At 45.1% G+C, this 108,697-nt stretch overlaps 1 long non-coding RNA gene across 9 annotated transcripts; it reads left to right on the top strand.

The window, feature by feature from the left end:
• The first annotated feature begins 34,987 nt into the window (after positions 1–34,987).
• Positions 34,988–108,200, top strand: LOC134551071 (uncharacterized). Of its 9 annotated transcripts, none has more exons than XR_010080516.1 (5): positions 45,575–45,623; positions 54,369–54,550; positions 95,035–95,112; positions 100,061–100,147; positions 102,255–108,200. It is a non-coding gene; the product is annotated as an uncharacterized LOC134551071 (long non-coding RNA). The 9 variants fall into 9 exon arrangements; XR_010080513.1 differs by lacking the exon at positions 45,575–45,623 and adding an exon at positions 47,791–48,541; XR_010080514.1 differs by lacking the exons at positions 45,575–45,623; positions 54,369–54,550 and adding exons at positions 75,717–76,617; positions 78,627–78,716.
• Positions 108,201–108,697: the final 497 nt, after the last annotated feature.

Genomic DNA, 108,697 nt, shown 5'->3' with positions numbered 1-108,697 from the left:
GGAATGATTAAACCTGAAGTCACTCTACGTGTGTGTCTCTAGGGGAATCGAATAAATCCTTGGTCAGTCTGCAGGGGCTGTCTAACCAACAGTCCTGTGCCAGTCACAGCCCAGGATGCTCCAAGGTAACACTAATCCTGCTGCAGAGTGGAAGGGGGTCTCCAGAGGTCCCAGGAGCACTGCACCTCCACATGTGAACGCAGCCCCCAGTGTGGCTGCCTTATGAGAGACACTGCGTCACGGCCTGTTTTGAATTTGTATTTCATTTGCCTCCCATATGGGATCAGTTTTTCCCTTTTCTTTATTTTTTTTAATAGCGTTTTTCCTAGTCATAATAATCAGCATTTCCCTGCCCTCTCCCCTTCATTTTTCACAGCTGGCTTTGATTGGTTTCAGTCCTGCAGATGCTCCTTCGGACCAGAAGAAGGGGCAAAGGTTCTTTTCCTTTTCAGTGTGAGGCAGACAGCCCTGCCGGAGGGCTGGGGGAGGCTGGTGCTCCCGGACTGGCCTACTCTTTGCTGTGGCCCCAGCCGGCCTCTTGTGCATCTGGTGAGGTTTGCCAAATTGCAAGATAATTTCTCTGCCAAAAGCCTGGGGAAGATCACAGGCTGTTGATGGTGTGCATGCCCCTTCCCTTGTGCCGTTCAAAACAACTGTTTCTGCGAGCAAAAGGGGCAGGATCCCCAAACCTCGTGCTCACGGGCTGCAAGTACAAAGGGCCAGAGTGCATCTGCAGAGAGTGTGCCGGCACTGACTCAGATTTCTGCGTCTGTGAGCCATCAGGCTTACGGCAACTGCAGCCCCACGTGTCTGACGGCGCGAGGCCCGCGGTTCTGGTACGGGGCGTGCTTAACCTGCACAGCCCCGTGTCGTGCTCCACCAAAAGGAGCTGGCAGGCACACCAGCACAAAGCACCCTGAGTGCATCGATTGGCATGGGAAAAAATAGTTACTGGATGGGCAGGCAGACTTTCCTGATTTTTTTAGAGCATGACTCAAACACTAATCGCGTGGCAGGAAGGAGAAACTTCCCTTGGAGGCATCCTAATCCACAACTGCCTTATGTGGGGTCTCTAGCAACTTCCTTCAAAGCAGCTTGTGCTGGTCACTGTTGGAGATGGACGGTTGAGTTGACAGCCATTCAGCTGATCTGTGATGGCTATTCCTGCATTCCAGGCACCATCCGAGCGAATGAGACATAGCATTGCACAAGACCAAAAGAAAGTAAATGTTTACAGGCACAACGCACATTTCAGCTTGTTACATGTTCCTGAGCAGTGAAAGAAATGAAACAATAATTAAAACAGGTCCCAAGTCTCATTGTGTATCTTGGCTTGCAGCACTGTCCTCTTGGAGTGCTGCCTCTGCCTCTCTCTGATTGCTGCCTGAGCAGTACCACTGGGCCATCGCACCCAGGTCAAGGTCTTTCCAGTTACTCCAAGTACGTCCCCTTTCTGAGAACTGCAAGAGCCTTTTGGTGAGGTGATTTTATGGTTTGGGACAGAGTTGGGTGCTTGATGTTTTCCCAGCACCCAGTCATGCTGGGATCTCCCAGGAGATGTTTGCCTTGGATGTCCAAAATGTCAGGGTAGGGGAAGTTATAGATGGATTTATTCCCATGGGAGAAGGGTGGGGAAAGCAGAGGAGAACAAGAGAGACAGACATTTAAATAATTTTCTCCCTGAATGATCCCTTTTTAATGGTCTAGCTTGTCTTTGTGTGCACTTAGGGAAGAAATTAGGGTGCAACGAAGCAGATGTAGTGAAAGGCTGTGTTGGCGCATCTGACAGCTGTGCCAGAAGGGAAGGATGTGAGCAGCTACCTCTGCTCTCCTGCTCCAAGCACAAGGGTGGTCACAGCACAGCTCGAAGGACAGGATGTCTCCTGGCCATGAGTCAGGTGAGAGCAGGAGAGAAGAGGGCCTCTGCTCTGCTGCTCCTTTCCCAAGGAGAAAAGTAGAGGGCCAGGCAGAGGGAGTTGTTTTGCATGAAAGGGTGAAGCAGTGGAGTCTTTCTCTTGAGAACAAGGAAATGGGGAGAGAGTGGAGGGATGACTGGAACACCCTCTCCCCCAGAGTTGCTTTGTGCTTGATGGTACCTCTGCCAAGCTGCGAAGCTCTTGCAGCATCATCTTGGCCTTCACGCCAAGAGAACTCTTGTCGCCCTGCAAGTCAGTCCCTGGCAAGGAGAAAGGCCTTTTTAGTAATGATCAGCCCACCATGCACATGGCACAGAGAGACAGACCTCATTCCATGCGTGCCTTACCCGGGGCTCAGGCATAGACTCAACTTCCACATATGAGCAATAGCTGTAGCTGCTGACTCACTCACATCACTTTTCTTGGTGCTCTCATTTCAGCAGTGAGCTGGCCAGATAGTATGCATTTTCTTTGAGATGTCTGCTGAAGGTATAGATGTCTAGGCTTCCTGTAAGGAACAGATGGAGTCCAAAAGGCACATAGTAAATGTGCAACAGGCTGTCTGAGAGCACAGCTACAGCACTGACTTGGGCCCGTATGTCAGGCAGAACAAATGGCCACAGCCATTGCTGGGTCTGCAAATAGGTTGGATTTGTTGTTTTGTTTGCCACATAAAGGGTACTTTTAAGAGGTGGCAGCTACGTGGCCTCTTGTTTTATGTGACTGAAATATTTAACCTTGCTGTTAGGGGGAAATGCTAACTTTTCTGTAAGGCAGGTTACAACCTGCTGCTATGCAATGTTCTGTTACAGCTTTTCTCTATCCTTGGGAAAACCAGGTTTGATTTTAGACTTGCCAGACCATTTTGAAGGCAAATGACAATACTTGAATTAAGTCAGAGGAGGGAAGAAAATAGCTCTTCAGTCACTAAGTTATGAAAAATTATTCTGATTTAGGAATCTGATATTTGTGTTCATTCCACTCAGAAAAAGCTTATCACCAGCTCTTCAAAGTTTTTGCATAGTTAAATCTCCTCATTAACTTGGATAGTGACTACTGTTGAGGAGAATACAAAAAAGTTGAGCACCATTATAAACCCTCACTCACTCTTACAAAGCGTGTAGAGAATCTAGCCTGGGAGTTAAGGTCCCAGAGCTAGTCCTGTCACCAATGATGGGAAGTTTCCGTGGATATAGTACACAGCAAAACAGATGGGAATGATGACATTTCTCTAACTGAGAACTATCCAAAATCTTCCAGTAAAGATTATCTGCTTTGCTCTTACTGGAGTAGCAAAGGCCTGTGTTTGTAAAGCGGAAGAGCCAGCTTTTCAGAAGTCTGTTTTTTTACAGAAGGCTTGACACACAAGCCATAATTCTGGGATTCTGGTTCCCTTGTTAAGTCCTCCTGCTTTCAGATTCTTGGAGCTAATTTTCATTGACAATAGGAACATTCCTTGAAAAATGCTGATGTAATGAAGTACGTGCTACTTGAGATTAAAAGATTTATTCAGTGACTCCTTTGTGAAACTTTTGTGAAGTGTCTTAACATTTTTATGTTTCTCCAACTGCCAACAAAATCTCATTGCACCACACAGTTCGCAACATTAGTCAGATTTTGACACGGGCTCACGCAAGAAGCAGTTTTCACAGTCAGGAATCATAAAATGTTAAAGAAATTGCCATTATTTGAAAACTAGACACAGTTCAGTGAAGCAGATGGACTTGCTAACAGTGACTTAGGAGGTCTGTAGCACAGCTGTGTTGACACGGATTATAGACAATCAAAATTGTATATAAAGTGCATGCCTTAGTTTTAGTTTTAAGCATATTGCTAACATTTAATGAACTGTGTAACCTTATATGGTTTATGTATTTTTGTACTGTAGCTGCAAGTTATGCTAAGGCCTTGACTAAACCTTCCCAGAAATCTGTATTGCTATTTGTAATGCAGGCACACAGACTGAGAGTGCCAATAAGCCTTTGATTGAATCTTGATTAATGTAAATATGTTAAGCCTGTAGGTGCCATTCCAGCCCAGGGAGCTTCTTACAGCTTTTAACCATGTCCACATCAGAGTTAGAGCCCCTTTTCTTCAGATAATTTCCAAAGACCATCTGAAGAATGTTTGGACTCGCTTGTGAAGGATCAGGGATAGAGACATTTTCTGAAGCCCCCGGCTGGCTTGTTTGCAACACCATCCCAATAAAAATTAAGCCCTCAGACACAAATTTAGGAAAGGAAAGAAGAAAACAGAATTCTAATATATTTCACAATTGTGCTCTGATCCCAGGAGAAAGATTGGGTAAGAAGCACTGATCTTTCTTGCATATCTGCACAAAGTTTTCAGAAGTTCTCTTATACTAGCCAGCTCTCCTGGATTAGGTGAGCAAGTTGCCTAATAGTTTCAATGCATTGCTTTAACTAATTGGTGCTCATCTAAGCAACAGAGAGGGGATGTAGGAGCACAGCATTTAACCGAGAGGAAAACAGGATGTGTGGTGGGAGAAGGAAGGCACCATGAAGTGTGGTGAGTTGCAGTGGGATCTAGATGGCTGAGATAGGTCAAAACACTGAGTTCTCCTCCTGGTTGTGGTGCTTGATAACATCTGGTGCCTTAGTACCTGTTTTGATGGCAAAATTTGCAGATCTTAGTTTGCCAAGGAAATGTGCTGAGCACGCATACATCCTTCTGTGTGTGGCATGGGACAAGACAGCTCCAGCACTGGGGCCAGCTTCTTCCAAGGTAAATCTTTGTGGGAATAACCTTCCTGATTGACATTGCTGGCAATACTTAACTGGTGGGGATTCTACTGCTGAGCGAACAGTAACTGCAAAGGCGCATGATGAGAAAGAGGAATCACTGAGAGGAAACATCCGTCCTGGTATGATAATGCTCTTCAGTGTCTTCTCCTTGCAGATGGCTTCTTCAAAGTAAAGACAGTGGACATAAGCTGCAGGTGTGACCTATATGCACAATAAGTTATTTGTATCCTCTCCCACACCTTGCTCTCTCCACTCCATGGCTATGGTACTACTGCTGCTCTTAGGAGTCTCCACTTACCATGCATGGAAGGATTTTAATCTGTCATTCCCTGATTTTACCTGTGGACGATTCCACCTCTTTATGTATTTCTTGTAAGTCATTAATAGCAAAGACTGTGTGGCTTTTCTCTTTTATTTTTCTCCAGTCTTCCCTTCCTTCAATCTTTGGTTTGTTTCAGCTGTCCTGTTACATGTTGTCAGAGCCCAGGGCCAGGGAGAGCCCACTTCACTGCTTGACTTCTCAAGAATTGCAGAATAGGCCTGTGCAACATGAACCTGTTTTAATGGGACCTAAGGTATGGTTTCTTACCATATCTGGCCTGACTGGATCATAGTTATACCTACTGGTGTATTTTCTGTACCATCATTTTTCTTCTGTTTTCTATGGTTTACTGTACATTTCTCTGCTTTCTTTTTCTTTTTTTTTGTCTTCCTATACTTCAGATATTCTTGCAACACATGCAAAAAAGTGAACAAAAATGATTGTAGGACTTGATGTGGCTACATGGCCATTTCGCTGCACATATTTTCAAAATAAAACTATTTAATATTTTTTAAAAAAAGTAATCCTGTCTACCTTTAAGACCCGTAGTGTCTTGATTTGTGTTTCTCATAAAATCATTCAGCTGATGTTAAGAGATTAATTATTGTCTTAAGTGGCAGAAGAAAAGAAAAAATGATGGAGCTGTATCTCCCTCTAACACCTGAGTTCTGGAGGTCACGAGAGATGTCATACCTGCAGCTGTGTACTTGTGGTCCCAGCTCTTTATTTTTAAACAGAAATATTATCTCTCACTCCCAGCAAATAATCCAGATAGTGAATTGTGATAAACTTTCTATATCTTTCCCTTGACAGCAGTTGCTGGGGTTCTGACTCTGCACGTTGGACGACCATCTCAATTGGTTTTGGTTTTGCTCTGCATGTCTGTCCTTTTATTTTTAGGAGAGGAAAAAAAAAAGAGACACATAGCAACAACCTTAGACTAAGGTTGGCAAAGATGATGCTGCTGCAGCTGGAAAGGTGTCTGATCATACTTGGTTAACAGCCTAGCACAGTTTGCTCAACATGCCCCAGCTCCTCCTAAAGATTTAGTCTATGGCATGGTGTAGGTCAGGGAACACTCCTTTTGAAGCCCGAATGTGTAGTAGTGTTACAGCCTGTACTAGGGATCCTTAAAAATCAGTCATCTTTGGATCAGGCAGGTTTTAATAGTAACACACAAATAGCAGTGTGGGTGAGCTGAATTGTCCTGCATGTGATCTCTTCTTTGCCTTTTCTGCCCTGTTCCGAGTAACTCGAGAATTTGATCTGATCTCCTCTGTGGCCTATAAAATCATAATAAGAGCTTTAGTGACGCCTCTCTAATTAAAGTTGAATTGAATTTTGTGCTTCAAGCATGACTTAAACATTTATTACTCATGAAAAATTATACCATATCCTCTCCAACTTATTCCAAGCATTCTTTGAGTACCAAATGAGAATTTTGTGAGAATGTTTTTTATTTCTGGCTTTTGCCATTAGGAATTAAGAAGGGATCTGATACGCAGTCCACGCATTTAGGGACAAATTTTAAAACCAGTTTGCCTGTTTGAAAATGCATCTCCAAACCTTCTCTCACTGTGCTATCTGTCCACTTCCTGGGTTCAACTCCAGGCTTATTGACCGTGATGGGAAGACTCCCAGTTACTTCACTAATTTTGATTGCATAGTCCTTCATTCAGTGTTCCTTTGCTGCTGTGGAAGGAACTGCTCTAATTTCCTTGTCAAAGTCCAAAGACTGAAATATACTCATTAGAAGTACCCAAAAGGAGCCTGGAAAACCTGGCTGTTTGATTCAGAGATGGACAGGAATAGGGTTGGCAGCAGAGACAAGTTCCAAAAATAGTGATTTCTGTTAGATATTAGGAAAAAAATGCCTGTTACTTCAAGGATTATGGAACACAAGAGTAGGAGCCCACAGACAATGTGGAATTGATAACCTTGGGAATATTCTGAACCTGAATGGACAAGGCTGAGCACAAACTCTTCTTTGCCAGCCCTGCTTCAAATAGGACCTGGGACTGGACAATTTCAAGAGGTCATTTGGGACTTGAAATAGTCCCTGATACTAAGGTGTACTTTTTGAGGTGTAGGGGAGGAATGTGCTGAGACCACAAATAGTCCTTAATTGCAAAGTTATACAAGGTTCAGACATGGTTGACAAGCATGATGAATAGGATTAAATTGCCTGAGTGCTGAAGGATGTGAGGGAGAGAAACTAGATAAGCAGTTTTTGACCTGTGTTTGGAAATCCTACAGTTTAGGGGTGAGAGACTGATGGGAAAAGTAAATATATTGTCTGTGAATTTCCATTTGCAGATGTGTCTCCTGGAAGAACCTTTAACAGTCAAAAGAGGGCTGAAACAGAGTAAGACTCTTTAGGCTGCAAAACAGTGAACATGCAGCCCAAATGACCTTGGTGAAGTGCTGTGGGGGAGACTGCTGTTCTTATGTCCTTTTTTTCCCATGCACATGTCTGTCCCTGATGAGTTTGTGATTTGACTGTGGGGACAGGAATAGAGTAGAAGGTATGCTTTTGGCTGAAAATATAAAATCCATGAAAACAGTTCACCTTTGTTTCTCTGTTCAGGGGAGGTGTGGAAGGAACTTCTCTGGCAGTGCCAGCTGGACCTAGAGGCAGAAGAGAACCAGGATATTAAGACACACATGAATTAAGCATGGCTGAGAAAATGCAGGGTTAATCTGCAAACCTAAAGGATTAATTTATTCCCATTATTGCTGTTATTTGACTTCATGCTCACTGTGTGCCTTTCTTGCACAAGCCAGACTTGGTCTCTCCTTTAAAGAAAACCTTGTAAATTTTTTCTAGTCACCTGGAAAACTCTTTTTCTTTTTTCTTCTTTAAAGAAAATAGTCTGCAGAACAATCTCCACTTCTAGGCAAACAAATGTCATCTTCAGAATAAAACATGCATACACGAGGAAATTCCACTGAAGAGGGGGAGAAAAACGCTTACTTGGCTTGGGCCCCTTTCAGCATGATCTGATATACAGAGTGATGTTATCCTTAGATGATCTGTTATTATCTTCCTCCTCCCGAGCCACGTGCCAGCAGCCATATGTGTGTGAGCAGCTGAAACTGTCCTTTGAACTCTGCACTGGCAGACTGACAGCGTGGGCAAGGGGACGGCAGGCTGGGGCTGGGTGCAGTACCTGTCCAAGTGGCTGACCAGCTCTGGAGGCTCAGGTAAGTGACTCCAAGTCTGTGTTCCCTGTCCTTTGTGTGTTGGATGTGATGGCTCTGAGTGGCTCTGCCCAGCATGAAGCGTGCCCAGGGTGGTTCCAGCCCCTGGAGTCATTGTGACACCACGGCTGAGCCAAGCGTGGGGTCTGGGCTGTGCTGCTGTGGCTCTCCTTGCTCCTCAGAACGATCTAGTCTCTCCACACAGGCCACTCCAAATGGATGTCCCAGCTTGTTTGGAGTCAGCTCAGGGAATCCCAGTGAGGAATCGCTGCTCCTGTGAGCTGAGCATGTGAATCCCTGCCGGCCAGAAGTTGGTAGGTGATTCTCCTAGGCTGTTTGTTTCTTGGTTTTGTCTTCCAGACACATATATATGCTAGGCGTCTCTTCCACATCTGCACAGCAGTGAACAACATCAGGAGTGTCAATTACCTTTACCCTCGTGATAACCATAAATCATACCTGAAATTTCTCTGTATGCCCATTTTGTAAACTTTATTTAAATCAAGAGCAGCTACATAAAAACATTGTCCTGCATTGATGATTAGTGGGGATCAGCACCAAAGGTGGTGGAATGACAGAAACTGGTTCTAGCCAGACATTTGTCTAGTCATCTTTTGGTAAAAGAGGTGTGTTACGTTATGATCAGAAAAGTCATAGCTACTGCCACCTAAAATCTATTAAAAATGATTAATAGTTAAGTGGGAGTGTTCAGTGTTTTTCGTTGAGCCCACATCTACATCTCTCAGAAGCCACTGTTTTTACTGAAACCAAATTATAATAGCGGACTTTGCACTATTGTGTGTGCATATAAAATGCTCAGCCAGGGAATGGTGTGTGTCTTCTCTTTGAAGAAGGCTCTCAGCTCTGCAATGTTGTACTGGTTTGAAAGCAAAACCAGCGAGCTTCCAAGTCAGAAATACAATTTAATAGACAGAGAACAAACAACAAGAAAGATAAAAATAAAATAAGACAAATGCAATAGTACAAAGGACCACTGACAGAGTCAGAATGCAAACCTGACACCCTGTTGGTCAGGGTGTTGGAAGCAGCCTCAAGTAAGTCCTCCCAGAGTGACAGTTGTGGCTCTGTTGAAGTAGAGATGATCCTCAAGAAGTCCATTCCTCTGGGAATCCAGTGGAAACAGGCAATCCTGGTGTTTGGGATTGCAGGTTTTATCCCAGTGGAAAGGCTTTGTCTCCTCCCACTGGGTGGAGCATCTCACAATGGAATGAGGAATGTTATCAGTCATGTGAGATGCCTTAAATGGCCCATTCACAGGTGATATCCCTCGGAGCAGGATGGGTGGAGGAAGAGCTAAGAAGGCACTGCCTTATCTGGTGTTATCAGGTGTCCCATTAAGAGAGGGCACCGGCCCTCATTCCACCCCTAGAGTTACAAGAGATAAGGAACAATATCTCCCAACGGACTTCAAGAGATTAAAATAGAATACACATTTTTGGTTACATTTCTCAACCCAAGACAAATGTACAGTGGTTTCCTCACCTTCAACTGGGCAATGACTTGTGTGTGTGGAGTTACATTTATGAAGGCACTTACTTCTTCATGGACCTCCATCAGCTGCCAACGAGATACAGCCAAACTTCTCATGCTGGTGAGGTGTTTCCTTGACGGCTGCAGGCCATGTTGGTCTTTCCCAGACACTTTTGTTAGTTTCTTTCTTCAGAGCAGACCTAAGACATGGGCACAGTAAGATCCCTGCAAATTAGTCAGCAATGAAAATGCACTGAATTTTATGCTAATAAACTAGCTGGAAGGACAATTCGGCATTTTTAACAAGTGGCAAAAATGTCTTGGATACTGGATCACTTTTATTGGCCTGGCTTGAACACAGCATTTTCCAGAAAACAAATCAAGTAATTTACTGCCACTATTGCATGGTTGTTTTGATTCAGGAATAATTGCTGTCCCCTGCTTTCAGGGAAAGATCTGAGAGTTTGTGCAAAAAATTTATACTGCTCTGGGCTGCTGCCTTTAAAGAAATATAAATTCTTGTCATGATGCAGCAACACCAGTATTTCACTGAGAATACAGGCGTGGTCTATGTGTGCTTGGGATGCCATCTTTATACTAGTTACAGATCTACAGCAGGGTATGCAACATACAGAGACCTTTCCAGTCCGGACCAGGCACTGGTTAGAATTGACCTATACAAAACCTTTCATTTGGTAAGTGGAAGTTATTATTAAAGAACTCAGTTTGATCCCTGAGTAATACTCTGTGCATGAATCAGGAAATGGTTCAGGCCAAATGGACCCTGCAGACCCTGCTTGGATCAGTCTTCCTGTGATGTAACTGAACCAACGTGAACTTCTGCATTAAGTGGTATTTGAATTACTGGTTAGATCATAATACATGTGATCATGTTTGAACCTATCTGGAAAACAAGGGACATAACAAACTACATGAAATTTCAAAGGGTTTTGGCCTGTTCAGCTTTGTACCTGTGTTATGCTTTCATTGTGCTGGGACAGCAGTGCAGTTGGCTTTGCTTTGGAGTGGCTAAAAATTTGTCTGCAGTGTGTGTGTTGGGACTCTGAGGTTTAGCATTCCCCATGGACAAGGGCTGCCAGGCAGAGCTGAGAGCAGAGTTGCCCAGTTCAGCGAGGACAGAGACCATCTGGGCTGGGGAGGTAACTGTTTTTGGAATGCCGGACATGCAAGGGAAAAGCCCTCTGTGGCACAACTCCCATCTGCTTTTACTTATTTCTTCCTTTCATATTCCACAGAGCTCTGGTTGCTGTTTGCTGTTCTTGTTGTCTGGACCTTCCTCTAGGCCTTTTAGGCACTGGAAATGCCCCTCCCTCGGTGTTTGGGGATGCTCCTCTCCCTGTAGCTGGGAGTGTGGCATGTTTCACCTACTGTGACTGGGGAGGGGAACCTGCAGGTCCACCAGGGACTGGCATTCCATCCTTTCCCCTGGAGAGCAGTCATGTTTCCTTTGCATGTTTTGGTGTGCCTGGGGAGGGGAGATCACTCCCAAACCTACAGAGCTGTGTGGCTTGCTCATGCTGTGCCTTCTGCATGATACTGGTCCAGCACAATGCTCTTCCACTTGGATCTCAGGGTTTCCCGTTCATCTCTTCAGTCTCATGAGTGATTTGTGGAAGCTGTGGATTCCTCACGTTTCAGTACCACTGCTCTGGGGTCCTGTGCAGGTTCTGCTGAAACCTGTGGAGCGTTTTACATCGATGAAAGCATTTTCCATTGACAGCAGTAGGGGTGAGTCAGGCACTGGAGTAGCAGAGCCAGTCAAGGGAGAGCTGGTGGGTGCTGCTGAAAAGTAAGTTTGTCTGCATGCTTTGGTGAGGTGAGGAGAGACTGACAAGAGGGTTGAAACATTTTTGTAATGAATACTAAAGGTCTTCCCCAGACACCAGCTCCCTCATCTGGGATGAGGAGACCCCCTAGGAATGAGGAAGTTCTCACAGATTGCCAGAAGCAGAGCTGAAATGTGAACAGCAGCCTGTTTTTAATCAAGGTCTCACACGCACTCTGGCCCAGCTGCTCTCGCAGGATGCAGAAACTGCCTTCCACTGCGATGCCTTTTGGGTGGGCTGTTGGAGGCAAAGGGTATTCAGTAGCTCCTGCTCTTTATGGGCCAAAAGTTCTTGCTTACACTGTGGTCTTCACTGGACCACCCTCCACCACATGCCACGTTTTCCTAAGCGTGTGTTGATTACCTGTCCCGTGTTTCTGAAGTGGAGGGTGTCCAGTGCCTGGGCTTAGAAAGGCAGGTGAGACTTTCAGGAATCTGAAAACTCTTGTTGAATATTATCTCTTGATAGGTTTCTCTTTTGTGATGGACAACCCCACTTTGTTCAAAGCTCTCCACGAGGGTGAGGTTGTCCTAAATCTTTGATTGTGTTGCTTTCCTCCAGATTATTTCCTGTCAATGTACATCTTTTTGGAGTTCACTGTCCTGAGACTAGATGAACACTCTGGCTGGGGCCTTGCCATGTGGACCAGAGCAGAAGGGTTTCTCCACATGTTTTACAGGCTGAACTCATGTTTGTACAACCCAGGACATTTGTCAGTAGTCACGAGACATGGCTGACTCCTATTAAGTTTGCAGTTCATCTCAAAGCTCTCCATAATTTTCTGAGGAATTGTGGACAGGTTTTCCCTATCCTTATCTGTACTGAATGGGGTCCAATTCTTTTTAGACATTTTCCCCACTGTCAAGATCAGAATTCAAGCCTCTTCAGGCAGTTCTTCCCAGCTACATAGCAGCTGTGTATTTTACAAGCATGCAATCTATCTAATGGCTCAAGTTGTTAGAGAAAACTTTGAAGAAATCTGGACTCACAACAAACACAGTACAGCTCTGCTGGGTTAATCCCTCTGTTTTGACAGTGACCCATTGATAGTTAGCATCCAAGTATCATATTTCCAGTCACTTTTGCATCTGCTCTGTGAAAGTTTACTTGAGACCATTTATTTCATCTCTTAGGAGGATGTTATGCATCTGAAGCTTTTTAAGTCAAGACATGTAGTGGCCTCTCTGCTATCCATGCGGCCTGTCATAGAGGGAAATTAGCTTAGCTGGATTCAAATTATTTCTGATTAAATCCATATTAGCCTAAGACTTTGCTTTGTTATCTTCTGTGCTTATGAATACTTTGTGGTATTTATTCATTATTTATTTATATTTCAGACTTTTTCTCCTGGGAATTGTAGCTAACCTGACTTTTCTTTCTTTTGCAATCCACAAGCTTATTTAATTTTAGGCTTAAAGTCTGCTTTGTTCTCCCTGTCAGGCACCTCAGACATACTTGATAAGAGACAAATATGGTAATTGCTAATTGTTTCAGCCAGTCCTACAAATCCTGGGAGTTAAAGTTCATCTGGTCTTCCTTCTTCCCCATTTTAGGGAGAGGTACTACCTCTCTGCCATGGTTTTAGCTGTGCTTCTTTTACCTGTCTAAAGATAACTGCTGCCAGTAGTCCATGCATGCTTCAGTGGATGCAGAGTAGGGGGAAAGTTGCATGAAAAGTTGCATGAAGGGTGGTGCAGTGCAGCTTCTTGTCACAGTGCAGAAGTCAGGCAGCTCCAAGAGACTGAAAAACCTCTCTTGGAGCAAAGTGTATGCAAACAGGGAGTAGAGGCCTCTTGTTCCAGGCTGGAATGCAATAAGTAAATGGGGCAATGCAGGTTGAAGGGGAAACCTGTAGCAGCATTTTAGTTGAAGGTGCTTACATGTGAGGCTGTCTAGGGCCCCTGCTCCAGTCCAGAGAAGAAAGTCGAGGCCTGAGAGTCCAGACTCGGGGATGAACAGACAGAGCTGACTTCAGTGTCTCTTACAGTAAAGCAGCCCTGGCTTTTCTGTGAGATTGTCCTAGTTCTGGTCTGCCTGGGCACTTTTCTGATTGCTGCAGTGATCAGAGGTCCTGTCTAGCCTGGAAGACTCGATTGGAGCCCCTGGTCAGAAGGGGTGGGACAGCACTGGGACAGCAAAGAAGCACCTCCTTTGACTTGTCTTGCTGTTTGTATTGATCTGCAGTTCCCCACCTCGTTTGTTATCCAAGTCATGGTGGCTGGAGCCAGATGTTTTATTCATCAGGGGATATTTGCAGGGCCAAAAACTGGATCTAAAAGGAATGAAGAGACATCTACAGAGCTCCTTCTCAAAAGGTTGTCTGGGGGTTTGCACCACACCCACTCTTAAGAGCTGGAATAATATATACCCTGGCAGGCTGTAAATCAAAGGCCAGCACAGAGAAAATCCTACCACACGCACTTCTTTTTGTAGATGTAAGAACTTCTGGCCTCTTTCTTGCCTTCTTGTACTTCCTTGCTCTTCCATGCAGCTGGTGATTTTGGGCTCTCCTGTTTCCCTCTGCTGCCACATTGCATAGCTGTCACTGCTTTTTCTGTGGCCAGGCAGAGAACAGCTCCAGGAGTAAGGTGTTGGATGGCCTTTGTGGCTGAAGGCTTACAAGTCTTTCTTGGGAGTCTGAGACCCATCCCCAGTCTCAATTCTAGTGTTTGGCCTGTTTCCAAAGCTTGTGGGGAAGGTCCAGAAATGTGGTGGTTGCAAAGCTGAGGGCCAGTTAAGCAAAATAAAGAGATAACCCTTCAGGTAAAAAAAAATAAAACCCAACTCAGTTCCCTGATTAATTTTGCTCTGGGAATCCCTGTAGTGTTATGTTTCTAGGCCTGGCCTTGTTTCCACTTCATCCTCCCTCTCTGAAGAGGCTTTTTGTCTTTAATTGCAACTATAAATAAATCATCGTAGCCAGAAGTAGTATTTTTCCAAGTCTACAACTCTAGTGTCCAAACCCTCCAGTTTCCAGGAATTCGTTTCACCTTACCCAGAACTTGCGACAAAGAAGCGAAAACCACATTCTGCCTGCATAATGTTAGCTCCAGTCTAGAAAAGTTTTCCTCTGGGTATTTCTGTCCTAGATCCAGATCTGACCTGCAAAATAGGATGAAGACCAGCTCATTAGCACCTGCCTGTCTCTCTCTGAACCATTTGCACCCAAAGATTTCAGGCAGCCCTGTGGGTGTGTTTAGGCCTCTGTGCACCTCTTCCCCGTGGGCATATCCTCAGGAAGCTGACAAACATTGACCATAGGGGACAAACCACAACAAATCAATTGAGCCACTGAGAAACCCGGCCCTTGTGCTACCTGTGTGTGAGCACATGGATTTACAGGCAAATTTAGTTTCTCACCCACTGTTAACTAAGGTGATAATGGGGGGAAGCAGTGAAAAAAAGAGAGGATGCAGTCACAGCCCAGATGCAAAAATATCCAGGTAATCTTGAACAGCTTTTGGGTAGCACACACTGGTCTATGCTGCTGTTGTTATCTGCATTGACTGAGGTGAGCCAAAATTTGTGAGTGAGCTCTTCATTTGGTAGTGTAGGGTGCTCCGGACTGCTGCAGAAGTCAGACAGCCTCAAAGACCTTGTCCCAGAGGGGACAAACTGTCCTTCCTTGGGACTGAAACAAGTCAAAAAAGAGTTCAAAGCTGAGTTTTCAGTGGCTGAAGGTCAGTTAAATGATCCAGGACCTGCCCTTCCAATGCTGCTGAAGGTTGGCCTTCCACAGCTCAGAGGAGAGTGGTGGGTACTGTGGACCAGACACAACCCAGCTGGGAGTGAGAGAGGAGACTGAAATATTTTTGTGTGGTTGGTGAGTGTTTAGGTATCTTCAGGGCAAACTGGACTGATACCAGTTGTGATACGTTGTTTTCTTTTCTGCTGGTGAAATACTTCATTGGTGATGCACAGAGTTTGCCTGCTTCTGTAAATAAGTATTTAAGTAAAGAGGGAGCCAAACTAGAAGTGAAAACTGCCTTGTAAGGATAGCATATTAGTCTTTGTTTCAGCCTAATTCCCTCATTGTCACAGGAACATATGTGATGGTAGTAGTCATCCTTGTGGATTGTCTGCTTGTTCTTCAGAGATCATTAAACACAATTACAGGAAAAGAGATCTTTGTCTCTGAGCAACATTCAACTTTTATATAAGTGTTCCACATTTTCTTCAAAATGCTTTACCAATTGTAACTAATTTTAACCGTTTGGTTGGCATGGATATAAGACAGCACTTTTCTGCCAACTGATTCTCATTTGTTTTCATGGGGATTGAATGTCTGGGTCCTTAAGTCACCTTTAGATATGCCAGCCTCAGGTCGTGTTTGCTTCATGTAGCTTTCTTGCTGTTTAGTGTCTCGGGGTGAAAAACCTCCCCTTTTGGATAGAGATGGTGAATTCCTAGGGGCCTCTGTGAGGGCTGGATTTCTCATGTCTAAGTGGAGAGAGGCTCTGTATTAATGAAACCCATCTACTTTCCCCGGCTCTGCTGATGGTCTCCGAGCTGATTGTGGACAAGGAGTTGCTCCTCCATGGACCTCAGCTGGCCCATGTGTGAGGAGGCGTGGGACAGCCTTCCCCTGCCAAGGGGCTTTCAGAGCCAAGAGGAAGATGTGTTTTGGAAGGATTGGACTTGGCAGCACAATAGAAAGGAAGAAAATAGGGAGTTTTGGAGCCAGAAGCAGAGGGAGGCATGGTCTGGGCAGGGACTGGATGAGCAGAGTCAGCAGCAGCTGGGGTCTAACTCAGATTTGTCCTGTAGCTTACCTATGCCCAGGCCTGGACCCGTTGCCTGTATTCATTTGTAAAGTACCTTTCCGAGCCACAGGGTTTTAGTGACGGTAGTGTTGTCCAACAAAGGCCTCTGTTTAGATGTGGGCTTTCTAAGCTAGTTGAGGCTATGAAAAAATAATAATAAAAAGGTATTAAAAACCTGGTAAGGCAAAGAGAGGCAGGGCAAAACTAGCTGGAAAGTGGAAAATATTTCCCATGATGAATTATAAATGCAAAGAAATGTGTTCCTGTGCTTTGAAATTTCTGCAGCATATTTTTCACCATCAGAAATGCTAAAACCTAAAAGAAATTAAGTTAAACAGAAATAAATAAGATCTTAAGCAGCTCCTGCCTCCAGGAAATGAGCTCCTCCATCTCCCTTTTCTATGAAAATATGTATTTAGAAAATAAACTGTTTTTCTCTTTGAAATTAAACTATCAAATATAAAAGGTTGACCAACTCTAGGAAAGTCTGGTCTTGTGCTTAAGGCACTGATTTTGGACCGAGAGACCTGGGTTTAATTTCCACTTCTGCTACAAACTTTTCCTGTGTGACCTTGGGCTAATCCTTTAATCTCACTTTGCCTCTGTTCCTCATCTGTCAGATGAGGCTATGACTTCCCCACCTCACAGGGGTGTTATGAGAGTAAACACATCCTCCGTGCCCTGCGCCTCACCTTCCAGCCCGCTCCTCTCCTGGGGCAGGGGGAAGGGAGGGCTATGGTCCACGCTTTGGGAGCCACCGAGATCGCTCCCTCCATGGCCATGGGACAGACTGGAGAAAGCAAGGCTGGGTAGGACCCCCAGCAGATCCTAAGTGTCCTTGGAGAGTGAGAGACAAGGGAAGAAAAACACTAAGCATGTGTGAACTGTGGGAAGGAGGAATTTGTTGTTTTCTGTCTTGTTTTGGTTTGTTTTTTCCTATTTCCCTGTGCTTTTTACCACACCTCAAGCCAGCACTCACCAAGTGTCTGTAGCACTCTAACAGCATAAGAACCGGCCCCGTGTAGGGCTGGCTGCTTCCTGAATTAGTCTACATTTGCAGCAATTACCTTCTTTCCTTTCTAGCCAAATGTTTCTCTGAGCCTGAGGCCCAGCTAATTTTTTTTGTCAGCTCTGGTTGCGCTGGGCGGCCCTCCCTTCCATACGGGAAATATAGAGATGCCATTCAGGCACCTCTAATCCCGCTTTCACTGCTGCACTCATTAAAACATTCCTTTATTTATTTTAATTTTATTCTCTCCTCCCCACCACCTTTTCTAAACAACCACTTGTATTATGCTTTTAATTGCCTTTAGATTTCCCTGGTGTAACTTCTCCGGCGTCCGCATAGCCGTAGGCAGGGCGCGCAGTGCCGGGAGCCTCGCACATGGTCTGTGGGCTCGCTATAGACTCAGTGGCGTGCTGTGAATGAGTCAAAGATCCGTGGGGATTGCTGGGGGTGGACAAAAGGGCGGTAGGATCGAAAGGGTGGAGGGGGGATGAGAGGGAAAAGCCAGCGAGACAAACACGCTCCACACTCCCTGCGTGTTGGTGGAGCATCTTCCCTCGGCACAAGGAGAACAATTTCATCTGGGGACTGGGAAGCTGAGCTGCCCTACCAGATTTGGGGGGCAGCAATGTCTGCATCATGGCTCTGTGAGCACAAGCTGCAATGTGGCCTTATACAGGCATGACTTCATCTGTTTCCATAAGATTGCTTTCTCCCTCTCTCTTTCTTTGGCTGGTAATTGAGAAACGCATGAGCTCACCTCCTAGGAGCGGGAAATGAGAACCGCAAGAGGAAACGAGCTGGAAAGTATACATGGGCCGGAAAAAAAATATAGATTAGGGTGGGGGGGAAGTCAGAGATGTTATGGAGAAGAAAAGGGATTCCTCCTGTGTGGGGTCATTGCCATACAGGGCCCACAGCATCTTCCTCTGCACTGCAGGCAAGGGCAGGGCTGGGGCAGTCCTGTTGACATCTGTGCAACTGTGCTTGTCTTGAGAGTATCCTCCAGGCACCAGGGGCCCAGAGGCAGGGTGAAAAGGTGGCCCAACGTGATGGTGGTAGCTTGTGTGTGGTTTTTTGATACAAGCACAACCTCTCTCTCATTAGTGCAGCTTGTGGGACCTGCTAGTGAGGAAGAGGGTAGCCCAGGTGTAAATGGGAGCAGAGGATGAACCCACACAGGTGTGGGGCTTTCAGGTGCTTGGTGGAGAAGGGGCAGGAGGAAGGAATGGTGTTTTAGGTGAGGGGTCTGCAGGTGTCAGATCTCACCATGAGGGCTGCAAGGTGCTGGTGGTGGGAGAACTGTTCAGTCAGGCCATGCTCTCTGCATTGGATCTTACTTACATGCAGGTAAGCAATATCCATTGCCAGCATCCTACCTCTTTTTCTTATTTTCTCTGTTTTCACCTAAATCAGCCTTTAGGATTTAGAGAAAATGCCTCTGGATGTAGGCTATTCTCAGTTTGGTTTCCACTTGATTTCTTGTGGGTTTTTTGCTTTTGAAAGGGAGATGTGTGAGAGAAGAGGTGGTTTAAAGTGGTCAGATTGGCAAAGAGAGCCTTGCTGCCTTGTTCCTTCAGTACCTTCAGTTTCTTCCCTGGTGCCCAATCTTCTCAGTTATCATTTGTCCTCTGCTTGCTTTTACTCCCTGCACTAAGGATGTCTCACACCTTTCCCCTCTGCTGCTGTTGAGGTGAAGTTTGGGAAGAGACTAGCTGTCCTCTCAGGGTTAGTTGTTGAACTTGAAGGACTTTTTCTTTAGTTGATGGGCCCTATTATAATGTCACCTGTCAGGGAGTCCTGTCCCCAGAGGGATGTAAAGTGACCCCTGCTAATTATCTCCAGAAAGCTGGGCTGTTGGGAGTCCTACAGGCAGCCAGGTGCAGCTGAGGGAGGGAGAAAGCTAATGAACCAACTGCAGGAGCTGTGGAGAGTTTGCAGAACGTCCTGTTGATGGCAGAAGGGTATTGTGGTTCACCCAAGGTGGTCTGAGCATCTTGGAGCTTTGCAAATTATTTCTTTGTTCTTGATCTACATGATCTTGATTTCAAAGTCTAAATGAAGACAGATCAGTTGTAGTTGCCATATAGGTCCATTTCTTCCAACCTGTTCCATCTCTTTATGGTGATTCAGGATTTTTTTTTTCTGTGTGTCTATACCAAAGGAACCTCTAGGTGACGGGAAGCCTGTGCAATGTGTTAGGGCTTTGAAGATCTGTGCTGGCACAAGTGGGGACCCCATATACGTTATACACTATTTGTGTTTCCATTGAATTTTTTCCCCTCCTCTTTGCATTTCTTCTTTTTTTTTTTTCACAGTTTTTCCTAAGTGAAACACTAATGCAGTAATGTTCAAACCCACAATGTTTGAATGGCCTCTAAATCAGGCAAAACAAGCTTGCCCAACCCTAGTTGAACAGACTGGACTCATTTTCTAATTCATGCACACCCTGTTCATTTTGGCCTAATAAATACATTTCTGTCCTAGACCACGAGCGCTGGGGGACCTTGGAAAGTTTGACGTCAGTAGGAGAGGAGCAGGTGACCAGGGGAGAAGAGGAGAGACTGGATAGGTACCCATGATTCTTCTAGATGCCTAATAGGAAAGGCCATATATTCCAAACTGGTGTTGTGTGCAAAGAAACCCACGTTGGAGATTCAGTAAGAATCAAGTTCCTTGGATGTCACTCTTGTTTTTCAAAGGCTTGTGTATGACTGGAAAAACCCAGCAGGTACTGAAGCTAGAGCAGTCTGGGGGCTCTGAGAACTAATTGAGGGTGGAGGGGGTTATGACCCAGTTTTTGGTCGTGGTGCACAGGTTCTCACTTGGATCTGATTGCTTTTATCTTTAATCCAGAGTGTCTAAGCACCAGCAAAATTGTTGCCTTCAGTGCACGTCACTCGATGCAACAAGTGAATGTTTTTTGTTAAGTGGAATTTCTTGCTGATTCTGAAAAGGATGAAAGTATATGGACTGCTCTTACTTACTCCTCCTAAATACAGAGTTGTAATAAGGCTTGTGGCTGTGGCTTGTATCCATGGCTGATCTCAGAAGAGGCTCATGGCCCTGAAAAGGTGTGCATCCCCGTCCTTGTGTGTGTACCTAAACTGACCCATGGATGCCACTAGTACTTCTTGTGTTTGCTGTTCTGCTTCATGCAGGTTGCTTGGAAGGTCTGTGGCCCAGACCTTGCAATCATCTTTCCTGCTGTTAACCTGGGAGCGGGCCACGAAAAAGACAAATTATTCTGGCAGTGGGAGATCCCTCCTGACTGACATCTATCCCATGGAGAGAGCAGGCTGTGCATCTGGTGTGTTACAGGAGTGACACTGGGAGCTCACGTTCACACCGAGTGACCTGGCTGTGGAGCATTATTAATCCCACTGCAGAGCCACAGCGGGGTTGGGGGACACATTGGTTTTCTGCCGTAGGGGGAATGCTGCTTTGCCTACCCTAAAGGGTTCAGCCCTGATCACAAGTGTTTTCTAGGATTCAGATGCATTAATTCCATATCCAGCTCTCCAAGAAAGAAACTAAACAGCTCTGTCTCTCTTGACTTGAAAGCTAGCATGGGTCAGTTGTTGCTGTTCAGCTCTTTATCCAGTGGTGACTTGTCTGTGGGACTCTTGCTGGAGACAGTATGTTGGTGTGTCCTTAATGTCAGTCAGGAAAAATAGTTTCACTCTGGATGTGTTTTCTCCCGTGGCCTGGAGGAAGCAAACACACCTTTAAAGTAGGGTGCAGGTCTGTGGTGTAGTCACTACTTGGTGTGACCAGGTCTAGACTGATGATGAACTCATTTGGCTCTGTCTGGGCTCATCGTGAGCACTTAAACTTTTCCGTGAAGCATGGCAAATGATAGCGTGTCCCAAAATAAATATTTATTTCTGCCTTCCATGCCTGTTTGCCCTGCCTTTCTACCTTTGGGCTTTAGAATATGATTCAGAACCTGTTTGCCTGGCATTTTAAATCTTTGCTTTTCTAACCAATGTCTCAATGCTCTTGGTTTTGCCCTGCTTGCCTCTTCTTCTCAGCCTGGCATATCCCTTGTTTTTTTTTGTCAGGCCTTTTGACTGGAAAAAGCAGGCTGTGCCTTCTCCCTTACACACCTGCCCTCATCTGTGTTGGCCACTCTGGTATTTTAATTTCTTTTTCATTGGCCCATTGCACACGTGTTGATTGGCTTCACAGCTGAGGCCAAGGAATTTCCATGTCGTACTTGGAGAGAGGGTTTCCCCTTCACAGTCGCTGCCTCAACCACGCACTGGTCCATGTAGAAATAGCTTGGCAGCTCTTGGAAACAGGTCTGTGTGAAATAATATTGTCTCTTTGAGGTCAGGAAAAAAATGCCCTTTTTATACAGTCATGCATACACTCTTAAAAAGAAATCCACAAAGCTTGGTCTGTTTCCCCCTCTCACACTCTCCTCCTGCCTTACCTTTTTCCTAAAACACTGGAGAATCCAGTCTTGGAGTCTGATGGCACTGAGCATACAGCCTGTACTGTGCCTTTTGAAGTGCTGGCTACACATAAAAGCCCTGCTTAACACTGGACTCTGTGGCTTTATTATGTTGTGTGCACAGTATGTTGGTGGTGGGGTTCCTCACCGGCTGGGGAAGGAGGGTGGGTGGGATTAGGAGTAGGAGGTGTGCAGAAAAGCAGCTGGAGCAATGGGTGATACGAGCTGTGCTTGCTGAGCTGGGGCTCCTGCTTCCCAGGCTGATGTCAAAGGTTGTGCAAGTAGTCATGGGATTATTCATGTGTATTTGCATCATTGTTGGTTTTATTTCTGGTTGTGATGCTCTGTGCTTCCTGGGAGCGGGGTAGTTGGGAGGGAAAGGAGGGAAAAAAGTCCCACTGCCCCAGGACTATAGGGCAAATTCTTACCCAACTGCTGTTTCCAATGCTAAAGAGTGGCAAGAGCCATGCCTTCGGGGGTGGATGGTCTCATTCCAGGGCTAGGACTGCTTGATGTGCATGTGCTGGTACATCCACTACCATAAATCTGTGGTTGCTTGCCTGGTGACACATTTCCAGTTTGGGCCCATGCCTGGCTAGGCATCCACACTGCCAGTCATGCACAGTGGAGTGAAAAACCCCAGTGCCAGGCCTGCATAAGCAGAGGAAAACCCTGCAGTGGACATCCCATGGCACATTGATGGACAGAGGAGCAGGTGACCTCGTGCTCTGTAGTACATGAGTAGTCTGGATGGGCCCAAGTGCTGTGTGATGTTGTGCTTTAATGCTTCCCATGTGTTCACCTTACCACCCAAACTGCTCTTGTTACTGCAGCTAGGGAGAACTCAAGTGAAATCCCTGAACGTGATGGAAAATTTGCTGTTTCAGTGGCCATAAAGGTCCATTTCTACTGTCCTCGTACGTCTGCTTGCTCTTGGAATGGAAATCAGAGCCATGTGCAGATCAGGATGACCCTCATAAAAAACATACTGTCTGAAGAGGTTTGTTGGCCCTCGTAGTTAAGTACCTGCTCAGATTGTGCTCAGTGGTGTGCAAGCTTTGCCATTTGCTGAGTTGCAGGCACCTGATGAGGCTTTGTGCTGTCATAAGTCCCTGTGTGGTGGAGAAAACACCAGCTCTATATCTATTAGATACACTTAGACTCTGAGGCTCCAGGATGGTTGAGCTGGAGGCACGATGGGTAACATAGGAAAAATTGTTCTTTTCTCATGCTGCTCAAAATGTGCACCACTTCAGCTGGTCTCTCTGTGCCAGCCTAAATCAAACCATAGACTGAGAATACTCAATGCTGCCTGAAATTCCCCATCTGCAGGATATTCGGATGTTTATTTTGGAAGTTTGAATGGTGAACTGGGTTGCAAAGGGAGTGCAGTACTTGGGGATGGACCAGGATGTTGATGTTTGGAGCACAGGCGTGAATGGGGCAGCTCTTCATGGCTTGGCTGCTCTGTCTGCAGCCCAGCTGGCTGCAGCTGTGAACACTCACCTGCGGTCAGCATCTTCCATTTTTCCTTTCGTCAGAGGACTGGAGCACAGGCTCTGACACAGCCTAGCAGTACTTTAAAAAAATTCCCCTCTATCACTTGGAGAATGAAAGATGAAATCCCACAAACCCCAAGTTTATCTCCCATTTCCCTTTTCCAGACACCTTTTCCTCCTTTAGCCTTCTCCTTGCTTTCCTGCTAGTATTGTTCCTCCCCGCCTTTCTTCATTGCCGTTGGTTTCACTGTCTCCTCCCAGCCCAGGTGTTCAGTGCCTGCCCAGGCTCGTGAGCCAGCAGGTATGTGTGTATAACACACATTTCATTCACTGTTGTGTGATGGCAGCATGGTGAGAGCTTAACTCTCTGGCAGCTTGTGGCATCAAGCTGCACATGTTAGCTGGGCAATATGCAAAATATTGATGGGCTTTCTTTTTCCTATTGCAATAATGTTTTTGGAGTGTTTTTAGGTGGCCACCATCTCTTTAGCACACGAAAGTGAAAGTTTTCCCATTTGCCCTGTCTCAGTCATCATTTTATACACTTCTGGTACATGCTATTGAACCATTTGGACCTTGATTTTTCCTCCTAACAACCTTGGAAACCTTTCTGTGTCTCTAACAATTTTTTGGCATCCTTCTCTGGCCTCTGTTCCTTTTACCCCTGCTCTGAAATGGGCGAGCAGGCTTCAGCTCATTCTCAAAGTGTGAATGTGTCATTGATTTATGTGGTGGCATTTATAACGTTTTTGGTATTGTTCTTTATGCTATTCAACCTAACATTTTTTGGTTCTTTTTTCCCTGATGGCCTCTGTGCACAGAGCAGATGTTTTCATTGAGCTGTCCGCAGTGACGCCTAGATCTTTTTCCTGAGTGGTTACAGTTAATTTAAAACCCATCAGTGTATTACCTCAGCAATCCCTTGATGTCACTGGTTAGAAGATCCCAGCTGGCTGCTGCTCTTAATTCTATTGCCTGTCTGTTTCCTATTATTTTTTATTATGCTTAAGTTTACTTGCATGCTGCGCCAGCTTTTCAAGCAAGGTGGGCACACTCATTTACAAGTGGCTGACACAGGCTCTCAAGTTTTTCTGTTCACATACATAAAAGTAATGTTTGTGCTTAGGTGTTTTCACAGCACAGAAGTGCTTCCCCCGTAGCAGGTACTACTGAGTAATGCCAGCACAAGAAAACAAACGTGGCGTATGTTTGCACATGTCCATTTTTGAGAGCTCCCCTCACTGCTGCATGAAAGAGCAGCTTGTCTGCTGTGCCTGGCTGGATTGTGCCAACGAGGAACCCGTGCTGGACAGCCCTGAATATTTGGCACCATGCTCTTTCATGTAAAATTGTGTGGCTTCAATGAACTAACAGGGAAGGGGAGGAATTCTGGATGCATGGCAGGTTGAAAGCTGTCAGCACAGGCTTAGGCAACATAACAGTGCCCTTTGAGATCTCTGTGCATGTGTGGTTTCATTGTTTATCTGTTGGACAGTTCTGAAGACCTGTAAAATACTGTGTGATACTTTCCAGCGTGTAGGATAACCTAAGTGATACAAGGAGTCCTGTGGTGCTGAAGGCAGCACGCCGAGGGGGTGCTGCGGTCTGCTGTGGCTCTGGTGAAGTCACATAGCCTGGAATAGGGCACGCAGGGACATTGCACCAGGTTTGCATTAGAAAGCTCCATCCTGAAGCCAGAGAAATTTCACTTGGCTCTCGGAGGAGCAGCTGTAAACCGGTGTTAATGAGAGATACTGGGAGACTGCAGGAAGGAGCCAAATGCTGTAACTTTGCTTACTGATTGGAAACATTGCGAAATCCCCTCTTGCTTTGAATGGCTTTGCAAATGACCTTTGGCAACTGCCACCTCCTGTTTCAGAAGCCCTGCAGCTCCTCTGCCACTGAGGACAGAGTCTTAGGAAGATGGGATGGCTTAAACAGGAGAACACAGACAGCTGCAGTATGACCAGTTTCCTGCTGTGAGGAAGCTGAAACCAGCCTAATTTTGCTGAACTGTGACTCGGTTCAGTCCAAAGATTCCAATACCATGCAGTAAATGTTACAAGCTCCTTTGAGGAAGGGGAAAAACCCCCTCTGATTCAAAAGCAAGGGGAGGAAGTGCCCAGCAAGGGACAGAGATGAAATTGCCAGTAATGATGGATGGGGAAAGCCCAGTAGGGTATTGCTGAGCAGGACCTGAGAGCAAAAGAGATGAATGGCCCTCAGTGACCAGGCTCCACTGAAGTCTGTGATGTGGATAAGAACAAAAGGCAGCCTCCTTGCTGTGGGGAGGGGATGGTGATGCACTGTTGCTTCACTCCACAGAGCTCCTAAAGGGGTGATAGATGGTGTTCTTGAAGGATGAAGCAGTAGATTCTTCAACTCCTGAGACCAAAACCCAGCTGGTCCCCTCCTGCAAAGGGAAGGTGGCTTGAAGGTTGTGCCCAAAGTGATTGTGAGCAGTGTGCTATGCCCATTAACCTTGGTGGAGAATTGCTCCTGTTGTTATTAATGTAGAGCAAGAGCAACGTGTCTGTTAGGCACGTGTCTGTTAGCAAGAGCAACTCTGTCTTCCAGAGTGTGGAAGAGATGAGCTGACCAAGGGCACATGCATAATCCTAGTGAAATGCCACACAGGAGCTGTGAGTTACAGCAAAATTTCTGAATGTGGTGGGGCTAAGCAGTCCTCCAGGAGAAACAGGTGCAAAAGTTTTCTGCTAGCACTTCATTCCTTGATGTGCCCCACCACATAAATGGTGATCATGGCAAGTGTGACGCGTTTGTAATAGCAACCCAGAAGATAGAATATCCTTTCCCAATTCATTTATATCCAGTAAGCTTGATGAGTGGGCCAGTGGTGAACGCAGTGAGGACATATTGTTTATTGCCTAAGCCAGATCTTAGATGGCAAAAAGCTGGAAATGGAAGTGAGGGAAGATCTCCTGCTACCAAGAGTTAGGATTACAAGGAGCAGGTAAAAACACTCATGCAATTCTGACGTGCTACTGATGTGGGAAGAATGTCACTCAAAAGCCATGTGCTAGGGAGCTGAAGTACCCTGGTCTTCTGCAATGAAGGAACAAGAATGGCTGTGCCTAGCAGGCAAATGAGGAAGGAAGCCAGACTCTGGCAACAAACAGGTGGGCCAAAGAGCACAGAAATGATCAGAAGAAATCCTGTTGCTCTACTTTACAACCACATTTCCCACTTTTTCACTGCATGAAGAAGACTAGGCTGAGTCTGTAGTGGCCTGAGCCAACCAGACTGTCCATCAACAGGGACAGAGGAGAAACAGATACACAGTAAGGCCAAGTGTGTACGGGAAGATAAAAGGTAGTGCAGAAACTTGGAGGCAGTGCTGGCTTGTAACTGCACTGGAGGGAATAAATTGGCTTCCTTGCTGACAAAAGGCCTCCAGCAAACCAAGCAAACCTATGCAAGAGATATCAGACCAACTCTGGAAATGATGAGGCTGAACTATGAGGACACAAAAAGCAGCTGAAACTCTTATGCAGGCCTAGACTGTGCAGTGGGAAGCACCCTGCTCACTTCCAGTCTGAAACTGGAAAAAAATCAATGGACCTTTATTAGCTTTCTTTTCCCATAGTCATAACTGATTTTGCTGTGGCAGTTGTTTTGCAGATATTACTGTACCACGGCACAATGTCCAGTTCCTTGTATAAGAACATGGGCTCATTTCTCTGTAAATCAGTTCTTTGCTAGCTGCTTTGTTAACTGCAGCAGAGCAGACTATGCCTAGCACAGAGCCAGACTCCTCAAGCAGTGTTCTGGTTGATGACCAAATTCAGAGGCTGTTCCTTTCTGCAGCCAATCTCTGTGACACCACAGTGCTTACTGTCGTTTTCTTGCTGGGGAACTGCTCACCAATCCTTTCTGGGATGGCAGCAGCAGCCATTTTCAGCCTGCATGGGAAAGGTAGTGTAAAAAAGGTCTTGCTGTGCTGTTCATGGAAACAATTTCTCTTTTTAGGATTCCTTTATGAGCCCAAATCCACAGGAACATCTCTTCCTTCCACACCTTTGTTTTCCTACTTGATAGGAGCTCTCAAGCCCCAAACTGTGTGTGTGCTTAGCAAATGAGGGCTTAGAGATGCAATACCACTGGGAACAATGTGAACCAGGAATGTACTAAAGCCAGAGGCATTGTAACCTAGAGCTGCACTGAACAATGTGGAAGAAATGCTGTCAAATCTGTGTGCAAGCTATTATATCCCCAGCTAGCCCCCCTCCAAAAGTTTGCTCAGCATGATGACTTTCCAGGAGCTTTCTCAGTGCTTGGAACAAGTTAGCTATCTCCTGCCAGAACTGAGAGAGGAACACGACTGGCTGACGAATACCATATGTTCCAGGCTGGCCAAAGGAAACCTAATTGTATTTTGTTTAGCTTGTGTACTTAACTGGGTTTCTGTAACAGGGCTGAGTTGGTTGGGTTTGGCTTTTTTTTTTTTCTTTCTTTCCAGATAAATGGGGCCAATCCCTTCAGCCCTGTCCTGTGACAGCTCTGTATTTTGCCCTGGAAATGTAGGGCACAGCCTTCTGCCACTTCCCTAATGGAAGGGATCAGGGGAGAGCTGAGCAAAGGGAAAGGCAGTAGTCAGCAGGAGTGATCAGAAATTGCAGGACTAAAATCTCATTCTAGGCAAGGAACATCCAGTTCTGAGGAGGAAACAAAAATGCTTAGGCTGACCAGAAGGTTCCCCATCCTTTTTTTGACTGGTTGTTAGGCCATTAGGATGGGAAAAGTGTGTTTGTGACCTGGGAGTTGGAGCGCAGAACTGTGGATGTCTAATATCTAAATGTAGATTTGCTACGTTAAAAGTGGCTTAAAATTGGAGCTGCATCAGGCTGCAGAAACTAAAGGCTGATCTCTCTTCTGAGAACACCAGGGCAGAGTACTGTCCCTAAAAGGCACAGATTGCTGATTGCAGAAGCTGAGGTTGGACTGATGCTGAGCAAGGTTCAGTTCCTTGAGACACCTGACCCCGGATGGAGCTAGAAGAGAACTTATTCCCACTCCTTGATGTATTTTGCTCCCTCTAACTGCCCTAAATGCTTAAGAGGAGGCTTCATCTTATGTTCACGTGATTGTCCAGCATCTAGCACAACCTCTACTGGAGGAGGTGGAGGGAAAATGACTGGGCATTGTTGTGTTGCATACATCAGCTCTGGCTCTCCTAAGACAGGGGCTAGCTGGAAACCTTGTACCCAGTGTTCTCCTTCGAGCTGTTGGAGCATGTAGACACGTTCTCCCAAGTTCCTGGACAGCCTCAGCCGTGGTGTTAACAGGGGCGTGCAGCGAGCTTTGCGTCAGCTAGGAAAGGGTTCTGCGTGGTAAGTGTATGCAGTTCTGACAGGCGAGCAGAAAAGGGTGGGGGCCTTGATTTCTAGCTGAGCAGAAGAGGTGAAATGAAGCTAAAAAGCAGCTGCCACTTTAAATGGATGTCTTCCCTCCCCATCTCTTATTTATCCCATACCTTCCTGTTTACACCGTCATTTCCTGCAGCTCCCGTTCTGCTCATTTAGAGGTCAGGTCAACCCAAGGTCTGCCCCATTTCTGAGCACCAAATCAGTGCAAATGTCACCATCTGATGTCACCAATGAGATACAGGCTATGGGCTGCTTCTCCCTGTAGGCTGCTGTGCCACAGCAAAGTGAGGGAATGTTCCAGATTTAATGGAAGATAGGAGTTGGCACAGTTCTTGACTCCTTCCTCCAAACACATCCCCTGCTCTGCTGTGTCCTTTCACTTCTGACACACTTGTTTATCCACAGGCTGCTTGTGTCCTGATATTCTGCCATGTGCTCTGCTGCCCACACAAGCATGCTCAGCTGCGTGCTCAGCGACCCACCTATCTAGATATTCATACATGCTGAATCACTCTTCCATGTACACTCACAGCCACGCTCACAGATGGACCCTGATTCTTGTGAGACAGACTGAAACTCTCCTTCAATCTGCCACCTCGGTGTCTTTCAGACAGGGGATGCTCTTCCCACTTGGAGGAAACATAGATCTTTGTAGTATGTTTAATTATTGGTTTATTCTCAGGTCCAGCCACGTGGAGGGAGAAGATGAGTGTTGACACCTCATTCCTCCAATCTGCCCATGCTCTGAGATCTGCTCTTGAAGGGCTGGCAATATGTTTAAGTCCAATTCCTCATTTTGTCAGAGTAAAAGATCATCTCATCACCTTTTCATGGCTGAATTAACAATCTCCTTGCTTGGCCTGCCCCCTTGGCTACCATCCTAAGGTGTGTGATGACCACCATGATAAACTTTGAGGCCAAGTTCTTGCTGGAGGCTGTCTGTCCCACACAAGCACCCATGGTCCTGCTGATGCTGCAGCACGAGCTTGTTGGGTAAGACAGTCCCTGGTCAGAAACATCTTCAAAGCAAAACATCCTGTTGCCTGAATGTCCCCTGTTCAGTGTGGAGTGTGTTAGCTCCCTCCCTGCCCCCCACTCTGATTCCACGTTGGACCATTTAAGAATTAATGAAGGCCAGATGCATGTTCTGCAAATGTAGGATCTCTGCATTTTGGAGCAGAAGCTGGCTTGATGCCTCCGTGTCCTTCGAATCCTTAGTACAGCTAATAACAACCAGAGGCAGCCTCCTCAGTCTGAGGTAGATCCCACCTCAGCAGTGACGTCCCTGCGACCGCAAAGGATTTCTCAGGGACCTGGAGGGGGACCAGCTTTTGGCTGTGGAGCCCCAGGATCTGGTTTCATCTCTCACCAGCATTGGCGGGATGAATTTGGAGTGACTGAGCTGTCCAACAAGAAGGTGGTGAGCTAGGCCAGCACTGGATTTCTGAGGGGGAAGGAAGGAATTCAATGTATTTTGGTAGATGTAAAAGTAAGGGGTGGATCATACCAGTGGGAGCTGTCCATGTGTTGAGATAACGGAGCAGATGTGCTGCACAACTATTGCAACCTCGCGCTACCAGGCCTCTTGTGAACTGCTAGCCCTCCAGGCAGGGATGAGTCAAGAGGGAATGTTGCATTCCAGACTTGAATCTGCCCTGCTAAAATGCCATTGCCGCAGCGGCTGTGCTGCCTTGCTGCAAAAGCATAGCTTTTCTTCTTGCAAAGTGTCTGAGCCATTTCTGCTGGCCCATGGACCCCAGGGGCTGTTGCAGAGTTGTTCTCTGGATGTCTTCATGCAAACACAGGGCGTGTGCTGGGGGGTGTCTGGCTTGGTGTGGATATCTCTGTGCACATGTGTGAAGATATTAGAAAGAGGATGACTTCTACTGGTTGCAAAACTGATTTTGTTGCTCCCTGGAGTGAGAGCGCCTGTAAACTAACTTTTTAGGCCTAAAATTTCTTCTGATTTGTTTGTGGACCAAGTTTTTGTACGTGACTGTTTTATCCAGAGGGCTGCCCCTTGGCAGGAGGCTGGGGATTGGTGGGCATAGATAACTAGCAGTGGAGTGTGACGCTGCATGACTTTACTCATCACAGCTCTGCCACGAGCATTTAGTAATGGTTGGGCCACGACCTTGTTCTATATTAATGACACTAATTTGAGCTTGCAGTGATTTATGGAAGGCCCTCTGGATGCTTGTAGCAGTTCATGAGGGAATATTTCCATCTCCCATCAGCCTCTGGCATTCTGGGACTTGCGCAGCTCCCTAGTAGTGGTGGGGATTTCTGCAGGAAAAAACCTCATCCCCAAACAAGACCAAACTTCTCAGATCTTCAGTACAGAACCTTCTCTCTTTTCCCCTTCTCTCCCCATCCCCTTCAAACATACCTGTGGGTAGAGGTAGTGTTATTGGAGCAGCCTGTTTGACTGCTATAATATTTTCCACTCGGATCCATTGACTTCTATTTCATGTTTTCTTTGGATCAACACCTTTGGAGAGCAGTTGAAGCTGGTTGAATTTGAATAGTTGGCGACAGTGTGTCACACTGCTATCTTTTCTTGGTTTCACCTCTAGAAGGCAGTGATGATATGTCTACATACAGTCACCCAACTGAAGTGTATGTCTCCGTGTCCCTCTCTGTGGAGGTCCTTTATCTGTATACTGCCAAATATGCCCCAAAGGAACACAGCATGATTTTAGAGTGTGTTTACAGCAAATGTATAAAGGTGGCAGGGATCACCATTTTTCTAAACCTTTTTCAAAGAGGGAACTTTGGCTACTCTGATGACAGGAAAAAAAAAGGAAGTTTGTTGTTCTAAATTGGTTTGTGTGGGTTTTTTTTTTCTCCTTATCTATGATAGTTGGGCAAAAAATGAGAAAAAGAAAAAATAAATCTTTTGGGCAGCATTGGGAACCCTGAAGCTTCCTGCTAAAGCCACTGTCTTGTTCTGATGCCCCAAAAGTAGGGAGGCTCAGAAGAGCTTGGGGTTTCTCCCACTCAGGGTTTCTGTTTCCTAGGAGTTTGCCTTCCAGTCCCCTGTCCCTATATCCATCTCTTGTTGGCTCAGGAGAGAACAACCTAAGGGCACACAAGAACTGACTGAACAGTAGTAAACTAACAGAAAGAATAAACGTGGAACTCTTGATGCAACTTTTCTCATTAAGACCATTACTTGGGTTTTTTTCTTCTGTTGAATTGTTTGTTTTCATGAAGCATTAAGGACTAAAGAATTTCAAAAGCAATTAGCAGATAGATAGGATTATACCCTCTGATGTATGGGAAGAAATTTATTTGTTTGTCTAGAAATTGAGTCGCTACAGGAACAGAAAAACAGTCATTGAATTTGAGGCGAGAAAAAGAAAATAGAACCAGATCCAGTGAGGTGGGAATTATCATTTAATGCTTGTAAACATTGGCATCTCTTGTTGAATATCATCATGAAGCTTATGATGTTTGTGGATTTTATTTGAGACTTGTGGTCTTTATTTGAGCTCTTGGAATCAAGAGGCTGAATGAGATTCTCAGCTTTCTATTTATTTTTATTTTTTCAGACTAGCATTTCCAGCTCTCTTGATCCTGGAAGAAAACAACTTCACTTGAAAATATGAAGCCTCGAGGGTCCAAATAAGAAAACAGATGAAAAATACTCCAAATACTTTTGGGTTGGTTAAGTCTTATTATTTTGAAGCCTATATCATTCTGTTCTAGGGCCACACACAACATTTTTGAAGCTGAAAGCTGGCAACACTCATGCTCTTTATCCAAAGCATTTTAGAAAGTGGGTGAGTGTTGGTGGCTATCATGAATGAGAATGGGTGGGGGTGATCTTCCAGACTGTGTCTCGCAGGCCTGTAGGCTCCTTGTGCATGGCAGTGGGAAGGCCCTGCCTTGCAGAGTTCATGAACCAGTCATGGTAGGCAAGGGTGTCTGGAGGGGTGTCTTTTCCCCTCCTCTGTTTACAGTTATGTGTCTGTAAGGAGGCAGAAAGTGAATTGCCTGTGAAGCCGAGGAGAGAGGGAGGAATGTAAATCCAATTTGCCATGGTTAGTTATATATGTGACCCACTGACAGTGTGCTGCAGTGAGGGAAGAGTGGGAAGGCACATAACAAAGGGAAGGTGCCTCATCCTGCCCTGGGACAGGACATGTGGATGGACATCATGTGGGGCAGAGCAAGGGGGAGGTGGACTCCTGCAAACGGAGAAAAACAGGGGCGGCTGCACAGCATCAAATGCAGACTCTGCTCCTCACCACGGTGGTTGCTGTTGTTGTTTCTGCCTTTAAAACAATATGCAAGGAACCATCCAATATCCTAGGGCTTTTGTTTATCTAGATTTTTATGAGGAAAAAAAACTGAAAAGAGGAGAAAAAGAAATGAGAGGGGAAACACATGCATTCCTTCCAACCAGAAAGTCATGAGTTTTGATTCAGTCTAATTACACAAGTGATATTTTTATAACCTCTGTGAAGTCTCCTTGCTTTTTTGGTGGGTCTCCATTGTTTATGTGAGAGTGGCCAGGTAGCCAAGGCAAAGTAATGTTGCGAGAAAAATTCCCTCGGTCTTGGAATATGCTGCACTTTTTTGGCTTCATAAACAAGCCTGTTTTCCTGCTTTCAGACCTCTCTTAGGTTCTTTTGTTGCCTCTTCCTCTAAACTAGGGTTACTCATGTTCTTCCCAGCTGTGGGTCATGTTGGCAGCTTCATAGCATCCCTTAAATATGCACAAAATAGTACATAATGGGGCCAGACCTCTGGTAGATTAAATCAGTCCTGTTCTCTGTGCCCCCTTCTGTTTGCAGCAATGAAACAAAGCCCATGTGGGCTCCTCTGCAGGCTGGTAAGGGTAGCCCCTGCCCAGGTGTGGCTTTCTGCACTGCAGGCACATGACCTGGGGGTCCTGGTGGACAGCAAGCTGCCCAAGAGCCAGCAGTGTGCCCTTGTGGCCAAGGAGGTCAGTGGTATCCCGGGGGCATTAGGAAGAGCACTGCCAGCAGGTCAGAAAGGTGATCCTGTCCCTCTGCTCAGCCCTGGTGAGGACTCACCTGGGGCTCTGTGCTGAGCTCTGGGCTCCTCAGGGCAAGAGAGACATGGAGCTCCTGGAGTGGGTCCAGTGGAGGGTTGCAAAGATGGTTGAGGGTCTGGAGCATCTCTCCTATGAGGAATGGATGAGAGAGCAGGACCTGTTCAATCTTGAGAAGAGATGACTGAGTGGGGACTTCATCAATGTCTGTCAGTATCTGAAGGGAGGGCACCAAGAGGATAGAACCAGGCTCTTCTCAGTGGTGCCAAGCAATGGGCAGAAACTGATGTGCTGGAAGTTACACTGAATATGAGGAAGAACCACTTTACTGTGCAGGTGACCAAGCACTGGAACAGATTGCCCAGAGAGGGTGTGGAGTGTCCCTCGCTGGAGATACTGAATTGGACACAATCCTGTGCCACATGCTCTGGGATGACCTTGCTTGAGCAGGGAGGTTGGACCAGATGACCTCCCGTGGTCCCTTCAACTTTACTCCTGTGCTTCTCTGACTCCTTGTGTGGGTGGGGCCAGGCTGTTTGGGATGCTGCAAGGTAGAAGAAGGAAGGTGTGAGATGGGTGAAAGCCAAATGCTGTCTTTTGAAATGAAAGACATGCCTTTGGGTGAAAGCCAAAGGCATGTCTTTCTGAGCATGTAATGATAATATAATCAAAAGGTAGGAGTCCAGCTTCTGCTCTACCCACCCCAAGCATTTCTTGATGGGCTGAGCAAGCCTCAGTGCTTACTCCTGTGGTAACACAGCCAGGGGGCAGCTGCACGCTGCTGCCTCCTTTGGAGATCTGCTTCGGTGGTTTTAGAGATTGATGTTTTCCAAGACAGTTTCACAGCAGGGGCCCAGAGAAGGCACCACATGGAGCAAGGAATTGAAAAAGCAGCAGCTTGGGCTCATGGAGAGACCTGAGGGAAAATGTGGATTGAGCTGTTGAATTTCCATGTATTCTGAGTGCTGGAAATAAGTTTTGTTTGCTTTGACTGGTCTTGTTTTTTTCATCATGTTCACCAGAACCATGAATGGTGCTGGCAATGAATGTGAGTTGGTTCTAGCTCTTTGGTGTTGGTTTTTACCTTCCTGTAGTGCAAGTGACTTTGGGATGTGGATGTTCAGCTACCGGAGCTGCATTTAATCACCACAGGGCAGTGTTACTCTGTGGATGTACTGGGGATTTCAGAGGATGGTAGGACCTGGAAGGAAGATGTCCATCCCTGCAGATAGCCACCATTTATCCCACAGGCTGACTGCTGCTAGTGTGATGGTAGAGAAGTTGCAATGCTTCTGAAAAAGGTTTCAAAAACTGGCCTTGATTTTGGTTGTTCAGTTATTTATTATAAAACCAGTAATAAATTGCATATGCTTGTTGCCTCATGCTTATTGCTCTTGAGATACTGCCTCTTGCCTTTGTAAAAAAGAACTTGCTCAGAGACCCATCACTGAAATCCATCCCTCAGTCACAGATTCATTCCTCAAGTATTTGAGCACTGTGGTTGCTTAAGATGTGCTTCTTGGACCACCCTGATGGTGTAACCATCGTGCTGCTGGGAGATTTGGAGAGTTCAAAGGTGAAATGTGCCGTTTCTATACATTTGTCTGCATGGTTGCTTTGATAGCACTGCTGTGCACCAACACCAGAGCAAACCTCTCTGCCCCTTCCAAACCTTGTGAATGGAGCTGAGGTCCCAGCTGGTGAGTGATTAGCTCTGGTCTCTCTTGCAGGGAGACTGTCAGTTCCAGTCTAGCACTCAGGAGCTCTTCCCACATCCACTGATGTCTTTGTGATGGGCTGTCATCCATACATTTCGTGTTTGGAACACGTGGTGCTAACTCTCCTATTGGGTGTTTTTTTGGATGGTGTAGAAATAAGTGCATGTTCTCCAAGCATAATTTCCTCAGCAGACTGCCTGAAGAATGACCTGAAACTTTTAGCAGAGACATAGGGAGCTCAGGAAAGAGATTCAGTGGTTGAATAGTTGAGCCCCACTCAAATGGTAGGCTCAGGAAAGAGACAAATAGGAGAGGAGAAAAGAGATTGGCATTTTACCAAAGATGACACTTGGGTTCTTGGGCTTAGATGTGAGAGTGAGGATGTCTGTGAAGGAAGGCAAAAGCTCACTGAGGGATATGGCGGAAGGAGACTGCTCACCTGGCAGTGAGAGTGCTCACTGTGAGGAGTCCACAAATAGGAAGATTTGAAACAGGCCATGGTGGGAAGAAATGGAAAGATGGTATGAGTCAGAGGCAGGGATAGCCAAATTCAGCACCAGTTTTAAGCAGAGGAAACTCCACTGACATCTTATAGCTTCAGGCAAGGACCAGCAAAAACATCTGGAGTGGATCTTGAGCAGTGTAAATCTGCTTGGAGGCCACTGCCTTCAGTGGTGCCACACTGATCTGTGCACATGGAAGCTTTGGGCCCCTGCTTGCCTTCCTGCCTTCAGTCCTGCCTGCTTTTTGAGTCCTGTGGAGCTCTCTGGCTGAATTTGTGGGTGTCAATGCAGGGGGTTTCCTCGTAAATGAGAAAAATGCTGTCCTTCCACCCTGCTTCATCTGCCTGGGATTTCCGACAGAAAGGCACTGACTAATTCCATCTGGCAGGCTGACCATGCTTCAAAGACTGCAAATCCCGAGACTTTTAACTTACAAACAAAACCATGCATTAAAAAAAAAAAAAAAAAAAAAAAAAAAAAAAAAAAAAAAAAAAAAAAGACAGCTCTCCCCAGGGATAGTCTCTGCAAAATCCAAAACAAGGTCTCAGCGCCTGCCCTGGTGCTCCGGCTGACGCCAGTGTTTTTTCTGTCCCTTTTAAAACCGAGCTGGAGTGTTCCCGACTCCTCTGTTTGACACCTCCAGCTCCCTTATTCCCTTCGGTGAGTGGGGCAGGGGGGAGGAGGCTGGAAGGGAAAGGCCAGAGCAGAGGAGGAAAGAAATGCCTGGTATTGATCCACCAAGGCTGGCCAGACTGCAAGAAATTCCGGTTTGTGAAAAATGTTGTGGTTTAGAGCATTTGTTTTTGTTCCACAGTGGGATGAAACCAACACTTTCTGGAAGGAGGGAGGAGCGGGGGGAGAAGAAAAATGACCTTTTTTTTTGGTGGTTGTTGTTGAGGAGGAAAAGCCTCCCTGCGGTACAGATGCCCACACTGTGTGGCTGGGGAGTCCTCTCCTGACAGCCTCTCGTTTGCAGCCTGTGCTCCTCCAGTAGTGTTCCAGGGATTGGAATTAAGCCCTGCAGGAATGGGTAGAGACCTCCTTTTGCCTCATTGCATGCTCTGGACAGAACAGGATCAAGGGATGACCTTCAGGACAATGACCTTCCCTGTGACAGTCATGGTGGAGTTTGGCTGCAAAACTCTGTGAGATCCCCTGCTTTGTGACAGTTCTACCCTTGCTGAGTTTTTATCCACTCAAGTGGGCAAGTTTCCCAACTGGTGTGGGGAGCAAGCTGCACAGTTTCTGGAGGATAAAGAGAGTCCCTGACTTCAGCAACGTGAAGTAGGGAGGCTCTGACCCAGAGTTCATACAAAGGGGAGTTTGGGGTGATTACCAAAAAAAACCCCAACACCTTAAAGGTGCTGTTCTTGCCTTTTAAAATGAGTGTGTTGGCTTTTCCCACAAGTCCCCTTGTCTTGCATAATGACAATTCCTTTCAGGGAAGTGTAGAAGGACACGAGAACCAGAGCAGATCTGGGGGGGGGGAAGGCTTGAAGATGTCAAAAAAGTAGGACATCGACATAGCATGTGGCTCTTTTGCTTCCAGACAACTCTAAGAGCATAGTGAAGGGACATCTGGGCTTACCTTTAGGTGAGTGACCAGTGCCTTTGAGCAAGATAAGCGGTGATCCAGCCTTTTTGCATCCCTCCCAAAGCCAGGGAGAAAACTGGCCAGCAGGAGCTGGATGAGGATGGACAGTGCTGCCCTGGAGAGTACCATGAAAGCCGTGATCTGGAGACACTCGGTGGCCCTGTGAGGTGTTGGTCAGATCCCAGATCCCACCATGTGTGCCTGCATTTGCCACCCAGGCACAGCCTGTGAAAGCTTGCTCCAGTGTCTGAAGAAGAGCTGTGGCATTCCGGTGATTTCTACCCCATCCCCACATACCCACACCTTGTCACCAGTTGTCAAGACAGGAATGGAAGTTATCCCATGTTTGCACTGGCAGCCCTTGGGAAATGCTCTGTCTGTTTTCTGGGATGTAAAACTTCTTTTCTAAATGTTAGTCAGCAGACTATGCAGGAGAAAAGAAAGAGAGAGAAGAGAAAAAGAAGTCTCTGCTGTGAGTCAGAAAGAGGGTTCCTCCACAGGCTGTGGGATTACAGGGCGGGTGGAGTGAGGCTGCAAAATGTGGCTGCTATAAGCAGACCTACGTTCCACCAAGCCACAAGCATGAGGTGTTGGAGCTCACAGGCCCAGAAGCACAGTGGGATCTTCATCAGCTCTTTCCAAGACAGGAGGGCTTGCAGTAAAACCTGAAGTGTGTGGTAATTTGATTGTCAAAGGCCACATCTTCCAAGACAAATGCTTTGGACAAGCCACAGAGTTTAGAGCCAAGGTTGCTAGCGGAAGGCTGCTGAAAGAACAGGTTTATTCCTCCAAAACAGATTTCTCAGCTATATCCAAGGGTTACATCCAAAGCTGTTTCACCAGTTGCAATATTGCCATGTTGGCAGGTGTTGCCCTCCCCCTGGCATCTACTGCTTTCACCCAACACAGCTCTCTGGACTTTTACCCACACACCTGTTGTCTTGCTCTGTTACTGTGAAGCAGAAGTGTTAAAACCTGCCATGGGGCAGCATCTAAGGGTTTCCCGGGCTCTCCACCTTTCCCTGTAATATTGTTGGGTGTCTCTTCATACAGAGGACCAGCTGTGGGTCTAAGAAGGCTGGTAGCTGAGTCTTGGTGGCCAGAGCAGCTGCTGTTGAGGGTCAGGGCTGTCCTGCCTTGGTAAGGCATGTGTCAAGCAGTCTGGTATTGTCTGGTAACATCCAGAATCAGCATGTTGTGGACTTTTCATTTCCTGCTGGTTACAAGAGATGGATACCCAGCGAAGACATGAGTAGGACTCCCCACCGTGGCTGGGTGTTTTTCTGGGTTTATGCCTGGTGCCATCTCCATGCACAGAAGGCAGCAAAGTGGGTTCTTTCTTGCTCTTTGTCTCTTTTGAATTGATTCTAGGCATAGGTTTCCCATAGCTGCTTCTGGCTAGTGCTCTTGTTGCCAATGGGCCAAAGTGCTGCAGAGGAAGGCCAACTATCTGGCAAAGCCATTGCCAAAAAAACCCTGAGGTTAAGGCTAGAACTTTTCTTTTGGTGAAACTGAAGGCAGGGGTGGGCCTGCAGTGTTGCATTTTGTAACTTACTGTACTGACCTAGCTCAGAAGGGAGTAAGGAAGAATGTTGTTTCCTTGGTTCTACTATAAGTTTCATATAAGAAACAAAATTCACTGTTTCCTCTATGCTGAAATATGCAGATGTGCTGTCCACCTCTGCAGGCTGTGTTGGAAGGAGTCACTGTGCTCTGTTTTAAATATTTGACAACCCCCTCATTAATTGTTGGAAAGATTGCCTGATAATTTGGTGGAGTCTGGAGCCTGCAGAATGTTACTGTGAGTGATATGTATCTGTATATCCTATAACCCTGGAAGAACTGCTGAATCCTGTGAAGCTCTTGGCTTTGGAAAGTCGCTTTTCAGGCACATTTTTCCTGTAACTGAATTCCAAGTTTTTTAGCAACTCTGCCTCTCCTTTCTTTCCCCATCCCCCTCTCAAAAGCGACATTTAAAGGAAGATACAATCATCTTCACACCACCTTCTCTCTGAAGAGAAGTGGAGGTGACATTGAAGAAGAATTGCAAATCAAAGCAAGGGAGAGTTGCCCCCCTGTATCCTACCTGAGGTGTAAATGGGACTAATATCTCTCGGGAAGTTGTTCAACACTTATCACGAGACCATGTATTCATTTGCTCATGATTTTGCCAATCTCAAACTGTTCTCACTGCTGTTTACGCTGTCACACGTGTGACTCAGGAAAGATTGGGATGGTGTAATCTGAAATGGTTCACTCATTTCCAGGAACAAGATGAGGAGAAAATTCCATTATTTTTCCTTCTGTGTTTGAAAAAAGACAAAAAGCAAGATTTTGTGTGTGTGTGTGTGTTAATTCATCAAGGCAGCTGATTTCTTCTTTCTGAATGATTCTGAGATGTTGTTGAGGAATCACTAGGAGGTAGAACTCACATATTTTTTAGTGCTGATTGTTTATTAGGCACTCATTCCATGTAATGTGTCTGAACTAAGCTTTCTCCATCCTCTGTGGGGAAAGATGAGGGTGTTCAATCAGCCAATCTGAAAATAGGTACCTAATAGTAGTGAAATGAATTGCATCCTGGGGCTTCATGACAGAGGTAGTTTAGAAAAATTGTTTAAAACACACTCCTCATTTTTAGACAGATGAGTTCAGCCCTCTGAGACTGAGGAAGAGCCTGCTGTTTTTCCTATGAAAAGCTGATTATTTTCAGCTGTGTTATATGTTTTGGAGAAGAGAAAACCAAAAATATATCTCAGTCTGCTCATGGTGGTGAAAGTCTGGTAAATGCTTTGATGAGTCCGCTTGAGCAGTGCATTGCTGTGGCGCTTATCCCAAAAGCAAGGGAGTATATTTCATCCCTGAACCTTCCTAATGATTCTCATGGCACCATGATTCTAGGGAGGTGGTGAAAAAGCTGTCTGTCTTTCCTGCAGTCTTGGTGGCTTCAGTTCTGGCGGTGCCCAGGAGGCAGGGAGGAGGTGTGCAATCGAGCTGCACGTGCAGAAGGGCTGCTGGGAGCTGAATGTGGAGGAGAAGGCGGCAAAGGGAGCAGCTGGACGCAACAAGTGTGGCATGGAATGACAAAGGGGGAAGTGAGGAGCAGCAGGAGGCCTGGGACTTCAAATGCTACTGGAAGGCAGAAGGGGAGACTGATACCAGGAAAGGAACTGTACAGATGGAAAGTGAGATGTGAGATGGGAATTGCGCATGTGAGAAAGGAAGGCAACTGAGGCTGTTGGTGGGGCAAGGAACTTCAGGATGGTAAGCAGAGGTTCAAAATTCAAGAAAGACCAAGTCCTACAGAACGAGAAACTAAGTTGTGGAGGCAGTTGCACAGAATGAGGCAGGACAAAGACTATGGGAGACAGGCAGAAAAATTCAGACTTGGACGGGCACTGGGGAAGAATGACTGGGGATGCCCTGTAGAAAAAACTGGTTATGTCACAACCATGTTCAGGGGAACCAGTTACTGCTATGGGAATAACCTGGATTTTGGCACTTATGGGACTTCTAGCTCTAGGGATATAACATTCTTTGTTATAATACTGTATAGACTGAAGGCTTTTTCTAGCCTTTCATGAGCAAACTCTGGGCCCAGAAAGGTTTGTGCTGAACCCTCAAACATATGCTGTTCAAATGGTTTGAAATACTGAGTGAAGCATGTTCATCTTTCATTAACTGGAGCAAAGGTATGTGTGAAAATGATTTCCAGGAAAAATACCTTTGAAAGTCTCAGGAAGAGCCTGTCACCTCTTTACTAGGACACAGTCATTCCTTTCCAGCTGATAGCCCTGTGTTGGGTGTCAGCATTGTGCCTGGATCTCAGTCTTAATGATTATCAAGCAAACAGTTAAAATCAAGGGGCTTTTAAGAGCAAAAGACCTGCCCCTGATTATCCAGCTTAATGGGACCAAGTGCAGTGTGTTACAAGGTCCAAGAATAGCTTGATTTTAAACATCTGCTGAAGTGCTTGTGTACTTTGAGTTGCTGGGAAAAAGTTACTGGTACTCCTGGGTGGCAATCTGTAACTCACACCCTTGCAAGGGGTCAGCAGAATCGGGCAACGTGTTTCTCCTGCCCTTGGAGGCCACGGCTTGGTCTGGGTGTCTGTCTGGCTGTGCGTTTCGAGCCCCAGCCGATATTGCGTGTGCTCCTTGGACAATCCCGCCTTTTTACGCACTTGCTGTTCCCTGACCCGCTGGCAGAGCTGCTTGCCCCCATTATTCATCCTGACACGCTTTGTAATGCACAGAGCCAGCCTGCAAATTTCCCCAAGGCTGCAGAAGGGGAAAGGAAAAATAACCTGCAAGCATAAGGACATGCATGCAAACACGCTTTTCATGTGTTTTTCACACGCTGCGTGCGCGTGCAGACATTTATGCATGCTCATCTGCACACACATATGCATTTTTTGGATACTTGTATCCCACTGGATGAAAACCCCAGAGTGGAAAATGTGTCGATAAACATAAGGGAGCTTTTCAGGGCTATTGATTTGAAGCTGCATCTTGTAGCAGCTTTCCAGTGCTAGGATGGGATAGGGTAAGGTAGAAGGAAAGGGAAAAGAAAAATGAAAGCAAAAGGCAAAGATAAAAGAAATAGAGTAGAGGGAAAAGAGTAGGGGTGGAGAGACAAAAGGCGAGGGGGGAGAAAGGAGAAGGAAAAGTACAGATAGCAATGCTGCCAGAGTTTGTATACCTTAAAATTTGAAAGGTGCAAAAGTTCTTGACCTAGTTTCACTGTTGCAGAAGCGTAGCACAATAACACACCGTGGTTTGTTTAAAACATGGGAACTTGACTTCTTTCTTATGTTTTGGACAAAGATTTCGCAATGGTGCTCAGGAGAGAAAGCGAAAAGATTTAGCTGTTCCCTTTTACAATCTCCCTCCCTCTGCCTTTTGGCATGCTTGAAATCAAACCCACTTGCTTCTGAAATATTGTAGTATTTCTGTGTTGATGGAGCTAGGCTTGAATTAAAACATGAAAAAAATCAACCACTGGGACAGGATGCTAGAATTTATAATAAAGTGGGTTTATAGAGTGCATAGTTTGACATCTCATACACAGTCTGGTGGAAGCACATGCTGCAGAGTGATCTGCAAGGGGACAGCTATCACATGATGTCCTGACTCATTCAGATGGATTTTAGTTTCTCTTTGCTGCTTTTTTTTTTTTTTTTTCTTTCTTTCATTTAATTTGGAAGGGACAGAGTCAAGTGCTCCATTGCAGGGTCTGGTGCACTAATGGAGTAAACAGTATTGTGGACATGCTGGCAAACTCTCAATTTGACTTGGCTTTGCCTGTCTCCAAAGAGTTATATTATTGGTTATTTATGAGTATGTGGATGACCTTTGGGCAGTGGGGAAAATGTTTATGAATCTAAAAGGCTTTGCAAACTTTAGCACAAAAGCCTTTTTTGTCCAAAAAAATGTGAACTGTGACTTCTTCGCCATTCAGCCTTGCTTGTTCTCTTATATTAAAAGTATTTGGTCATCCATTTACAATGTAGCATCAAACCATGTAGTGCAGGTGAGCAGTCACGTGCCCTGAATGGTAAAAAGTAAAAAAACAAGTAAAAAAGGCGTGTGAGTAGCTCCAAGAGAGCAGCTGGGTTTGTTCAATGGGCTGGTGAAGGCTGAGTTATTCAAAGAAGTCAAAGGGAGTTAGGTGATGCTGACCCATTATAGCTGTGGTCTTCCTAACCTGCAGGGATGTAGTCTTGAAATTTGTAGATGCACCTGGGAAGAATTAAGATCTGTTTGTGAACGATTTGTAAGTGTAAGAAAAAGCCCAGCCAGTGGCTGAATTTTGAATCAGTCCTGCTGATAAAGAATAACTTCTGCAGTTCTACTCTCTGAATCAAACTTTGAGTTGCCCATTTTTATGCATGTCATGTCAGGAAATTGCAAATAGATGGGGAACCTCCACTTCATTCTCTTCCTTTTGAAAGTCATTAAGGTTATTGTTTTCTACCCTTAATTTTGTCAGTGTTTTTTACTTTTCTGTTGCTAATGCCACAGCATGATTTGAGTGCTGTTCCAGGGCCAGGATTTGCAGCTAGAAAAAGGGCTCTCAAGAAGCAATTAGTGCATCCTACTTGCAAAAAGTCTGATTCCTTTTTACATGCTTTCTGAATATGCTGTCTTTGCCCATTGTATCAAAGCCCAAAGTATGCCACACTGGGGATTTGTAGTGTTTATTGTTTTGCTCCCCCCAATGAAAGCCAAGAAATGCTGGCTATTGAACTTCCTTGCACCTGGCTTCAGCTCTCAGAATAAATCAGAGCAGCCTAAAGCTTATTATAAATTACTCCTGGTTACTGGTGACTCCTGGAGAGTCAGGCACAGATCAAAGAGAAATAAAAACCAGTTCAGCCACAGCTTCTTTTCTTTTGTGTGGCTGATACTAAGTTTAAATATCACAGTGATTCTATGCCTTGTTGGTTTCTATTTTTTGGGAGGATCCTCGACCTATGCAGTAAGACAGCATTACATGTCTGCTTTGTGCTGTCGAGGTTGTTACAACACTTGTCTCTAAATTTCTGAAAATGGACTGCAAAGTTTAGGCAATGCCGAATCCTGTTTAAGGCACATGGGTGTCCTGTTTGTGGCCAGGTTTAACAGTGTTATCCAGGGCAGAGTGGATTTTATGCTCATTGTAAGGCTGAACAATTTGTGGAGGTCTCTGGTAGGACAGTACTAGAAGTGACAGCAGAGTCCACCTTGATTTCTTCTGTTATCTGTGGTGCCATGGTGGTTGAGAGGAAATCAGGCACACCCAAGTACTAAGAGGATGTATTCAGTGAACATAATCTTATCATGCATGATGTGTCTTGAAATAGCGGAAGGAGAGATACCCTTTGGGTGAACATGTCAACTTAGTTATTCTGATGTATGTCCATGAGTGTTCCAACCTTGTCCCAAATGCCTTCCCCTCCTAGATAGCTGTGGCTGTATGATTAGGGCAACCTGTGACCTGCTGTCAGAAAGATGCAAAAAAATTTATTGGGAAGGAAACTAGCAACAAGGGTTGTCAATTCTGGGGCAATCTTCCTGTATTTGATGTTTTTTCTTCTCCAAAGACTAAGGTCCTGGGGTCAAAGGATTTATATGAGATCTGTACGTTTGAGTTCAGAAAAAAAGCAACCAAACCGCGCCTTTATACACGCAGAGTTTGATGGCATAAATCTTAAAACCTCAGAAAAACAGATGGCAAAGAAAGGAAGGTCTGTCTTTTAGGGCTTTAAATAATAAAGAGCTTGTGATTATTTAAAGCTGGTCTCTCAATGTTTTGAATGTGTCTTGTGACATTTGAATGGGTGGAACTGGCAACGCTGACCAGGCACCTATAAAACACCTAGATTGCTCCCTAGAACATGCCTTGTTATAGGCAGTATAATAAAACCCAGGGTATAACCCTCACCTATGTTTCAAAGCTAGATTAAAAACCTTTCATATGTTCAGTCATGCTTTCCATGAGGGAATCTTGCTGTAAAACTATTCAAGCATTGGGATGGCTTGTTTTCCCTCTCTTTTAATGAACCATCCACTGACTTCAAGCTCTGAGATCCAGGGCAAGGAAAATCAAACAGGGAGATGAAAGAGAGGGGAGGGCCGGTGTTTCTGCCTGCTTGCAGCAGAGGATGGCTAGAGGGGGACAGTGCCCTTTGCATCATGCCTTGGGGCTTGTACCTTGGGGCTTGTCTCATGGGAGGAGAGCCAGCTTTGCCGGGTGGAGGGCTTTGATCTGTTCCTGACCACTCAGATATACTTCCTGATGAGGAGGGAGAAGAGAATCCAGACAGGATGGGAGGGAAAGGTGTGACTGGCTCACCATAGCTTCTGCAGTTGGGCTGCCCAAACCTTCTTCCCTTAGCTTTCAGCTGGCCACGACTGGGCTGTGCCTGCCATGGGTCTGAGGTCCAGGGCAGGAGTGTAGATTGGAGGAAATAGTCTGATTCTTTATTTTATGCTGGTTTTGGTGTTGCCTAGCACTGCCATTATGTCGCACACAAGTCTCTGCGCCTCCTTGCCACTGTCCCCGCCTCCAGGTGATGGGCAGCTACTTCTTTGCTGGTGGCCCTTGAGGGACAATGAGCTGCTGGTTGCCCTGAGTGAGAGGATGAGGTACTGTGGGTCTGTTCATGTGCTGTGCAGCTGGCATGTGCTCCTAGAGCATCTCTTCTGCATTGCTGAAGTGACTCTAGCCCCACTGATGACTGCTGAGATCAAACTGCTCTGGGCTGGGAGCAGTGCTTGGGAGTGTGCATGGCTCACAGCCCTCTCCTGTCCTCTCCTTCTGCCTGCCTGGGGTGGGAGTACTCATTGTCCTGCCAAGTTTTCCTGCTGCTTGCCACTGTCTGTACAGGTGTTCCTCACCAGGGAGGTCTTGTGCCACTTGATTGTCTGGCTTCATGTTTGTGTCCCATATCACTACAAATAATTTAGAGGCTGTTCTCTGCCTCGTTGATTTGCTGTCATGCATTACAGTGGCATCGGGTCTGGATTCAGCAGAATTCATTCCTTTCTTCTCCCTTCTGCAAATGCTGCTGAGTGGTTTTCAAATGTTACACCCTGGGCTGTAAACTTGTAGTGTGGTGGAAATGGCTGTTGTCAAGGCTTTTACTCTACCCGACTGTCAAAGATTTTCTGCTGGTAGTTAGTCAGGATAGCCCTGGAGGAAACCATCCCTCACTTTCCTTTCAGCCCCTTTGTAATTCTTGGTATAATAAATGTGTTAAATAGCTGGTGTCTGAGAAGCATGACATTTTAAGTGCTTAACTAAGCCTGCTTCATATGATGGCAAGGTCTTGCTGCATCATTTGAGGTGTTGTTCTAATACTGAGGTGACTGTGCCAGGTGTCACATAAATGCCACTGAGACAACCTCTGCTTGATGCTGACCTGCATGGTCGTACAGGGGAAGATAATTCTCAAATGCTAGGGTCTGAAATTATAACACTGGCATTCATGGAAAGCTTTCACAGACCAAGAGGTGTCAGAACCTTTGCAAAGACAGGTATGCCTGCCCCTCCCGATCACCTTGCATACAGCACTAAAACCCAGGAGGAGAGAGGTTTCTCCTAGAGCAGCTTGAAATTCCTATACAGCAGCGGGGAGAGCGACCTGCCTTGTTTACAGGCGAGCAAGGGGTTCGGGTGTGTCTGACTGGCTGCTGGCGAGCGCATCTCCTGCACTGCTTGGCAGGGCCATCTTTGTGCAAAAAGCTTTTCAGGCACAATTCTGCTTTTTGTTAGACAAACTGGCAGGGAAGGGATCGGGGATGGTGTGCTGTGTTACTGGGACAAGGCAAGGAAACTGGTGGTGATTCTTTCTCTAACTGAAATTAGCTTCTGAGCAGACAGAAAAGACCTTGATAAAGCTTCCTTTCCTGCAGAGGACTCTGTACAGCCCTCCTCTTGGATCCGGCCCCAGGTTTTGTCACAGTTGAGTTCTGGAGGCTGTTTTCTCCTCCATCCACCAGGTAGCTAGCCTCATTCTTCAGCGCAGGGAGCAAAACCAAGGAAAATGTTATCTAGCCCTACCTTTGTTATTTACACTTCAGAGCTCAGGGTTGGTTGTTTTAGTATTTCTCAGGGCAGTTTTCTGCTTGTAAGGTTTTGGAGAATTGCAAGTCAGGTATCTTCAAGCAAATGCTTTGCGAGCTTCCTGCATGGATTCCCATCACCTCCCTCAGTGCTTGGATCCACACAGCCAGAAGTGATCACAAAGTCTGATCATTTACTCTGATGCACTGCAGCACTGATCACAGAGGTTTGGGTTGGGATCAGGCAGTTTCTACATTTGTCCTGGGCATTTGACAGCTGGGCCCGACAGAAGGCTTTTTAAACCTCACTGTTTGGGATTCTGAGGGAAGGATGTTGTGCTGCACAGTTGTAAGGTAAAAGGGAGAAAGAGGCGTGGCTGGATAGATTACTGCTGCAGAGATGTTGAGATAAATCTAGGGATGGCAGGCACCCCTCTGCTACGAGCCAGCATGGTTGAGGTCTTTTTATAAGGCCCTCTTCTCTAAGGATTGCATCTCCCTGCACCTGCATGTCCATTTCTTGTTACCAAATCCTCTCCTTTCCCCCCTTTTCCCCCCCTTTTCCCCCCCTTTTCCCCCCCTTCCCCCCCCTTTTCCCCCCCCATTTCCCCCCCTTCCCCCCCCTTTTTCCCCCCCCCTTTTTCCCCCCCTTTTTCCCCCCCTTTTTCCCCCTCTTTTTCCCTTTTTCCCCTTTTCCCTTTTTCCCTTTTCCCCTTTTTCTTCTCTTCCCAGGATTTTTTTCCCCTCCCCTCTGGCAGCTGTGTACAGCCTAGCAACTGGTGTCTCTTCCCTGAGCTCAGGCAGGTAAACTACTGAAGGAGGGATGGAGTTGTTTAGTCTGCAATGTTATTAGTGGAAGCAAGCAGAGAGGGTGCTCAGAGGCTGAGGAAGGGGAAATGTCTGTGTTAAGAAGGAGTAGCTTAAAGAATGGGTAGAACTGACTTTTATTTTTTTTTTCTCTCCAAGGAGGAAAGCAGAAACAAGGGCTGACCTGTTTGCCATCTGTCCAGCACTCTCTAGTGCTAACACTGTATCTGAAGCTTGTTGGAGGGATTAGGACTGGAAGTCCTAACTTATTTTTTTTAGAAGGATAGAGGGAAAATGAGGATATTTTTTTTTTCTGGCGGGAGCTGAAGACAAAAGGGTCTCTAGGAAAGATGTTAGTGGAGAGAGGAAAAGGAGAAGAAAATTGTCTCTGGTAGAGACAGGGAGAGGTGAACTATCCAGCTGCCATGGAGCTATCTGTCTTGTTTTCCTTGGTCATTCCAGTGGGAAATCAGGGTTAACAGCACACAGGGACAGCAGAAAGGGGGACAGCTCATTCTATGGAGTAGAGACACTCATCCAAACCTGACAGCTGCCTAAAAAGCAGTGTTCAGCAAAGACAGCTGGGTGGAGAATGCAAAATCAAGCAGGAAAGGGCTGGAGCTTGGGAGGGGAGAAGTGGAAAATACTTGAGCTAATCCCAGCTTCACCACTGGCTGCCTGTGGGATATTGGGTAAGTCACCTGTGTGCCTTTCTAGTCTGTTCTTCCTGACCTGTCCAGAGACCAAATCATTCTCTTGGGTTTTTTGGGTGTCTGAGTATAGTATGAATTCAAGTTTTTAGAGATCCTTGGCCAGAAATCTGAGAGAGAGAGAGGACAGAGTTAGGATTTCAAAGCAAAGTTGGTGCCCTGAGATTCAGGGTCACTAAAGGGCTAATTAGTTATAATTGATGAAGGATTTGTGTTCATTAGGGTACAATTTCGCCTACTTCTGCATCTGAGCTCTGTCTACACAAACGGACTAAATGGAAGTTCTGGCCCCTTTCTTAAACTCAGGTTTGCTTTGTGCTAAAGCTGCAGCTATGACAGGGGAGCATGAGGACATGGGGTGTCATAAAACTGACTGACCTCTGGAGGCAGGGGAGCATCCTGGGGGTGGAGTGAGTCCGTGTGTGCTTTTTTCTTACACCTCCCTTCCTGTTGTTGACCACCATGGAAGCTGGATATGTAGCTAGAGGGACCTCTGTGCTGAGCCAGTGTGGCTGTCCCTGTGCTGTTACATACCAATTGCAATCATACATACCAAGTGCAATTGTAAAAGCCTCAAGCATCTTGGACTCTGCATGGCCGAAATCTCTAAAGTGAGTCTGCATCCACTGACCCACAAAAGGGTTCTGGCAGTCTTAGATGGAAGTGTAGGTTTTCATCTCCAAACCTGAAATTAGCTGTGTGTTGTGTGCTTTTCCAGAGCCCTGCCAGCCCTACTGATGGGCTCAGGCATGTGTCGTGCCCCCCTAGCTGGGTTGAGGAGCTGAACTGGCCACCCATGTCCAGTTCAAAGAGATTTTGGAGGCCCATCTTCCTTCCCCTGAGCTTGCGGAGCCCATGCTGACCTTCCAAAGGGCGCTGTGAGTGGGCTCTCCAGCTGCACAGGGACTGAGCGTGGGAGATGGTAATTTTGGAAGTGCAGTCCCATGACTGCAAAGGGTTTGCTGCCCCCCTATGGATCGGACTGGCGCGGCCCGGGCCAGGGCACCAGGGTGGAGGCGGTGGTGGCTGGTGGAGCCAACTGCTCCCTCCTGCCATGGCCTTCCCGTTCGGGCTCTCCCTGAGCTCTGCTGACAGCCTGGGGCCGGGCTCCCGTTCAACTGATTGCATAAGTGCAGCGGAACAACAAGGTTTCCCCAGAGCGGCTCCATCTGTGCAGGGCACTTGTTCCTCAGGACTCCCTTGGTCATGCTGTGCTTTGCTGGAGTTTGTGCCAAACCCAATACCTGCAGTTTAAAAATAACATTTGGGTGTGACAGCTCCATTATTTACCCAGGATCCAACATTGTCTGGTAGGCACAGCCAAACGGCTGGAAGTCTGGGGCAAGACGTTCTCTTCTCTTCTACCACTGCGTTGTATATTACCTCCTGCTGCCTCAGTTTCCCTGCTGATGAATCAGGGATAATGAAATACAGCTTACGATAACTTCTGAAAGGCTTATGTACTTTAAAGATCTCAGTTAGGACTCTCCTCCAGAACCCATGAGCAATATGCCAAATGCCAAGGCAGACCTAACAGTTGCACTTCTTTGTTGGTGACCAAACTTTGAAAGGAGCTATTGACACAGAAACATGTAGCAAAGGACATCCTGGAAGGCCTGTGAGAGTGGCATTGATATGTTGCTGGCTTGCCCTTCACCCCTGGAAAAAAATCATTGCACACACTATTCCCCTTAATTTTCAATACTGCTTCCTCTGTCTGTGCTTTCACTTCAATGACAGCTCAATGACAGGCACCTTTCTTCCTGACTCTGTACATTAATTATGTCTTAAATGTGTAAACAACTATAACATTAATGGGGAGTCACCTTGTATAGTTAGTTGCTTTATTGTTCATTGTTTATTTATTTTAAGGAAACCAGACCTTAGATATTTTCTTTAGTATCAGAGAATCCTCATTCCTTCCCATAATGGAAATAATCCTTCCCATCATGGGAAAATGTGGGTTAGGAGACACGAAGGTTGTGACAGCTTCACCAGGGACAGTACAAGCTTTAGGAGATATGAAAAAGGTGACACCAAAATGCTTTGACCTCTGACTGAATCTGGAAGTAAGGCAATGTGATTGGCATTGTCCTGGCTTAAACACAGCTGCCTCAAAAGCCTTCCTTTCTCTTCTGCAATACCCTTAAGGAAATGGGTCAATATCATGGGCATGAACTGTTTGACAGATCCTCAAGACTTGCCCGTTGATGCAAGAGGAGGGTTCTATATTTCTTTGCTTTTTTATGATGTACAAAGAAATGTCCTATAAATTGGGTTTTCCAGTTTCTGGGGAAGAGAATCTGTTTTCTCTCTGCTGGAGACACGGTGAGCACAACAGGGGTTGGATGCTCATATGATGTGCCTGGTAGAGGTGTCAGGAATTCAAGCTTGTTGGAGGCTGCCTGGAGCTCTCTCATGGGTACCAGGAATATCCTCACACTCTAACCTGAAAGCATAAAACTGCCGAATTTTAATAAATGGCAAATTTCTCTCAGCTGTCCATTAGAGCCTGGAATGCCTTGAATTTTTCTGAAGAAGGCTAGACTCTTTGGTGATGTGAACCCAATGTGGTTTTACTGATTCTTGCAGCTAAGCTAGTTTTCTGCCAGTTGGGCAGCATCCTGAAGAGCTTAAAGTAGCCTGCCTACAATTCACTCCAATTCCCCCCATCTTGTGATGACAGGTTTCCACTCATATTTCCATTCTGCAGATGGCCAACAACTTCTGGGCCAGACAAAACTGCAGTTTCTAGGATTGCTCAGATCAGACCTTGACTTGGAGCCAAGTCCTACAGATGTTTGGGGCTTAGGCTTGGGCCATCCATAAACAGATCTACCTACTCAGTCTGGAAGAAGCAGCAATGTTTGAAGGGGTTTGCCACCTGACGGACAAGTAAGAGGAGAAAATACTACTCTGATATGTCCATTAACTCTACAATTACAGAGCTGGGCAGGTCCCTGATATAGGACAAGAGATTCTTGAGGGAGTATGTATATATATTTTTTCTTTTAATGTTTTTCTGGGTTCCCCCACTCCCCTTTGTTTTTCTTGTAACCAAGTCAGGGAAGGAAAAAAAAAAAAAAAAAAAAAAAAAGAGGGGCAAAAGAAATTCCAGAGTGAGCAGGAAACAGCAAGTAAAATTAGCCAAGAATCTTCCAAACAAATGTGTGGCTTACACTTAGGAGAGCTTGGTTTTGTTTACTGTTTGTTTTGAATTTCCAGTCTTTGCCCTCAGATCAAGCCCCAGGAGAAGGGGGAGCCTGGAAGGAGGCCTCAGATGTCTGCACAACTCTTATATACTGTGAAAGGAACCCTGATGAAAGGTTAAGGCAGTGGGATGGATGATACCCAATAAAAGGCATGTGCAGCACTTCTGATTGCTTTTGCTCTGGAATCCTTGTTTCCAGAGAATCTGATCCTCCTTGTGATGGCTAGGAAAGGTGGCTGTGAGGGGAAGGCTAATGCCTGTTAACCTCTTCAGTGCTGTGTTCCCCAGTGTTGTCACCTGCACTGTGGGGGAACCTCAAGGCTGAGACCAGGCAATCTGTATCCATCTGTACTTTGTGTGAGAGGATTCCTTCTCATCTGACAGGCATGATAGAAACACAAAAACACAGAGGAAGGTGCTAGATCTCTCTCACTTGTTAAGCAGCATCCAGACTGGGTGGCTTCTCAGCAATGAATTGATGAACTCTGAACACACTAATTTTCCCATTGGAACTGGCTGCATATGTAAAAATAAGCATCAGCTAAATAAATACTTAAGTGCTTTGCAAGGCTCGGTGAGAAATTCTGATGTCTTAAGGCATAAGTTAACTCTGAGAAGACTTAGAAATAAGTAGCCTGAGAGAGTAAAATTTCTTATTGACTTCCACAAGAGAGGATTTTTACATCCCTTCTTGTTTACAGACTGCTAAGTTTCTGGTCTTGATGACTGCTGAAACCAGGTTCCTCATGTTGATCACTCCCTGGTTTGAAGCCATGTGGTTGTTCCAGTATTTTTGTCCTGTAAACATCTCCAAAAACATGGCACAACACTTTGTCTCTTGTTAAGTAGAGAATGTGATTGTTATTATGCATGGAATTGTCAAACCAATCTGGTGTCTCCAGACTTCACCAAGGATCAGGCAGTTTCACCAAGATGCCATCTTCTTCTTGACAACTGACACAGAGAACGCTAAGACACTTTAAAAAAAAAATCAAAAATACTGTACACAAGCAGAAGTGCCAAAATGCAGGTGAAGTGCATGTCAGGGAATTATTTACAGTGGCTGAAGTATGAAATCTATTGAGGCTGAAGTTAAAATATCAGCTGGGATCGCAGCCCAAGCTTGGTCACAAACAGAATGCATCAAAAAGTTCTGAGGAAATCAGCAGAGGCCCTGCTGAGCAGAGCCAGCTCTTCTGTGGCTGTTCCTTCCTTCCTGGAGATCCAGCAGAGAAAGAATAGCCCCGGGGAGAGAATGAGAGCAGCTGAAGGGAACAAGTGTCATTGCAGTGCACTGCTCAGACAGGTGCACTCCAGCCAGTGATGCCCCCAGGAGCTGGGAGCCCTCACAGCAGAGGCAGGGAGGAGATTTGTGGCAGACCTAAGGTCTACCTTGCAGATATTGTGGGTAGCAAGGCGGTCAGAGTGTATTAGAATATCAGGTGAGTATTGCAGCAGGTGTGAATTGGTGCTTTTCCACTGGTTGTAACAGTTCCATGGAGGGACAGCCTGGATGATGACCTGGTTTGTTGGCAGCACCCTTTAGAATGGCTTAGACCAGGTGGGACCACCTGAGGACAGGCAGTGCAGGAACAGAACTGAGAATTTTGTCACCTTGGTGGCAGTGCCTCTGGCACAGTGGACGGTGCATGTAGAAGCAGCTTGACAAAGGCACTGCATAGGTGCACACCAGTGATGTAGCTCATCAAACACGAGCAGGAGATTCTGTAACCATTGCTTTTATGAGAGCATGAAGCATAAGCTGTATGGGGGGAAGAAGGAGTTCACGTTGTAGGATGCCTGTCTGTTGTTAAATTGCCAGAAGAACATACACTGACTTGTTGGTCCTCTCGGGCTTCCATTTTCTTTTCTCAGCTCTTTGGTGTGTGTCCTGAGACAGGCAACAGCAACACTGTGTTTGTCTGCTGCTGCTGTTGCCTGAGCTTCTGGTGTCCTCCTCCCCACAGATATATCCCCCTTTCCTTGAGAGAAAGGCAGAGATTGATACTGACTATGGACCAGCATGTGTTCCTCATGGTGAAAAGAAGAGTGGGACCTCTTCCATGATCACAGCACATCTGTGATTAGACCTTTCCCTCTCCAGAGTGGACTGGAGGCAGAGCTTGTCCAAAGTGCCTTCATGCACAGCTGCTTGAGCTCACCTCCTCCTGGGTCTGGAAACATTTCTTCAGGACTAATAATGAACAAAGGTGGGACTGTCTCCATGCCCTGGCCTGCTTTGGTCACCCAACACATATCTTTAACTGACCTGGATAAAAAGCAGGAGATGGTCGATTCATCCCATGGACTCAACTGTGACTCCTGATGTCTTTCAACCTACTCCTGTCCTGCAATAAACCTGAATAGAGATTCCAAAAATCTCTGAACTTTACCATAGTGCCTCTGCTCCATCCAGGGTCTTTTCTTCTGTTATCTTTACCTGGAGTTGGAGAATACTCTTGTGTGTAGGAGGAGTCAGAGATGCCTCCCACATGCATGATGCCTTCCCAGGAATGCTAGAAGGAAGGCCATGGAGTGCAGTGCTGTGTGATCTGGTATAGAGCCCTGCAAGCTAAATGAAGCATTTCTTCTCCCCAGGGAACACTCTCATGCTCTGAACAGCAGCAGCACTGTGAGGATAACCCCAGCGTGGGCAGGGGGCTGACTCATCTCTCCAGAAGATTAACACTGTTTATTAATCACTGCTCCTTTGAAGTGAAAAAAAATGGAGAAAACCTCTCGTGGCCAACGTTGTGATTAACCATCTAATTGTTCTACTGGTATGTTTGCTTAAGGGGCTTTCTTTGCTCTGTGTATACTAAGAAATAGTTTCTCATCCTACCGTTGTTTCACCCAGATGATAGTCATTAGCAGTGTACCAGACAGACCCATTGTATAGGCCTTGTCCTGACCTTTTTTCTCCTAAGTCCCTGGGTCCATCTTCAGTGTTGGCAGAAGAATGACAGCTCTTCCAAGTAAAGGCCTCTGTTTGTTCCCAAAACATGCAGGGAGTCAATTCATGGAACAACCAATTCCTTGTCCTTTCCAACTGACCCTCCAGTCATCTTTTTCATCCTGGGAGATGGTGCCACGAGTGATGGAGAGTGTCTCAATATCCTTTTCTGGGAGAAGACCCATCAGGCTGAGCTGCAAGCACTTGCTGAATTGCAGAATCACAGCCTCTCCCGCCAGCTCTGAGCATGCACATTCCAGATACGGCGCGTGTTAGAGCAGAGGATTGTGGAGGGAGCTGGCACACCTGGCCCTAGCTGTGGGGTTGTCTTCTCTTCAGTGCACGTGGGTTTGCAAAGGGCCTTAAACCTTGTTGGTGCTCTGTGTCTCCTAGACTCTGCTTGTCTGTGCTTGAAATACAAGACCAAGCTTAAGTCTTGGGACCTGGCAGAGGACACATGGGTGAGCTTTAGTTTGATCTGCAGTACAAATAAGGAAAAATCACATTTTCTTTGCCTGTTTTGATATTTATGTATCGGTGAATGTGGGAAATCAGGAGAAGCGCATCTTGGCTAGCAAAACATAAAAGAGAATGGGATCAGTGGAGGACAGCTAGTTCTGGAAATTTTTGTCTTATCACGCATTTCAGACGAGGTTCAGCTAAATGTTCCATTCCAGGTACAGATCCCATGAAAATACATTTCAGGAACATTTCAAGCCATTTCTTACTATATCCAACCAACTAAAAAAAAAAAAAAAAAAGGAAGCTGTGAAATGAGAAGTAGCTCAAAGCCAGGGAAGACCTATTCAATCTCACTGCCATTGCTGTTTCCTTCCATGCACCAGTGCACGTGGTGAGCTTTGCAAAAGCACACATTTCCTTAACCCTGCTCCTGTGGAAGTCTATGCAAGTGTCGGTGTGTTTGGCACCAGACCCCGGAGCACCTCAAATGCTCCTCTATGTTGTGCACAGTGGTTGATTTCAAGGAATGTGTTTCCATGCTCTGGGCACCTGTGTTGCAGCTCAAGTGTGGCGAGAGGCTGCTGTGCTGTGTGATGCTGCGAGGCTGTGGGCTGCAGCTAGAGGGGGTGAGCAGGCAGAAGATACTCCAAGCTAAAATTTCACACTCAAAAGCTCTTTGTCTTGCCCCTCTCTATCCTCCTTCCCCTGATATCAGGTGGTACCTGTGTACCTGCCTCCAGTGGACTGCTACACATGCAGGTTTATGTCTGTGTGTGTGTCTGGGCATGTGTGATGTAGCTCAAAATTATCATGACTTAGTCTGGTTTGTGGCCAGGCATAATGTGAGGTCTCAGCTGGTGGCTGAGGCTAAAGGGCAGGAGGTGTTGTGCACCCATCATGAGTAAACGGCCCTTTCCTCAGAGATCCTGCAGTCCAAGGGTATGGTGAGGAACAGCAGATGGATACCACAAACACACGGGCACTGTGGTGGGGGAGGAACACAAAATAACACCGAGATAATTAAGATGAATTATTAATGACTCCAGTGGGTGAGAAGAGGCCTCTCTTCTCACTGAACACTCTCACTGAACGTTTGCTGGTGATGCTTCACAGGAGCCTTGGCAGAGGTGGACAATAGATACACTGTATTTTAGTCTTGCTCATCATTCACACTGCTAAATTTCTCAGTCCATGCTTGTGGCAGTTCAGCTATAATATTATAATGTAGCTAGGCTGTAAGGATGGTGTAAGTCTGTTGCATTCTGTATGGAATGCAAACCCAGCAAACTGAAACACTGGTCCCTAAAGGAATTTCGATCTCGTAGGATTTGGCCCAACACCCACTGAAGTCAGTGAGCGCTTGACCCTTACGGGATTTGGGACAATCCTAGAATATTCAAGTGGGCTCCAAACTGAGCAAAACAATTGAGATATGCATTTAAAATAATGAGAAGAGATGCTTTGTATGAAATGCATTGAATACATTTCTGTTTGCATGCATGCATTTTTACTGTATGAAATCAGATTGGGATTATCTCTGCTGCATCTGTCTTAACATGTGGTGTATTTTACACTGGACTGATCAGTTACATGATTAAAATACACTGTAAATACACAGCAGGCTTCACACTAGTATGGTTTTGAAGTGATTTTTAACCCCAGTCTTTTTGGTTTGTTGATATTTGTTTCCTGAGTTGGCTCAGTTTGTCTCATGAAGTCCCTTCCATCATTTTTGTGGTAGTCTAGTGGCCAGCTTGTCCTAGAGATCACGCAGCTTCGCCCCACTCAGACAGGTTGGATGTTGGTAGAAGTGGAGCACATGTGTCAGCTGCCCTTGGAGTGGATGAACACAAAACCTTGATGCTGCTGGGCTGGCAGGTTCCACCGCCATGGCTTTCCCTCAGAAGTAAAAGAATGCAGGGAGAAAAGATACAGAAGGTGCCAAGGAAAGATTTCCTGCTTCACCACACACAATTTGGTTGTGTGTCTGCTCTGTGTAAAAGGCTTGTGCAGAGAGGTGGCCAGGTGGGATTTCTGATCGTTTGACTCTGCTCTGGAGAGGGTTTTGTATGCACAACCTTGGACTGCTCTCCTGAGTGAGCTCAAATTGTTACAAACTCATTTCCAATAAGTCTCTACATCTAAGGCTGGGGTTGCTCTGACAACAATTCTGGGTGGATCACCTGTGACAACTGACCCTGGAGCCCATGGCTCTGGAAGGACAAGACTCTGTTGTTAGAGCTGGAAGCTGAAGTCCTTTCCTCTGGCAGTAGCAGCTGCCTCATTTAAGAACCCCTGTGAAACTCAGAGGGATGAAATCTTCACCTGGCCAGCAGGAGTTATGCTGCAAGAGTTCACAGGGACTGGATCCAGCCTGATGTCCACAGATGCTGCATGTGTGCTCACTGTTTGGATGGCCAGTTGTGTCTGAGGTGAAAGCTTTGTGTGTAAAATGGGTGCACGTCTTCAAAAGGAGCTTCTCTGATTTACTTTCTTCAGTGCCTAGCTGTTTGTTGAATCTATTATCATGGCTTATATTTTCACATGTCTGGAGGTCAGTGAAGATGGATTTGTGTGCACGTGATATACCAAAGGGAAATATTTACAGCTGTTGTCACACACATGCAAAAAAACCTTGTGCTCCTTTTCCAGCAGAGCTTTTCAGACAGCCAGACTCGGCATGAGGATTCAGAGAAGGATGCTGGCTCTGGTGCCAAACTTGTGGTTTCCTTTAACTCATTTTGCAGGGCCTCTTTTTGCTGGCTAGAAAGCCTTCACTTGAAATACAATTACCCAGATGTAGAGAAGAGTCAAAGCCCAGCCATACCAGAAAAGGGGAAACTTCCTCACATTACCCCTTCACCATCAACAGTGGCACATTTTTGAAGCTTTCCAGATACAGAGAGAAAGCCTTGGGCTGGACACCTGTGCAAATGCATAGTAGCAGATATCCACAGACTTCAACAGAGCTTTGTTCTGAGTCCTCTGCCACAAAGAAGAGTAGGTAGATGTAGGGTCAGGTGTAATCTCAGTGCAATGCAAATTAGTAGCTTCATTATGTCAATTGAGAAAAATCAGTGGAGAATCTGATTTTTTTGTGTGCACCTAATTGATGGTGAGAGTGTAGTGAACTTTCTCTTAAAAACTGTCTGCTTTTGTTAGCTCTTACTTTCATTCTGATCTGCTATCCTTTAAAAAAATCCTAAAAAAAAAATCTATTTTTTGTGATGTATTGAGAGGCTGGTCTCTTGAGATGTTTTCAGCATTTCTGGTTCTTTCCTTCACTTGTTCCATTCATTCAGTACTTCACCTGTATTGCCTCTTCTTAATTTTCTCCCCTGCTTCTCATGTACCTCTTTATTCTTTTACAGCATTCAGAAATGCAAAATTCTGGAATTAATTGAAGTGAAATATTTCTATAGAATGGACCGACATATACATGAATCTTTGTACAGCAGAGTTTTTCTAAATCACATTATTTTCCCCCTCTGCTTTCTTCCTGGGTCTTCACTCAGCAATAAACCCAGTGGTTACTTCTTCACTGGGGCTAAGTGCCCATCCACTCTCAACCAAATCTTGAGAAGAGGCTGTTGACAGTGGAGGGCCATGCCAGGAATCTGGAGCCAGGGTATCACTTTCTTCTTTTCTGTCTGGACATGCTAGAAAATAAGTACTTACTGTGATGATAGTATTGAATTCTAAATATGAGTCAAGAACACCATGGAGCTGGAAACAGTTGTTTTCCTTCATCTCCGTAAACAAGAAAATCAGTGTAACCCTGAATTGCTGGATGATGGAGGGGGTCTGAGCTGCTGGTCATGGTGGGTGGTGGTGCTCTCTGGTCTGCAGACAGCAGCTGCTAGTGGAAGAAGGGCTGGTGTCCTTTGTCCTCATTCATTCACAGGGGCAGCCCTGAAGGCCATGTAGAGACATGGTGGGCACACAGTTGTGCCTGTTTGCTCAGGGAAGAGGTGTCCCCATCACAGAGGGTACTGCCACCTCTCTGAACCCTTCGCTCCCTGCCCCCAGCCCAAAGGGCCTGTGGAGCACCTCATGACACAGAGATACTCCCTTGTGAGAAAGCACTGAGAGTTCCCATCTATCACCCCAGCAGACTTCAGCTTTGCTTGCCTTTTCTGTGGCAGCAGGAGGCAGAAAGGTCTCTAGCCCATGGGAGGTGATGAATGGGTTAGGAGGGGTTCAGTGCTTGGGAAGGGGGCTGTGTGGTGCTTGCTCTTGGGAACAAGGAGACCATCCTAGTTTAGGGGTTTAGACAGGATTGTCAAGGGTCTGTCTGCCAAATCTTTGGAGAGGGACAGTGGCTTTACTGGTGAGGGACTATGTTTGCTCCTGAGAAGGGCTTATTTAAGTGGTGGAGCTCACTCACACTAACATCTTTCATCACTGTCTAGGCGGGGATCATTGAAGGTTTGTGGCTATGGGAGTAGTAGTTGAGGAAGAGGATGATGTGGCTGTACCTTTGTTTTCAAAAGAGTAAGATAATGGTTGTTCAGACAATTGAAAGGCTGATGAAGCACAGGGGTGTGACTAGAGGAAGGTACAGTGGATGGATATTCCTCTACTGAGGGTCTCTGGCAGAGGCCATGTAGACCTGGATCATGCTGGAGTTCATGGGCGAGATGATTTGTAGGCTGGAGCTGCCACTGAGACAATTGTCTCCAGCTGATGTGTTAGAGAGGCAATGACTCTGCCAGTGTGATGGAGCTCTCCAAACAAGTAGGAGACTACAAAGAGGAGGTGTGCCACTTGGGGGAAGGACCCGTACTCGTGTGATGATGGGGGAAAGGGATTGCTAGTGGAGGAGACCTAAAAATAAAAGCTGGTTTTACTGAAGAAGTGAAAGAAGTGGAAACAAAAGAGATGTCAGTAGAGAGGAGCAACTAGCCCCCACTAGAAGAGAGATGTAACCCACAATGAGAGCTGAAGAATGGTGCTAAAGAAGGAACATGAACCCAGAGAAATGGGGTGTTGGAGACAGAGCAGAGTATCTATAGTTTCAGGAAAGAAAGTCAGGTAAATAAGCGTGTGGTAACAGATATGTGTCAGTAGGTAGAGGAGAGAAAGAAAGGACTGATGCTTATTTGCAAGGGTGATATGTAGTAAAATAGTGCCTGGTCTGTTTGGGATACGGAGTTGGATCAGCTAGAGACAGCTGAAATCTACCTATGTAAAATGTTGTCAGTCTGTAAAAAATAGTAGGAGCTTGAATTAATCACACCAGTTACAAAAGTGTGGATCTTGGAGTAAAAGAAAGGAGGGTGAAACATAAATACTGTTGAATGTGATTGCTTACTCAGGAAAGTCGGAGATGGAATATAATCATGTCTGTGTATGCAGAAATATTGCTACATTTTGGTGAAGAATCTGGTAAGGATAGCATAGATGACAACAGGCTATGAGTTGGTCAAAATAGTTTTGGCTATAAGTTTCTAGCACTGAGGTTGTGGTGGCTTTGATTTCTCAGGTGTAGATTAAAAAATTACAATAAGCTATTATGAGTAATGGCTGATGAATTATTTCTTCAGATTGTTCTTCCTCTTTCAGTTAATTTTGGTACTGCTTCTTTTTGGTGAAGAAACTAGAAAGTTATAGAATGGACCATGAGTTGATTAATTTTGAAATGAAATGGAAGAGTAAATAAAATTATCCTTGCAGCTCAGTTTATTGATTTCAGAAGGATGAACTTCTCGTAGAGGTGAATGTGCTCAGCTGGGTTAAGGGGATCAGCCACTCAGATGTGGAGGGGTTCTCTAAGTACAGGGTGCTGCAGCTATTGGGAATCTGGGCATCAGAAAAGGGCAGGGGGCCAACCAAGCAAGGGTTTCTGTGCTTAAATTAACAGAAAAGGAAAAAAGCACGTGCTGGTTAGCTATGAAGAATATTTGCACTAGACAAAAGGATATGCATGAGTTTCCTAAACAGTCAAGAAATCAGATTCTGGGATTGTTTGTTGACACCAAAACCAGTTTTTCATTTGTTCTTTGAAGAAAATAAAAATCAGGGAGGATTATATGGTAGTTGGTTCATACAATAGACTTCATTCAAAAGACAGAATTTAATGACCCAAGACCAATCTGTCTGTCTGTGGTCTTAAGATGAAGAGATGTTTGCAAATATGCAAGTTGTATGGTTCAGGATGGAGACAATGTTTAGGCTATTGTGTACAAGGGGGAGATGAAAGCAGACATGCATAAATAAAATCTGTTGGGGGGTCCTGGCTGAGCATTGCCTGCTGCAATCATTCTCCAGCCGCAGGCAGCAAGTCAATGCTCAAGACTCAGAAGTCTCCCTGGCTAGCAGCCATTTTATTAATAGATGGGGCCCTCAGCTTTACTCTATCTGCACAGATTTTTTTTTCTTGATCCCCTTTTTGTCTGTGTTTGCTGTGTGACTCAGTACCCCACATCTGAAATGGCTGCAGGTGCCCCAGACATGCTGTGGCTGTTTGAAGTCAGGCAGTCTCTGAACAGATTATACAAAGATGAAGGCACTTCTTTGACAGAGAGCAGTTTGTTCCTACTCTCCTCACCACAGTGGGGCTTTCCCTCTGGGAGGAGGTTTAAGAGAGGCCTCCTGTGAGGAACAGGTGATGAGCTGTCTCCCATGAATGTCTGCAAAGTGGCAGTTGTGGCATCTTCTGGATTTTTTTGAGGGAGGCCTTTAATGTGGCAATGATGCACAATGTGAGATGGCAGAACACTAGAGAAGTAGTGACTGTTAGCCAGTCACTGTTTGGTCTTGTGGTCCCTGTTGTCATTGTTTATTCACACATCAACTTATTTTGGGTGAAGAAAGATCTAACTCATGTGAGTGCAGCATGTGCCAACAGAGGAGCAGAAGTCTGCACTGTATTTGTGCTGTGTTTGCATTTTAACTTCTTGCACTAATCTTTCTTAAGAAGTTTCTATTCTTCTCTGCTCCATTTTCTGGTTCCTCAAGGAACTGCTTTAATAAAATACATGACCCGCAGTCAGTCCTACATAGAGTGACTTTGGCTGCTCTCCATGAAAATCTTCATTTCTCATGAACTGTCACCAGGGGAGTGTGACAGATATATCTGTCACAGGGAACTGGTCTGCCTTTGGCAGCTGTGACTGGTGGCTGCCATGGCTTGGGTCAAGTGCTTGTTCCTCTGACTCGTGCACCCGTGCCTATTGTGTAGGCTTACGGGAGAGCCAACCTGCTCGTTGACATCTGGTAAAGAATGACGAGAGGGGGACTAATTTCTTGGGAGAAGCCATCTCTGGAGTTTTCCTGGGCTCAACCCATAGTGCTGCACCTCTTGCAATTGTCTCGTAGCATTATTACATAGCTACAATGACTCATCAGGGGAGATCTTGCTGCAAGTGCTTGGTGTTTCCTGGTCCAGCTTCTTTTCTACTAGGAGCTGTTTAGAAGGTGAATAGGGAACATGTGCCAAGTATCCAACTGTATCCAGGCCGATCACTGATGGGGAGACTGGCCCCTGTGAAACTTGCCTGCTGTACCTTAAGCTCTTGAGGATTTCTGGTTTAATTTGGAGCGAGGAGGCTGTTCAGGCACGTGCTTTGGGCTCCAAACTGGTAGGAACTGGTAGAAACAAAGTTTCCCAGTACCAAACAGTGGAATAGTTGCAGCAGAGAACTTGCCACTCTACCAGTGTGTTCAGCTAACAGTCGTGACAGTGTCTGCCTTAGAAGTAGGTCATGAATACATCTGCTGACTTGAAGTGTCCCAGCAGATTTTTGTGCTGCTCGCCTTGGAAGAGGTGAGGTAATGTATCCTCTTTGTGTCAGCCGGTCTAGTTTGTAACATGTACCACAGTGCTGCAGCCCAGGTGTCCTGAGTGGAACTCAAAGGCTGCTGTTCCCCAACAGGTCAGCAGCACAGAAGCACAGTTTTGATCCCTGTCTTGAGCAGAGAGAAGGCTGTTGCCAGGAGTCAATTATTTAAAGCATTCTCCTGGGTCACTACAGGCTGCTCTTGCTGCAGCTTTCTTCTGTGCTCTTCTCCTTTGGCTTTGAATAACATTGCTTGCAATTGCTGGCCTTCACCTTAGTGCTTCACAGACTGTCACATTAATGTTTGGCCTTTTAAAAAGAAAAAAAATAAAGTCCCTCAGTGCTTCTTTTTCCCTTTGAATTCTAACTAAAAGTTACACTGAAAGTTTAACTGGAAGGAAAAGTGGGGTGGTGTGTTTATACAAAAAGATGGCAAAAAAGCGTATTACCGATAGATTTGCTAACTGTCCTCCTCATGTTAAGGTTGCATTAGCAATACTTTGTATCTTTAAATCAATGAGGAGTTTGAATGCATAGTCCCAGAACAAACCTGTATTCTCCTGCCAAAACACTGAAATGCAGAATGTGTTCCTGCCAGTTACATGATACTTCTTTCTGTGTCTTTGAGCTTTATACTATCACTCATTGTCATGAAATGGTATCCTTTTCAATTCCAAATAATTTGGCAGGCCTGCAATCACTGGCTTTTCCTCATTCTTGGATTATGGTGATGCTGCTTGGAGAATGTGCTATGTCTAGTAAAAGTCAAGTACTCCCTCCTTTTAGTTTGTCTCCAGATGTGATAAGAGATGTTTTTCTTTTATCTTCCTGCCTGACACAGTCATTCTGCGGTGGTGGTGTGGGAGACACCACTGAAAGGGTTAAGTGGCTTTGAGTGCTTGCCGAGGTCCCAATTCTAGGCTGCTCTAAGTGACGAATTCTGGGTCACTAACAATGGGAATTGTTCTGAATAATCTGATAATGTTCTCCTCGGTTGTGTTGCTTTGTTTCAGGGTGTTGTCACTTCATATCTGTCTGGAAGTGAGGTAGTGGAAGGAGTTCTGGAATAATTCAAAACTTTTCCTTTGCTCTTTATCCGAAATCTTTGGCCTGTGCTGTTGTGTGCTGGGATGCCCAACCCTCCTGAAATGCAATGGGAATTCATTCTCCTCTCTCCCTTCAAACAACTCAGGCATCTGAGAGAGAGATTTTTATTCAACTTTCTTTTGATTTGCATGCATCTGGCCCGTCAGAGTAGTCTGTAATGACAATGTTCTCAGTGCCAGAGAAACATCATCTCTGGGAAGGAACATAAAACATGTGGTGAGTGCCACAAACATCTACTAGATCAGACAATTCTTACAGCATTCCTTTAGAAAATACTTCTCATAATTTGACTCAAAAGAATATGTCTTTGTTACTTGGAGCCATCTGATATCTCCTCTGATCCAATGATTGTTTTAAACTTCAAAAGCTCTTGTATTCCACCTGGCTGGGAAGGGTGGGAGTTTAACTCTTTTGTCTTTGTGCAGCACTTAAGGACAGTCAAAATGTTTCCCCTGTAACCTCTCACTGAAACCACTGGCTCAACCAGATCCACCTTGAGTCATTTATTTATTTTTAGTTCATGTGACTCTGAGGCCTGGTGGCTTCACAATGGGCAAAGGTTTTGGAGTTCAAAAGGCAGACCCATGTCTAGGAAAAAAACTTGTCAGCTGGAGGCCAGATTTTTCCCCAGCCTTAAATGAGTTTTGCACAGTAGTCACTGTCAATTTACACAGTAGGGTTAGTCCTGGGACAAGTTATTAGCCATTGCACTCAGATTGCTGAGACGTTTTGCAGCCCTTCATGGCGTGTTCTCAGGATATATATGAATGTTTTTTGATGTTCTTATCTGGGTGTGCGACTAAGAGAGTTCAGGTTTTGCTAGGGAAGGGGAAATACAGGAGAAGCAATCTGATTTACAGGTGGTTTTGGCTCTTCTAGACATGCATTTTGAGTGCATTGGAGTTATTACATCTGAATGCTTTATTGCTTGTCAGCTGAGCAAAGGTAACTGAGCCCCAGGGGTGAGGCTATATGCACTAGCTCTGCTCTCACCAAAGCCCCTTTCCTCAGAGTTCCCTTTAGGTTCGTGTTAGAAGCTCTAAATCTTTACTGGTCTATCTGTCCTCCCCCAAGCTGCTTTATGGCACTTAGACCCAAATCCTGCCCTTGATGCTGCATGTGAGCTTACTGCAAACCTAAGCTGCTCTTAGCTTTGCTCACTGGAAGCTGGCAGATTACGACCTGCCAAGAGACAGTATGAACAGTCCTCAAAGCTTGGACTGTGCTTTATTCTTCTCTCAAGAAAGCACAGAGTATGGAAAGACAAGGGGGAGTCATGGATCTCATAAAATATATCTCCTCTTTGGCTTGGATTATAATAACAACATGTCTGAGTCACCACATGGTACACTGATATGAAGCAACTGCCTGCAGAAAAACCAAAGCCATGCATTTTTTCTGAAAAATGAGGGGGAAAGAAGAAGAAAAAAACCATTTATTTTCATTCTTTTGGCTAGCCTAATTTTCTTCTATTTCTCATTAACCTTTAGAAAATAAAGCTAGCTTTCCTGAGGGAAAATAGCACTTCTTTGCCTCACCCCACTAGAGCTGCCCTGCAGCAGCCAAATTTAGCTAAAGGCATGCAGTGGTTTCTAGGCCCACTGAGCTGAATCTACTTCTGGTCTGCAGGGGTCCTGCCTGTGTACCCCACAAAAGCTATTGCTGAGACTATGGAAAACTGTCCATCTCTCGAGCAGGATGTAAAGTCCCCTGGAGGACAGTGTATCCACTAGGAGTGCTGAATGGATTTCTTGTTCACGATTGCTGTTCGGATCCCAAGACCACAAAGAGATACCATATCCCTTTCAAGTTCCAAGCATGGAGTTCCGTTCTAGCCTCAACCTTTGAAGTTGCTTATCTGGGCGTTCTGCCCTCTGAGGAGAAGGTGATGAGCACCCCCAGAGGTTGGCTTGTCCCAATTTGCATGAAGCATCCAAGCCAAGTTGGACTTCATTTCTCCAGAGCCTGTAACAGGAGACTATCATAAACTCATATTTTTGCCACCTAGAGATAGATGTGATTGAATACCACACAAATTTGGTGGCTTCTGAAAGTGGTTTCTCTTGTGGTTTAGTGATCACAGGTCTCCTTATCTTGTATCTTCACAGAAGATGAAATTTTAAACTCCAATTTCTTTATCTCCAGATAACCACAGATGTGTAACAGATGGCTGGATTTTCATCTAGGGTGATGCAAAGAAATCAAAGAGTAGAATCACTTGGGTTAGAAAGTGACCCATAAGGTCATTGAGTCCAACCATTAACCTAACACTGCCAAGTCCACCACTAAACCTAAGTGCCACATCTGCACGGCTGTTAAATACCTCTAGGGATGGTGACTCCAGCCCTTCCCTGGGCATTGATGACCCTTTTAATGAATTTATTTTTCTCACAATTCAATTTAAACCTCTCCTGGTGCAACCCAAGGATGTTTCCTCTCATCCCATCACATTTTACATGGGGGAAGAGATTGATATCCATGTTTAAGCTTTAAAGGAGGCCATTAGAAACATGCAATGTAACTGAGTTTGTGTACAGAACTGTGGACAAGTCTGTGTTTTGTGCTTGAGACTGTGTACAGAATTTCTCTGCTCCCCAGCACAAAGCAGCGTGTGTTTTGACAGCCTGGAAAACTGGGAACGTGGCATGAAGATGCGCCAAAATGGCATTTTAGATACATGATTTGGTTCTGGTACTAAGCCACTATAATGGCTTGGTTAAAATGTGGAGGGCTGCTTCTGTGAGGTACCTGGAGAATGCAGTCTAGTGTTAAACTATGTCCTCTGCTTGCTTCACATCTGGCCCTGCCTGGAGGCACTCAATGCCATGCACTGGTGGTACTTCATCTCCTTACGTCTCTCTGAAGTGTGTGGTGGCATGTGATATTTTAGGAATGGCCCATGTGGCCCAGCATAAAGATTTGAAAAAGGGCTTGATTGTGGTCTAGGAGCACCACAGCCATGTTAGTGGAAGACCTTCCCTGGGATGAGTAGATCTTTCCAGAGGTACCCATGTTGATGCCTCTCCCCATCTTTTCTTGAAGAACAAGATGTAGAGCTCATCAGAAGGATTTCAGCAAACAGAGGTTTTGTCAGAAATTGCAAACCTGTCTTTCCATTGAGGACTATTTCAGGAATATTTCAACCCGGATGATTTCCAGTGAGGCAAATGGAAAAGCGTTGACATATGCCATCCCAAGGGGTGCTCACTGGCCAAGCTTTCCAGAGGCTTTCATGCTTGCTGGGTAATTGGTTTTCCAGGCTCTGGGATCTCATAAGTAGGGTTCATCCTACCTGTCTTCCTCCTCCATGCAAAATGATGGGATGCATCAACCTCTGGTTGTACCTGTCTGCTTATATTAATCACAATAGGAATTTGCCTGGTTTACAATAGGCACCTAATTTCTGGGCCTTAAAGTTATTCACAGATCCCTCACCACATGCCCAAATCCTGCATAGGCAAGATGGAGAAAAAGGGGATGAGGAAGAGGTCAGTGCTTGCTTGTGGGGAGAGATGAACCTCAGTTTTCTGTGAGTCAGAGACTTGTCCGTGGCTGTGGTTGTGTAGGCGCATAACTTGCTTAATAGCTGAAAGCACGAATAATTTGTAATATGTAGTAACAACAACTTTATTGGTCAGCATGCTTGCAGATATATGACAGATGGTATCTTTCCTGTAAGCCACTAGATGGTGATCTTTATATTTGTTAGCCACGTGCCTAGGTAGGCGAAGACACTACTTATTATAGAAGACTTTTTTTTTTTTTTTTTTTTTTTTTCACCACAAAGAGACCTCAGTGCACCACCTACAAGGAAAATGGACATGGACCCATTTGGCTGAAACCAAAACAATTTGCTCTTACTGTAAGAATGGAAAGAGAAATTGCTTTTGGTCAATGTTTGAATGGAGAGGGGACTGGTGATCTGCTCCCATCCTTCATCTGCAAATCAGGCTCTGCTCATTTGGAGTGTCAGTGTCATCTGAAGTGTGCTGGTGTTGCCCTGCTGGGTTCAGCCATCTGGACTGCCCCTTTGCAGGGTCTGGTTGCAGTTGGGTGCATACAGTGGTTGTAGGTTCACGGACAACACCTGGAGATTCCATACACTCAGAATCTCTTATTTTGGCTTGCCTGCCTGGTAGTTACCCTTGGGAAGCAGACAAGTGGAACTGAGTTTGTTTTAATCAAAAGGTAACCATGGCAATGTTTGTATTGGAAACACCTCAACAGGGGTGCCTCCACGCTGATGTTTGTACTCAGACCTGAAGTGCTGTGTGTGTCTTGGGCAGGTTCTGACGTGGCCTTCTTGATCACAGACTAATGTAGGTTGGAAAAGACCTCCAGAGGTCATCAGTTCAAGCCCTTGCAGAACAGGGCATAAATAGTTGAGGTTGCTCACAGCCTTATTGCCCAGTCCAATTTTGAGCTTCTCTTGAGGATGGAGATCCCACAACATCTCTGAACAGCCTGTTCCAGTGCTTGACTGCTTTACTGGCCTTAAATGTGCATCTTTTTTCCTAAAATCTAGCTAGATTTTCTCCCATTGAAACCTGCATTGTTCAAGCAGAAAACTACCTTTGAGTAAGCAGTGCATAAATTTTAGAGTGTCTGGTGTAAATGAAATGACATCTCATTTCAGTACTGTAGTCACTTAAGTTTAAAAGTAATGTTGAATTATTGGCCCTTCTTAATGGGGTGCTAAGGATCTGATTTATCATCGCCCTGTACTGTGAGGCATTATTTGTGGCAGTTGAAAATATTTCTGGTGGCAGATTTTAAATGCACCGTGTGTCAAGGAGACAGGGCAAGAAGCCCTGAGAGAAGCTGCTGCATCAGTTGAATCCATACCAAATTTCACAAAGACTTGGGGTGGGGGGATTGAGGGATCCTTTGTAGAGTGCAGTGCTGTTTGCTGTGTTTTTCCATGATGTCTGCTTTTTCTGGTTCTGGTCCAGGCTGTATGTAGAAGTTGCAAAGTGTAGCACAAATGGGCCCCTGTTATGATGCCTCTTCTTTCCCCAACCTGGTGGCAGACAGTAAAGGCTCTGAGAAGGGTGGTGCCAGCTAGTCTTGTAGCACAAGAGGACAGTGAGGTTAGCAGGAGTGCTTCTCTGGGGAGGCCTTTATTTCAAGGGAGCAACACACTGAGCAGTAAGCACTTGGAGTTACTGTCTCTTGACCAACCTGTCCTGCCAAGGGTGCTGAAGCTCAGCCAGAAGTGTGGCTGCATCACTGCACTCCCATATGAGGAGAAAGCCATGGTTTGCCAGGGCTTGCAGCAGTGGCCTCAAGATTTGTGTTGTCTCTTGGAGGAGAGGGCAATTGCTGGAACACTTTAGAGAACACATCAACCTGCAGGATGCCTGACTTCTCTGGGTGTGAAAGGTAGTGGAAAACTTGATGGGCAGACCAAAGAACAGGCTGGTCTGATCCTTTCAAGGTACATTGTCTCTCCAGAAGTTTTCCAACTGCATTTCTGCTGCAGTACATGTGTAGACTTCTATAAAGGAGGGCTTGTTAGCTTTTCCCAGGCAGCTGGATGTTCCAAAAAGCTTGCCTCTCCCTTCCCCCACACTAAGATGACTAACCTTATTCCAGTGAAATCACGGTCAGTGTGACCAGAGAAGATACAACACAGACAGGACTGTTCTGGTATAGGTAAGGCTCAGCCAGTACCCACAACCAGTCTGTGTGAGAAGGGCTTGTATGTGCCTGGGCCAAACTGCATCCAGTTTGTGCCCTGAGCTGTGACACACAAAACATTTGTCCCTCCAAAGCACTAGCCACTTATGACTCTGTTTTCTCCCATACTGTCAAGCCAAAATGCTGGAGAAAGGCACTAGCTTAACATTAAATTGCCTCGAGCCAAATAGGAGCACGATTCCTAAAGCCAGCTGACAGATAAGCCTAGCCCAAGTCTCTTGTGCCAGCTGGGAGAGCAGCAGTCACTAGATGTGAGTCAGGGCCTGCCTGCCCCTTTCCCTTTTGGTTTTGAGGATGCAGGACATGACAAGGCTGTAAGGGCTGTTGCTAGACCCTGTGGTTTTCCTCCCCTCAGCCTTGAGAGAGGTGAACAGTCACACTTCGCCAGCTGATTAGAAATGCTCATAGATGTATTTACACTGGGATGATGACTTTGCCCCCAAAACCTTCCCTTTCAAGCTGTTCTGCTCTGTGATGGACCCCAAGGGATGTCTCTTGAAACCCTGGGCTTGCGACCTCATCCCTTCCTTTCCTTGCTGTAGGTTTGCTTTGCTCACTTTCACACACGCGTGTGCACACACACACAGAGTGTGTCTCTGTACACACCCCTCTGTTTTTTGGGTTTTTTTTCCTTTTTGGCTTCCCCTCACTGCATTGTTTTGAGTTGGTGCCTGGGCTGACCGCCAGTTTAAATTTCATCTGCCTCTCTTCTCCTCCTCGTCGTCCTCTTCCTCTGCCTCCCTCCTCCTCTCCCCCTCCATCCCCAGAAGTGATACTGTTTACTTTCTCTGCTGCTTTCTCAATGTCTTTGTAGGCACTGCAAGGGATATAATCACCAGCTGTGGAGAGCTTTCTGAAACTCGAACTTATTCCTCAGTGCCCTGGGCGAGCGACCTCACCATTAAAAATAAATAAATAAATACAACAATGCAGTATTTAAAGACAAGAAAATGCATATTTTACATCTCGAGCTAGATCTTGAACAATCATGCCTGTTTTTTTCCCTCCCTCATGTACATATATACAGATAGACAGCTATTTAGCCAAGGGAAAAAAAGGCAACCAGAAAAACCAACTTCCCCTCCCCCCCAAAATAAAAAATCAGAAAACTCAGCCTCTAAAAGCAGCATTTTCCTTTTTGTTTAAATGGTTTTTTCCCCCTAATTTTGTTGTGCTGCTGTTTCACTTTAATTTCCTCCTTGGCCAAGAGGAGGAAGAGTCCAGCATGGAAGTGTCAGACTTCGAGGGGCACTTTGTCTGCCGGACAAAGCCTCTACAGCACTAAGGCGAAGAAAGATTAGAGGATAAAAGTGTTTGCCAGGATCCCCTCTTCCTTTTCTTCTTCCTCTGTGTGTGTGCGTCTCTCCCTTTCGGGGAGGAGGTGAAAGGGAGGTCAAACCGTGCCTACTGACCTCTGCCCCTTGCCCCCTGTGAACCAGAGGGAAGCCTTTGAAGTTGTAAAGTGCCCACAAAAACAGCAAACCAAACATGCCGCTGGCTTTTCCCTCCCCTTCCCCCGGCCGCCAGCTGCCTAATGGAAGGTGACAGTGCGGAGGCAGCGGGACGGGGGCACCTCCAGCCCGGCCCCGGCAGGCACTTAATTGGCACCGTGACAAGGCCACACACCCGGCACAAGGGAGAGGGGGCACTGCCAGAAGGTGGGAACCAGGCACTGCTGTCTCCCTGCCGGCACTCTGTGCGCTCCCTCAGCGCTCCTGCCTGCAAGTGTTGGGTGGAAGTCACTGGGGCATGCTGGAAGGTCCCCGGTGGCTGGAAAGAGGTGGGAGAGGTTCCCTGCGTCCCTGCTGGCCCTGTTGTGGCTTCTGCTGGCACAGGTCATGGTCAGCACCCTTGTGGGTGCTTTTCCTGTTCGTTCTGCTGTCAGAGCCGTAACAGGAGAGTCAAGGTTCCATGAGAAACAGGCAGAAGAAATGAAAAAGTTCTTTCTTCTCTTTCCCTTGAAATTTGGGCCATTTCTGGAAGCAGTCCCAATGCCAACAGCAAGTCAAAGTTTGTTGTATGTTGTCTCATGTGGCAATGCGCAGGGCCCCCAAGCACCGAGCCTATTAGCCTTGAATGAGAGGTGGGGTTTTTATTCTAATACTTGCAGCATGGTACCTGTGTTGTTTCTGTTGTTGTCTTTGAGGTCTTCACCTTAGCTGTGGGAGGTGTAGCCTGAAACATTTTGGATGCTTTGAAAGGATAGGGAGTTTGTTCTCCTTTGTGTGTAAACACCTTCTCTGTTTGCTCCTGGACAGAGGGCTGTCCCTGTTGGGATCTGGGTGGCCAAGCCCCAGCTGGTGGGGCCTGTGAGCCTCCACCTGAAGGAGGCTGAGTCTGGTAGAGTTTTGCTGTGAGCCCTGGTCTTCCTTCTGTGTGAGATGTCAGAGAATTGCGTGGCAGATTGCTGCGTGCTTTTAAAATTTTCTGACTTGTTCACTGTCCAACAGCTCTTTCCTCTTGGTGTATTGCTGGGGTTTGCTGTTGCCCCTACACACATGACATGGGGGTCCTGCCCCAGGACCTCGAGAGCCTCCTGAACAGCAGGTGAGTTGTTCAACTCTCTTGCTTTGTGCATAGGGAAACTTTCTCATATACCAAAAATGATCCCTAAACCTCCAAAAGTCTGGCCCTAAACCTCAGAAAACAAGGTTGGCTATTAGCTGAAAGAGAGAGAGAGAAAAAAAAAAAAAAAAGGAAAAACCCCAAACCACCCATCAGCCACCTTTCCCATCTACTGCAGGTATGCTTATGCTGGCTGCAAAACAATTGCAATCATGAGCCATACACAAGTTCAGTAGTTTCAGCTGCCTTTTTCCTGTGCTTAGTGTAGTTTTTACCCTTGGATGCTGGGCAGGAAATCCCAGCCCAAATGAAGTCAAACTGAGATTTGTCATTGACTTTGTGGAACCTGGGACTTTGCTCCTTATCTACAGCAGCAGCATTCAGGGATTCATATAGAATAAAACTCCTCTGGCTCTCGTTCTTCCTATGCTTCTGAGTGCCCAGATAAGCCCTGTGGGTTCCAGCTGGCATTTCTGATCTCATTCGTCTGGGGCCTGATAAGGTGTTACAATGTCCAATGTACAAAATCCTGTTCTGCAGTTTTACCTCCTCTTTTCCTGTATATATATTTTTTTTCATACTGGAAGAGAATGTGGCATTCCTGGCTGATAGCCTGTAAAGAGTGCAATAGTTAACTATAGCAAAATAATTAATGTGCTGTGTGGTAGTAGTGACTGATGCTCAATGCATCCAGAACTGAAACTGCTCTTTTTTAAAATTTAGATTCAGCCATGTCCACCACAACTGTTTGTATGGGTTTAGTTAACACCTTTTAGTCCTTCTGAGCTCAGTAAAATCTTCTGTTTCTTGTGTGCAGTTATTATATGATCTTTCCATAGCACCTCTGCAGAGGATCTGATTTTATCATGGGGAATAGCTGAGCTTTTACTCCCTGTTCTTTTGAAAACAGGACTCTGTTTTATATGCATGTCTAGTGATGTAGAATCTGGAAGTGGATTCTCCCTCTTCCATCTTTAACGTGTGCTAGCCTTCATCTAAGTTCTAAAATTTTATTTTTTAAAAAATATAAAGAAAAGTAGTGTTTGTTAGAGCTTTGCCATTCCAGTCTATGAGGCGGCATCAGGTTCCCCATCTCAGATTCTGTTATTTCCCTCTGGGCTCATACCATGCTTACCACATAGAGAAGATTTCAGGAATTTGCTGTCATTGTGTAATAGTCACCATTTAGTGTAGGGAACCTATGTCCAGCTGCCTAAACATTGAGTGTGGACTAAGAGGGGAAGGCACCTCTGGGGGTGGTTTGGACCACGTAAGTAGAACAGGAGCTGGGTTCCTAGCCTCTGGGCTCTGAATCATGTTCAAAAAATGACTGCCCCTCTCTCTGGAGTTTGCAAGGAGTCTCAGTTTCTAATTTGGATATCTCAATGTGGTCCACATGGTGAAATAGTGTGAAGACCCCCCTGCGTGTTTACTTGAATATCCATTAGAAGAAGGCTGTGCTCCCAGTGTCCTCAGGCTCCTCTTTGAGGGGAGCTTCTCTAGGAATGATTGCTTGTTAATGTATTTTTCTCCTCAAGCTCCAACTTTGAAGTAGGACCTGCTTTCACAGATCTGTTTATTTTTGTTTGTGTATTTGTTTGTTTAGTGGATAGCTCTTTTCTGTCTCCTCTTCAGACTTGGTTCTCCTTGCATATGATGAACATTTTTTGCTTGAGTGAGTCACTGCTTTAATTTCTGTAACTGCCTGCTCATTGCAGCCTTGTCAGGAGCCAGTGTCTCCATGGGTCTCTGCTCCTCTGTTTACCCTTGTGCCGAATTTGACTCTGCATCTTGAAGAAATGTCTCATGCTTTAGTGCCAGGTGTGCTTGCGTTCCTTCCCTGCTTGCCAAAACCTTTGTTTAAGGAAGGGTAGACAGTGCTGGCTCTCTGAAGGTTCTGCTCATGAGAAACCAAGTCCATCTTCTACAATAACTTGGTTTGAGTGTTTGTGTTACAGCACAAATTCACATTCCTAAAGAGTCTGAGTATTCCTACTTTTATGACCCCACATTTGTGGCCTAGGATGTCAGGAGACTAAAAGGGCCACATTTTGTTCTGTGATCAGAATATCAAAGCTCCTCCATACTTGTCTCTGTCACTGGTTTTGCTGGGTGCTCTTAGGTGAGATAAATTCACCCCTGCCCACCTTTCTGTGGCTGGCTGCAGTGCAAAATAATGACATTTCCTTTGCAAAATCCTCTGTGGATTACAGCAATGCAAGGATTTCCCCTTTAAAGAGTTTTCTTAATATTATTTCATAGTTTTGCCTGCTATGTCCATATTAGAAGGTGAGCATTCCTGTGAGTAAGCTAACTCCCCATCAAGAGAATGGACCTTCTTGTTTTCCAAATGTGTTTGGCAGCCTGTGATCCCCTCAGTCGTCCTACAGCGTGGGCTCCCCTGCACCCAGGGTCTCGAGGCTTAACTCCTATGTCAGTTTTAGTCTGTATGGTTTCATGTAGCACTTCCTTCCATTTGCTGCCCTTTTCCCACCCAGGCATTTAGGCAGCTTCTCTTGTTCCCTTTTCCTTAAACACTGATTTCATCTTGGTAGCCTGCAAAATAAATAGAAGTGCTCCAAATAACTTGCCTTTGGGGGATTTTTTTTTCTGGACGGGGGTGCTGATTGACCAACCACTAAGCTAAGGACATTAATCTCAGATAAAATCTCTAAACCATCCTGTCGATGTGATCATCAGCATCTCCTGATTCCAATAGACTTTGTATAGTCTTTGTCTTTGCTATTTTTGAAGGGTTTGAGAGATGAAAAGACAAGCACCAGAACCTTCTCTTTTGATCTTAGTTCCTTCAGATACCTCTTCTAGTATCCTGGAGATGGTGAGATGCTGCAAAATGTTCAAAAAATATCAAAAAATGTGAAGGCCACATGGCTGGGGAGACTGGGTGCTGATCTATGGTGCAAAGGCATTTTGTGATGGTATTATTTTAGCAGGTGTTTCTCAGCTGCCTCTCACTTACCATTTTGGTACCTGTGGTGTCATGAGAACATAGTGGGTGGGATAATGTTGTCAATGCATAGTATGCAAAATCCAAACACCAGAAGTTTTATCTCAGTGGCCCAATGAGACCCCTGGTAAACAAAGGTCTGGCAATCTGTTTGCCCAGCCTGATACACAGTGCAGTCTACATGGCACGAGTCTTGGTGTTGTCATGCTTCTGCGTGATTTGTTTTTCTTCAAGTTTGCAGCTGGAAACCAACCCAGAAAAGCACATTTATCTCTGTTTTGTATTTTCTCCTGCAGATGACCTTGAATTCACAATTCCCAGCCGTCGAAAACCAGATTTATGAAGCACCAGATTTCTCTATCTCTTTTCTCAATTTATATCACCATCATAAGGTAGACAACCCCAGCAGAGAGCTTACATTTCAGTATCTGATGCAGGAATTCTTGTGCACCAGACAAACAGTGCAAGCTCTGGGCCCAGCTGTAACAAGCACAATTCTGGGAAGCATTGGCTGCACCATTTTTAGTGTCCCTGCATTTAAAGGGCAGGTTGATTTCTGCTGCTCGGCATTTAAAGGGCAGGTTGATTTCTGCTGCTTGACATCTATCAACACATAATCTGGTCAGCCTGTTCTTTGCTGAAATGTACATTTTTATTTCAGATCTTCTCTAAAGAGAACTTCAGAGTAGGCAGACACAACAATGGGTTCACTGCCACACAGGTTCCTACTATGTGCCACTCCTGAACTGAACATAAAGTTTTAATTCCCCTTCTAAGGAGGGACCTAAGCAAGCCAAAGCCCTGTGGTTGTACAAACATTCACACACACAGTCTGAAACAAGCCATCAAGGATTATTCCTGGAGTGATTAGGGACAAGTCCTAACAAGCCTTCATAATAATGCAGACTATTTAAAGCTTCTGAGGGCCAGGATCATGTGGCAAAGGGCAGGGTAAATGAAAACAGGGTAATTTTTGATGCCACGAATGTGCTAAAATGGGAGGTGGGGAATGTTTCTGAGAGTCTTTGGGGGGAGTTGACTGGAAGGAGGGGAACATTATAATAATAGTTAGCATTTATGTAACTCTTCATGTATTTAAACCACTGCACAAACACTGACTAGGGAGGAACTGGAATGCACTGCATGATACCCAAGGCAGAGCTATTTTATTTTTTTTCTTTTTTAGTGTTGGTCTAGGGTAACAAGTAGCTCTAGTGAGGGGAGCAGCAGCATGGCTTGCCTGGCACGTGAATGGGTGTCACTTACTGCAGCAGGGCCAGAGGGATGCAGAAAGAAATGGGTATGGCTGTGGTGAGTAGAGTATTCCCTGGGGAGCAAGGGGGAGATCTGGCTCTGTCACATCTTCTTGTGTGCCCTTACAAAGGTGTGAAAGCCTTAAAGTGCCATGTAATTCTCCTTGAAGTGACAACATTTTGCCCTTGGCTCACTGTTTACTTGGAAAAATGTGAACGAATAGGTGCAGCTGTGATTTCTGTCCCCATGGGGTCAAGGCCAAGTTGGGGGACTTGAAGTCAGATGGAAAAAGGAATTTCCCTATGGCTGTGATGGCGCAATGAGGTGAGAACAACTGCAAGTGCAGCCCTACCAACAGCAGGCCTGTCAAGGAGCAGCAGGGTGCTTGGCCACCCTCTCTTAGGAATTGTGTGTCATCTGCCCTGCGCTGCTGGGAGAGAATCTGTGGTGATACAACCAGGGCAGCAGCAGCAGCAGATCCTAGCAGCTACACCAGGCCTTGCTTGGGCCTCATTTCCCAGCATTAACCCAGGGTTTCTTTTTGCTGCCTGCAACCTCTTACACATTTCCCAGAAGGTTTATTTTGTCTGGTGGTGGAGAGGCTCTTGTGAGGGCCTCAGTTCCAGGATGCCTGGATGCAGGTGCATCTGCTTTTGAAATAACTGGGAGTTTGATGGATGACTGAAATGGCAGGGAGGATGGGGGGAATCAAGCAACTTTTTTTCTGGCTTCCCTGCTGAACTGAAAACTTTGAGGACTTATTTTTTTAAATTTTTTTTCCATGCAGAATGAAGTATTCAATGCTCTCAACACAAACAAAAAGAAAAGTGTATAGCAAGATAAAGTCTCGTTTTAAATGGAAAATTCAGCTTTTCTCAAGCAAAACAAAACAGCTTGATTTTTACTTACTTACTTTTGTTTTCTTCCAGAAAGAACCAAGTCACCAGAACCACTAGGGTGTTTTTTTTCATCCACTGTTAAAAACCTTTGGTCAGTGAAAACATTTCCCTGAAATATTTCTGTTAGAGCTCCCTCTGAGCATCTCTATGTTCATCATGCTTTCTTCATGCAGGATGCAATACTGGGTTCATGCTACCTGCTCCTTCCAAGATCCCTGTTTTGATTTTGATTTTGCTGAAAGAGTTTCCAAAGGACTGCCAAAGGAGTTGGTAGAAATCTTCTTAGTTGCAGTTTCTCCAGTGGAGAGGAGAAACCATCTATTTGATTTTCTGTTTACGGCTCCCATTTCTTGTGTTGTCTCCAGGGTGGAGATGGATTGAGAGGGCTGCTCTGGTGTCCAGTCTTGGGTGGAGGTTCCTGTATCCCATGTGCCTGGATTTATGGTAGATCTTGCTTATTCTTCCCAAGTGACATCTGAGAGCTACTTTACATAATGTTTCCTCTTCTCATTCAGGCTGTTGTTCGGCACTTAGCTGTTCCTCCTGACTCTCAGTTATGAAATATCTTCGTCTCTCTAAATAGAAAGGCCTCTCTTGGTTCTTGGGAGCTTCCTGGGATGTTCCTACTTGTGGACTTCAAGTGCTGTGCAGAGGCCTTGCTCTCTGTAGTCCTGTTTTTGGCTGTTGCTAGAGAAGAGCTGTTGCCTCGAGTATTTTTTTTGTGCCAGTGCCCTCAGCTGTTGCACAAACGAGCTGAGCATTTGAGGGCCATCTTTTCTTGCCTTCTCCTGTGTGCTCCACTGTTTGATACCCAGCCTGGTGGCTTGGAATCCTCACAAGAAGTGCCTTTGTCTTTTTGACAGACTTGGCCCAGGTTGCAAATGTCAACCCAAGGTGTCAAAGTGAGTCACTGCACACACATGCATCTTGAGAGAGGATTTTCCATGCAACATGATGAAGTCATTGACAGCCGTGTTGTGCAACTGTCCATCATGAATCATGGGGACCAGTGACTGAGGAAGGCTCAGGCTGTGGGACCAATGTGTGTAATTATCCCTAATAACATGAATGTAGAACAAATTAATTAACAACTGACATGTTCTTTCCACTCACTTGGCCCCAGTTGTCCCATTGGGCAGCCTAATGTTTTGTGTGTGTTTCTGGCAGGCTCCTTTAGTATTCCACTTCTTTTGTCGGGGAGATGAATGAGTCTGCTCCTTGCCTAAGGGAGATGTCAAGGAATCTGGCTACTGGCAGGTAACTGGAGCAGCAAGTCTTCCTAGTGTGAACTGTGCTCTCTGTTGCCCTCTCTTCCCGTCACTTCTTTGTTTTTTGTTGGGTTTTTTTTTTCTTTTTTTAACATCAGTTTCCTAATCCATACTCCTCTCCTGCTTTTTGTCCCCTTTCTTTCAGCCTGCCCTCACTCTCCCACTTTCCCTGCTCTGTTTCCTTTCCCCTTTGTTCTGCACAGAAAAAAAAAAAAAATTGTGCTAGAAGATAGTTTTTGTGTTTGTCAGCCAAAATTCTGTGCTCTCTTCCTGTAAATATTTCAATTTCATCATGAGACAGCATTAGTTTGTTAGCATTTTTTGACTGAATGGGCAACATATTCTTCTAATGTTTGTTTCTTCTTGGAAGTTTTTCTTGGTGTTTTTCAATGTCTTAGTGTTTTATTAGCATTTCCTCTTGCCAATGTTTTGCTGTGGAGTGCCGCCTGGGCTTACTATGAATGTTTTGGTATGAGGCAAAGAGAATTCATATTTCTGGAGGATTTATTCCCTTGGTATGTGTTTTGGGCAAGACCCTGTCTCCGTGAATATGCCAAAGGCAAAAATTCTCATGGATTCCTTTGAGGAGCAGGACTGAGCCTTGCTTTTGGACCCGTGGAGGATTGCTGTGCCCCACATGAGTCCTTGAGGGAGAGGGCTGGCTTGGACAGGAGCGGGTGGGACAGGGCTTGTGTGTGCCATGTCTGGGGACAGGGCTCTGCCGAGACACACGACAGACCTGCCCTGCTCACAGCACTGAAAGGCTCAGCATCACAAGCTTGAGCCGCCAATTTTTGTGTACTAAATCATCAAAACTTCTCAGAGCTCATGGTCAGTAATGCCGGTATTGGCAGCATTAAAAAATCATGAGTCAAGTCTTGAGAAGCAGTGATGCTGAATGAAAACAATCACGAGACTGAAATATGTACCTGCTTCTTTACAGCTGCTGCCTGGTTTGGGAGCCTATAACTGCATTCATGTGTTGTCTCCACATTTTCTTTAGCACACATGAAGGCCAGAAAATGTTTTTTAATCATAAAAATTGCACATTTCCCCTGATTTCAAGACCTGGAGTGTGAGAAATGGATTGGCTCTTGAAAGAATTGGGGTAAAGCAAGGAGGGCTGCCATATTCTGAGATGAGCTGGCATTCTGGGTGGAACACCAGTAGTGCAGGGAAGTGATGGGGAAGTGATGCAAGACCTTGTCTTCACCTGGTTAACTTGGGTCTTTGGGATGGAAACCAGGAGGCTGAGTATCTGTTTCAGATACTGATAAATGGGAGAAATTCTGACTTAGAGAGAAGGAGACTGAAGACTGCAGAGACCTGAGGCTGAGCATTATCTCTGCTGACATTGCCTTGCTCTGAGCAGGGTGACTACTGCAGATGTAGGGCTGGTAACAGGAGGTTGTGGCCATGTGTCACAGAGACTAATGGCTCCTCTGAGATTCTGCATTAAAATGCTTCACAGAAAAACAGATAGCATGTGGTATTCAGTGAGCTGAGCACCTGGACCATGCCTGGGCTGGATTTGAGAGCTGACCATATGTGCAGGTAACAAGAATTTCTTGCATGGATTGTGTGTGTGTTTGTGTTAAGCTCATCTAATGATGTTTCCTGCATTTGAGCAGAGCTCAAAAAGAAAAAAAAAAGGTTTTCTCATTTGACAGTAAAAAGCAAGCAAGGCAAAAACTGAAAAGCATCTCAGAAAAGCAGTAGAAAACAGCTCTGGTAACTTCCAGTTTTAAAAGACATAACTGAAAAGATTTGGTTAAAGTATTCTTTATTTTTCTCCCACACCTTCTTAGTTTTTATTCTGCTCTGCCATGGAAAGGGAAGCAACAGAGGAAGAATGAAGAAAAATAAAGCTGAAAAAGTTTCTTGAGTTTGTGGGGGTTTTTTAATTTAAAAATTAGAAAAATTTGAGGAAGGTTAGGAGAAAATCCTCATAAATTTATTTTCTTTTGAAGAAAAATTACTCTTCATTTTAAAAAAATGTTTTGAACAACTTAGTTGTTATCTGAGTAATTCCATGTATGGAGAAAGAAGATTGATTTCAGAATTCAAATTCTGCAATTCAGAATTTGAGTTTAGGATCCTTCGTTCTTGTAAAATACAAATGTAGGTAAACATATGTGAGCTAGAGCAGTTCCTGCAGAATAATGAGGCTATTTATTTGGAATAGCCCTTATTCCCCAGCTACCTATGATGTGTTTAGTTTTTAGTGCCTAACTGGAATGATGATTAAAACCTCTGTCTGGACAGCCGCTGCTTGCTTTCAAGGGTAGTTTAACTTCCATCCCCACCATAAATAGCTATATACACTTTGCCATGTTTCTTCGAAGAAGTTTTTTGGACAGTCTTAACCTGATTTTCCAGGAATTTCCTCTCCCTTGTACTTGGAAAGTGTTATTAAGTGGTGCCTTTCTCTTTCCATGCCTATAACACATCCCAAGGGTCCAGATGAAAGGCGAAGTCCAATGATTCAACATTGAACATAAGCACAGTAACATCAAAGACAAGAGAGGAGCGAGGAAAGAGTTTATAGCCAGGAGGCTGCTGAACAATGTAGACTCCTTCATGTGCATCCAGTTGTGGTGCCTCTTCCTAGGTCACTTTGGCTTGGAGCTAAAGGACAAATCCATGGCGTGCATGAGCCCTGAGTTTCAATGTGGTGCCGGTGTGTTGGGTTGCCATTCGGGAAAACTGAGGTGCAGATGGAACCCAAACTACACGTGGCTCTTGGGTGTCTCTCTGTATGATAAACCAGGTTAGAGAGGCATCTTCTTTTGAAACCCTAAAAAATTCATCCTCTCCTCAACAGTTCTCAATTAATAATCCTTTTCTTTCTGTCCCAGTGGGGTGCACTGTGGCATTTCTCAACAATGCATGCATTTTCTTGCCATTGAAATGCTATGGTTGGTGTTACAGTTTTCAAATTAAAAACTGAATGTGTTTGAATATCTTTTCCCACACAAACATTTCTTTGACTTGCAAAATTCTTTTCTGTTAAAAGTGTCAGAGTGGATTTTTAACCCATTCTAAGAAACTTTCTGCTGTCAAAAATGACTAATATCCTAAACTCTCTTAAGAATTGTTTGTCCCCATTTTCCTTGCTAAAAAATGATGATTTCTGGAATTGTTGGGGGTTTTTTTTTTCTCTCTTTAGTATTCTGTTTGTATCTCCATCGTTTTTTCTCATTCCTGTATAGTACTAAACTTTGGAAAGAGTGATTTTTCTGAACATGGAAAGTAAAAGAAATGGCACAGTAGTTCAGCTGGGATTAAAGAAATGATTTAAGCCAAGCCTGATCTATAGAGAGAACTTTTCTGGAACCAAAATGTTCCCACATTTTGGGGTTTTTTTTTTTTTTTTTGAGCTTAATAACTTTGGAAGTTTGATGTACACTTCTACAAGGACTTCCAAACGGATCTTGTTTGCTAATAAATTCCAAATAATTCTTGCTGGCTTTTGGGATTTTTCTCTATTAGATTTTATTATAGGACTTTTTTACATAATGGGAGAACACAAACAGGAGATTTGGAGCCACAATTTCAGAGCTCTTTGTTCTGAGGTTGGGAAATCAGTTTCCAGATGTGGACCATGTTGGCGTATTTTTCCTTTCTTTTTTTTTTTTTTTTTCCTTTTCTTTTGTGTGTGTATGTCTTTCTTCCTCTTTTGGCCAGGAGTGAGAGAAGGAAATTAAGATGATGAATGAAATAATGAAAATAATAAAATAACAATGGTCAAAATCCCCTTTGTTCACGAGTTGTGACTCAGCTGAGGGCAGCAGCAGTGCTGTTCTGAGCCTTCTCTGATGTCAACAGCAGACATCACTAAAGGACACATTTAGGTACTTTCAGTGGAAGAGGTAGAGTCTGGGGGATGCATGGGGAAATGTGCTAAGGACTTAGAAGGATTCTTAGGTTCCTGTTCTCTCCCACGCTCTAATTTCTTTGTGCCACTCTGCAAAGACAACAGATCTCCCCAGCTGAGGGTTTTCCCAGCATGGGGTAGTCCACAGATGGCAAAGTTGGCTTCTAAATTTACTTCCCACAGCACAGGGTGTGGAGGGGGTGGGCTGTCGCCAGCTGATGGGGGAGAGAGCCACTCTGAAAAGGACTCCCAAAAGTCAGGACAAACCCTTCTCGTGTCAGCAGCACGCTGGTATTGGCTCTGGAGTCAATGCTCCAGGTGTTGGCGTGAGTCAGGCTGTTTCTTTCTCTCTCCTCCTTCTGTCCTCTCCAAGGGAAAATGAAACACCACACAGAAGTGACATTGTGTGCTTACCCACCACAATCTCCATGGCTGGGCACCAAAAAGGCACCCCCAGCCTGGCTACTGAAGGAGATCCCGGGGCTGGAGATGTCAGTAGGACAAAGCCCTCTGCCAGGGGTGCATGGGTGAGGGCCCTGGGAGTAGGATATGAGGGCTGTACGTGCTACTGCATCTATCGAGGCAATCAAGTCCTTGTCAGTGCCGTTGCTTCTATTGTTCTGCAGGCGCCTGTTTCATTCCACCAGGGGGAGGGACACCAAAATGACTTTGTGTTAGATATCCATTAGCAGGGCTTTAGCCAAGGATCTCTAGGACTAAATTCTGAGACAGTAAGCTGAGACTGAGGCTTTAAGTATGATGGGGAGGAGTTGAATTGTGTATCTAATCCATCCACGTGCAGAGGCTTCCGTGGGGAGCTGTTGAGTCCTCTGGAAGTGCTTGGTGTTGCCTGAGTTGATGTTGCCTGAGTTACCTGGACCAATGCTGAAGGAAAGGGAGGAGAGGGGGGACTCAGCTCCACTAGCTGTAAAGGTTTTTTCCCTTCTGAAATCACTGCTTTCAAGTTATGGACACATCTGGAAGTAACAGCAAACATGTGTAGCCTGTGGTTTTTGAGGACAGGACATGAGATTCATATGCAAGGGTGGGAGGGGTTTGCTGTCCCTGTCCTGACAGCATGACCTTGGAGGCAATTGGAGACAAACTGGAGGTAGAGGAAGAACTCCCCAGATCAAAGAGAGGTGTCCATCCTTCTCTGCCATTCCCTCGGGAGGAGCTGGGAGGTTATTTTTGAGTGTAATGGACATTCAGTAAAGATGTAACACGTGACTCACTCTGGTGGTTACCGTGAGATTTGCACCCCCTACTTAGGTGATGAGACACAAGGCTCAGGTGTGATGGATGCCCAGAATAATTCTGACTGTATCTTTACAGCTGTGGTTGCAGCTAGGATATTTATAATAGCCTGGGAATAATAAACTCTTTTACCCAAACTGGCCATTTAAGACTATGGCCACAAAGAAAGTACAGCTCTGAGCCCCTTCACTGGCTGTAAAGGCTGTTGAGCTAGAGAGCTTGTGAGGTATCAGGTAGCTTTGATTTATCATTAAATTTTTTGCTCTAGTCCTTTGTGGGTTTGGGTTTCCAGGGTTTGAACCAGATTTTGGCCATGACCAAACTGCTGATCTATATGCCTTTACATTAGTTTGACTCAACTATCCATCTTTACATTGTGTGAAAAGCTTTCAGCCTCAACGGTGGGATGAACTCTGCACTGGATTCCCTAGTCTGGTCCTGCTTTTGGGGGATTTTAATCTATGTTTGGAGAAAATTTTATTAGTATGCTGACCTTTTTTTTTTCTTTTTTTGTACTTATATTCTTTAGATAGGATTCTTTCAGGAGGTGTCTTTAGGATTGTAATTTTTGTGATAGAGGAGGGAGTGTGAGCAGGACATCCTTGTTCTTGCAACAAAATATTCATTCAATAACAAAGTTTTTCTGGTGTTTCCTCCTGATGATTGAATTAAAGGGGGCACCAGGATGGGGTAACAAGTGAAAGGGAAGATAGTGTTTGACCTTTCTGTCCCAGTCTTTCCTCTGATAGGGGTACATGCTGTCTCATGATAAGATGGACAAGTATCATGAATTGGAGAAAAAATTTTCCTTTATGTTTCTGTCAGAATTGCAAGAGTATGCTTCTGGGTTTGGTATGTCAGTGTCTTGGGAACAAGGAGGAACCTGATTTTTGCTGTGTCAACGTCTGTGTTTATTTGAGTGTTCTTTCCTTGACGTTGTTTCCTTTTGATTTTCCAATGCTATGAGAGAAGTCAAAATAGCAAGGGAAGCAGAAGTGACAATTCACGAGATTGCCGCTGGTTTCCAGCTGAATCTCTGTGCCTGGTATTTCTTACTTCACAGGCACTTCCGAAGAGCTGTTGCCAGCAAATGGGAAACTCTGCTTACTTGGAGTTTGGTAATATTTAGGCAGGCTGAATCTGCATTTTCATTTGTGAGGATGAGCTGACTCCTAGAACTGGACTACTGGACTTCCAAAGGTTTTTCAAAATTTGACCTTGAAACCCAGGAAGAGACACCAGGTTTCCCTTGCTGTCTGTCTTGGTAGTGCAGCAGTCAGAGGAAGCATGGGTGATGCTTACAAATCTGAGCAGGTAGGAGTAACTCTTGAGCTGGAAGAAACCAGAAGGTATCTGTCCAAACATATCCGTGTGGCACAGGCCTCATTGGATCTGTAGCCAAAAAGGAGTCATCTGCATTTCATTTGTCTCATTTGTATCCCATCAGGACACATTTCCTGAGGATCTGAATGGAGAATAATTTCTCAGAGGAACTACTGTTCCCTAAGTTGCATAAAACAAGACACAGCCCATGTCGATGAGCAACCCAGCTTGCCCTTTAAGCATTCTCATGAATCCTTTGTATCTTTGACTCGAATAGCTTCGATCGCATGGTAGGACAGAATGCCAGAATGAATGAAGAGGAAAAAGGAGGAACAATAACCTAAACCAAGCACTTATATTGAAAACAGGACCCAGGGAAGAGCAAGTAACTGCTGGCTTCATAGGCCAGCTCTCTCCCTGCTGCAAATCTCTTTCGTTGATGAGACAATGTCAGAATAGAACAGAAGCATCTTTCAGACTGCAGGCAGCATGTTGGCAGAGGAATGGACATATGTATCAGAGATGACATGACTGGCCTTAGCCTACAAATGTTACCTGCAGGCTCGTATTCATAAACAGACTTCTGGTAGTTTGTTCAAGTGAGGAAAGTGAGTACATTTGTCACTCCACCAGCAGTGCAGCTGTGCAGGGCTTGCATGGGGTAATTGTCCTAGCACACAAATCCCAGATGCTGTCAAAGCCCTGTGTTAACTGACTGAAAAACTGTGGTAGCACTGCTTAAAAAAACAGAAAGGGAAGGAGGGGGGCGGGGGGGGGGGGGGGGGGGAAGAAAAAACCAAGAAAAACTAGCTAATTGTCTTTAAAAAGATAATTACTTTTGATGTCTGCATGGCCAGCTGTGACATCCGTCAGCTTTTCTCCTTCACAGCATGCTCAATGCTGCTGAAGGTATGGGTGAGAAATCCATGTGGTGGTTTCAAATTCAGCATGTGCCTGGAAATGAGAACCCAGATGGGCAATGTCAGTGTGGTTGTAGAAGCATCGTTTCTTTAGCCTCAGTAATGGGGAGACAAAAACCTCATATGTTTCAGTAACCAATTACTAGTTAACAACTATTTGCAGTCTTATTTAATCCTTGGGTGCTACTAGAGGAGCAACGACATGATTGTTAAAAAACCACAGTCTTTCATTAAAAGCAATTTCTGAGGTTTATTAATTGAGAAACAAATGTATCTAATGGGTCATAAATAATGAATCTGGGCAGACAACATACAAAATAAAACATATAGGCCAAATACCACCTCTGGTTATATTGTGTAACCCAATGGAGAAGATACGTGTAAATGAGAAAAAGACACAGCCCTGTAATTGTAATTATATAGAATCATAGAGAACTCTGACCACAAAAAAGTCACTGAAATTGTCAAAATCCTGACCTCGTGCCAGAAACCTCGGGGCTGAATTTGACAACTGCTGTGATGTGTTGTTTAGGGAGAGGACTCAAAGGAAGAAATGTACCTCTGTCCTGAAAACCCCTGCCTTGAACTGGGCCAGCTGCCCAAAAGTGGTGTGCCATATCACAGCATCTCAGTCTATCCCACTGCATTTGTGCTCCCATGGTTTCTGTTGATGCTTCGCCCTTTTTCTTTCTCCCCTCAATGATTCAGTCTTGAACCTACTAAGATGGTGGTGTTACTTTCCTTGAAGTTGAAGCAAGTCCTCCTTTCTGTCAGTTCAGACATTTTGTGCACAAGGCACCCATGGGTTTCATGCCACTCTGGTGTTTCCTCTGCCTGTTAGGACACTTGAAGTTTGGATCCCTGAAACCACAACCTTTGCTCATTTGGCTCAGTACAATAGTACTGTGGTGCTACTCCCTTGAAGGCTGACACTGGCAATGAAAGGAAATTCCTGGATTTGAATACTTGTCTGTTTACTTATTTATTTACTTTTGTGTTCAGCAGTGGGAAAATATTTTTATCTTTCTCCTTGTCTTGTTATAAAACACTTCATTCATCACAGCGGGCACCAGAGTACAAAACTGGACTGCAATAATTTCTCCTCGTCCTGGATCACTCTCGGTCCTCAGCGAAATGCTGCAAGGCTGGCAGAAGACCTGTGAGGGATTTTTGAGGGAGAAATGGCCACCCTCATTCTGCAAGGCCACCCCAACCAGTTCATTCCTCCCATTGCCTTGGAGTGTCGGCTCCCTGCCCTGGGATGCTGGTGTGCTGCACACGGGGGATGGAGCTGCCAGCGCTTGCCTTGCCTCTCTGAATGGAGAGAGCATGCCCTGCCACTTCTCCTGCTCGTCCTGCCTTCTGCTTTATCCTGTCTGTGAACTCCTGACCTTGATTGCTCCCTCTCCTGCCCATTCTCCCCTCCCTCTTCCAAACTCCAAGACGGTTTAGTGTTTCTTGGAATCCGGCAGCATGAGGGCTTCTTGTTGATTGGTATAAACAATCTTAAAGGTCACATTTTCCCCCCCCTGCAGAGGGAGTTGGGGGGTGTGTGTGTGTCTAAAATAAAAGGCTTCTCTCAAATTAACAACCACAAGGATGTAAACATGGAAGCCAAAGGGAGCTGTTCACTACCCATGTGAGCTGTGCCAAAGAAGCCCCTGAGGGCTTCCTTAGGAAAGAAAATGTGGGCACAAGATGTGGCGTGCTCTTGCGGCTGGCTGGGAGGGGGAGGTCAGGATGCCAGGGGATGGTGGCAATCATGCCCTGCGTGAATGGTGACATTGGATTTGAGCAGCTTTGTTTGTGCCAAGGCTGGCGCTGGTCATCCCGCTAAGCTGGGGGGGAATGCAGAAGTCAGGGTGGCTTTGAGCTGCAGGGGCAGGAGGCCTGGAGCTGTGAGACAGAGGATAGCATTTCACTCAGGCAGGCGCTGGGTGCCATCCAGCTCCTAGAGCCGGTCGGCTGCCTTTGTGGGCTTCAGCGAGAATTGGGTCTGAGCCCTGTCTGGGGTGAAGCTTGTGGAAAACAAGCAAAAAAACAAATGTAGGTGCTCGGAGCTCATGCCTGCTTTGTGGTTGAATCACAGCCAGGTCTCCACTCCAGAGGTTTACGCGCTTGGTTACGTGAGTTGAAGTACAGCAGGGAGTCGCAGTTTCGACTGGCTCGGTTGTGCCAGGAAAACGCTTTGTAGGTGCAGGCTACACTGGGATGAGAATCTTTTAGCTGCTTTAGTTTGTCTAATCCAGGGACAGAATTTAAATGCAAAAGGGCAGCACCTATTGACATCTTCATAAATTGTCAAGTGTCTGAAAGACTGTGTAGGTTTAATGCTTTCTAGCCCAATCCAGCTTGAGGGCTGTTAAAGCTGTGCTCTGTGCTGCCTCTGAGATTTTTCTCCTGTGGTATACTGCAGGAGAGGAGGAATATTTTGGGATGTTGTCCGGTAGCTGCTGCTTCTCTGCCAAGGCTTCAGAAGGGAGCAAGCTGAAAAGCTATGTTTCAAACTGGCCCATGTCTTCAGGAAATCCAGCAGAACTTCACATCCCAGCAAACTTCTCTGAATTACAAGTTAACATAAGATCAACGAAGAGCAATCTGTAGAGATTGCTGTATGTGTAGCGATGTCATTCTTAAGAGGTTGCTGAGTATAAATTGTTGGAAGTGAACACTGGAGAAAAGTACCAAATATGCCTGCTGAACTCTAGTCCTCCTTTTGTGGCCACTGCTGGAGACAAGGTACCCAGCTGGATGAACTTTCACTCTGGCTCAGTAAGGCCACTCTTTATTTTCTATATCTATCTCAGCTTTTTGATCAAGGGCCTGATCCCCTTTCTGAAGGAGATAACAGGCACAACTCACAGCAATATGCGTTAGTGAGCATATTCATAACCCTGTCACTTTGGGTGGTGGATGTAAGCAAGCAAGGCAGATGTAATTCCAGCATCCAAGACCTGAGAAAGTATTTTGCATATTTTTATGAGCCAATTTTCTAAGGAAATAAGTTTAATGCAAATGTGTATTGCGTATGACCTCCTGATCCTGCTTGCTTCTCTATCTCCTTCCTAAGGACTCTTTAGCTGGTTCCATCCTAACTTGTGAAGGGGGTAGACATTTCAAAGATCATCTAATTTCTACAGATATTATGAAATTTAGAGCTGGTGAGGAGACATTTCCCACTAATGGGTGGTAATCTCAGAATTTACTCAGACACGAAAAATCATAGAGAGAAGATGTTAGGAAAAAACTCATGGGAAAAGGTTCCTGGGCTCAGCAAGCATACCAAGAATACCATGTTTCATTAGATCTTCTGCTTTTTTTTTTCTTGTTTGTGTTATTTCCCTGAACCTCTGTTAATCCCAGGTCAAGTCTCAAATGGAAGCAGGAAAACTTTTTTTTTAAACTTTTTTGCCTGATATTGCAATAGATCTTAGATGTCCAGAGATCAGGATCCCCTGTTCTTGGGTGCTTTGCATCTCATACACAGTAAGAGATGATCCCTGGTCTGAAAGGTTTAAAACATCAAATGCAGGCTGATGTCTGAAACTGGATCACCAGCTCACACTCCTGGCGTGCATCCAGACTTGAGGGCTTTGAATTTGCTTTCTCTTCCTGATTAAGAGTCCTTGGGGCCATGTGGTTCCAGCCACCCTTCTAAGAACTCCCCAAAATCTTGTCCAGATTGTAATTGAGCTTGTGATGATCCTGGTGATACTCTCATCAAGTTAATATTTGAAAAATAACATGCTGAGTAGTTACCTCCATATCTAAATCAAAAATGATTGCCCAAGTACCTTCTTCTGCTTCACATGACTTTTATTTGATGACAAATAGTCCACTTTTATCTTCTGTGGGATGGGAAAGGAAGAGAGGTGGCAGGCTTGGGAAGATACATTTGTGGTTTTTTAATGGTATGGGTATTTTAACTATTGTCTATTTGTTGGTCTGTTGCTAAAGGGCAAGAAACTTCAATCCCATTCCCAAATGTCTCATGGCTGGGAGATGAGATCATGATGTGTGAGAGCCATTTGCTGATACATCACCTTTGTTTAAATTCCTAGCATGTTATGTTTCCTAAAAAAAAAAAAAAAAAAGTGCCTGAGAGAGCTACTGGTGGCCCAGAGTGATTGAAAATGTTGAGTTTGTCTCAATGAAAGTTTGAAAAGTGGGCCAAAATTCCTCGAATTCAAAGTTTAGCTACAATTTCAGGCCTGACAAGGATTTTGTGGGTTCATAAATGATAAACTTTTCTAGTACCTGAAACACTAACCCCAGTCACATAAGCACATGTCAAAATCTGAATTAGTTTTAGCCAAGACTGCTGAAGGGCTTTTTATGCTTTCTGAGTCAGGCCCTTGTAAGATGCTCCAAAATGAGGTCCATAAAGCGGCAATTTTCCATGTCAAGGAAAAAAAGAGGGGAAAAAGACCAAAACCAGCTTTTGTGAAGCACTAGTATATTTTAAGAGATACACGATGCGGAAGACTAGTCTGAGATCCTTCTCCTAAAGGATGTGCTGGCTCTGTAGAGGAAAGAAGGACAAACTTCACGCCCAGATGATATGAACCATTGTGGGTTTTTTGCCATTATTTGAATCTTCAGTTTCAAGCCATCAGGATAGCTGATACTTTCTGTGACACATCTCATCAAACACTTTATTTTCTTCATGTCAAAGATTTCCACAGGAAATCTTCAGCCAAAATGTAATATTAGGCATGATTCTTCCCTCGTTTCCACTGCACTAACACAGTCTGAGTGGCAGGACTGAACTTATTTTTTGTTAAAATCTCAGATTGTCAAGACCTGGCCCTTCTGCCAGAGGGGAGCGGGAAGCAGTTTGGAGAAGTCTGCATGCATATTTTCATAAAAGATGTCACGCTCAGGGGGAAGTTTGGATCCACAGGATATGGAGGCAAGGCAGTCCACTTCCCCCATGGCAAAGCTTCTCTTTTTTCGGAAAGCGTCCCTCCCCTGTGTCCTGGCAGGACTTGGGTCATGCTCAAAATTCCATCCTGTCCCTCTGCTTCCTGCCCTTTCACCCATCACCAGAGTGATAAAACACCCGTCCGAAGGCACTGTGGACCTGATTGCTCTGTTATATTTTCAGAAATTAAAAGTAACATTGCAAAAGCTGTCTTTGTGGGAAGTTCAAAGGGACCATACTGGTGAGAGCTGCCCAGCATGTCAGGACTTTTGGTGTCTGAAATCTTTTATGATTTGATGAAAATTCCAGCCTCGGTGCTTAGATTTTGATTTTGCATACACTGCTGTTTAGCAACATGAGAAATGGTCAGAACTGTCATGTTTGCACTGACAAAAATGTCCCTCAAGGAACGGATCCTTCAGATTTGAGGTTTTGGATTGATAGGCTCAAGCTGAGAAGTTGGACAGATGGCTACAGCTTCACGGGAGCAGGGGACTCTGTCCCTAGGAGCAGATCACCACTCAGATACAAAAGAAGCTGCTCACTTTGAACAACTGTCTCTTAGAGTTCTCTGTGTTATTCTGGGCAACATGCTGTAGGTGACTCTGCTTGAGTAGGATGGATTGATGATGCCCTCAAAAGGTCCCTTTCTGCCTCAAACATGCTGTGATTTAGCTTCTTAACTTGGAGTGTATTTCTTATTCTGCAATGAGTTAATCTGGCTACTGGAAGCAGTCTATCTCCAAGAGTACCACAGTACCACCTTTTATTAACCTTTTCATTTCTGCCTACCTAATTTGTGTGTAATTTCCATGTTTTCTCATGCTACACTTCAGTTCTAGACCAGGTAGCTAAGCAGAGTTAGGAGGTGAAGTCCTGCAAACATATCTGGCAGCCACCCCTTCCAGGGCCATCCCTTTGGAGCAGCTCCTGCCTGTTTCTCAGTGCCATCCTGTCTGTGGCCCTGGTCGGGCTCAGCATGCCAAAGGAGACAAAGCCTCCTCCTGCATAGCTGGGGCATGGCTCAGCCACATTCTTCAGTGGCTGTTTTTCCCCAGTGACCTTACTCCACAGCTCTGGTGGTCAGTTGGCTGTTATGCTGCGAGCTTGCCCGCATTCCTCCACCCACTCAGGCGAGCTCTGCTCTCTGGGAAGGGGCGGTGAGGCAGGGAGGAATCCGACCGTCTGGAGACATATTCAAGGGAAACAGAAACTTCAGGCCTCTGGGGCTGTTTTGCCCATCATTTCTCCAGCAACAGGGAGGTTGGAGTAGCTGTGTGAAGAGGGTCTGACCACTGTGGTTGCCACACACCCTGCAGTGACAGGCATTCCCGTGGCAAGCCAGCAGGCTCCGCTTGTTGCCACACCACTTGGCCCTTTCCTCACGCTGAGAGGAAACACCAAGGAAAACAGCCTGGAGAAACCTTCTCAGAGCAGTTGCCACTTGTCATGTTTGTGGGAGCCTTGCAGTAACAGGTTTGGGTCCTCAGCTCCTCCGCTTTGAATGCTGTGAAGATTGCTAAGCTAAGGATCTTTAAACACAGTGAATCATGCTGCTTGTCGGTTTTGAGAACCTTTTAATTTTTGACCACTTAATGTGCAACTTCTAAAATAACAGTTTCAATTTCTTATATATGTGTGTGAGAGAGAAAGAAAGACTAGACATGAGCTAGATAGGGAGTTGCAACGCAGATGATTTTTCAGCTCTGGAGCCAACTCAGACAGATTACAGTGGGAGAAAGGTTTGTACAGTAAGAGGAGAAGGTTAGAATCCTGCTAGTTTATTACTGCCATGGTTAGATTAGAAATGTTAAGGATTTGTGAAGAAGTGACTGTCAGAAAAATTTATGATTCTCATCTCTCACTCAGCCACTCTGCACATCCTGTATATTTTCTGACATACTTCCAACAGCATAAATATTAATAGAGTAATACTGACATTTAGACCTGATCCAAGTCTCATTAAAGTCAGTGGAAATGCTCCCATTGTCTTCAGTGGAAGATGGATCATGGTCCTGAAAAGGAACAAAGGAGGTGAAAATACCAAGTGGGGCTTCGTGGGGCTAAATAATGTTGTTATTAAATCAGAACTCCTCAGCTTCCTGACTGAGCATTTCACTCTGTGACCTTTAACGTTAAATTATTGCCAAAACAGGAAGAAGAAATTAAGGCTTGATAAGGGTTGAGATGGTCACAGATTTTACCAGCCTCACTGATGGAATGTGACAATTTCTTCAATGGGAATGAGTTGGGCGTAAATTGTTCATCAGTCGTTTTGATTTATTCAACCTTTCAGCCCCAGAGTTTGCAGTGGCAGGGATTACTGGAAACTCAGCAGAAGAAATTCTTTCTCCTATTTAGTTTATAACCTCTGCAGGTGTATGAAGAGTTACAGAGAGAGGATTAGGTATTGCAAAATGGCTCCATTTACTTCATTGACGAGATAGCCCAGAACTGGCTGTGTGGATTCCATGAGAGAATCTATTGCAAAAGCTTTTTTGGCATTGAAATCTCTCTCTCCTTTTCTAGATCAAAATCTTCCCCCCAAACCTTTCTGCATAGCAATTAGTTACAGCTGTGTTTTGCAAAGCCACCTAGGGAATTTGGATGTCCAGTTCCCATAAAATTTAATGTGAATTAGGTTTCCAAGCAGCTCTGAAAGTTCAGCTGAGTTAGGACTGGAACCTCTTGGTTTTGATACAGTTCTGTACAAGGAACTCCTACCTCTCTGGATGACAGAAAAAGGATATTTTGAGTTTTTGTCATCACCTTGCAGAGCACAGGCCTCAGTGAAGAAGCTGCATTGGAGCTTGCAGGACCTGCAAAATCTACACATTGTGTCAAAAGAAGCAGAAGTAATTTTTCGAGAATTTTTCATGATTGTTAAGACCATTTCCAAGAGAGTCCATCTTTGCAACAAAATACATGCCAGTTTTCCAGAGGATCCTTTTATGAAACCACAAATGTTGCATCTCAGTGCACTGAGTTCTCCTGAAAATCTGGTCAAGGATGAAGGGATGCGGAAGACTCTGTACTCAGGAGTACCTGGCAAGTTTCAGGCCAGAACAAGCTGTAGGGTACATTTTCCTGGAGAGCTTATCAGTGAATGTGTGAACTTTGCCAACTGTGGCCACCCCCAGAATTTCCAGTTCTTCCTCTTGTCAATTAGGAGGTTCCTGTCTGATCTGTGAAGCACAAGCATAGGCAGACAGGCTGTCACATCTACTGCTTGAAGAAAAAATATACAGGAAGTAACAAATAGAAGATCCAAGTGAGACAGCTCAAGAACTGCAAGGGCGAAAGTTTGACTTACACTATGCACCACATGACATTCTCCTTCCTACCAACACCTACAGAGGTGATACCTTCTCTATCACCAAATTATGGCTTAAGAGGACAGAGAGGTGGGGAGGAGGGAAACAAGAGAGAAGCCACTTTAGTGCAACTAGCTGGTGCAGAAGCCTCATGGAAAGAGATTGGTTATTTAAGCTGCAGACTTCTCAGAAAAGGAACACTTTAGAAATATTTCCTGTAGCTACACCAGGGGTCTACAGATCTTAGCCAACAATCTGGAGCCACAGTGGTAAACAAACATGTACTGAAAAAAACCCCAACCCAACATATTTTGAGAAATAGGTCCAAGGCAACTTGGATGACTAGCTTTCCAGTGCTAGTACTCAGTGGCCACAAGAGCAATAAACCAAAAAGATTCCCCTCTTACTTAAAAACAGAAGCAGCTGTTTATGATCAGTCCTGTTTGGAGCCTCCAACACTGTAAAACTAAACCTGCAGTGACCTGAGTGAATGTAAAGATTTTATGGGGCCGCGAAGTAAATGCATGTTTGCAGTGGTGTAATAGAGAGGAGAAGCCAAACTGGAGTATTTGAGCCAGTCTCCCAACATTTTCTGTTTAAAAGTTAAACTGCACGTTAGCCCTCAAAGAATAGAAACAGAATGATGCATTATTTGAACTCTTGCCCCACTGTTTGCAATATTTGTCTTCCAGGCTTTTTACTTTGCTGTATGTCTACCCGCTGAGCCCTGGAGAGTTCATGGAGTTCCTTGGCTGCCATGAAATCAGCAGGTACTGAGGGAAATGGTGTTGGGTACTCAGGGGTGGCTTACTATTCAGGCATGACCTGAGTAAAAGGATTTTATGGTGCTGGTCGGTCGGGTGGAGTACACCAGAGAAAGCAGAAGACTTGGACTCCCATTCTTGTCATTCTTGATGACACCAAGCTATCATCTGTTGATACTTTAGAGGGAAGGGATGCCCTCCATAGACACCTTGAGAGATTCGAGATGTGGGCTTATGTGAACCTCACGAAGTTCAGCAAGACCAAACATAAGATTCTGCATCTGGATCAGGGCAATCCCAGACATGCAGGGCAGGCAATGAGTGGGTTGTGAGCAGCCCTGCAGAGAAGGACTTGGGGGTGCTGGTGGATGAAAAACTGGCTATGGCCTGGCCATATGTGCTTCCAGCCAAGAAAGCCAACAGCAGGCTGGGCTACATTAAAAGGACTGCAGCCAGTGGGTCAGGAGGGGTTATTCCCCTCTCTACTCTGCTCTCATGACTCACCACCCAAAATATTGTGTTCAGCTCTTGGGTCCCCAGTGTAAGAAAGACATGGACCTGTTGGTCCAGAGGAGACAGTGAAGATGACCAGAGTGCCGTAGCCCCTCTCCTCTGATGACAGCTCGAGAGAGTGGGGGTTATTTAGCCTGGAGAAGGAAAGATAAGCCTCTAGGGAAACTTCATAGCAACCTTCCAATACCAAAAGGACACCTACAGGAAAGATGGGCAAGAACCCTTTATCAGGGAGCATTATGAGGGGTAAAGGTTTTAAAGTGAAATTGGGTAGATTTAAATCAGATGTTAGGAAGAAATCCTTTACAAGGAGGGTGGTGAGGCATGGGAAAAGGTTGCTCAGAGAAGCTGTGGATGCCCCATCCCTGGAAGTGTTGAAGGCCAGACTGATAGGACTTACAGCAACCTGCCTTAGTGGAAAGTGTCCTTGTTTGTGGCAAAAGGTTTGGAACTAGATAATCTTTAAGCTCCCTAATCCATCAGTTCCATTATTTTGATGGCCTTCACATAAAAAAGGATGGTTAGATGCTGTTGGCCAAATCCTACTTTGATCACTTGTGTTATCAAACATTTTCATACCCTTTAGCTCTGAAGAATGTCTTTTTTATACCCTGCAATCTTTTTTTTTCAAAATGCAATTTTTTTCCCAAATTTTTCAGGAAGTTTTTTTTTAAAAAATTAATTTTATTTTTTTCTCTAGAGTGCTGCTTAATGTGATCTGAATGTTGTCAGGTGAGTTCAAGTGCTTGTAAGCCTTGACCTACCACAGGGAAAAAGGCAAATACACATGTCTAGCTGAGAGACATGATACTCAGTGGCATTTTGTTCAATTTTCCTCAACTAGGAAGTGTCCTTTAGTACTTAGAAAGCTAAGATGGAGAAAAATAAGTGGGATGGTGTAAGGAAAAGGTGCTCACTTCATGAAGGTGAAGCTCAGTATAGCCCAGCAGAGGTAAGCTGTGGCTTCGTTTGCCATGCAGCCCTTTTCCTCTGCATGAAATAAAAATTCCCTCTCCCCATCCCCCTTTGCATTGTTTCCTCTCTTCTCTTTTTTTTTCTCTTCCCGTCAAATATTTAAGCAGATATTTCCTTTTTGGTGGTGTGCCAGGGAGCATTCCAGCTCTGCCCCCTTTGAAAATAAAAAGGCTGACCCCCATTTCCATAACCAAGGAAGGGACAGGTAGCCTTTGTTTGTGTTCCAGAGCATGACTGTTTTTCTTAGATTTGCACCAAAAGAAGAGAAATGATGCTGTTATTCAGAGGAGGAATTGGTCAGTGACCCCAGCAAATGCAGCAGCAACAGCAGCAAAATGAGTGGTATGAGCTGAATGCTTTTTGGTGATAAACCTTTGGCTTTGGCCAGTTCCTTCTCTTGCCCTTTCCCTCTCTTCTCTTTTCTCTCTCTCCCCAAGATTTCCCTATTTTCTTGTGTTTAAGGCACGTCAAACCCTGGAATAGCCCTCACAGGCATTAGTCACCAGTGATTAAAATAGCCACTAAGCAGGCAAGAGCCTGCAATGATTTGTGCTAAATTGGGTGTATCACTGTTTGTAGCAGGGGTTGCTAATTTGCAAACCTCCCTTGTTATTATCGTTGTTTTTATTAATAGCGCCAAGGGGCTCCAGCTGACATTAAAATTGCATTTCATCCTCTGCAGTACAAAAGTAGAGAATAGAAGAGTTTGTCACCTCGATGGGCACTGTAAAAATCTGGAGAAATGAAGGCCTATCTGGTCCGTGCAGCTGAAGAACAGAGGTCCAGTTGGAAGAGAAAGAGAGAAATGGCAGACCTGAGAAACTGGCTTAGGTCCCCCTGGCTCTGAACAGGTTCTCAGCTGGGTGACTGCTCACCATCTCTCTGCTGGCAGCAGGGGACTTGGTGGCCTGGTGGTGCAGACAGAGCAGCTGCCAGAAATGGGTGCTGTGCTGAGAGTAAAGGGGGTACTTCTGGGAAGCCATAGAGTATGAAAAGATGGAAAGAATTCAAAAACACCAAGCCTAAAGGGCACTTTGTTGATGATTAGTGACCATAAACTCAATTGAAAGGCTGCAAATTTCACCTTGGTCCAGAGAAATATATCCAAAACTGCAACTGCAGTTGCCTTTTTTTACTTACAGAATGACAACAGTAGTGCAACCTCACAGGGACTGTGTGTGGTTAAGGGTCCGATTTGATACGTGTACATGACCTTGGACTGGTCCCAGTGACCTGAGTGCAAAGTCCATTTGCTGCTAAGGATGACTGCTGTAATTTAGTGACTGAACCTATTCATTAAATACATCAGGCACCCCTCTAGTCAAAAGTATCATTAGTGGTTAAGGTTTTCACTTCTAGCACCTATAGGAAGCTGTAAGGATTTACCCCAGTTTGGAGCCCTTTAACACTAATAGCAAAAAACCCCCAGCCCTGTGGTTTTTGTTGCTCGAAGTCTTGGGTTCTCTCCCTGCCAATAGCTCATGGATAATACATGTCTTTGATGCAGAACAGAAATTGGAAATCTTGTAAGAACAACTTGGGTCAGGCCGTGAGTATATCAGAAGGGATTTTCCCTCTGTGTATTTGCTTCCAGCTGAGAGGAAGTTACAAAGAATGTGTTTAAAATCAATGGAATTAGACAAACTTCTTTGACGCACAATGAAGATTTGGATTTTTGGAGATTTTAAGTGAAGTTTTGGCTATGATTTTGTTTTGTCTGCAGTAGTCATATATCTCTATCTGCATAATAAACTACGATATCTAAGCAGGATTGCTAGAGGTCCGTGTTGCTCCGCAGCAAGCACCACTCCAGCTGCCCACACTGGCAGTAACAGTGGTGGCTTTACAGATGGAGCACATTCCAAGTATTGGTTGTCAACTTGTGTGTTAATGTGTGGCGAGTTACGCAGAGAAGTCAACCTGCAGTCAGTTTCAATACAGCAGTGCATAATTTGAGGCAGCTGTCACCAGGTTAAAACCATGAGCATTTTGCTCCCAGTGAAGGGGATCTCTGGTTTGGGAAAGCTGCTAATGAAGCATTGAATGCTGTGATGTGATTAGTCTTCTTGCCATTGACAAGGCTTGAGCACTGAACTTCAAGTAAAGTGTGTTTTTGGAGTGAGGGGAGAGTGTGTGGGAAATGTTGTACCAAGCCGTGAGTGTGGAAAGGCAAGGAAGTTGAGTGATGAGGTTTAGGAAGGCTTCAAAGTGGCTGTGGATGGATGTGCAGCGGAAGGATGAAGTGAGGGTGAGCTGTGAAAATTACTCTCAACCATCTCTTGTCTGCAGCCAATTTATTTTGGTTTTCCTGAGAAAATGTCGTGGAGCTAGAGAAAGGACATTTGGCGGCTGGATTCTCCAGCCAGGACTGTGGCGGTTTGGGTTTGGTAACTCCAGGGAGGCGGAGGTGAAAGTGGAACTGGTGGGGCTGGCTCGTCCCAGCTGCGGGGTCTGGGGGGACAGTGCTCTCCAAGGCACCACCCTGATGCACTGACACTCTTGCCAGTTCGTGCTATTGTATCTTGGGCTGTCCCTTTGAGGTCTTACCCTGCTTGGTGGTTTTACCTCTCACTTGGTTACTGAGAGGAAAGGCTGCAAAGAATCCGCGAAGCAGCAAAGCTATCTTTAATTTTCAGTTCCAAAGAGACAACCTCAAAATATTTTGAGAATCTGCCCTGGGGGAAGGAAATCTCCAAACCTCCTGTTAAGATATCACCACAGCACCTCATTTTAGGGAGGTAAACACTCTCATTAGATCCTTCTCAAGCCATGTCTGAGCTACAGGCTCTCTTGCTTGGGTACCCTAGATGGAGGGGAGAGGGGAAAAAACCAAAAAGAGAAAAAAAAACCCAGCCCAACTAATTTTCCAAATGCTGTTCAGTCTGCACTGATTATATAACGTGATTGATAAAGTTGAGGAGTGAGCTGAGGTCAGAGCCCTAGGATGCCAGCTCCTCATTCCATGAAGGAGCTTTTTGTGTGTACGTATATGCGCATGGAGGACGAAGGTTGTGTTTGTTTCTTGAAAAGCCCTCAGACACTCTCCAAAGAATTCCAAATTTAAAGCAGTGTAAAATGCTCCATCAAACATGTTTTACAGTCTTGACATTGCTGCCTGTGAAATCTACTCCGGTGACTGTTTCTGAGACTTTTTGAATAATCTCTTGATTGTGCTTTACTTGCTGTTGGGCAGAGTCATCATGGAAAATGGGGCAGTTGTTTTATAGTCCTGTCTGGATTGGGGAACCTTGGAGGAAGACTGTTTCACCAAAGGTCACTCAAGACATGTAAAATTTATTCTGCCTCCAAAAATAAACAAGATAGATACATGTGGCTGGGCTAGGGGATGAAGCAGGAGTAAATGAGGCCTCTGGGGCTGAGGACTTGCTTTCCAGTTGAACAGAGATCACAACGTAGTGGTCGCATAGGGATTTATTTTTCTGAAGCTTTTCTTGTTTCTCCATAGTGCCCAGGAGTGAGACCAGTCACGGTGGAAGCCACAAGGGAGATTTCTGTAGATCAGATGGGAAATCACTGGATGCCCTCAGGACTGGTGAGTTCCTAGAGTCAGTAACAATGCTGTTAACTTGCACAGAGCTACTCCATCCTGGGCCCTTGCCAATTGTCTGCTTTTCGTGTAGTAAAGGGACTCTCTGGTGGCCCATTAAGGCCAGATCCATTGTATTTCAAACATTTTTTTCACCTGCTTTGGATCTTGTATGAAATATCCAAGATTAGGACTTTCAAATCTGCCCAAAAGACTAGGGAGCCGAACTGCCACTGATTGATTTGGTCTAGGTGTGGTACTGGTGTAGCAGAGTTGAAATGTGGTGCGATAGGACATGATCTCATCATCACTATGCTCAACAGGAAAATAAATATTTCATCTCTGTTTCACTATTTTTTCCAGCAATATCTTGACTGTGGCTTAGCCTTTATGTAGCAGCACAAACCCATTATTCTGTGACATTTCTTCCTTTCTACAAATAAACAGAATGGGAGAGAGAGGAAGTATGGCCAAGCACTATAATGTTAGGAGCAATAAGACAAAATTAGACATGGCAAAATTGCAGTTCAGCCTGAAGGAAAAAGAGTTGTGATGTGTAATACTTCACCTGTGGCTAGGACTTGACAGCACTGTGCTCATAGAGAGACAGTTCCTGCCTTGAATCATTTACAGTCCAGAGAGATGACAAGTGAGATATGACAAGCAATTCTTCCTTTTCAGAGGAAGAATTTGGTCACACAGGGTTAATTGTTTTCCTTTGTAAGTGAGCAGGATCTTTGCTGCAGCCAGGAGTAGAGTTTCACTGTAAGTTGTTTGGCCAAAGTGTTTGTGGCAGTCTTGTCCTCATGCTTTACCCCTCTTTCTGCAGTCTGGTCTTCACCTCTAAAATGTGAGTGATCCTTGTAAAGTTACCTGAAGTTACCTGAAACGAGGTAACCCAGGCTTGAGCCTTGTGCCTGATTTTGTGCATCTCTATGTTGTTTCTTCTCCCTTTGTGTGCTCAAGCACTGTGGCACTGCAGGCATAACTGGTGGATGTGCTACAGCTGGCAGCAGATTGTCACTCCAGGGCAGAGACACCGTGAGCCACCCTCAGCTCCGATGAACAGGGCATGCCCTGGGAAGGCCTGTGAAATATGGGTGCAGAAGTGCAGGATGGCTCTCATGCTCGGAGCCAGTTTGACCCCTATGTGGCGTGATTGTGGTCAAGTCTTTACACCAGGGAGCAGGCTCTGAGCAGCACAGCAGCTGTTATCTGCATAGTCTGGGACATTTTCGTGAAGTGTCTAGTGGGAATATGGAACTCGGATCCTGTCTTTCAGCACTAATGTTTGCTCCTGGGCTGGCTGGCTTGAGGCTGGAGCCAGACTGCAATTGCCCAAGTTATTTCTGCAATGAGGAATATATGCAGAGTCAAGCAGAAAGCATCTCGGAAGAAACGAATTACCAGCCAAATATAGATTATTTCATTTTGAGGAACGTCATCCAATCTACTCAGCTTCTCAGTCATTCAGCAACTTTTAATGTCTATTAATGCCTATATTTATTATAATCATGCATACTAAAAGCTCAGCCTGTATTACATCTGTATTGCTTGCTTCTGGGATATAATGTTTGACAGGGCAATGCCTCTTCTTTTTTCTTTGAGGCACTGAGTACACAAACTCCTCGTGTATCAGTATTTCCCAATGAATTTTGACTCCTTTTTGTGTAGAAATAAGCTAAGAGAGGGGTAGAGACATGAGGGTAATTTTCAAAGGGGGCTAGTTTCTTTTAAATGCATTTTCTGGCACTGATTGAGTGAGCTGTACGTGTATTTATTTACGATAGCTTTGATGGGATTTAAGCATGTGCTTGAACTTAAAGGTAAACTTTGTATTTTGCAGAATAATTGTCCCAATGCCCCATTTGATGGTGCGACAGTCAAATAGCACAATTGTGCATGCTGCTTGGGCCCAAGTGGTATGGAAGAAAAAGACAGCTAAACTCAACTAATTACAAGCCCTGCATAAGTACAGCAAAATTCAAAGGCTCCATAGTAAACTTCTTAGAAACCTCATTGAAAATTGGTAGTCACCGAGTGATAAAATACGTGAACTTTTTCTCTGATAAAGTTAAAATGTGGTGATTTTTCTTCTGAAATACTCTTGCAGAAGCACTGACGAGATAAATGTATTTGTGTCGTGGATAAAACGCCCGATGAAAACTAATCCGAGAGACGGAGTAAGTGATCGGAGAGAGCCAGGATTGTCAGTGCTTCCCATCTGCTTTGCATCACTGAGCCGGGCAAAACATCAGAGCATATTGGTGAATCTGGCAGACGTCATGTTATTTTTATGTCATCCTTATTCTTCCAGGGCCTGATCCAAGCCTCACTGAAATCCATAGAAATGAGTGGACTTTCCTTTACATCAGCAAGCTTTGAATTGGTTCCTTCCCGCTCACTGTTAATGTCAGGAGCCTGTGATGGGTCTTGGAGGCATTTTGACAGAGCAGCTGGGCACAACCGTGCTTTCCTTTTTAATCCTGCCCTCTGATGATCTTGTTATTGATGTATGGTGATGGCTGGGGTCCCGAGATAAAATGAAATGGGAAGCATAACAAACTGGAAAATGCATACTGATATAGCAGTGAATGAGACCATTCCCAGAAGTGCTGAAATTTGACGGGATTTAGAATCCCAAAGACCCTATTATTTTGGAAAATGGACCACATGCTTTCAAGACATTTGGGCAGCTCTGAAAACTTCATCCATCACTTCTATGGAGAGCAGAGTAGACCTTATGTAATATCACAGGCAACAGCCAGAACTGTTGAGAGTAAAACCCACAAAATGGCCCGATCTTCTATTGTTTCTGAAGGTGTGAATTCCTCTTTTCCTGATATTAAGTAACTTTTGGGTGTTGTCCTTTTCTGTTAAAAGAAGAGTCTGCTGTATATTGCAAAAAGATGTTTTTAAGTTCCCTCACATGCCTGTCAATCCAGACATCACTCCTTAGTCCCATTATGTTTATTTCTATAGACGCATAAACTAACAATCTTACACTTATTAATCAAGGTGATTCAGCCATGCCTCCCACTGCCTTTCTCTGATTCCAATCTTATTCCAAAATGCAGCCCTAAATGTCACTGGGGTTACTTATAAAACATGGTGCTGCTCTGCATGAGTAAGACTATTTGAATGTGGCCTGGAGTAAAGTTACTAATTCTCAGTGAGAAGCAGAGCTAGACAAAGATTGCAAAATATTGTCCACTAATCTGTTCTTGAATTTTTAAACATATTTTTTTGTCTCTGTTCACTCGTGGATCTCTGAGCTAATGAACTTGCTGACAGGAATGTTCACCATAACAACCCATTTACAGCAAATATTGCAAGATCTTTGCACTCTTCCCTTCATTCAAAATAATACCAGTCTCCCTCCCCAAGAAATGACCTTCCTGTTTCAGAGTTTTGTCATTAATTGAGAATATTCACATTGGTGAGATGTTTTGTTTGTTTTACAAAACCCTCTTCTAGCAAGAAAACAGAATTAAACTAACCGAAGTAGAATTTAACAAAGAAAGACCTCTGAGTCCCAATGCCAAGAGAGAGGATGGTCCCAAAGCTGGAGCTACAGGGAGATGTGGAGGCCAGTCCTCAATCCACCAAGGGCTTTGCTGCTCTCTGCCTTGCAGCACACTGAAATGTGAACAGCTTCCAGGACCTCAGATACACTGGGGTGTGCATGAGGGATGCATAATACTGACAAATCATCTGCTTGTGACCCATCTATAAAAAAAAAAGGTGTAGAAATGATTTAGTTACAAGTTCTTTACCTAAAGATGTCCTTTCATCTGCTGGTGGATATTTTCTTCGAGGAGATTATTCATGGAGCAAGGTTCTAAAATAAAAATTGAGGAGGATGGAGCAAAGCTGGGCTTTGGTGAATACATCTAAACCCTAGACACATTGCAAATAAACGGAGCTTGTTCCCAGGCAACTCCCAAGTAGAAAATAGGCACAACTGTTCTGAACGATTTTCTCTACGATTTGTTTACCTAGCTGTAGGGTCTTCTTCAGAGTCAGGCAAAATCAAAGGAGAGACAGTTATTGACCTCAGCTTGCTTTGAATCTGGCTTGTAATGAGAGCTATGCCCACACCAAGTTTCAAATTCCAAGCAGCTTGATGTGGCCTTTTAGAGAGAAAAAAATTGTTAGAATTTTTATTACAATATGAAAATGCAATTTTTCATTCTCTCCTCATTTCAGAAGGTCTAAAGGGATTTTACTCAACTTCTTCTTCTACCTTCAGGCAGGGACCAAATCTGAGAAATTGCAGCCCAATTTTGGAAAGTTCTCAGGATGTGAAAATCAGGGGCTCATGATGGGAAGCTGCTGTTCAACACACTTTGTTGTCATGAGTGCTTCTGGGAATCTGCTGCAGACAAGGTGCCCCCTTCCCCCTCACTTTGTTTTGTTTTATATCTTTCCACCACCTGATCAGAATGATTTAAAAACAAAAAAGGCTCTGATCAGAACCCTAGGAGGTTTTGCCCTGCTGGGACCAAGATGGCTAGAAGGTAGTCAAGATCTGGCCTTGCAGAGTCTGGGAATTACCTAGCATCTTCTAGAGTGTGACATCCAGCAGAAAAACATAAATCTTTTCGCTGCCTGAAACTCAGCAAGGTCAAATGCAGTCTTGCTGTTATTCTGGCACTGAATTTAGCAGCCCCAGACAAAACTGCAGGGGCAGCTAAATTCAGGGGTTCTTCCTTTAGGCAAAGTCATGAAACTATTGTTGATGCTTTTGATGATGCAAGGTGTAATAGAGTTAGTATTGATTTGCTTTTGCAATGTCCAGTGTTTAGAAGAGTGTGGAAGAGTGTCGTGTGCCCTTATCAAGAGCAAATGTGAGTCTGAATGCAGCCGGTATTATTTTCAAGCCCAATTTAGGTACCATTGTTAGGCATTTTGACAAAATTCATCAGCAGTATGGAAAAGAGTCCATAGAACTGGAAAATTTTGCTGTAAATTTGCTGTTGTTACATCCACAAATTTGGAAAAAGTCAGCGCAAAGGCACAATCCTTAAAATAAATAGAAGAAAATGTCTCAGAGCTGCCAGCAGGCACTGGAGCTCCCCAGCAGAGGCTGCCTGGGAGAAGCACAAGCTGTGCATAACTCCTCAGCCCCAGTAAACAGCAGCTTGGTGCTCTCCCTCCCTGGGAGAGATGTGGTCTCTGCCATTGGTGTAGGTTCTGATGCTTCGATCCCTTTCCCTGGCTGTAGACACCTACTCCTAATTTGTGATCCTGCCCTACTCCAGGAAGAGCTGGAGGAGACAGAAGGTGTGAATGGACAGCCAAGACCGAGCAGAGCCAAGGAACTGGCTTGGCTCTGGAAGGCAAAATGCAAGCTGAGCCATTGGAGCCGGCTGTACACAGATGAGAAGGAAAATGCACAAAGTGATAAATAACTTTGCTTAGGCTGCCAGGAAAGGCTGCCAGAACATTCTCGCTTGGCTTTGCTCTGACTTGGCTCGCCTGCTGCCGCCAGCCCCCCTCCTGCACAGACGAGATGCCGGGCCAGAGCCACGCATGCATCTCGGGGCCGGCTCACCCCGTTCACCCACGGGCCAGCCGGCCCCTCGGACAGCTGCCTCTGCCCGAGCCTCTCCCGTCTGCAGCCCACCCTCCACACCCAAGGGTGCACCTGGCAGAAAGGCACAGAGAGAGAAAAGCATGAGGTGTGCCGTTAGCCTGGGTTGTTTTTGGAGGAGCCACCTCTCCCAGTGCATTCCTGACAATCTGGATGGCCTCTTCCTCTAGCATCATCCTACAGCGCTGCCTCCATGGGTAGCGAAATCCTTCTTTCTCCAGGGGGCAGCTCCACACCCTTTCCTTCCAAACACAAGTAGCACCCACAGGTGATACGGATGGTTTCTCCAGAGGAGATCAGACACCTGCATTCTCACCCGTGGGTGCCTGGCAGCTTGCGGAGCAGCCTCAGGTGAAGGGCTGGAGTCACGGCAGGGGATGTGCGGAACAGGGATGAACTGCCACTGCCACACACGGCGGCACACAAATCAAAGCAATGCTTTGTCCAGTGCTGTGTGGTGCTACCAGCTTCATGCCTCATTGGAGTGGAAGGAGAGGTGGATACTTCAGAGGATTTATCAGGCAAAAAGATGTGTCGGCATTTCTCAGTTTCGACTGGCAGCTCCAGCTTGAGGAAAGCTATTGTTGCAGGATTTCCAACTTCTCATTGCCTTTCTGATCTGTGGTGCACGTTGAACATATGTCTCTGTTTAGTTGCCCATTATTTAACCTAGATTTTTCCCCCCTTGAGAGATTACTGTGAATTCAGGGCACATGAATGGTGTAATTTATCATTTTCCAATATAGACCGTCATGCACTTATATATAGTGAAAATAATTTGTTGTCAAGTTATCCAGTTACCACCTCATTTTATATGCTTCATAATAAGCTATTTGTAATGATCCATGCTCGTCAGAAGTCAAAATAACCAAAATATTGCCATCTCACTACAGATAACTACTCAATATTTCCAGCAGCACTGAATCATCCTGATCCCTGGGAGAGTTATGTCCACATTATTACAGAAACAGTTTGCTACCAGAAAATGCCTTTTCAAGAGTGCCCACTTTTCTTTTGAAACCCTATAGACTTTGGAAAAATTCATTTTGAGGGGAAAATGCTATTTTATTGGAATTTTTTTTTCCGCTTGTTCCAAGTTACGTTTATTTTCCTGTTTTCCTCTTACTGTCATGTATTCCCTTCACAAAGGGTATGTCTTTCTGTGTGACCCTGCTCATAACACTAACACATTGAAGGTTATGGGCATGCCCTTGTGGTACATCCAAGCTATTTTTCTAAAATATTAGAATGCTTAGAATACTCTAATTAGCACCCATTCACCCTGCATGCTGCAAAATGCCCAAAGATCCTTACGGTCACTGAAAAGAGAGAGCTGCTGTTAGAAAGCGGTTCATCCCACTCCGGGATCCAGATGACCCTTGGCTGTACCTGTCCCACCCCCTGACAGCTGAGGTATGTTAGCCTCCTACTTAGAAGAGGCCTTCAATTAGGCAGATCAGTTAGGTGCATCAGTTAGGCTTAGGCTGAACCTGGCTCAAACACTTCTTTTGTTCCTCTGTTGTTTGGTGTTAAACCATTTCCCTCCTGTGCAAGCCAGAGACCCCAGCACCATTTGTTGTGCTTTAGCGTCTGTGCTCTAATCCGCCAGCCTGACGGGGTAGCTGCCCTCAGGGATTTAAAATGTAAGTTATTTCCACTGTTATTTTATGGCATGACTTTGCATGATGTGACATCCCTGTTTGGCTTGAACAGGGACCAGTGGCTTGGACTGCCTGACAGACGATAGTCAGAGACTAATGACTGCCTGCATACTGCTAGGAGGAACCCCCTGGGGCAGCAGGGGGACCGCTGCCAGCTCTGCTCTGAATTAACATCTTCACTAAGGAGCAGGCAGTGAGATTAGGCAGCCGAGGAAAGAGGGACAAGTAACACCAACCCCCCTGGTGTTCCAGCTGCAGAGAAGTCAGCTTTTTGAAAATATTGCGAGTAGGTTGTTCAGGTCGATCAGACAGATAAATAATCAAGGACCCATACTGTTCCCCAGGGGGTTTTAATGTTTCAGATGGATGTAAACATGGCAAGTTGTTATCAGAGAAATTGCAGTAGCTGAAACTGGACTGAAACTGTTTGTACACAGAAATGATCTCTAGAGCATACAGTTAGGATGTTTATAAAGTGATGAGCTGCTAGCTGCAGTTTCTGTGGCTTCCTAAACAAAATGATGGGCTTAGGTAGAAAAACCACTGCCCTGCACATTCTGAAGCTGCTAAAACAAGGCTGCAGAATAAAACAGTAGCAGAGAAAAAATGGGGGGGGTTGAGAGCTTTTTTGAAGCAGCTCTCTGGAGGAGGAACACCTCAGAAAGAACCCCAGGTGACAAAAGAGAAAAAAATTAACACAAGATAAACTCTGAACTTGAATCTGTCTGGTTTTCTAGCTTTTCTTTTGCAACTGTATTTCAAATCTTGTAATAAAAAAATTTGCTTTGTTCTATTAGAATAACATTGTTTTTCTTCTTTAACCTTGAGTGGGCTTTTGAAGGAATTCAGATAACTCTGGAAAGCAACAGGAATGCTGGGTTTTTACAAATATTTCTGAAACCAGAAACACTTTAAAGGGTTTGTCTTTGCAGAATACACCATTATTCAATTTTCTGAAAAATGGGTCTTTGGAACTCTTTTGAACTTGCTGTTGTTTGTTATTGGTTATTTTGGTTGGCTGGATTTTTTTTTTTTTTTTTTGTTTTCTTGGTCAGTGAAGGCCCAGATATTGCAGTCCAATTACATAACTTGACACCGGAGGGGGACACACGGCCTTCCAAAGGTTTGCTTTGGGAAACCTGGTGTACATTTTTGAAGAGTAACGAATGGCAATACAAATGAACATCAGAGATAAACCAGGAATCTCCTGTTGTTTGATCAGTTGTGCAGCACTGGCACAGAACACTAGCTCACGGGTGTTGAGGCTTTCTTGGGCATCAGTGCCATTGTACAGGAAAA

The sequence above is a fragment of the Prinia subflava genome, chromosome 5 (genome assembly GCF_021018805.1).
Source record: "Prinia subflava isolate CZ2003 ecotype Zambia chromosome 5, Cam_Psub_1.2, whole genome shotgun sequence".
Classification (NCBI taxonomy): Eukaryota; Metazoa; Chordata; class Aves; order Passeriformes; family Cisticolidae; genus Prinia; species Prinia subflava.
Note: the sequence above shows the minus strand (reverse complement) of the source record. Positions and strands in the feature narration are given on the sequence as shown.